Source organism: Mobula birostris, chromosome 1 (genome assembly GCF_030028105.1).
Source record: "Mobula birostris isolate sMobBir1 chromosome 1, sMobBir1.hap1, whole genome shotgun sequence".
Taxonomy (NCBI): domain Eukaryota; kingdom Metazoa; phylum Chordata; class Chondrichthyes; order Myliobatiformes; family Myliobatidae; genus Mobula; species Mobula birostris.
Genome location: NC_092370.1, coordinates 39,758,339 through 39,902,517, shown reverse-complemented (window position 1 = coordinate 39,902,517; position 144,179 = coordinate 39,758,339). Strand labels below are relative to the sequence as shown.

General features: G+C 41.4%; 3 protein-coding genes across 4 annotated transcripts in view; 1 reads left to right on the top strand and 2 right to left on the bottom strand.

Annotated features, from left to right (window-relative positions):
- Positions 1-41,839: 41,839 nt before the first annotated feature.
- Positions 41,840-66,186, bottom strand: armc1 (armadillo repeat containing 1). Its single transcript, XM_072254448.1, has 7 exons — positions 66,002-66,186; positions 62,691-62,885; positions 55,962-56,053; positions 54,706-54,895; positions 50,912-51,028; positions 46,094-46,168; positions 41,840-43,638 (listed from the first exon to the last, which is right to left on the bottom strand). The coding sequence occupies exons 2-7, from the start codon at positions 62,850-62,852 to the stop codon at positions 43,447-43,449; spliced, it is 828 nt and encodes a 275-aa protein (XP_072110549.1). The 5' UTR covers positions 62,853-62,885; positions 66,002-66,186; the 3' UTR covers positions 41,840-43,446.
- Positions 66,187-66,452: 266 nt separating this feature from the next.
- LOC140196552 (mitochondrial fission regulator 1-like) lies at positions 66,453-99,542 on the top strand. The gene is made up of 8 exons (XM_072256001.1): positions 66,453-66,538; positions 73,236-73,372; positions 73,580-73,684; positions 84,070-84,191; positions 88,115-88,296; positions 92,792-93,020; positions 96,136-96,301; positions 96,710-99,542. The coding sequence occupies exons 2-8, from the start codon at positions 73,307-73,309 to the stop codon at positions 96,776-96,778; spliced, it is 939 nt and encodes a 312-aa protein (XP_072112102.1). The 5' UTR covers positions 66,453-66,538; positions 73,236-73,306; the 3' UTR covers positions 96,779-99,542.
- A 15,693-nt stretch (positions 99,543-115,235) lies between these two features.
- pde7a (phosphodiesterase 7A) overlaps positions 115,236-144,179 on the bottom strand; it is a 170,319-nt gene continuing 141,375 nt past the window's right edge. For both annotated transcript variants that reach the window (XM_072254435.1, XM_072254440.1), the window contains 6 exons: positions 141,311-141,442; positions 133,847-133,938; positions 131,668-131,812; positions 126,007-126,103; positions 125,171-125,251; positions 115,236-116,940 (listed from right to left, as the gene is read on the bottom strand). In XM_072254435.1, the coding sequence (XP_072110536.1) occupies positions 116,783-116,940; positions 125,171-125,251; positions 126,007-126,103; positions 131,668-131,812; positions 133,847-133,938; positions 141,311-141,442 (705 nt within the window). In that variant the 3' untranslated portion in view covers positions 115,236-116,782. The remainder of the gene's footprint in view (positions 116,941-125,170; positions 125,252-126,006; positions 126,104-131,667; positions 131,813-133,846; positions 133,939-141,310; positions 141,443-144,179) is intronic.

Genomic DNA, 144,179 nt, shown 5'->3' with positions numbered 1-144,179 from the left:
AAGGAAACTGTTTCTGTTGGTAGTGAAATCAGTATCAGAGGAGATAGGTTTAAGACAATGGGGAGAAGAGCCATACTTACTTTTTTTTTATTAATCTATTCAGTTTCTGTGAGCTGAAACACAGCATCTGAATTGAACAGCCAGTGCACAGGTTTATGTTTGGCTTTGATAGACTGATATAGGGAAGCTGTCGCAATTAGTGAATGATTCAGCAAAAGGGCCACAGGATTAATATTTTGGATAAAAGATATAAAAGAGATGTAAAGGAAAACATCTTTTGTGCAGCAGGTTTCCAGACTTCACAGCATATAGGTGATGGAAACAGAATCATTTTTAGCTTTCAGTAGGGATTTGGATTGCCTCTGAAGGGTAACCTTTGGGGCTGTGAAGAACCTGTCTGAGAGGATTGCTGCACTGGGAGCCGGCATGGGTCTGATGCACTGAACGTCTGCTTTCTGTGCTATAATAATTGCACAACTCTATGATTCAATGGGAACTTTTGAAGGGGAATTTGATAAGAATATCAATTAGTTTAAGATAAGATAAAACTTTACTTATCCCAAAGGAAATTATTGTTGCAAGGTTGTTCAGTCAGAAATATATACGTTAAAATACAAAATGTAAGCATTGAGGTATGAGAAAATACAAAATGTGCATTAAAATGTAATGGTGCAAAATACAGATGTGCAATGAAACCATATACTTCTATGCTTAAGGAGGAGGAGTTGTAGAGTCTTATAACCACAGGGAGAAAGAATCTCCTGTGGAGTTCAGTGGTGCACCTAGATAAAATCAGTCTGTTACTGAAGGTGCTCCTCTGCTTGTCCGGTATGTCATGGAGGGAGTGAGAGAGATTGACCATAACTCTCCGATGCTTCTGCAGCATCCTCCTCTCAGACACAACCACCAGCTCCACCCCCAGAACAGAACCAGCCTTGCTGACAAGCTTATCGATCTTCTTGGCATCAGCTGCTCTCGCCCTGCCGCCCCAGCAGACTGCGCATAGAATAGAATGCTGGCCACCACTGAGTCGTAGAACATCTGCAGCATAGTATTGCAGACGTTGAATGACGGGAGCCTCCTCAGAAAGTACATTCGGCTCTGGCCCTTCTTGGACAGAGCCTCTATTTTCAGTCCTGTCCAGTTTTTAATATCAAGGGTTTTAGGGTGCCTTGCAGATTTATATATCATATACACTCAATGGCCACTTTATTAGATACACCTGTACACCCTCTTATTAATACAAAAATCTAATCAGCCAATCCTGTGGCAGCAACTTAATCCATAAAAGCACACAGACATGTCAACAGGTTCAGTTGTTGTTCAGACCAAATATCAAAATGAGGAACGAATGGGATCCAAGTGACTCTGACAGTGGAATGATAGCTGGTGCCTAACAAAGTGGATTGAATACCTCAAAAATGGCTGATCTCCTGGGATTTCCTTGCACAACAGTCTCTAGAGTTTAGAGAGAATAAACAAAAAACATCCAGTGAGCAGCAGTTCTCTGGATGAAAGGGCATTGTTAATGAGAGGTGTTAGAGGAGAATGGCCAGACTGGTTCAAGCTGACAGGAAAGTGACAGTAACTCAAATAACCTCACATTGCAACAGTGGTGAGTAGAAGCTCATTTCTGAATGTCAAACATTGAAGTGAATTCTTCTGATTCTTGTGTAAACTACATTGCTGCTAAAAGATATTTGTAAACTTAGCAATTTTGATTCTGATCTTGTTAAAATTAATTCTAAAGAATTAAAGAAATTTCAGGCTTATCCTGCCTGTGTCATGAATAATGCCCCCTTTTGGCCTATCCCAACTAACACTGGCTCCCTGCTGTGTTCCACATCCCTTAATACATTTCTCCTTCAAATGTTTATCTAATTCCACTTTAAATGAAGTGATGGGCTCATTTTGCATGACCACTTGTGGCGATGCATAATACATTCAAATAACCATTATACATGATAAAAAATATATTAATTCCTGTTCAAACCAACATTGCGGAAAACACGACTTAAAGCCATTGGAAAAACGTAAAGTCAAACACTTCTACAGAGGCTGGTGTTATTTTAAATTTTTGTTACTTTAAGCAAGTTGATATTAATTGACATTTGTTAAAACATCAAGTTCAAGAGGAAATGCTACCTTAAGTGAGCTACAATTAAGCAAAGAGAGATTGCTTCATGCATTTGTGATTTGCATTAGATTGGCAGTGAAATGATGAAAAACAATTAACTTTATGTACTTTTCTATAATCCTAGTTTAAACCATCTGTGAATACAATTTAAAAAATATATCAATTGAAGATATTGTCATTTTTCATAAGTAAAACAGCAGAGGTGTTTTAAGTTTAAGGGAAACCCTAACAACTCCATTATTGTGCTCCAAACGCAGAACATAAATTGCAGTAAAAAACTTCATGTCATTACATCATCACATCAGACCAGCCTTTGAAAGTAAACCCTAACTCAACGTCAGTGATTATGAATTATGCGAATTCTTCCACCCATTTCATTACCCTACAATATCAACAGATTTATTTAAAACCAAATGGAAATTAATCGGGATCCAATATTAGGCAAGTTACTGGCATGGCAATATCAACAGATTTATTTAAAACCAAATGGAAATTAATCGGGATCCAATATTAGGCAAGTTACTGGCATGGTTAGAGCATTGGCTGATTGCGAGTGGAATAAAAGGATCCTTGTCTGATTGGCTGCCAGTGACTAGTGGTGTTACACAGTGTTGGGACCGCTTCTTTTTATGCTGTATATCAATGATTTAATTAATGGAATAGATGGCTTTGTTGCCAAGTTTGCAGATGATATGAAGATTGGTGGAGGGGCAGGTAGTGCTGAGGAAACAGGTAGGATGCTGAAGGACAAAATAGGAGAATGGGCAAGAAAGTGGCAAATGAAATACAGTGTTGGAAAATGCATGGTCATGCACTTTGGGTTAGAAATAAATGTGCAGACTATTTTCTAAATGGGGAGAAAACCCAAAAATCTGAGATGCAGGCAGAGTCCGTGGTGAGGAAGGCAAATGCACTGTTAGCCTTCATTTCAAGAGGTCCAGTATACCAGAGCGGGGATGTGATGTCAAGGCTTTATAAGGCACTGGTGAGGCCTCACCTTGAGTACTGTGAACAGTTTTGGGCTCCTCAACTAAGAAAAGATGTGCTGGCATTGGAGAGGGTCTAGAGGAGGTTTACAAGGATGATTCCGGAAACGAAAGGGTGATCATACGAGGAACATTTGATAGCTCTGGCAGAGTCTAGGACAAGAGGGCGCAGCTTCAGGATAGAGGGGCATCAATTTAAAACAGAGATGTGGAGAAATTTGTTTAACCAGAGGGTGGTGAATCTGTGGAATTTGTTACCACAGGTAGCTGTGGAGTCCAGGTTGTTGGGAGTATATAAGGCAGAGCTTGATAGGTTCTCAACTGGACACGGTGTCAAAGGTTATGAGGAGAAAACAGAGGAGTGGGGCTGAGGAGAGGGAAAAGGATTAGCTACGATTAGATGGTGGACCAGATTTGATGGGCCAAAGGGCCTAATTCTGCTTCTATGTCTTATGGTCTGAATATTAATTGGATTAAAATTGTTGTATTTGAATTTCCCCTTAATCAATGGAAATTTTCATCTACTCAAAGTCATATGAATGTGGTTTGGTTTGAAATGGTATGTTTTGTTAGCAGAGATGTCTGTTCATTTATTTTCCTTAGGGCAAACTATTGAATGGACTGGAATTGAATGGGTAGTTGAACATATGTCCTTAATAAAATATCCCAGAAGTAAGAGGTCCAGTGGAGCAATAGGTATGAAATCTGTGCATAAAATTGGAGAAATACATAGACATTGGTTCTCAACTTTTAGTTTTCTGAAAGGCCAGTGATGATTAAATCTGTGTTTAAGCGTATGTACAATAAGTACCTGTGAGTCCATTCCATACATTCCTCTTTGATATTATTGCTTTAAATGTGAGTTATTATTTTCAATATATTAAAACTGAGTTATTTTCTCAAGATATTCTAAAGGTCTTTAATCAACTTTTGCTGTTGTCAACAGCACTTTCTAAAACAAGGGTTTTATTTTTGCAAAACATCTAAGGTTATTTTTGTTCTATCTATTTCTATTGTTCTTTTATCTAAATATCTTTTAAGCCCATGCGTACATTTCACTTTGCTTATCAGATAAGATATTCCATTATCCTGTTAACTTCTGGCTGACATAAATTTGCCTCACTTAATTTATAACATGTCTCCTGACATTTGACCCTCACTGTAGTTGATAACTTGCTCAAGCTGATTTTGTCCATTCATTCATAACCCTGAAAACTTCATTAAGATAACCACAATATCTCCTCTTTCAAAACAAAACAAGCCTCCAACTATTTATCTAAAACCTAACTATGAAACTTGATGGTTAGTTTCCAAATGTGTGACTCTGCAAGCTTAGCTTGATGTGACTGTTAGCGTACCAGCATACTTTCGTAAATTCTCACACTCAATAATCTCTTCTACAAATTGGCCTCCATGGCTGCTATACAAAGATGGAAATCAAAAGACAAGATACTCTATATGTTGATTGACTGGCTTTCAACTGTATCTGTTCCCTTTCCTGCACGCCTGCTCTCACCCCTCTCGATACTCAACCAGAAGGAGGGGAGGATTCCCTACATCTTCTCCCTCCACTCCACCAACCAATCATCTGAGCAACTTCGCTCCGTCTGGTGCAGAAGGCAGGATCTCCCAGGGGGGTCGACCACTTCCCATTCCCACACTGACAAGTCTGTCCGTGGCCTCCACTACTGCCCCAATGGGGCTAAGCACAGACTGGAGGAGCAACACTCACATTCCATCTGGGTAGTCTCCGGCCTAATGGCATGAACATTAATTTCTCTAACTTCCAATAACCACATCCTTCCATCCCTTCCCCCTTCCTCTTTCTTTGCTTTCCCCCATTCTGGTTACACTATCACTTTTTCACCTCCCCTGCCTATCACCTCCCTCTGGTTCCCCACCTACTTCACTTTATTCCACTATCCTCTCCTATTAGATTCCTTCTTCTTCTGCTCTTCACCTCTTCTACATATCACCCCCCCGCCAGCTTTTCACAAACTCCCACCTTCCACCTCACCTGGTCAGCCCTTCCCCCACCTCCTTATTCTAGCTTCTGCCTCCTTCCTTTCCTATCCTGATTGAGAGTCTGGACCCGAAACATCAACTGTTTATTTCCGTCACAGATGCTGACTGACTTGCTGAGTTCCTCCAGCATTTTGTGTGCGTGGGTTAGAACACAGAACATAGAAATCTGCAGCACATTACAGGCCCTTCGTCACACAATGTTGTGCTGACCATGTAACCTACTCTAGAAACTGCCTAAAATTACCCTACCACTAAGTCCTCACCTACCACCCCACCAGCCTCCGGGTCCAACATATTATTCTCCGTAACTTCTGCCACCTCCATCGGGATCCCACCACTAAGCACATCTTTCCCTCCCCGCCTCTCTCTGCATTCCGCAGGGATCGCTCCCTACACAACTCCCTTGTCCATTCGTTCCCCCCATCCCTCCCCACTGATCTCCCTCCTGGCACTTATCCGTGTAAGCGGAACAAGTGCTACACATGCCCTTACACTTCCTCCCTTACCACCATTCAGGGCCCCAAACAGTCCTTCCAGGTGAGGCAACACTTCACCTGTGATTCGACTGGGGTGATATACTGCGTCCGGTGCTCCCGATGTGGCCTTTTATATATTGGCGAGACCCGACGCAGACTGGGAGACAGCTTTGCTGAACATCTACGCTCTGTCCACCAGAGAAAGCAGGATCTCCCAGTGGCCACACATTTTAATTCCACATCCCATTCCCATTCTGACATGTCTATCCACGGCCTCCTCTACTGTAAAGATGAAGCCACACTCAGGTTGGAGGAACAACACCTTATATTCCATCTGGGTAGCCTCCAACCTGATGGCATGAACATCGACTTCTCTAACTTCCGCTAAGGCCCCACCTCCCCCTCGTACCCCATCTGTTACTCATTTTTATGCACACATTCTTTCTCTCACTCTCCTTTTTCTCCCTCTGTCCCTCTGAATATGCCTCTTGCCCATCCTCTGGGTCCCCCCCCCATTGTCTTTCTTCCCGGACCTCCTGTCCCGTGATCCTCTCGTATCCCCTTTTGCCAATCACCTGTCCAGCTCTTAGCTCCATCTCTCCCCATCCTGTCTTCTCCTATCATTTTGGATCTCCCCCTCCCCCTCCAACTTTCAAATCCCTTACTCACTCTTCCTTCAGTTAGTCCTGACGAAGGGTCTCGGCCTGAAACGTCGACTGCACCTCTTCCTAGAGATGCTGCCTGGCCTGCTGCGTTCACCAGCAACTTTGATGTGTGTTGCTTGAATTTCCAGCATCTGCAGAATTCCTGTTGTCTACCACTAAGTCCTCTATTTTTCTGAGTTCCATGCAAATCTAAGAGTTCTATTGTAATAGCCTCCACCACCGCCACTGGCACCCACCACTCTGTGTGAAAAATTACCCTTGACATCCCCCCCTGTACCTACTTCCAAGCACCTTAAAACTATGCCCCCTCAGGTTAGCCATTTCAGCCCCGGGAAAAAGCCTCTGACTATCCACACGATTAATGCCTCTCATTATCTTATACACCTCTATCAGGTCACCTCTCATCCTCCATTGTTCCAAGGAGAAAAGGCCAAGTTCACTCAACCTATTCTCATAAGGCATGCTCCCCAATCCAGGCAACATCCTTGTAAATCTCTTCTGCATTCTTCCTATATTGTCCATAATTTCCCCACCTTCAGCATGATACCACTATTGATCACGTCTTCCCTTTCTACCCTCTTTATCATTCAAAAGGGGATGGTTCCTCTGCAACTCCCTGGTTCACTCTTTCACTTGTACCAATGCTACTCTCCTTCTCACATCACCTTCCATGAAATTGATCAAGATGCCCCGTTACCACTTTCCTTCAGAGACCCAACTGCTTCTTGCTGATCAAGCAGCAATTCACTTGTACTTCTACCTTAGTGTATTCTATCATGGTTCTCGATGTAGTCTTTCAATACTGGGGATGAAACAAATGCAGATTTATCCACAAGAGTGAGCCAGAACTTCCAGCCACCTATCATTTCAACTATCCAACCCATCCAAGGCCAACCTCTCTGCTATTTGACCTCTTGCATGTCATCAATTGATAAGGCACGCTACAGGTTTTGGAATATTGAAGGCAACACTATCAAATAATCAGCCTTTCCAGTCTGTACAACAACTGTCCACCTCTAATGAAAAGTCATCAGCTTGTAACAGTAACTCTTTCTAACATCTTCGCAGGTGCTGCCTATTTACAGAGTGTTCCTCAGAGTCTCGGTCCTGAAGAAGGATCTCAGCATGAAACGTCACATTCTGGTGTGTTGCTGAGCATGTCTAACATTCTAATTTTTAACCAGGTTTCCAACATCAGTGTCATTTAGTCTCATCAGTGTCATCTGTGAGACCCAATGTAGATAGGGAGACTGCTTCGCCAAGCACTTATGCTCCATCCACCAGAAAAAGCAGGTTTTCCCGGAGGCCATCCATTTTAATTCTATTTTCCATTCCCATTCTGACATGTCAGTCCATGGCCTCCTCTACTACCACGATGAAGCCACATGCTGGTTGAAGGAGCAATATCTTATATTCTGTCTGGGTAACCTCCAACCTAATAACATGAAGACCAATCTCTCGAACTTCTGGTAACTCCAACACCCACCCCCACCCCTCACCATTCCCCATCCCCCTTTCCGTCTCTCACCTTATCTCCTTACCTGTCCATCACCTCCCTGTGGTGCTCCTCCCCCTTCCCTTTCTTCCATGGCTTTCTGCCCTCTCCTATCAGATTTCCCCTTCTCCAGCCCTTTATTTCCTCACCAATCTACTTCCCAGCTCTTTACTTCACCCCTCCCCTTCTCCCGATTTCACTTATCTCCTACCACCTTGTACTTCTTCCACCCTTCCCCCCACCCTCTTACTCGGACATCCCATCTTTTTTCTCCAGTCCTGATGAAGGGTCTCAGCCCGAAACGTTGACTGTTTCCTCTTTTCCATAGATGCTGCCTGGCCTGCTGATTTCCTCCAGCATTTTGTATGCGTTGTTCATGTAACACGCTGTAAGATTTCCAGCAGCTGCAGATTTTCCCATTTGTCATTCGGTCTTTCTACACTTTATCCCATATTCTGGATTGTTCCCTGCATCCCCTCGACTTGCTGTGCCACTTGAAATATGTTTGCCTTCAAGTGCTTCTGATGAAAAGTCATAGACCCTAGAAGTTAATTCTGTTTCTCTCCCAACAGTTGCTGCCTGGGTATTTCCAACATTTTCCATTTTCGTTCTAATGCAGGTTCTGTCATCAATACAGCCAGATTTAGACTTGTTATTTGCTGCTCTGCTAGAACAACCTTGTGCTTCACTTTTTTCATTAACTGTAGCTAAATACTGTGCTGACTGTTTCATAATTGACCAATTCTGATCTTAAGAACTCTTCTAATTAGTTCCCCGCACCATTACTCCCTGCAGTATGTTTCCTGTTTTGTTCCATCCCTAATGGTTTTGTGTTCAATTGTTTGCAAGAGCCGTGATGATCCATTTAAATGTAATTAAGGTGATCACATGCTGAAGTGTAATGTAGGGAAAAGGACAGCCAGGTTTCGTATTGAAATTTTCTCACAGGATTTGGATATCGGTGGCAAGGCTGAACCCAAGTACCTCCTTAACTGTACGGCTTGCTATCAGACTTGAGTCAACATCATTCTTTGGTGCCACTACAGATCAGCATGGTGAAACATGTAAGTCTCTTATACAAGCTATGTTAAGTATAGCTATATAAGCTACACTTAAATTACTTGAATTTAAAGTTTTGAATTCACATGTGTTAGTCAAGGTCTCTGGAGAATAGCCAGAATAAAAACTGCCATGCTACAATATATACAGAACAAACACAAATAAACAGCAGTAGGATACGCACCGTGTCCATAGGAACGCTGGAGGGAACTCCGAGTGGATTTTCCCCTGCCATTCTACAAAGTAATGCATGCAATCATGGCCACTGACTCCTGAGGAAGGAGGTGGTATCACAGCTCAAATTCACAGTGAAGCTGGCACCTCCAACGGAGAAGTATCCCTTTGGACTACATTGTTACCTCAATCTAGATCGTTTAGCTCAAATCACTGGAATGGACTTTTGAGTGTCAAAGTCATGGAGAACATGAGCTGGATTGTGTTGGACATTGGCTCCCAGTCCATCCAAGGGTCCTTCCAAGGGTTAGCGAATACATGACATACAAAGTAGTGGAAAACAGGCTGAAGGCTGGATGCTGTTACCTCAGATCTCTTGCTCCATCCATGACAGGATTTGTTTCTGAATCAACCTGAGCTGGATATACTTTGGTCACTCTGGTTTGCACTAGTCATGGCTGGCATGTCTGGCATTGCCCCATTCATTTCAATGGATCATTGATCTTCATTATAAAGTTAAGTAAATTGTCCTTCATTGTCACTGGATCAAATCATGGAATTCCCCCCGTGACAGCACTGTGAGTGTAGCACACAACAAGGACTGCAGCAGTTCAATAAGGCAACTCATCACCACCTTCTCAAGGGCAATAAATGCTGGCATAGCTGGCAAGGCCCACATCCTGTAAATGAATACATTTTTAAAAAGTGAAGATGAAATTTTTGCTTCCTTTTCTCTGTTTTACTCTCTTTGCTTTTGATAAATTTGCATTGATTTAATTTAGTTTAACTAAATTGTATTTTATGTTTAATTAATTGCTAAAGAATGTCTAATTTTTTCATTAATTAAATGCACAAGCTGCCAAATCCGTCAGGACAGTATTGGTAGGAATTGGGGAGGGGAGGGGTTAGAGTGTACTGCCCGATACCCAGCGGGTGCTGTGTCCAGACTGCAGTTCCAATCCTCGGGATGGCCACAGTGACGAGGTCTCCAGGATATAGGTGCTGTGAGGCCACAAGATAGAAGTGCAATCAATGTAAGTATGTCAGAGTTTTACCCAATATATTCACAAAATATCACATACCATCACAGGTACAACCTTCCCTGCCATCGAAGAGATCTTTAAGAGGACGTGCATCAAGAAGGCAGCATCTTTGATTAAAGACCCTCATCATCCGGGATATGCCCTCCTCACATTACTACCATCAGAGTGGAAGTACAGCAGCTTGTGGGCGCACACTCAATGTTTTAACAATAGCGTCTTCCCCTCCACTATCAAATTTCTGAATGGCGCATGAACCAATGAACATTAACTCATTATTCGCCATTTGCTCCATTTACTTTGTAACCTTTAGTACATTTTATGTTTTGCACGGTACTACTGCTGCAAAACAACAAATTTGATGGCATATGTCAGTGATAATCAATGTGATTCTGACTCTGTTACACTTTGATTGCTGTCTTACACTCCAGATAACTGTATTCTTTCCTGTGTATTTGTTGAAGCCAATAAATATACTGTACACTCAGTGGCCAATTTATTAGGTACCTCCTGTATGTCATTGGCACATACATATATAGCTAGGGTGCCTAAGACCTGTCCATGGGTGCAAAAACTTTAATGCAAGTGTCAACTTGCCAAAGTCCTCGTATTCATGATCCACGTACAGGCTCCAGGCACACATCGACTATTGATATAAAATAATTTCCCGCACAGAATATCAAATGCAGTTCAATACTGTATATAGCATTCAGGATTCCTGAAGACCGTAAGACATAGGAGAAGAATTAGGCCATTCAGCCCATCAAGTCTGTTATGTTATTCCATCATGAATTATTTATTATTTCTCTCAACCCCATTCTCCTGCCTTCTCGCTGTAACCTTTCACACTCTTACTCATCAAGAACCTATCAACCTCTGCTTTAAATACTGTGTACTCAATGACTTGACCTCCATAGTTGTATGTGGCAAAGAATTTCAGATCCACTGTCCCCTGGATAAAGAAATTTCTCCTCATCTCTGTTCTAAATGGATGTCCCTCTATTCTGAGACTATCCCCTTTGGTCCTGGACTCACTCACATAATGCAAGCAGGCTTTTTCCACTGAGACAAGGGGAGAAAAAAACCAGAGGACATGGGAACATTGGGGGGGGGGCTTCTTCACACAGAGAGTGGTGGGAGTATGGAATGAGCTGCCAGATGAGGTGGTAAATGCGGGTTCTTTATTAACATTTAAGAATAAATTGGACAGATACATGGATGGGAGGTTTATGGAGGGGTATGGTCCGGGTGCAGGTCAGTGGGACTAGGCAGAAAATGGTTCGGCACAGCCAAGAAGGGCCAAAAGGCCTGTTTCTGTGCTGTAGTTTCTATGGTTTCTATGGTTTCTAATAGGAAATATATAGTGTTCCCCCATAACCATTCTAACCAGACCTTTCAATATTTGGTAGGTTTCAATGAAATCCCCCATCATTCTTCTAGACTTCATCAAATGCAGACCAAGAACCATCAAACACTCCCCAAACTTTAACCCTTTCATTCCCACAAACATTGCCCTGAATTTCCTCTGGAACCTCTCCAATTTCAGGACATCTTTTCTTATAAAAGTGGCCCAAAATTGTTCACAATATTTCAAGTTTAGTCTGACTAACGCCTTATAAAACCTCAACATTACATCCTTGTTTTTATATTCCAGTCCTCTCAAACTGAATGCTAACATTGTATTTGTCATCCTTACCACCGACTCAACCTGCAAGTTAACCTTTAGGGAAGCCTGCACAAGGCTCACAAGTCCTTTTGCCCCTATGCACCTCTGATTTTTGAATTTTTTACCCATTTGGAAAATAGCCTACACCTTTATTCCTTCTAGCAGAATGCACGACCATACACTTCCTTACACTATATTCGATCTGCCACTTCTTTGCCAATTCTCCTAACCTGTCTAATCCCTTCTGCAAGACATCATGCTTTCTCAACATAACTTGGCCCTCCACCTACCTTCATATCATCCACAAACTTGGCCACAAAGCAATCAATTCCTTCATCCAAATCATTGAAATATAAAGTAAAAACAAGTGGTCTCAACAATGATGCCTATGCCCACTAGTCATTAACAGCCAAACAGAATGGCCCCTCTTTATTCCCACTCTTTGCCTCCTGCAGTCAGTCAAACTTCCATCCATGCCTATATCTTTCCTGTAATACCATGGACTCTTATCTAGTTAAGAAGACTCATGTGTGTCACTTTGTCAAAGGCATTCTGAAAACCCAAGTAAACAACATTTACTGACACTCCTTTGTCTAACTTGCCTGTTATTTCCTCAAGGAATTCCAACAGATTTGTCAGGCAAGTTTTCCTCTTAAGGAAACCTTGCTGACTTGAGCCTATAGTATTATGTGCCTCCAAGTACCTGGAAACCTCATCCTAATAATAAGACATATGACATAAGAGCAGAATTAGGCCATTTGGCCTATCAAGTCTGCTGCCATTTCATCATGGCCCCAATCTCCTACCTTCTCCCTGTATCCCCTCATGCCCTAGCCATCAAGAATCTATCAAACTCTGCCTTAAATGTACATAAAAACTTGGCCTCCACAGCTGTCTGTGGCAAAGAATTCCACAGATTCACCACTCTCTGGCTAAAAAAATTCTTTCTCATTTCCATTCTAAAAGAACACCCCCCCCTATTCTGTGGGTGTGTCCTCTGGTCTTAGACTCTCCCACCACAGGAAACATTCTCTCCACATCCACTTTATCAAAGTCTTTCACCATTCGATAGTTTCGATTAGAAAACCCTCATTCTTCTAAATTCCAGTGAATACAGGCCCAGAGCCATCAGATGTTCTTCATATAACAAGCCGTTCAAACCTGGAATAATTTTTGTGAACCTCCTTTGAACCCGCTCCATTTTCAGCAAATCCCTTCTAAGATAAGGGGCCCAAGGAGACGCCATCATCTTCCCAACCACTGAGGTCGGGCTAACTGGCCTATAATTTCCTTTCTTCTGAGTCCCTCCCTTCTTGAAGAGTGGAGTGACATTTGCAATTTTCCAGTCTTCCAGTGATTCTTGAAAGATCATTACTAATGCCTCCAAAGCCTCTTCAACTACCTCTTTCAAAACCCTGGGGTGTAGCTCATCTGGTCCAAGTGACTTACCTACCTTCAGAACTTTCAATTTTTCAAGCACCTTCTCCTTAGGAATAGCAGCAATGCTCTCTTCTGCCCCCGACACTCTTGAAGTTCTAGCATATTTCTAGTGTCTTCCATAGTGAAGACTGGAGCAAAATACCTATTAAGTTTGTCTGCTATTTCTTTTCCCCCATTACCATCCCTCCATTGTCATTTTCCAGTGATCTGATATCCACTCTCACCTCTCTTTCACTCTTTATATATTTGAAAAAACTTTTATTATGCTCTTTTATACCATTGGCTACTGGACTCACTGATTCACTTGACAGCAACAGAGAAGGTTCTTAAGGAACACACTATATATACTAATTCATTTCAACTTATTCACTGTCAACTTCAAATCAATGAATGCCAATCGTCAGATAGCATATCAGCTATTAATGAGACTTAGTGTATAGGTACTTTCAGCATTTCCTTTCACACACCAGCATCTATTTCCCTGATATAGTTATTTTAGCACAAGATGATCAAAAAGATCAAATCTATCCCAAAATGTAAACTTTTTCTTATTCCATTAATGTTTAGTTTTTCCTGCCTTTTCTGATTTTATTATTCTCATTCTTGTTTACCTTGCAGGGAGCCTGCTTTTTTTTTTAACTTTGGCAATATGCCAAGCATGCGGAATAAATCTATTAATGTGGCAGCAGATCAAAATGTAAAGCTGGACACACTAGGGTAACGCAATTATGAACTGTTCTTATTCCATAACATGGTGCTAAGCATCAATCAGCAAAGCTCGTGGAATCCAGACAGTCAAAGGCAAATATTTTTTAAAAATCTGATTTATGATGCAGAAAACCATAAAAATTGTATTGTCATAAAATAAGTTCACTGTTAAATGAAAGCATCCTTTCTTTTCCAGTTTGTAAGCATGATCAGATTGATTAACTCAGCTTGAAACTGGTAAATTGGGATTTTGTTCATGTTTTGTGAAATTGCTTTCAGCATGTACGTTGTATTGCCTGAGAGAGATACACCTGGAATATTTGATGATGTTTTCTTTCTTTATTAATCTTTTTATTGATTTAAATGGAACATAGATAAAACAAGAGGAGAATTATCTCAAATATATATATATATATATATATCAATAACAATACAAATAGAGATTGAAATAGACTATCAAAATCATACATAGTCTTAAGCTAGTATACAACATATAATAAAAAAGAAAACAGCAATTTTCCTCTTATCAGTCCATGAAGAGGAAAGAAAAAATGCTTTGATTTTAAATAAAGAAAAAAAAAGACCCCCACTACACTATACAAAAAAAAAGGGGGAAAGAAAAGGGACTGGGCAGTCCATTCTGAGGAAACAACCAAAAAAAAAAAAAAAAGAAAAACTTTCTGATCAAATCTAAAACATCGGGAAGTAATAAATTGGAAGAGTAATAAATCAAATTAAATGAAAATATTGAATAAAAGGTTGCCAGATTTGCTCAAATTTAAAGGATGTATCAAATGTCCGACTTCTTATTTTCCCTAAGCTTAAACAGGACATAATGGAAGAGAGCCAATAAAAGACAGTAGGTGGATTAGAATCCTGCCACTTCAGTAAAATGGCTCTCCTAGCCAATAAAGTTGAAGAGGCTATCCTATGTTGAGCAGAAACAGGAATATTTCCTGGTTTCGATGGGTAATCCCAAATATTGCTGTAAGAAAGTTAGGTTGTAGGTCCATATCCAAGACTTTTGATAACGTTTTAAAAACATCTCTCCAAAAATTGTCTAGCTTTATACAAGACCAAAATATATGAGTTAAAGTGGCCACCTCATTAGTACATCTGTCACAAATAGGATTAATGTTGGAAAAAATACGTGTTAGTTTATCCTTTGACACATGGGCCCAATGCACTACCTTGAACTGTATCAAGAAATGACGGATACAAGTAGATGAGTTATTAACCAAATGAAAAATTTTACTCCATTGATTATCTGAAAATGACTCTTGAATTTCCAGTTCCCAAACATGTTTAATTTTATCATTAGATATCATTCATAAATTCAATATCCGTTTATAAATTATAGCTATCAACCTTTTTTTGAAGTGGTTTAAGCTGAAAAAAAGCATCTGTCATATTAGATGGATAAGCAGAAGGGTAATTTGGCAGCAAACCACGTAAAAAATTCCTAATTTGTAAATATCTAAAGAAATGTACATTAGGTAAACCATGAAGTTTTATTAGATGAAATAATTTTACAGCAAAATGAATTGAAAAAAGTTGTTTATTTTTATGAATCACAAGGACTGATTTTGGACTATTACCATAGGTAACTATTATATCAATCACACATCAGTCTTCCGTGTCTTTTGCATACATCACTAAAATAAGGGCCAGTATGGTAGCATAGTGGTTAGTGCATCACTTTACAGCATCAGTTTTTACTGATCCGGGTTCAATTCCCACTGCTGTCCGTAAGGAGTTTGTATATTCTCCCTGTGACAGCGTGGGTTTCCTCCAGGTGCTTTGCTTTCCTCCCGCATTCCAAAGACATACAATTAGGGTTAGAGAGTTGTGCGTGTGCTATGTTAGCACCAACAGTACCGTGATGACCCTTGTGAGCTGCCCGGCACAATTCTCACCGATTTGATTTGATGCAAATGATACATTTCACTGCATGTTTCAAAAAGTAAAAGCTAAGCTAATAAATATTCCGCTGTTTAATAGGAGAAAAAACAAGCAAATAAAACTTGCTTCACAGCTGGGAAGAACATATTTTGCAATGAGCTGTGCTCAGAGTTGAATGAACTCTTACTTGCATTATTTACCATGTGGAAGAAATTATGCAAATCTGCTATTCATTAAATACATTTCAGTTACAGACAGAAAAAGACCACTCAACCCAACCAGTTCACATAAGTATTTAAGTGCAAGTTAAACTAAAACTGAAAAAACAATGGAAAAAGTCAGCAAGACCCATGACTGTGTGGTTAGGCACAGCTCAAATACCATCTATAAATTTGCTGACAATACAACCACTGTTGGTAGAATCTCAGGTGGTGACGAGAGGGCGTACAGGAGTGAGATATGCCAACTAGTGGAGTGGTGTCACAGCAACAACCTGGCACTCAACATCAGTAAGACGAAATAGCTGACTGTGAACTTCAGGAAGGTTAAGATGAAGGAACACATACCAATCCTCAGAGGGATCAGAAGTGGAGAGAGTGAGCAGCTTCAAGTTCCTGTCTGGTATGGGGGGGGGGGGGGGGGGGGGTTGCTACTGCATAGGACCGAAAGAAGCTGCAGAGGGTTGTAAATTTAGTCGGCTCCATCTTGGGTACTAGCCTACAAAGTACCCAGGACATCAAGGAGCGATGTCTCAGAAAGACAGCGTCCATTATTAAGAACCTCCAGCACCCAGGGCATGTCCTATTCTCACCGTTACCATCAGGTAGGCAGTACAGAAGCCTGGAGGCACACACTCAGTGATTCAGGAACAGCTTCTTCCCCTCCGCCATCCAATTCCTAAATGGACATTGAACCCTTGGATACTACCTCACTTTTTTAATATACATTATTTCTGCTTTTTGCATGGTTTTAATCTATTCAATATACATTTACTGTAATTGATTTTCTTATTTATTTTTTTTTCTTCTATATATCGCATTGAACTGCTGCTGCTAAGTTAACAAATTTCATGTTACATGCCGGTGACAATAAACCTGATTCTGAGGAATCAGTGGAGAGAGAAACAGAGACACAAACATACTGTAGATCCTTAAACCTGGAGCAAAATGCAAAATAGTGGAAGAATTCAGCAGGTCAAGCAGAATCTACGGATGTCACAAGGGGGTGCTGGGAACGGACCCAAATGCAAGACACAGACACTGGAACAGGACTTGACTAGAGTAGGGACGTGACAGGATTCAGGCAAGGAGCAGGGACAAGAACACAGTTGGGCTAGGGAAAGCGGGACCTGGACTAGGAACCATGGACTAGGAGACAAGGCTTCAACTCTGAGCCCGAGACTGGACAAGGACCCAAAACCTGGGTCTTGCCTCGGGCTCGGACCCCAGAACCAGGCAAGGACATGACATGGTTTCAGGACAGGACATGGCTGGGGTCTAGAGGCCTGAGCTTGGAGACAAGACAAGGCTCAGACTCCGAGCCCAAGACTGGACAAGGACCCAGAACCTGGGTCTTGCCTCGGGCTCGGACCCCAGAACAAGACAAGGACATGACATGGCTTGAGGCTGGGGTCTTGAGTCTGGAGATTGGCTTGGGATCCTCGAGGCTTGGGGTCTTGGGTCTTGAGCTTGGCTTGGGATCCTCGAGGCTTGGCTGCAGGCTGAGATCTTAGGTCTTGAGCTTGGCTTGGGATCCTCGAGGCTTGAGGTCTTGGGTCCTGAGCTTGGCTTGGGATCCTCGAGGCTTGGGGTCTTGGATCTTGAGCTTGGCTTGGGATCCTCGAGGCTTGGGGTCTTGGATCTTGAGCTTGGGATCCTCGAGGCTTGGGGTCTTGGATCTTGAGCTTGGGATCCTCGAGGCTTGGGGTCTTGGATCTTGAGCTTGGGATCCTCGAGGCTTGGGGTCTTGGATCTTGAGCTTGGGATCCTCGAGGCTTGGGGTCTTGGATCTTGAGCTTGGCTTGGGATCCTCGAGGCTTGGGTTCTTGGAGATGGGCTTGGGATCCTCGAGGCTTGGGTTCTTGGATCTTGAGCTTGGGATCCTCGAGGCTTGGGGTCTTGGAGCTTGAGCTTGGCTTGGGATCCTCGAGGCTTGGGTTCTTGGAGATGGGCTTGGGATCCTCGAGGCTTGGGTTCTTGGAGATGGGCTTGGGATCCTCGAGGCTTGGGGTCTTCATCTTGAAATGCGGAGGCTGATAACTCGTAGACTAGAGCTGAGACACAGACTAGGAACTGAACATCAACAAAGAGCCAGGACCTATCCTTTGACAAGCCGGGACTCATCTTTAACACAACACAAATATGAGACAGAACAGAACATAAACATAGAGCCAGGTCATATCCTACAACAAGCTGGGACTCAACTTCATTTCCACACCAACATGGGACAGGTGTCTCCATCAGATAACGGCAGAACAGCCGGACTTACCCAACAGAGGCAAGGACAAGACAAGACAGGTCCTCCCGCAGGGAACGGAAAAACAGCCTGGCTTACCCCACAGAGGTGAGGACAAGGCAAGACAGATCCCTCCCACAGGGCAACGGCAAAACGGCCTGGCTTACTCCACGGAGGTGAGGACAAGACAAGACAGATCCCCCTGCAGGGCAACAGCAAAACAGCCTGGCTTACCCCACAGAGGCAAGGACAAGAAGAGACAAACACCAAAGAACGACAGACAGTTCCATCTCTGCTCCGGGGAAGCTCAGAGTCTCAGTTCGGCCACCAACCTCAGCTGGCTACGGAAACAGCCAGATCCCTACCTAGCTTGGAGTGGTCAGCAGCCACTCAGCTGGCCTGGGAAACAGCCAAATCCATACCGCAAAGACCACTCCAACAAGTGGCAACAAGGGTCCATGAAGCAGTGGTCCTCCAACCAGCCCTAGAGATCACAAATGGTTTCACTAGCCTTCCATCAGCAGGTTGCTCCAAGGGGGACTGACAAGACCACATCAGCCCACACTCAATCCCAAGGCTACTTATATTGCAAGCCCATAGATGGGAATCAGGTGCCTATGATTAACTCAAACAAGGGAAAGCTGGAAGACCCGGAGTCCTGAGTCCATGGACTGGACCGTGAACCAGAATGCAGACTTCATGGACCGGACCATGACAATGGAGGCAAAGGGATGGCCAACCGTTCAGGTCATGACGCTGTATCAGGATTGAGAGTGTGGAGGGCAGATGGCCAACATAAAGAGGTGAGAGGGAAGAGTGAGACCAGAGAAGTAGGGAATGGTGGACAGAGAGAGCCAGATGGGAAGGTGGATAGTGGAGGTAGGAGATGAGGGACGAGTGGAAACAAATAAACAACAAAAAAACAATGGTGACATTGAATTGGATAGGGGAGGGATGGTGGGCAGATGGAACTACAAACTGTAGATGGAGGAGGGTAGATTAGTTGTCTAGAAACCCAGGTGGAGAGGTGTGCAAGTAATGGACAGGTAAACACAAGGAGAGAGAACCAGTAGGAATGGGAAGAGAACACAGGAGATATAGGATATCTACGATAAACCAACTGTCTCACACAACTACCTCAGCTACACCCCCATCAACTTTGACTCCTACTCGTTTTTTCTCAGGTTCCACTCCATCTGTTTTCACCATGAGCCTTTCTGTTCCAGGACTCTGAAATGTCCTCCATTTTCAGGAAGCATGGCCAACAGAACCCTCACTTGCAATTCCTCCATTTTCTGGACTTCTGCTCTGAACCCCACCAGCCCCATTTTACCTTTCCCTCTCTTTATACTGCCATCTTCCATCCACACTCTCAGTCCTGATGTAAGGTCATGATTCAAAATGTCGACTTTTGCTTTGCCTCTACAGATTCCACTCAACATAGGATCATAAGACATAGGAGCTGCATTAGGTTATTCAGCCCATCAAATCTATCATGGCTGATTTACAATCTCTCTCAACCTCATTCTCCTTCCTTCTCTTCAAAACCTTTGACGCCCTGACTAATCAAGAACCTATCAACCTCTGCTTTAAATATGCCCTGTGGTCGCGCTGATATGCAACGAGTGAAAGCAACACACTGAGTCGAGCAGGGTCTGGTTGAACTGTTTACTGTTTTAAATCCGCGCGCGCTTAAGTGCCTGCTCCCAGCATCCCCCGTTCTTTGCGGTGCAAAGTGACGTCGGCTTCCGGGCCGAGGTCTGCCCCGCACTCAGAGCCCTCTCGGTTGCTGCTGGCTGCGGACTCGCACGCGACTGCTGGAGCTGGTTCACTTGCCGCGTGGGTGAGCCGCCACATGACCCCCCCCCCCCAAGAACCGGCGATAGGAGGTGCAGAGTCCGCAGCCTGCACACTCTCAGTTCTTTTGGGTGGCCGGCCTCGACGTTGTGGGAATGGCACCGCAACCGGGCGTTCAAGGTCTAGATGCACCAGTTTGAGATGGTCAATGGTAAAAGTCTCTTCATGACCGCCGATGTTGAGAACACAGGTCATCCCATTATGGCGCACCACTTTGTAGGGTCCTTCGTATGGTTGCTGCAGGGGTGGTCTGTGCGCGCCTCAGCGAACGAAAACATACTTGCTCTGTTGTAGGTCCCTGGGCACGAAAGAGGGTGTTGTTCCATGGTGAGACGTCGGGACTGGAGCAAGTGTTCCAAGCTGCTCCCGGAGTTTAGTTAGGACTGCTGTTGGTGTGTCCTGCAGGCCATGGGGTGCCGGCACAAACTCACCGTAAACAAGTTCGGCCGATGATGCGGCCAGGTCCTCCTTGGGTGCCGTGCGGATACCAAGCAGCACCCAGGGGAGTTCGTCAACCCAGTCTGGCCCTCAGAAGTGTGCCATCAGGGCTGATTGTGGAAACGTTCCACCAGGCCGTTCGACTGCGGGTGGTAAGCAGTCATTCGGTGGAGCTGGGTTCTGAGGAGTTGTGCCAGTGCAGACCACAAAGCCGATGTGAACTGCACACTCCTGTCTGAAGTGATGTGGGCTGGGAGTCCGAACCGTGCCGCCCAGATGGTAATCAGGGCTCTGGCGCATGTCTCCGTGGCTGTGTCAGCGAGTGGGATAGCTTCCAGCCACCTCGTGAACCTGTCCACTATGGTGAACAGGTATCACGCTCTTCTCGAAACTAGCAGTGGGCCGATGATGTCCACGTGGACATGTTCGAACCTCCTATGTGTCGGCTGGAAGGGTTGCAGTGGGGCCCTCATGTGCCTCTGGATTTTGGAGGTTTGACAGTGTGTGCATGTCCTGGCCCAGTGCCCGACCTGCTTGCGTAGGCCGTGCCACACAAACCTGTCTGCGATCAGCCGGATGGTCGCCCGGATGGAAGGGTGGGCTAAACCATGCAAGGTGTCGCAAATGGGCCGAGGTTGCCCGGTGGACACATCACAAAGGAGCTCATTACCTTTGGGCCCAATGGGTATGCCTTCCAGGCAAAGTCCTGAGACTGCGGTTCAGTACGCCAGCATCTCGCTGTCCAGTCATTGCGCCTTAGCTAACGCCCCATAATCCACCCCTGGAGACAGAGAGTGCACTGATTGGACGGAGGTGCGTGACCACGTTGTTCTTGATGTGCTTGATCGTGGTGGTAAACTCCGAGATGTACGACAGGGGCGTTGCTGGCAGCCCGACCACGGGTCCGACACTTTGGCAAACGCGAAAGTGAGGGGTTTATGGTCTGTGAAGACCATGAATTCCCTCCCTTCCAGGAAATACCTGAAGTGCCAGATGGCAAGGTACAGGACCAGGAGCTCCCTGTCGAAAGCACTGTACTTAAGTTCCGGGGGTCATAGGTGCCGGCTGAAAAAAGCAAGCGGCTTCCACTGACCTTCGATGAGCTGCTCAAGCACACCGCCAACTGCCGCGTCGGAGGCATCCACAGTGAGGGCAGTGGGGACGTCGACCCAGGGGTGGACCAGGAGCGTGGCGTTTGCTAGTATGTTCTTGGCTTGTTCAAAAGCCACGGTCTACTCCTCTGTCCAGGTGACCTCTTTGACCTTGCCGGACATCAAGCCAAAAAGGGGTCGCATGATCCGGGCCACTGAGGGCAGGAAACGGTGATAAAAGTTAACCATCCCGACAAACTCCTGCAGGCCTTTAACAGTGCTGGGTCTGGCGAATTGGCGGATGGCTTCAACTTTTGCTGGCAGAGGCACAGCTCCATGGCGGTCGATCCGGTGTCTCAAGAAGTCGATGGCGGGTAGGCCGAACTGGCACTTGGCAGGGTTGATAGCCAAGCCGTAGTCACTTAGGCGGCAGCAGAGCGGGCATAAGTATGCTAGATGTTCCTGGCGGAAGCAGCTGGCGATAAGTATGTCATCCAGGTAGATGAACAGAAAGTCCAGACTTCTCCCTACTGCGTCCATCAGGCGCTGGAACGTCTGCGCCGCGTTTTTGAGTCCAAACGGCATTCTGAGGAACTCGAACAGGCCAAAGGGGGTAATGAGGGCCGTCTTGGGTACATCGTCCAGGTGGACTGGGATCTGATGATACCCTTGGACCAGGTCAATCTTCGAAAAGATGCGCAGGTTGGCCATAAAGTCCTGGATGTGTGGTACCGGATAGCAGTCGGACGTGGTGGCGTCATTCAGCCTCCGGTAGTCGCCGCACGGTCTCCACCCTCCTGCGGACTTGGGCACCATATGGAGTGGGGAGGCCCGTGGGCTGTCAGAACGCCGCACAATCCTCATCTCCTCCATCTTCCTGAATTCCTCTTTCGTGAGGCAGAGCTTGTCGGGTGGTAGCCTGCAGGCCCGGGCATGAAGGGGAGGTCCCTGTGTGGGGATGGGGTGCACCACGCCGTGCTTGGGGTCAATTGAGGAAAACTGTGGCGTGATGATAGATGGGAGCTCCAATAACACTCTGACGAACTCGTTGTCGGAATAAGTGATGGAGTCCAGGTGTGGGGCCGGTAACCTGGCCTCACCAACGGAGAAAATCTGGAACGTCTTTGCATCGACCAATCGTCGTCCCTTCAAATCCATGAGCAGGCAATGCGCACGGAGGAAGTCCGCACCCAGCAATGACTGTGACACTGCGGCCAGTGTAAATATCCATGTAAAGCAGCTGGAACCGAACTGCAAGGGGACGGTTCTTGTGCCGTAGGTGCCGTAAGTTCCAGTCCTGTTCTTCTAGTTCGGATATTGTGGCTCGAGTGGGGTAGGACACTGATTTCTGCCCCCGTGTCCACCAGGAATCTACGCCCAGAGTGCTTGTTGCAAACGTAGAGGAGGCTATCACAGTGACCATTTGCCGTAGCCATCAGCGACGGCTGGTCCTGACGTTTCCCTGGAATGAGCATGGCGGTCAGCAGCAGCGGGCCCCGGAACCCCACCTTTGATGATAAAAACACCAAGACTCAGAAGTGGTGCCGTCCCTTGGTGTGGGTGTTACATGCCCCGCTGCTGGGGTGTGGGAGGGCTTGGCTTTCGGCCGTGCCGCAGCACTAATTTCGATGGTGGTTCCGCCATTTTGTTTGGCACACCAAAACACGTCCGCGCAGGCAGCCACCCTGCGCAGGTCCCTGAAGTCTTCATCTGCTAGCAGGAGGCGGATGTCTTCCAGCATTTGCTCCAAGAAGATCTGTTCAAACAGCAGGCAAGGCTTATGGCTAGCACGTCGCTCATCAGAGCTGATGGCGCGCGGTCACCCAAGCCGTCCATATGCAGTAACCACATGGCCCATTCGTGGCGGGAGAGGAGAAATGTGCAGATTAACAGGGCCTTGAGTGCCTCGTACCTGTCTGTTGCCGGGGGCTGATGCAGAAAGTCGATAATGTGGCCCGCTGTCTCCTGGTCGAGGGCACCCACCACGTAGTAATACCTGGTGGCGTCTGAGACAATTTGCCTGATCTGGAACTGGAACCCCGCTTGCTCGAACCAGACCAGGGGTTGAGTGGTCCAGAAGGTTGGCAGCTTAAGGGAAACTGCATTCTGCAGAGCCGAGTTGTTCATGCTGGGTCCAAATGCCATTGGACCATCGGGGTCACCAATGTGGCTGCAGCATGAGTGAAAGTAACACACTGAGTCGAGCAGGGTCTGGTTGAACTGTCGACTGTTTCAATCCACGCGCGACTAAGTGCCCGCTCCCAGCATCTCCCACACTTTGTGGGTCTGAAGTGATGTCGGCTTCCGGGCCAGGGTCTGCCCAACATTCAGAGCCCGCTCGGTTGCTGCTGGCTGCGGATTCGCCTGTGACTGCTGGAGCCGATTTGCTTGCCGCGTGGGCGAGCCGCCACAACCCAATAATTTGTGTACCTCCTGCAGTTTGTTTTTTTGAACGTGAAGAAGAGTTGGTATTTCAGATCAGAGACCCTCCATGAGATGATCAAACTGAAACGTTAGTTCTTTTACCTTCTCTGTAGGTGCTGCCCTATTTGCTGAGTGCTTCCAGAATTTCCATTTTTATTTTTAATCCACTTTACATTGCTGTTAGGAGGCACTTTACAATCAGTAGATAATCAGGTGTTAATTTGCCTACTGGAATGTTCCACAGGCAAAAAGAGACTGCAGATGCTGGAATCCAGAGAACGAACAATCGGTGGGTCACGCGGTATCTGTGTTTAAATATTGGGGAAGGAGTTGCGGGGGAGAAGGATGAAGGAATTATCGACCTTTCAGATTGAAACCCTGCATCAGGATATAAATGACTTATTAATCTTTTTTTGGTGGTCTAATTGAGGGAGGAATATTTGCCAGATCACAGTATTATCTTCTTCATATTATATGTAGCAAGCAGATTGAGCTTTTTAAAAGTTGCAGCTTTGCATTGCAGCACTCCCTCAGCATCAAACTTATCAGTCTAAATTGAGCTCAATTCTAAGCTGAGGCTTCGATCCAGAACCTTCTGATCTCCTACTACAATACATTCAATGTGCCAAGCTGACAATGGAGTTAAAAAAAGTTTTGTTTCCCCCGTTACATCTTTTTTTGGAAGCCAATGAAAAGCATTTAAGTTTATATTTCTCTCGTAACATGCATGCCACAACAATAACAGATAAACCTTCTGTTACAACAAAGACTTGAATCTATTGTTATCCGTACATCTGTTCAGGTGCTGGAAAGCAAATGTCCGCATGTGCTTTGTTTGTACTCAGTGGAATGTACAACAGGGAAACGGGTGACGCTGTTGTACTCTCCAAACTTTCAACATCGTACAGGAGCAGGACTTCGATTACACTTGATTAGTCTTGTCTCTCCAGGTAACTGACTTTAAAGTCAAAATCTTGGACATTGATGCCAGAGAAGTATGAGATGAAGGTGAATCTAGCAGAACCCCCTCTGGATTCATGTCCATCCTTTTCCCATTACTGTACATTTTTCCTCTATTTGGATGAATGCGCGGCAGGGGCAGGGATTCAGATTTCTGAATCATTGGGATCTCTTCTGGGGAAGATACGACCTGTACAAAAGGAGTAGGTTACACGTGAACCCGATGGGGACCAATATCCTTGCAGGCGGGTTTGCTAGACCTCTTGGGCTGGGTTTAAACTAATTTGGCAGGGGGACGGAAAACTGAGTGATAGGGCTGAGGATAGGGTAGTTGGTATACAAGAGTGTAGTGAGACTGTCAGGAAGGACAGGCAGATGATAGGGCAAAGTTGCAGTCAGTGGCTGATTTGCAGTGTAACAGGACAAAACTGAAAAGGGTGATGAATATAGGACTGAAAGTGATATATTTGAATGCATGCAGCATACAGAATTAGGTAGATGATCTTGTAGCACATTTCGAGATTGGCAGGTATGAGGTTGTGGGCATCACTGAAAGAAGATTATAATTGGGAGCTTAACATCCAAGGAACACCTTGTATTGAAAGGACAGGCAGGTAGGCAGAAGGGGTAGAGTGGCTTTGTTGGTAAAAAGTGAAATCGAATCCTTAGAAAGGAGTGGCATAGGATCAGAAGATGTAGAATCCTTGTGGTTATAGTTAGGAAATTGCAGGGGTGAAAAGACCCTGATGGAACTTACATACAGGCCTCCAAACAGTAGCCAGGAAGTGGGCTACACATTACAATGGGAGATAGAAAATGTACATCAAAAGAGCAATGTTATGATAGTCATCGGGGATTTCAATATGCTGGTAGATTTGGAAACTCAGGTTGGTGCTGATTCTGAATCCCAATAGAGAGAATTTTTAGAATGCCTATGAGACGGCTTTTTAGAGCAGTGTTACGTACCCCGTAACTGGGTTGCCAAACCAGCAGAAATGGACCACTAGTTGGAGTCTGGATTACTAGAAACTAATAAAGTTTTATTAAAGAAATAAGTAACACAGTACTCTAATCTTAAGGATATAAATGCAACAGGTTAGCAATGATAAAACACACATGTACATAGTACTAGGGTAATAGGAATCAACCAAGCTCTATCGCAGTCTAGGGATAAAATGATCAGTCTTAAGCAACGCAGAGTTCAGTTCAACTCAGTACAGTTCGCAGTAATCGCTGTTGTGCCGTTGGAGAGAGAGAGAGATACAAATTTGATTCAGGCAGACCTTTTGATGTTCACAGGTGGTTTCGGGCAGACTGTGGTCACCGACTGTGACCCCTCCGTTCCGGATACGACCGTTCTTCTGCGGTGAACCCGGCACCCAGGCAAGGGCGGACACACACACCAGGTTCCCACCGATCGTACCTTTACACCCTGTGAGCCTATGGTCGGTCCCCGTGAACCGGACCTCCAAACTCTCACCACTTGCGGGGGCACACCGCTCTTTCCAGGGGTCTCGTTATCTCGTGATCTCGTGGTGTCTGATGCCTTAGCGAACCTGTTCTTTTTATCCCCCTGCTGGGGTATCACTTGTCCATCAAACTTCAAACAGTTCAGGTTCAAAGCAACTGGTCTGTCAATATTCTGAATTGTGTTTCTTTTCCGTTATCTCTTTCTCCTCTCTCATTAACATTTTGAACGTTTCTCCATTGTCTCCCTTATCCCTCTGTTATTAGCATCAATCTTCTGATAACTTGGTTTGTCGTCACAGCAGTTTGTGGTTGAGCCTGCTGAGGGATTAGCTATTCTAGATTGGGTGTCAGCAATGATCCGGAATTGATTGGAGAAGTTAAGGTAAAGGAACCATTTGCAGACAATGATCATAATATGATAGAATTCACCCTGCAATTTGAGAGGAAGAAATTAAAGTCAGATGTATCAGCATTCCAGTGGAGCAAAGGGAATTACAGAGGCATGAGAGAGGAGCTGATCAAAGTTGATTGGGAGGGGATACTGGCAGGGATAATGGCAGAGCAGCAATGGCTGCAGTTTCTGGGAGTAAAGCGGGATAGGTACATTCCAAAGGGGAAGCAGTATTCTAAAGGCAGGATGACACAATTGTAGCTGACAAGGGAAGCCAAAGCCACATTAAAGGAAAAGAGAGAGCATGTAATAAAGCAAAAGTTAGTGGGAAGTTAGAGGATTGAGAAGCTTTTAAAAACCAACAGAAGGCAACTAAAACACTCATAAGGAGGGAAAATATCCCTTTTCCAGCCCCTTATCACTTTCACCAATCGACTTCCCAGCTCTTTACTTCATCCCCTTCCCCTCTCCCGGTTTCACCTATCACCTGCCACCTTGTACTTCTTCCTCTCCTCCCCTGCCCCCACCCATCTTCTTACGCTGACTTCTCATCTCTTTTTTACAGTCCTGACGAAGGGTCTCGGCCTGAAATGTCAACTGTTTACTCTTTTCCATAGATGTTGCCTGGTCTGCGGAGTTCCTCCAGCATTTTGTATGTAGTATTTTGATTTCCAGCATCTACAGGTTTTCTCCCCTTTGTCACTCCTTCTTAATGCTCATTTTGAAGATCCCAGGATTTATTGTCCTTTCCTAATTGCTCTTGTATGCTCTCCCCGTAAATGCACCGATTTCCTCCGGGTCCTCTGATTTCCTCCCCCCACCTAAACTCACAGGGTTAGGGTTAGTGAGATGTGGCCACACTGTGTTGGCGTTGGAAGTTTGCCGACATGTCTGGGGTTCTCATCGCCACCCTCGCTGACATGATGCAAACAACACACTTGACTGTTTCGACTGACGTGACAAATAAAGCTCATCTTTACCTTTATAAAAACAAGACTGTAATCCCATTGTTATTTGTTGTTTCATTTGATTTCAGACTTGCTCCTTCACAGTTTTTACAGCTGACTGGGTGCCGAACATAATCATAGCTGGCTCTCCAGATCTGTTTTTTTAACAGAACATGCTACTTTGAAAATAAGGTGAGCAAAGATTTGCTGTTGTTGCCAGTAACATAGGTGTCTGTTATTTGCAAGTCTCACTATGCTGCCATTGACTCCTCCACCTGCTCTGTGCTCAGGCCTTGTGATAACTATAGTCAGCTTCTATTCTTAGCTGTAACAAGGGGGCCGTGAAAGACTGCTTGTTACTTGAAATAATTAGTCACAGTTTAAGGGCAGTGTAAGTGCTGGTATGGGGGGTGGAGTTTGTTGTTGAGGGAGTCATCAAATACACACAGATAATTGCTCAGTGACTTGGAACAGAAGGAAGTGGCTGCAGTAGTAGGAACAAGCTGCTCATGTGCTAACTTTGCACCTGTCATGGACCTTAAAGGAAATGTTTCTGAGCAAAAAGATACTGTTCAAACTCAGTGATCACTTGGGTCAGATTGGACCACTTGTAAGAAATGGTTTTAATGGACGTTCGGAATGGAGATTGAGGCTTGGAGATCCTACGTACAAATGGAGAACTGAATGTCCGTTTCAGTAAAGGTGGCCCCTGTGCAGAATCATTTGACAGTAACCTCATGGTCATAACAAGATCCATGAAGCGGTTGTCACAATATGATTCCTAGATCGCCCATTTCACACTAAAAGAAATGACTGAAAGTTTGAAGAAAGAGGGCAGCTTCTGAAAATTTATTCAGCTCCTGACTCAACACGAATTCATTTTCCAGCAGGTGCAATTAATACGCATCAGCCGGTTGCTTCACTTCCTCCTTCCATTGCAAAAGTACCTCTAGGGAACACTGTGCTAGATTCTGTCATTATTCAGACTGGGCGGGTAAATTGGCCACATTTGTTTTCACTTTAATAGGGCTTTATTCAAAAATATTGATGACCCAGAAAAAGCAGATGAACTGATGGCTAACAACGTTAGTGGATTAGTACGTGGTGAATACTGGCGATCTCTTTGGAAACTCACCCGGCAGAAGGCAATGGCAAACCACTGCTGTAACTTGCCTCGTACACGGTTCCCCACTACGTCAGAGAGGCGTGGAGGGAAATCGTCCGCTAACCGGAGAAACTCCGGATGTGACATACCTTTCCTTTTCCTCCTGGAATATTCCTCTGGAGCAGGTCAAGCTTTGGTATGCCTGGTTACTCTAAGAAGAATGGCCACATGCCTTCTCCACACCACCCCACCGACATTCAACTTCAGTGCCTGCGCTCTGCAATGCAGAAGTCAGAGACACACTGAACGTCAGCTGTCATCCTTCCTGACCACATGGTGTTCCACCTTAACCATCACCAACTGCTGTACCGGATCTTTCTGAGCTGAGGGGCCAAACGCACATTGCCCATTCTCCTCATGATTAAGTCTATCCTACAATGTGAAGGTACCTTCACCACCACCTTCTCAAGAGCAACCATGGATGGCCTGGTCCTAATAACTGAATCAATGAAAATAATCCCTCTCGTTTCTATCCTTGCAAAGTATTTTCCTTAGTGTAAATCTGTCTTCCTCAAGTAACCAAGGGCCATGGGATAAAGAGATCATAGCAGCTGCTTGAGTCACAGGCATAATCTTACATATGGTAACCTGACAACACAGAAATAGTGTGATGTTCTTACACTGGAGCATAAATGCCATGAATTCTTTTGAATTTGGGGAACATCGGGATATGGAGTTGTAAAATTTTCCACTTAATCTATTTTTAATTTTCCATGAGGACAGTAAAGAAGATATTTGTCCTACTGAATAAAACTGAAATATGAAGCACGTCTTTCTTGAAGTTAAACACAAATATTAATAGATTGAATTTTTATGGTGGTATAGCTTCTACTGATATTTAAATTGAGCATGTCACATAAAACCTATGAAACAACATCCCCTAGTGGACATATTTAAGATAGGAAATATCTTTTCAACTTACAGTACTTCCTGTTTTTAAATACAACCATAAAAGTTGTATTAAATAGTACCCAAATTTATGCAACAATCAGCTTAACCCAGTAAATTATTCCAATAAATATTTTCCAGTTTTGCACTGGTTGTAATTACCCTGGTGCCTGTTCTGCAGTGTTCTTGTTCCAAAGGGTTAATTCTGCTTCCTCTGGTATCTCGATATCTGCTCCTACTGAGCAAATCTCTTCAGTAACCTTCCTGGAATGGCAGCTGTTCCTCAAAGTTGGAATACCCTCCTATTATCTTCTTTGATCTATGGTGTGGTGTGTGTTAAGTTCCTACTGCTTTCTACTACATTCTGAGAGGGGATTTGTCCTCACAGTGCCTTCAACTCCTAACAGTGGCAGATCTATGGGCCTCTATTGTACCACTGTAGTGGCATGCCTGTCTTCTTTGGTAACATCCAGATGTTTTTCCTATTGTTAGGAATATGAATTTGTCAACGTCAATGGATCTGGGGTTGAGAGGGTAAACAGCTTTAAGTATCTCGGCATCCACATCACCAAGGACCTCACATGGTCTGTACACATCAGCTATATGGTGAAAAAGGCACGACAGGGCCTCTTTCACCTCAGTTGGTTGAGGAGGTTTGGTATGGGCTCCCAAATCCTAAGGACTTTCTACAGGGGCACTACTGAGAGCATCCTGACTGGCTGCATCACTGCCTGGTATGGGACCTGTACCTCCCTTAATCGCAGGACCCTGCAGAGAGTAGTGTAGACAGCCCAGCACATCTGTAGTTGTGAACTTCCCATGATTCAGGACATTTACAAGGACAGTTGTGTAAAAAGGGCCCAAAGGATCACTGGGGACCCGAGTCACCCCAACCACAATCTATTCCAGTCTGTTACTATCCGGGAAACAGTACCACAGCATAAAAACCAGGACCAAAAGGCTCCGGGACAGCTTCTTCTGCCAGGCCATCAGACTGATTAACTCATGCTGATTTGAGTGTATTTCTATGTTACATTGACCGTTCTATTTTTTATAAATTATTATAAATTACTATGATTGCACATTGCACATTTAGACGAAAACGTAACGTAAAGATTTTTACTCCTCATGTACGTGAAGGATGTAAGAAATAAAGTCAATTCAATTCAATTCCATCACCTATTGGGTCAGGGTATTGTGGAAGATAGGATCTAACTGTGATGAGTTATCCTACTTCAGTTTCTTGGTTATGTGTACAGAATTCTCTTCCTTTCTTTTACTCTGTAAAAAGTAAGAAGATTTTTTTTCTGGTGATCAGTATGCCAGTAAGCAAGTTGTCTGCTGTGAACTGTGACCTATCAATGATCAGCACCTCAGGGATGCCACTTCTGGCTGTTTCTTGATCTTCCTAATGCCTATGTCTCCAAAACTTTTTAAAAACAATCAACTATCACCAGGTTATTTTTTCTCTCAAGGTGAAACAAGACAAACTTCCTTTCCACCTGGACAGAATTTTCAACTTTCAACTTTGACCCTGTGTCTGCCTGGGACTTGATAAAATTATAGAACACTACAGCACAGAAACAGGCCATTCAGTCCATCTAGTACATGCCAAACTATTAATCTGTCTAGTCCCATCAACCTGCACCCAGACCACAGGCCTCCATACTTCTCCCACCCATGTACCTATCCAAATTTCACTTAAATGTTGAAATTAACCCTACATCCACTGTTTGTGCTGGCCGCTCATTTCACACTGTCACCACCCTCTAAGTGAAGAAGTTCCACTTAAACATTTCACCTTTGACTCTTACCCATGACCTCTAGTTCTACTCTCAGCCAATTGCAGTGGAAAATGTCTGCTTGCATTTATCTCAAGCATTATAATTTTAATTTACCCTTATAATTTTATATACCTCTATCAAATCTCCCCTCAATGTTCTAGGGAATAAAGTTTTAACCTATTCAACCTTTCCCTATAACTCAGGCCCTCAAGTCACAGCAACATCCTTATAAATTTTCTCTGCAGTCTCTGAATCTTATTTATATCTTTCCAGTAGGTAGGTAACCAAAACTACACTCAGTCCTCCAAATTAGGCCTCACCAATTTCTTATACAATTTAAACATAACATCCCCTCTCCTGTACCCAATACTTTGATTTATGATGCCAAAGTACCAAAAACTTTCTTTACAACCCTTTCTACCTGTGGTACCACTTTCAAGAAATTATTGATCTGTATTCCCAGATCCCTCTGTTCGACCTCAGTGCCATACTGCTCACCTACCCTACTTGGTCCTTCCAAAGTGCAATATCTCATACTTTTCTGCATTAAGCCATTTTTCAGCCCATTTTTCCAGCTGGTCTAGATCCCACTGCAAACTTTGATAGTTTTCCTCGCTGTCCACTATATCCCCAATCTTGGTGTCAGCCACAAATTTACTGAGCCAGTTTACCACATTATCATCAAGATCATTGTTATAGATTGCAAACAACAAAAGACCAGCACCATTCCCTGGGGCACACAATTTGTCATAGGCCTCCATTCAGAGAGGCAACCATTTACAATCATTCTCTGCTTTCTTCTGCAAAGTCACTATCTAAACTAATTTACTACCTCATCTTGAATGCTAAACGATTGACCTTCTTGACGAACCTCCCATGCAGCACCTTGTCAGAGGCCTTGCTAAAGTCTACGTAGACAACATCCACTGCCTTGCCTTCATCATTTTTCTGGTAACTTCCTTGAAAAACTATAAGATTGGTTAGACATGATTTACTACATACAAAGCCATGTTGATTATCCCTGTCTTTCTGAATACTTATGTCTCCTGTCCCTCAGAATACCTTCCAATAACTGTCTCACTACTGACGTCACACTCACTGGCCTATAACTTCCTGGCTTATTCTTAGAGTCTTTCTTTAACAACAGAACAACATTAGATACCTCCAATCCTCCAGCACATCACCTGTGGCTAAGGATGTTTTTAATATTTCTACTAGGGCTCCTGCAATTTCTGCACTAGCCTCCCACAGGGTCCAAGGGAACACCTTGTCAGACCTTGTCAGACTGTTTTATCCACTGTAATTGTCTCTCAAGACAGCAAATACCTCCTTCTCTATACTCTGCTGCTGCATTTCCTCTCATCTATAGACAGAGTCTGTCTCTTGAGCAAATACAGATGTAAAAAATTAACTTAAGACCTCACTCATCTCTTTCAGCTCCACACATAGATTCAGAGGACCAAATTTGTCCCTTGCTTAATATATCTGTAGAAACCCTTTGGATTCCTATTGATCTGTTCTGTTAGGTCATGTCTTCATGTCCTCTTTTAGCCCTTCTGATTTCCTCCTTTAATGTTCTCTTGCATTTCTTATACTCCTTAAGTAACTCATTTGGTTCCGCCTGCCTCTACTTGCTATGTACCTCCATTCGTTTTCCTTAACCAGCACCTCAATATCTCTCAAAAACTAAGGTTCCTTAAGTCCATTATTTTTGCCTTTTAGTCAGATAGGAACAACTCTGTACTCTCAAATTTTCAGTTTTGAAGGCCTCCCTCTTACCAAGAACACCTTTTCCAAAAAACAACCTGTCCTAATCCATACTTGCCAGATCCTTTCTAATACCATCAAAATTGGCCTTTTTTCCAATTTAGAATCTCAACCCGACGACCAGACCTACCAGATCTATCCCGCCCTATCACATTCCCTAATAGCAGATCAAGTATCGCACACTCTCTCATTGGGACTGTTAGGTTGTGTATACTATAATCCCATTAACATGGTCATATCTTTCTTATTCCTCAGTTTTACCCTTAAATCCTCAATGGACAAGCTCGCCAGCCTGTGCTGACTGAGCACTGCCATAGTATTTTCTTTGACTAGAAATACTACCCCTCCCCCTTTAATTCCCCTTGCTCTACCACATTTAAAACAGAACCCCAGACCAAGGAGTTTCGAGTCCTGGCCATCCCGCGACCAAGTCTCACTAATAGCTACAATGTCATAATTTCACATGCTGATTTATGCCCCAAGCTCATCTAGCTTTCCTACAATACTCCCTGCATTGAAATATATGCAGCTCAGAGTATTAGTCCCACCATGCTCAACCTTTCGATTCCTGACTTTGTGTGTAGGCTTAATAAGATCTTTCTCCACAACCAATCCACCATCTGTTGTGACGCTCTGGTTCCCATCTGCCTGTAACTTTAGTTTAAACATCCCCGCCCACCCCAGTGCAGCACCAGTAAACCTTCCCACTAAATTTGCTGAGAATGAAGTGTTTCCTTTGGTTTCTTTCTGGAGACATGTAGGTCCCATATCTCTGTGTATGGTCCCTGGTCTACTCATTTATCCCTGCTTGATGGATGCCTTCTTTCATCCTACAGAGGCAACCTTTCTCCCAGCTGAGAGCAATGAACACATTTGATAATGATGTTCCTTCATGGCTTGGGAACAATTACTCATTTGCCTCTGAAAAACTAAGCCATTGTGAATTCCCTGTTCATCTCTCACCTGGAACTGATTCAACAGCATCCAGTCAGAATCATTCACAACAGGTGCTGCATTGTAGCATTTTGTCTGGGTGCCACTTCAATGTCCCACATAAGTGGCTGTGAAATTGGAATAAGTCTCACCATGGTGATTGTCTCTGGCTAGTATCCTCAGTATAACTGCCTGCCAGAGAAAGGCTCCACTAAATGTGTTGGCTACATACAAATCTTTAGTTGGACAACAATGAGGTTCACTGTACTTTTGGGAACCTGCATATTTACAAACTTTCAGCAACTCTTTGGACTCTGTGGAGAGGCTAAAGGCTGTAATCTGAAGTGGCTCGTGAGCGCTGGGAACTTGTAAAGTGCTCCTATATGTTTGTTGGTGAAACTTCTCCAGCACAAATATTACAGCAAGTAACTCCTCAGTTCGTAGATAGAGGTGTCCTCATTGGCAGGAATCAGCTTATGAAAGCTCTTAGCAGACATTTCCATGACGACATTGCTCCAAACCCTTTTTTGCTGTAGCACCAGTCCTTCTTATAATCAAAGTATCACACCCCAGGCTCCACTGTGACCTTTCCCATGATCCTTTTGACTGTGTACTCAGGAGCAGGAATTTATTCAAATTGTTGATAGACCCCAGAAAGTGTTTTACTCATGCAGCATCCAGACTTGGTATTACTTTGATCTTACCTGTGAAACCCCCTTTTACTGGGCATCTCTAGAGATGTGGCTCATTAGCTCCTCACTAATAGCTACTGGATTCAGCAGTGAGAAAACCACCTTTCTCAAACTTCATACATCTAGGGTTGGTATGACTTGTGTCCCACCAAAACCGGGAAGCTGGGATGTCTCGACCACCTAAATTCCGATCTGTGCGAATACTGGGTAAACACTGTCCCCATACAATTAGCTGTCGGCAAGAAATAACAGATCGCATACTGCATACAATAATAAAGAAAGTATACTTACAAATTTCAGCTTTATCAAACAGTAGGAAAAAGAAAAGAAGAAAAAAAAAGGGCTCATTACAGTTAACCCAGTCCAATTGTAAATATATGTTGGATCTCATCTTGAAGTTGTCTTTAAATCATTCACTGGACCTACGGTCTGTATGAAAGCACACACCACCTTCCAAATGTCACTTGAAATTCATCTCAAACAAATGAACTCCTCCATGGGTGTGCTGGCCCTTGCTCCTTGAAGTCATTCATCTGCACAAAGCACCTTGTGCAACAGGGATGGCATCCTCAGCCACCTTCCCTCCTGTCTTCTCCCAGCTCCTGCCAAAAAAGACCTCGACCCACACCAGTGTCCGTCACAAAAACCTCCTTATCCAGCGTTCTCTAGAACCTTCTTCCAATTCCACCATCCTGACTGGCTGACACAACATTCCTAAATTGAACAACATAACCCCTTCTCCTTAGCTCAAACCCAAACATGCTAAAATCAGAACAGAATGCTCTTACTTATTTAATTTTTGCTAAAATTAAATACCTACAGCATGGCAGTTAAAATCTTAACTAGGGTATTGCAGCTGGTTCTGCAGAATTCCTCCATACAAAGATTTTCACTCCTGCTTGTCATTGTACCAGCCGCCTCTAAAGGCCATTCCTCCAGGAATGCTGTATTTATTTCCTACACCAGGACGTTCTCAATGGGTGTAGGGAATTGTGTGCTGGTTTCTAGCTATCAATGAGGAGCTGCCTAGACACTAATGCTCAGTAGAGTGGGTCCCAGCAAAAACTCTGCAGATCCTGCCATAGTACACTCTTATGGATTTAAATCACCTTCACGTGGTTTTAGTCATAGAGAAAAGTACAGTTCAGAAACACCCTTCAGCCCATCTAATCCATGTCAAACTAATTAAACTGCCTATTCCCATCAACTTGCATAGGGACCTTCGCCCTCCATTTATACAGCTCACATGCATTACCTGCACTGGCAGCTCATTCCATCCTATCCCAACCCTCTGAGTGAATAAGTTTCACCTCATGTTCCCATTAAACTTTTCACTCTTAACCCATGAATTTTAGTTGTAGTCCCACTCAATCTCAGGGTAAATGCAAGCAGACGTTTTCCACTATCTGTACGCTCATAATTTTGTATACCTCTATCAAATCTCCCCTTAATCTTCTATGTTCCAGGGAATAAAGTTCTAACCTATTCAATCTTTTCTTATAACTCATATCCTCCAGTCCCAACATCCTTGTAAATTTTCTCTGTGTTTCAAGACTTTTTTTATGACCCTATCTACCTATTAATCTTCATCTAATTTCACTTTTTTTTAAAATTTCAGTGGGGGTCCCACTTTGTTGCTAGTGTGAAACACCACTCTTATATAAATGTTAAATCCCATTTCTGTTCTACTGTGTTCAAATGATGGAGGTTGGGTGTAAAATCTGCCAGCATTGTGCCTTTGATTTACCCACATTTGCTCATACAGGTCCAACCTCATCATGAAATTTGTGCTATTTTCAAAATTATTTTACTTTCTACGATCTGTCAGCTACCCATTAACCATACTACAGGACTAGTACCCACACAAGTTAGCCGAACCTGCTTGAAGATTGTTCAAGGGCAACAGGCAGTGGGAATCATTCGAGATATCACTGCAGCTTGCTCCAATGGCAGACATGAATTTGCAGTGTGAAAAAGACTGCTCAGCTTTTTATTGACATGATAAGGAGAGAAGGTTGTCTTCTGCTTACTTCTAGCCCAGTTTAAAGTGCCTGATGAGTCCTTTGTGGGAGTTGCAGACCTTGCCACAGGTAGGATAGGTTTTTTTGGGGGGGGGGGGTGGAGCAGGTGAACAGGCTAATGCATAGTCCTGCTGCAGCCTGCCCTTGGCCTTCAGACCATTCTACCTGAGAAAGATAATGTGCTGAAAACCTTCCTGGAGTCTTCTTGGGTATATGTATCCCATGGGCAAGTCCAGCTACAATATTCCACAAGTTCTGCTTAGCAGATCAGGGGGACAAAAAAAAGCTTTATTTATAAAGGGAAAAAAAAACAGGATCTCTTTTTTTCTCTCCATTTTAATTTTCTTCTCCATCCAATTGGACAAATTTATCTCCTGCACATGTAAATCCCTCATTCTGTTTGAGATACACATTTACTCACAATATTTACTTAAGTCAAATGTTTTCTTTACTGTAAAATCAGTTCTCACTTTTAGTAACTTGCTGGAGAAGGGAGGGAGGAAACCAACATCAACTCAGACCTTGAGAGGCCTGTGTGGGGCATTTTCATGCCTTACAAGGCGCAGATTGTTAGTCTGTGTGGGGCGCCACTCCTCACACAGACACTAGAGCAATTTGTGGTTAAGTGCCTTGCTCAAGGACACAAACATGCTGCCACAGCTGAGGCTCGAACGAGCGACCTTGAGATCATTAGAGGAACGCCTTAACCACTTGGCCATGTGCTAGAGAAAATAAGCCCCAAAATATGCCTAATCTACCATGGATGTTGCTGAAGCATTGCTACAGCAAATTACAGCTTTAAATTGGGAGAAATAATGGGGTGGACAAGTATTATAACAAGGTTTCTGTACTGGCAGATCACTTTGTTTTTCTAGTTCCACACTGAGGTAAAACCACTGCATGGGTTCATACACAAAACCATAAACATAATTCCAACTGCGGTCTTTGATCGTGATGATGTTAGCCAGTTCCTTACTTCATTTGCTAAAACTCTTGCAAGCATTGCCTCATACCCATTTTGCATTTCTTCAACAAGATGACAACCAATATTTACTCTAGCTGGAAATGAGCTCTCACTTGCTTGTCATTCTACCTTCACTCCAATTGAATAGTATTCAGTTATACTTCCGTAGCTAGATTCACTGAAATATTCAAAAGCCAGAAGGAGAAGAACAGTTAAGGAATTTCTTAGCAAGTCCATCTCATCTGGTCATGTCATAATCAGGAAAGAAATCTCCAGCGCCAGAAAACAATTAAGTAAGCTACTGGAAACCATATCTGCTCACGTTACTTAACTTCGTCAATTCATGGACTCTTTGAATGCAAGAAAAATTTTCAATGCACTTTGATGTCTTGTCATATTGGTAAATGAAGTTCCCTTTTGATTATATTTTGTTCAGAATTTGATGAAGTTATCATTATCACTGCTGTAAGGAAATAGATCATCAAGGTGGTAGTTCTATTTAACCCTTGCATAGACTTTTAGTAAGGAAAATTCTCAGTGATAAATGGAATTTTACCAAATCCTGGCTCATTTATCATCTTTAAGTGAAAATTTCAAGTCCTCAAGGACAACCCCAGAAATAGCTGTTAAGAGGTAAATCAGTGATAGAATTTGATCCATTCAATTATATGTTGTACATGCAGTTCAATCTTAAAAATACTTTGACATTATTTCATTGTTTAGAAAATACACAATTTCAGCATCTTAATCAAGTTTGGTTTAATTCAAATCTCTGTTGAACTTTTAGCAGTAGTTCCTCATCTTTTTTCATAAAACAGAAAAGTGCACTAAGTAGAGCAAACTGTAATAAAATATTTAATATAACTTGCTTATTTTCAATTCTTTGTCCAGAAGTGAGCCCTAATGCCAAGCCTGCATTTTTAAAAGCATGACCCAATAACCAGCTGTATTACTTTTAGTAGTTTGCTTACGAGTTCTTACAGCTGCCATTGTCAATCTACCTTTATTACAGGCTGTGATAGGTTGCCTTCCTTAAGATCCCCAATAAGATATGACACACCACACTTGTATATTGAAATTTGCAATCAAATATCAATTCTGAAAGCTTCTGAATCTTACTGGTTTTTACCTGTACTCCAAGTTGCTATCACCTGCAAATTGTGGATTTGTACAATATTCCCAGTACTCCTTGAAAAAAGCCACAAAACATTTTGTGTTCTTTACTAAATAGAATAGCAATAATATACAGTATCAATGCACTTCCATTTAGAAGTTGCTTCCTCCCACACAGAATAGAACTGACACAATGTTATATGGAAAGCAGACATGAAGTATTGTAATTTAGAGAGCATGCATATGGAGCAGATATTCAATATTCCTATACACAACAACCCATGTCCTCAATTTTTATTTCCTTCTTTGAACCAGAGAGAAGACAAATACTCCAGGTCTGCTCTGTGTTCTATCAAAATATGTTGCATAGATAACTGTGTGCATAGAACATAGAACAGTACAGCACAGTATAGGCCCTTCGGCCCACAATGTTGTGCCGACCCTTAAACCCTACCTCCCATATAACCCCTCACCTTAAATTCCTCCAGTGTAACTGAATATTGGAATTATTCAGTTTAGAAGTCACACTTGAAAACAAAGTAAATTATGCTTGTAAGTGTCATTTTTTCAAGAATGAAGTGCACTTGAGATCACAACGTAGCTGTAAAATATGTTTCAATGTGAAAGATATATTTTGTTTGAATCTTGTCTAGTTAATTTAATGCATGTTTAAATTGGTTCAGTCTAATTTCCTAAAAGCCACTAAAAAGGGGACTAGTATTTGTCAGTGAACAATTCACTTTCATTTTTACTGTCTACACAAGGGAAGACAGTCATTGCAGATTTGTAATTATGATTTTTAATCTGGCATCAATGGAATTCAGTCATACATTCCATAACCAGTCCACCATGCCCACGCTGACCATCTAGTACCCATCAATAATAACATCAATTTACTAGCATGAGAGCTGCAGCCTCCTCTGCCTTGGCAAATAAATGCTCGTCTTGTTACTTTATAAATAATGTCACAAAGTACCCATTTTTCATAACCTTCTCAGGCATTGGGTATCAGACTACAAATATCCCCTGGATGAAAAAAATACTCAGAGCCCCTATAAACACCCCCCCCCATCTTAAATCTACACCAGCAGTCCCCAACCACCAGACCACCAGGCTGTGGACCGGTGCCGGGCCGCAAAGCACGCGCTGCCGGGCTGCAAGGAAACGATACGATTTGGCGATCGGAGTCAGCTGCACCTTTCCTCATTCCGTCGCACCCACTGTTGAGCCATTACGCATGCAAGGTCATTACCCGCGCGTCATCCATGTCAGCGCGGGAAGATCAACTCCTCCAGTTTGCAAATGACGGCGGGCTGAAAAGTATGTTTGACATAACATCTCTGCTGGCATTCTGGATCAAAGTCAAGACTAAATATCCTGAGATAGCCACGAAAGCACTGAAAACGTTGCTTCCATTTCCAACATATCTCTGCAATGAATGCAACGAAAACTAAATTGCGGAATAGACTGGACATAAGGAACCCCCTTCGAGTATCGCTGTCTCCCATCACCCCTTGATAGGACCGTCTTGTTGCAGGGAAACAAGCCCAGGGCTCCCACTGATTCAGCAATATTGGTGTGTTGCAATGATTTTATATGTTCATACAGGGAAAATATGTGCTGTGTGTTTAATATCCAAATGTTTCTTAAAATACTATGATGTTATTGACTTACTTATATAACCATATAACAATTACAGCACGGAAACCAGCCATCTCTGCCCTTCTAGTCCGTGCCCAACGCTACTCTCACCTAGTCCCACCGACCTGCACTCAGCCCATAACCCTCCATTCCTTTCCTGTTCATATACCTATCCAATTTTTCTTTAAAAGATAATATCAAACCTGCCTCTACCACTTCTACTGGAAGTTCGTTCAACACTTACTTCAAGCTCCCCTGATAATTGACTTATTGCTATATTCATGCGAGGAAAATATGCGCTGTGTGTTTAATATTAAATTTGTTAGATAAACCCTTTTAGAAACGAAATTGAGTGTACTAGCCACTTATCACCTATATTCCGGTCCTGATTAACACCCTCCTCCCCCAAACAGAATCGCCAAAATCGATTTGTAGAAAAAATCAGCACACACACTCATGTGCACTGGTGCCCGCGCAAGGCTTCATGGTCATTGTAGTCTCTCGGGGTAACGTATTTGACTGCTACTCTTGTCCGTTGGCAACCCTACCCCCCACCCCCACCCCCACCCCTGGGTCGGCCGGTCCACAAGAATATTGTCAATATGAAACCAGTCCGCAGTGCAGAAAAGGTTGGGGACCCTTGATCTACACCATCTGGTTTTGTATGTCTCTCTTTTGGGGATAAAGTTCCTCACTGTCCATCATACTAAGCCTCTCAGAATGCTGCAACTTCCCACCAAGTTCTCTCAGTCTCCAACGGAAATGAAACCTAGCCTATCCAATCCCTGGGTATTAATCCAGAAAAGAAATTTAAAATACTGACAACACTTCTGGCCCCAATTGTCCTATGACTTCCTATGACTCAAGTAAACTAGGAAAATATTAACTCACAACTAGCCTATCTTTAAGATATGCGAGGAGACCAGAGCATCTGGGGGGGGGCTGCACAGGGAGAACATGTGAACTCCAGAAAGACAACTTACCATGCCACTAACCTCTCTCTAATCATTGGAAAATGGACTTTATTTCAAACCATGCTAAACAAATGGTTTACATAGACCTCAAAAAGATTGACCAATTTAAAATATTTTTTATAAATGCAGCCATAACAGTAAAACTGGATTTATTTTCTTTGCTGCAACAATACAAATACAATATTTCAAAATTGTGATTTAGTGTATGATTCCCTTTCATAATAGATCATTTTGATACCTACTGTGCCCAACCAAGTGATTCACTTCAAAATGCTAGTTTAAAGAAATAAAGACTTGCATTTCACAGCCTAGGTTTGGTTTTAAAACCAAGAAAGTACTTCTGAAACAAAGTCATTGTTACAGGAAACACAGCTGTACTTTATTCCCAGAAAACTCCCAAAAAAGCAGAGTAATAATGATTTTAAGTGATAGCAGGGTTATCTGTTGTGCAGGGCATCAGGGGTAACTCCACTGCTCTCCTTCAAAACAGTGTAGTATGACCTTGCACATTTACCTGAAGGGAACAAATGTGCCCTCAGTTGATGCTCATCTGAAAAAAATCAGCATCTTTTGCAGTACAGGTCTCCCTAGTACTGCATAAAGCACCAAGCAGAAGCGTAACTTTCTCCACCCAAGATTCTGAAGTGAGATTTAATCACAACCTTCTGGCTTTTTAAGCATGATAACAATGCACTAACAGCATCTTCAATATCTTTAAGAATTCAAGATTAATAGCATATACTAAAATCCATTAAAGTGCAAATCTGGCATTTTATAAAGAAAATATTTAAAAATTTAGTAACTGTATTCTGATGTTTAATGGAAATTATTAAATTGATATCCATTTATGGGATAAGATTCTACCAAACTAAATGTTAATTACATGAATAAAGTTGTAACAGACTTCAACACTATACAAACCTTTCACTTCAAAACGTTCAAATATCAAATTATAGCTTTTTTTATATATCTGGCAAAGTAAAATTGAATACATTTTCATCTTACAATGCAACAAAGTGCAGTTAACGAGCTTTAACGTATTACTTTGGGTTGAAAAACTGTATTAAAAGGCAAGAAGTCAGTTACATCGAGCAGTGTGCTACTTTACACGGAAATGGTTGAAAATTAATAAGTTACAAGGACAAAATGCACCAATGAACATGCTGTATTTAGTTATTCAAGTAGAAAAGGCCTACATTATGAAGGCTTTCAAAACTGAACCAAAAGTAAGGCATATGTAATGTTTTAGATCTTGAACGAACTGTAAATATTTATAAATGCCAGTGAAATGTGTAACATTCAAAAGAAATCCATGCACGGCACATTAACATAAAGAGGTCTTCTGTACAGTATTCAAAAATTAAGAATTGAATATGAGACCCAACGTAGGACTCTGCAGAAGAAACTGTCCAAATTCTGGGCACTCAAGCTTCAGTTTTGATGTTATTTGGTACAGATGTGCCCCAGTAAAAAAAAAAATACAAACATGATTGTGAGGCAATTCACTGATAAAGGCAGACGGGATCTCCTCTACTGCTGATAATGTAATTTCTTGTTTAAATGAAGATGAAATATACATAAAGCCTCTATAAACTGCAGTGTCTGCATTAGTATAAATTGCACTTGGCAATTCATCACAACAATGGGAAACTGTTTCCACAATCCTACAAGTACCTAACTCTGATGCAGATCCCACCTGTCACCAGTAAAATGAACGCGATAAAAAGTTTGCTGCTGTACTGAACCAACCACCACCAACTTCTTGTTTACTCCCCACACGGGAAACAGCATTATCACTATCCTTTGCTGGACTCTCATCCTCAGGTAAGTAGTCAGGTAAATCTGTGTTTTCCTCCACTTCAACAGGGGTACCATGGAATGGAACCAGCATCTATAAAATAATGATCAAAAATGTCAAAACCACTGGCAAACAGCATATTTATATGATAATGCAAATAGATTTCAGAGCAAACTTGGCATTGACTAATAAACAAGCTCAATATGGTGCCACTAATGCTGTAATAAGACAAAACATTGATTTCAGTTTTTTCCCCCTATTCAAATTAAATTAGTACAAGGTTTGTTAAATATGAACAACAGGAATTCTGCAGATGCTGGAAATTCAAGCAACACACATCAAAGTCGCTTGTGAACGCAGCAGGCCAGGCAGCATCTCTAGGAAGAGGTGCAGTCGACGTTTCAGGCTGAGACCCTTCGTCAGGACTAACTGAAGGAAGAGTGAGTAAGGGATTTGAAAGTTGGAGGGGGAGGGGGAGGGGGAGGGGGAGATCCAAAATGATAGGAGAAGACAGGAGGGGGAGGGATGGAGCCAAGAGCTGGACAGGTGATTGGCAAAAGGGGATACGAGAGGATCATGGGACAGGAGGTCCGGGAAGAAAGACGGGGGGGGGGGGGGGGGGGGACCCAGAGGATGGGCAAGAGGTATATTCAGAGGGACAGAGGGAGAAAAAGGAGAGTGAATGAATGTGTGCATAAAAACAAGTAACAGATGGGGTACGAGGGGGAGGTGGGGCCTAGCGGAAGTTAGAGAAGTCGATGTTCCTAGCGGAACTTCCGTGTAAGCGGAACAAGTGCTACACATGCCCTTACACTTCCTCCCTTACCACCATTCAGGGCCCCAAACAGTCCTTCCAGGTGAGGCAACACTTCACCTGTGAGTCAACACTTCACCTGTGAGTCGACTGGGGTGATATACTGCGTCCGGTGCTCCCGATGTGGCCTTTTATATATTGGTGAGACCCGACGCAGACTGGGAGACAGCTTTGCTGAACATCTACGCTCTGTCTGCCAGAGAAAGCAGGATCTCCCAGTGGCCACACATTTTAATTCCACATCCCATTCCCATTCTGACATGTCTATCCACGGCCTCCTCTGCTGTAAAGATGAAGCCACACTCAGGTTGGAGGAACAACACCTTATATTCCATCTGGGTAGCCTCCAACCTGATGGCATGAACATCGACTTCTCTAACTTCCGCTAGGCCCCACCTCCCCCTCGTACCCCATCTGTTACTTATTTTTACGCACACATTCTTTCTCTCACTCTCCTTTTTCTCCCTCTGTCCCTCTGAATATACCTCTTGCCCATCCTCTGGGTTCCCCCCCCCATCTTTCTTCCCGGACCTCCTGTCCCATGATCCTCTCGTATCCCCTTTTGCCAATCACCTGTCCAGCTCTTGGCTCCATCCCTCCCCCTCCTGTCTTCTCCTATCATTTTGGATCTCCCCCTCCCCCTCCAACTTTCAAATCCCTTACTCACTCTTCCTTCAGTTAGTCCTGACGAAGGGTCTCGGCCTGAAACGTCGACTGCACCTCTTCCTACAGATGCTGCCTGGCCTGCTGCGTTCACCAGCAACTTTGATGTGTGTTGTTAAATATGACATTGTTTTGATGAAAAACAAACTAGCAAAGTGCAGAGCGTAACTGTTTCTCACCCCCTTCCTGCCAACAAAGTGGTATCACAGAACTGGATGATCCAATCTGAAGATGGCTACAACCACTTCAGTCTTGTCTCCTGCCAACACTTCATTTTGTGGCCACTTTATTTCACAGGACCTCATATGGGAAAACAATATCTCCTTCATTACCAAAAACGCTCGGCAGAGGATGGACTTTTTACAGCAGTTGGTAAAATTCCACCTGCCCCAGAGCAAACTGGTACAATTCTACACTGTCATCATAGAGCACAACCTCAAATCAGCCATTACTGTCTGGTTTGGTGCAGCATCTTTTCACAATACATGTAAACCAACAGAAAAGGATTGGCTGTAGTCTATCATCACTGCACTAGGCAATCCGTTTTAATAGGTAAGTATATGGATAGGCAAGGTATAGAGAGATACTGGCCAAATGAGACTAGCTCAGGTGGGCACCTTGATCAGCGTGGACAATTCGGACGATCTAGATCTTGTACCAAACCAAACTGAATTTTAGACAAAACAAAATGTTTTGGATAAAAATCAGAGATGATTAAGTGAATGTATTCAGGCAAGTTTCACATTTATTGAAAAATTAGTAGTTAGGTTCAGAGATATTATTGTACAGTACTGCAAAATATAGGTAATGCCTGAACTATGTTTAACATCAATTATAGAAAGCTGCTGGGTTGGTAGGAGGGGGTGGGAAAGATGGGCAAAGAAAAAAGACCAGATATTATGCAGGAGGTACATGACTCCCAGAAACTGATTTCATCTCCTGGATTAGGTAATCTTTCAGAAGTGAGATGGGATGTTTACCTGTCACAGTACATAGAACCTTGAAACTAGATGACAGATCTGAAAGCACTATAAACAGTTTCAAGTCTCAAATTGCAGACTTTTATCTTACCTCCTCTCCACTCTCATTTTTGATCACTTGTTGTGCTTTCAAAATTTTGGTTGCTGCAATAGCAGATGCCAATGCCTACAACAAAAGATAAACACTGGTTGATCCAACAATATTACTTGCAAATGGGCGCTTCCATTAAAAGGACAAAATATTCTTCAACTTACCAGATAACATTGCCATATTTGACATTTTAATCTGGTTTCTAGAATAAACTTACATACTCAAACTTATACAAAAGAAGCATCTCATATTACATACTTCAGCAATTTCTAGCCCTCTTAATTACAATGTCATACTAGGTACATCGAGTAGTATATGTTATTAAACTAACTTACATCATTTTTAAAAATCAACTAATCTCTGAAGTCATCCATCCCATTTAACAATCTCTAAAGTCCAAGACTTGTAGAACTTTCCTTATTATAACTTAAATGACAGAAACTTCAAAAGTTCTGTTAAGATCTCCAAGCCAAAACGAATTATAAAAATGCTAACTAGAAATGCAGATGGAATAAATAATACCACGTGCATCCTTTGTTTCTAACTTAGGTACAAATAGGGCATGCTAAATTTGCAAGAAAATATTGAATATGGCATCCTTTCCTAACTGACACGCACCCTCAGCCCTGCCAGGTAATGGCGTCTGAAAAGACTGAACATTTCATTATTCACAACAAAATCTTCATTAGATTCACTATGAGAAAAAAAGATAAGGAGCAAACTCATTATGCCTGTTCTGCCATTTGAAAAGATCAAGATAGGATCAACCTTAAGTTACTGACACACATTCCTGCTGATCACTATTCCTTGCCTTTGAGTCCAAAGATCATTCCATCTCAGGCCTTGAATATATTTAAAATAGCCTCCGTAACTTGTACAAAGAAACCCTCCTTGCCCCCATTTTAAATAAGCGTCTCTTCATTGGGTAATTATGCTCCCTTGGTGCATTCTCTCAACATCTATTTTATTAAATACCCTCAGATGCCATGCTTTGTTAATTTGTTATATTTTAAACTCCTGTCAACATAGGCCCAAGCTGCTTAATCAATCCTTCTAAGACAATCGCTTCATTCAAGCAAGTAACCAGTAGAACCGTTATTAAGATACCTTCAGTGTGACTACACCATCTTAGGCTACGTCCACACTACGCCGGATAGTTTTGAAAATACCGGTTTCGAGTAAAAACTACAGGCGTACACACTAAGCGTTTTTCAAAATATCTCTGTCCACACTAACACGGATATTTGGGCGAATCTCCTCTACTGGGCGCGCGCAGGACACACGGAAAACAAGCGAAGAGGAAACGGTATACTTAGTGCGCATTTGTCCCGTTACAGAGTAGAAAAACTTAAAAGGAATTGCTCTTAGCTCTCGGGCAGGAGGACTTAAAACTAAAAAAAAACAAATACTGGAGCGTATGGAGGCAACCGACAGGGAGTTCATGGACAGTATGACCCGGTTGACGACGAACATTGAAAAACTGACTAACTCTACTGCATTAATAAAGTACCTTGTTAAATGTATAAAACCTGTCTGCATCAGTGTTATCTTGTATTTCCATACAATGTTACATTAGGCTGTTACACATCTATTGTCAGAGAAGTACTTGCATAAATAGGTAAACCACCTTCATACAAGCAAGGACAGAAAACAGGGCAAAGTGAGTATACTTATTCATTCAGTAAGCTATGGGTCAACGTATTTGGTGAGTACATTTCTAACTCTTCTGGCTTCAGTCTCGCCGTCTGTTCTGAAATTGTTAGGTTCTGCGAAGCGCAGAATCAAATATCGCTGTGATGATTGTACGCTCTAGTATCAATTGTTTGGCGACAATAAAGTAGTAATAATAATAAGAAGAAAACAATGAAATGCCACGCTGCTGCCATCTGTTCCAGTACGTCATGGCAGTGCTTTTAAAAAGCTCTGGTTACCCCGTACACACCGCAATGGATTTTAGGCGTTTTCAGATTTATTCACTCTGGAGACCGTTTCTGAAAAAAATCCATTTTCGGGGGATGAAAACGCCGTTTTAGTGTGGACAGTGTCAAAACGAAGAGAAAAAGCTTTGTTTTCAAAATTATCTGGCGTAGTGTGGACGTAGCCTCAAAGCCATGAACAGTTGCAGCCATTCCCCCATGCAATAAAGACATTCGTACTTAAGCCCAATACCTTCTGAATTATCTGTATTCTAACTTTGTATTTCATGTATGCAAACACCCAGATCTCTCTGGAGTAGCATTCATATTTTAGTACAACATAAGATGTGGCCATTTGGTCAGTCAGTCAGGTGGATGTTGACTTTCAGCAAACCCTTTCCATACAACTTATTTTCTCTTGCTTCACCAGATTCTTCTACAACTGGGGCAATCTAGCAGCCTACAAGAATTTAGGATGTGGAGGAACTATGCGTATGGTTGCTGTGGGGTGAAGGATCTACACCGTCACAGAGGGAAAACAGCACCGTAAATCAAAACTGAACTCAGTTTGCTGGAGCTACCTGCTGAGCCATTGGGTGAAACTCCCCTCTACTTAATCAACGCCTACTGTTTCATTCTTCTATTTGTGAAGAACGTCAGATACCCCATTTAATATCAATTGTGAAATTTTTGCACCCAACGTGTAAGCATTCATCCAACTGCTTTTTTTGTCAGCACATCCTCAAGTCATACTAGTGTTTGCTCCCTTCTCCGAACTCTGATCTGATGTAGTAATTATTTATACAGGACCCAACAAATGTTTTGCATTCAAAATTCAGATGTATTCCATTTGCGTCAAACACCATTTCCATGACAACTCTGCTTTACAAATCCTTGATTTTCTCAACACAGTGGATTCAAAGCAGCCATTTATTTGGCAGAACTCTTAAAGAACAAAAACTATATTGAGAAAATAGCCAGGATTCCCTCCATTTATTTGGGACACTATGCTGCTTAATTGGTGCAGGACACTGCTGCCAAATAGTTTCTAACTAGCATCAGTCGCATGTACTTGCGTGGATGTTAGACACTACATCATGCTTAGAGCTACCAGTTTTTAAAAGAGCGTCAGTTGTGTGCCTTTGTTCAAAAAGTGATTTTTGTCACTGATAGTCTTTTTAACTATTTCCAGCTTCAGGTAATTGGGGAGGCTGCGTAATTGGGCCAAAACATACAGATCCCAATGAACCAGAATCCACTGTACTCTAATATTATTTCCTTAGTGATAGATCCCAGCACAGTTCTACCAACAAATGTCAGGCTAATTGCACTGCTGTTTCCTGTTCATCTCCTGTTCTGAATTGGAGCACCTTATTATAGTTTGTGCACATTTATTGAACACAAGCGCAATTATCTACAATTACATCCCATTTTTGTATACAGGTGGCCCCCGTTTTCCGAACGTTCGCTTTACGACACCTCGCTGTTACGAAAAATGGCAGCGTGCGCCCCAACAGACAAGCTCCTCCCATGGAACTGCATTCTAGCCACCACTGCTTAAACATGTGCTTTATCTAGATTTATTCTGTGCATCCATTAGCAAGATGAGTTCCAAGGTAGCGGAAAAGCCTAAAAGAGCTCGTAAGGGTGTTACACTTAGCGTAAAACTAGACATAATTAAGCGTTTCGATCATGGTGAACGAAGTCAGGACATTGTCCACGTGTTGAACTTGCCTGCATCCACCATTCACACTATTTTCACGCAGAGAGAAAGAACTTTGAAAGCTGCCGATGTTACTGTTGGTTCTGCTCGTAGCAAAGTGGTCTCTCTTAGTCGGCATCCAATAATGGATAAGGTGGAAAGTCTATTGCTTGAGTGGATTAATGGGTGTACAAAGCCTGGTGTTCCATTAATTTTTCTTATTCTTATACTTAAGGAGAAATCAGTCAGTCTTGTTAATAAGCTGAAACAGAAAACACTGGACGATGGTGATGAAAGTGTTGCGAAAGTGGAATTTAAAGGTAGTCATGGGTGGTTTCATCGGTTTCTGAGGCGAGGGCAGCTTCATAGTTTAACGTTTACCGAAGAGAGTGCTTCGGCTGATACTGAAGCTGCCAAAAAGTTCCCAGCAGAACTGAAGAAAATAATTACAGAAGGTGGTTATTCATATAAGTAGTTAACTGTGATGAAACTGCAATTTATTGGCGTCTTCCCGATTCCAGTAAGTGAAACTACACTGTACATAACATTATTTCTATTTCATAAAGGCCATGTATTTTTATGTGTTATTTGGTATAATTCGGCAGCTTCATAGTTTAAAGGTTACTGGAGAGAGTGTTTCTGTCGAGAGCGCTTGCGCCGTGTTTCTGGCGAGAGTGCTGCCATGAGACTTCCGCTGCGCTAGACAGTGCTGCAGAAAAGTATTTCCACTTTATATAAGCTGTGTATTTATATCATTCCTGCTTTTACTATATGTCACTGTTATTTTAGGTTTTATGTGTTATTTGGCATGACTTTGTAGGTTATTTTGTGGGTCTGGGAACACTCAAAACTTTTTCCCATATTAATAAATGGTAATTGCTTATTCACTTTACGACACTCCGGCTTACGAACCGTTTCATAGGAACGCTCTACCTTCGGATAGCGGGGGAAACCTGTATTAGTTACAGCTTAGAGATGTGTCTTCAATGCATATGCAACTACACGAGCATATTTGACATGGTCATGATCATAATTAATTGAAGATTATGCATTAAGCTAGTAGCCAAGGAAGAATTCTGTCTCAAATCACCAGATGTGCAAAAGAAACACAGGGTACAATTCCCTTAAAGGCTGAACCACCAAATTTAATTGGGAAGTCAATTCTCAACCCAATACCAATTCTTTTCAAAATAGACCTACCTCTGCTTTCAGGTCAGATCGGATCCGTACAATACATCTTTTCACAGTCATCTGGAAAGTGAAACTAATAACACCTTTGATTTTCAACAATGCTTCTTCACAGATGTTTCTTCTTGACTAAAACAAAACATAATTCAATAACAGAAACTTGTTACTGTAAAATTATGAAGCAATTAAAGTGAAACTAATTCTAAGCATCAGTACAAGTCCACTGTTTTACTAACAGCTGATAAAACAGAACTAAGTTAACCTAATCAATTGCTTTAATAGGTCAATGTAATCATTTAAGTGATAAAGTAATAAGTTAATTAAGGAACTACTTATGAAGCAGAGAAAAGCACCTGTATGTCACCATATACTACCTAGATTCATTTTCTTGCTGTCACAGTAAATACATAGAATCAATGAAAAAACAGCAAAGACAGACAAACACCAAAGTGCAAAAGACAACAAACAGAGGAAATAAAAGAAAAAGTATAATAATAAGTAATAAATATTGAGAACATGAGCCCTTGAAAATGAGTCCATAGGTTGTGGAATCAGTTCAGTGTTGAGGTGAGTGAAGTTATCCACGCTGGTTCAGGAACCTGATGGCTGAGAATTTATAACTGTTCCTGAACCTGATGGTGTGGGATGAAAGGCTCCTGTACCTCATTCCTGATGGCAGCAGCAAGAAGACAGCATGACTTGGGTGGTGGGGGTCCTTGATGATGGATGCTGCTTTCCTGCAACAACTCTCCTTGTAGATTTGCTCAATGGTGGAGACCTTTTCAGCTATGTATCCACTTCTAATAGTTATTACAGAATTATTCTACCAGTTTACTCACATGCTAACCAATTTTCTTTTTTAAAAAAAAAGCACTTCCTTCAACTAACAGTACTACATTCAAATCATCAGGTTAATTTCCACTGCTTAAAAGTCTGTTATGCCTCAGTTTTGATCACCCCTAGCAAATCTAATAAATTACTTGGCTATTTTCATTTAATTTTACAAAAATAAACTGAAACAAAAGGATGAATTCTCAGATGTTTTCCTTTTTCCCGAAACATAGCTACCACAATTAACAGTGTAGCAGAGTACTACTTCTCACTTTCCCTCTCCTCCTGGGGCGCAGGGGGGAGGGGAATATACTCATGGTCTTCATCTTCAACCCCACTAGTTTCAACATTCAAAAGATCACTCTTCACAATTTCTGCCAACCTCAATGAGATTCCACAACAGCTCACCACCTCTCACCCACTTCAGCATTTTGAAGTCTTTTCCAACACACTGGTCCCATCTTCACCAACTAATTCTCTTTTTACAGCATTTTCTCATACAACTGCAGGAGATGCAACATTTATCAATGCACCTCTTTTCTCCCCCCATCATATAAGGACTTGAATAATCTTTCAGGTGAGGCACCGAATTTGGTGTTTCTAATGTGATCTTTTATACTGGAGAAACAAATAAATTGGGCAACTGTTTTGTGAAGGGCCTGTATTCAGTTTGTAGACAAGATCCTGAGTTTCCCGTTGGCTGTCACCTGAATTCTCCATCCCACCCAGACTACACCTTCTTGTGCCTTTTGCACTTTTACAAGGCCCAACTTAAGTTTGAGAACAATGAACTTATCTTCCAACTGGGCAACCTGCAGACCTCCAGATTCAGTAACAAATTCTACAATTGCTGACAGCTCCTGGCCAAGATCCTTTTTTGACATCTGCCAAAAAGTAGTTTTAACAAAAACATAATTAAAATTTTAAGATTGAGAATAATTTTTTATTCAAATATCTATCTGGGAAAAACTAGGTCCTGGTACAGGGTGTTGACTTGAAATATCAACAATTCATTAACACAAGAGATCCTGCAGATGCTGGAAATTCAAAATACTGCACACAAAATGCTGGAGGAACTCAGGCCAGGTGGCCCAAAATGTTGTCTGTTTATTCCTTTTCATAGATGCTGCATGACCCACTGAGTTCCTCCAGTATTTTGTATGTTACTGAACAATTAATTTACTCCCACTGATTCTGCTCTACGCGTTGAATTCCCCCAGCAAACCTTTTCCATGCTTGTCAAGGAAGCAAATATAAAACACAACAGAGTCCTCTGTTCTAGAGCTACTCTTGGACTCAGTGGCGACTCCAGAGAAATAAGAATGAAGCAACAATGAATTTAGCATCAAAAAGGGTAATCACAATTAGGCTTCTACCTTTAGCCCGGACATCTCTCCTCCAGAGTCATGCTTTACTTTTATATTATCATGTAGAGCCAAGGATTACCCTTTAGAAAACTGCAGCTACCAAGTTTACTGGGAATGTGAGAGGTTGGGACAGGGGACAGCCAGTTGAAACACAAAATCTGACATCACTGATTAATTGGATTTCAGTAATTTTGTTTTACATGAACAAGAATACCAAACTCCTCACTATCATGTTTTTGAGGCTTACACATTTTCCTGTTCAAATCAATCACATTGAAATCAATGAATTAGTTATAACAAATCTATGACCTAATCCTTGATCAGGATAAACTATGAAAGCAAACAATGGTTTCAAGTACATCTTAGGGAAACAGTGAATGAAGAGAATATGCACTTGCCAATGGAGCTGTTATAAAACCAGCTTAAGTTTGTTCTCCTTGGAACAAAACCTGCAAGGCCACATCAGAAAATTGTGCTTCAAGGTCATGTTTGGGGGCAATGTCACACTATATACAAATCTTCAACACAGACTAACAGACTGATGCAATTATTCCCTGGAGAAATGCTCCCAGTTCCACATAGAAATGGTATTTATGTAGAAACTGGCCTTCTCAAGGAAGTTGCACATGTCATATTGAAGTCAAGAGGGGCTGGCCCATTATTAACCAACCAGCTATTGACAAAGACAAATACCTCATTGCTTATGTAAGCCAAGAAGACTTATGAAATTCGGCTGTAAAGAATGACATTTGATTGCTTCTTAACCCAGCCACAGAGCCCTGATGATCCAAGAAAGTGAAAATAGAAATCATGGTACTGCTGAGGCATAATAAACATACAATTATATTTATGTGATCTAAGATTCATCCTAATCAAAAAGCATTGATAAATTTAATGCCTACCTCAAATGGTTAGGACTATATGTAAGCAAATCAACTACAGAAAGTATTTTTTTAAATTCTCAGTAGACATCAAGTAGAATAAAGGAAAGTGAGTGAGCTCTTGTAATGTGAAATCACCATACTCCAAACTAAAAAAAGGTCTAAATCCAGTGGGACAAATGTAATGGAATTCTTAAATACACCTCAAAGGTAGTGAGAATAGCAAGGATAAAACAACTGTAACACATACCAACCTGTCAGTGAGATTTTCCTTCAGGACTCAAAAAAGTCAAGAACGGGCAAGAAAACTAAAACATGCAAATATTTCTATCATCCATTTAAAAGGGCAAAATAATAAACATTCTGAATACAACTCATATGGAAAAGCAAAGTAAAACTTGAACAAGGCATATTTTAAAAGTTGCATATGCTACCGTAATGACTTTGACACAAATTGATACAGATGGCTCAGATAACCTTAAAATCTTTGGTAGTCATAATCCAATCTTTATAAAGCTACTACTATGGAAAAAAAAGCACAAGTTTTAGCCAAAAGATTACTGTTCCATTCCAGGAAAATATACATGCCATATGCACCATTTAGTCAAGGAAATACTACATTTAAATGACAAACTAGTTAAGAGCACTCGTTTGAAATTCATGACCAGTTTAAAAGATGCATTTCCAAGGTGAACTAATAACTTGTGCTAATTAACACTGATCTTACCGAATCATCCAAGCCATCTATTTGTAAGGTTACTGTTTTTGCACGTTTGTTTGTACTTCCCAGAAAAAACTGAGGCTTGCGCCTGTGAGAATTATAATCATTTGTGTAATCAGATTCTTCATAGCTTGAAGACTGCAATATTTCATAGACTTCATTTGCTAAATTCTTAGTTTCACCAGGCGTTGTCGTCCTACAAAAAAAATTAAGGATTAGCTTAAAAAAGGCAGAACATTGAAAACAATGAAAATCTATTACATCTCTGAGGGAGAAAATCCACTTTAAATAAGTGTCTATGCTCAATTGCAAAAGCTATTAAACCTTCAAGGAAAGCATTTTCTCTGCAACATAGTGGTTAGGATCTTGTTGCCAAACCCTAACAACCACCAACCTTAACTAAAATCAAGCACATGATAGCAAGTAGGAAATTGTTATAAAATGCTAAACAGCTCCACTGGGTTCAGCATATTTTTCTGCACAAGCTCAACTTCTGGGAAACTTATGCAAGTAAGGAAAATTGCAAGCTTATTCACCATTCTTCAGGATCACCCATGCATGGAATACTGAGTTCAGTATGGAGTGTGAATGTACAGAGATTCATCAGCAGTTAAGCCAGGGAATTTGCCTCAGATCTTGAGTAAAATTAGCAATTCTTCTCTACTGGAATGGGCTGGGTGAACTAAGTTTTATGCCGTTCACATATTTGGAATTAATTGAATTTACTTTAAAAGATGTCAAAAAATTCTGACATTAATACTGTTGTTTAACTTATATATTCTAATTATTTTTTAATAGTTTGAGAGTGCTCTTAAATATTATTCAGCTCTCAAACGTTATTTTAGTTATTTCATAAGCAACCCTCCCACCCCCAATTTTACAGCATTAAATCACACAAAGCCATGTGGAGATAAGACGCGAGTTAATACTTGACAGCAAGCCAACAAATGGTATGTGGGCACTTGCCATATAGTTCAGCACTGAGAACAGATAACTCAACTCTACCAACAAATTGATGCAATATTGGTAATATTTTAATTGTAGAAAATTTATTTTAGTACATAAAATATTGCAGATATTACCTCCTTTGAGAAAAACTATCACTATTAAACAAAATAAATTTTTATGCTTCATAAGAATTTAAAAATCAGGAGCATTCATACAGAAATCTTTTAAGAGAAAAACACTGAAAATACAGTGAGAGTAAACTAAGGCATACCTCATCTCTCAGCTATAAAAACAATTCAAAACCATAAACTTACTTTTGGATCACATTTTGTAAACTCAACATCATGCCTAATTCGCTTCTCATTTTCTCTCTGTTGGATCGACATTCAGCCAGGTAACGAAGAGCCTACAGTACAGAGGAAAACACATCAATAATTATAAACATTTGCATATGAAGCATGCCCCCGTTTATACCCCTAGGCTGGTAAAACCATCACATTTTCCTATTTCCAAGTGCATCAAGAAGCAGAGATATGCTTCAAGGGACTTATATCTTCAGTTCACAGCATTAAAAATTCTGGAAAACCGTAGTAAGGTAACAGCACACAAGGACATACTTTGCTCTTTGTTAGTGGCTCCCAAAGTGGGTGATATCCCCCTCCCCACAAAGCGAAGGGAGTTTCTATGGGGGTAGTGGTCATTCGGTACCAAGGGAGGCACCTGAGAAATTACAGGGTTAATTTAAGAAATAAATTACATATTACAAGAATTTGATCCCTTATAATTGATTACAATGATCACATAATCACCTCATCTCTTGATAAACCCACTGTTCTCTTAAGACTTTGCTCGAAGCGCACTATAGTTGTTGAAAAGCAACGTCATGCCTCTGTATTTGGCATCTTTGGAATGTGGTAAGATGGTGGTGCACTAAATCGCAGCGGCTTCTACAGGGTCAACCAAACCTATTATTGTTCTTTTTAAATATACTTTTTACGATCGCAAGAGCTTAAGGACATAAAGAACTTAAAAGTATCGCAGGTCTACCCTACAGCGAGTTGCTCATTGGTGGAGAAACTGAAACTGGTGTGGATTGTGCTGCTGCCTGAACAGAGAGGAATCGGAGGAGTCAGTGTGTGAAGGTGGTGTGCAGTCTAACAGCAACTGATTATTTTAGTCACTTATCCCGTGATTGCAGTTCCCTGTTGTACGTTATCAATGTGCAAGTCCAATTCATGAATTTATTAGTGGACTGCAGGGCCTGATGGCAGGGTAGCTGCGTGGCCTCCGTCGTAGCGAAGACTAGGTCTCAAGCCACAGTGTTGCCTGTTTACAGCCGAGGCATAGCCGGTGCGCTCCACTAGAAGTGGTGTGGCACGGTGTCCAAGCTGGAGTCAGTGCTGCCCCCCCCCCCCAGTGTTTTCTCGCAGCTGTATTTTGAGTCACTTCATAAAAACACTTCCAAACACGTTTGCTAGAACTTCACAACAAAATAGTGATAGTTTGCAACCTTCATACAACATTTCTTTGCTCATTTCTAAATCAGAAAAGCCCCATAAAATTGGAGAACTGATTCTGAAAGCAGTGAGGGAGCTTCCAAGTGCTGTTTTGCACAAGTCATCAGACCAAATAATTAAAACAATTCCGCTTAGTGACATCTCCGTTCAAAGACGAAATGTCTGAGAATGTGAAAGAGACATTTTACAACATACTTGGGACAGAAGAACTTGCTCTGAAGTTGAATGAATCAACTCTGCTAGGCCACAAATCCTTGCTTTTTAATTATGTTTGTTTCATAAAAGATGAAATCATGGTTCAAAAGTATGGGGGGGTGCGGGATCCAATATTTTGGGTTTCTTCCCGCAAGTAAAATAGCAGCACTTAATATATTAGGATGCCAAGTGGATTGACTAAACAATGAAAATAGAGTTGGGATGCACAAATCTTGTTCAGATTGACAAACTAACTGGCAAGTTATCAGGATTACTGAAGGGCTGCACTATTTACAATCTACATTACATTCAGTCTTTCAGTGAGTTTTGCAGCCAAATTTTCTCAATACTAGTGAACCCCTCCGCACCACCAAGGGGTGGAGGGAGGTGGACATTTGTATTCCTAGTAAACTGTCTATATTACAATTTTCAGAGCAGAAGAGACATCCTATGTGTGTATGCCAAAAAAAATGAGTGGAAAATTTTTTTAAATGACAATTTCTACCAGACCAAATTTGTAATTCTGTATCTTATTTTTAAGTAATGATTTGTCAGGTCCATAAGGGTGAATATCCTTAACCCAAATGACTGCATCATTTTAAATTCTGAGACTACAGAAAACTGCAGCACAGAGCAATTCAGGTGTCTTTGAATCAGAGGCAAATTCACCATGCAGCAGAAAGTCAAATAGAGCAATGGCAAAGTGGATGGGTTATAAAAGTAGAGAGCTTGCTACAGCTGTACAGGATATTGATGAGACCATACCTTAAGTACTGAATAGATTTTTTTTGTGCCCTTATTTTTGGAACCATTTCTGAGAAGGCTTATCAGGCTGATTTTCAGGACAAAGGGTGTGTTGTATGAGGAAAGCTCGTACATCTTGTGCCTATGCACATTGGATTGTGCACGTTTTTTAAAATACAAGCTTTCAAGAGTTGACAAGCTGTTAAAAATGTTTCACTTTGTGTGAAACATCTAAGACATAAATGAGAATGAATTTTCTTCGCAGGCCCTTTGACCCACTGGGTGTGAACAACCAAAAAGATGGCAAATCTTTGGAATTATATATTCTGGTGAGACAGAGACTGAATCATTGCACACACTTACAGTAATTTTATGTCTTTGTGCTGTCCTGCTGCTGCAAAACAATAATTAACCAGATTATAAACCTGATTCAGACATTCAAGACAGAAAGAGACTTCTGACCTCTAAGCAAAAAATCTATGTGACCATAGCTCTACTTTCCTACTAAAGGTGTAATGAACTACAATTCTATCAAACTTTATTTAGACAAAGACTAAGTTTTATATAGGAAATGTAACCAAGAGCCAAAGACTTGTGTTTATTTTATATTAGGAACTATTTACTTTTCATATAAATGGTAAGTGCTACAAGTGCTCAGTGTAGCAGGCAGCAAAAAACAAAATTAAGTTGGCATTTCAAGTCACGGACTCAAAAATTCATTGGCACTTCTCTATAAAAATGTGCATCTTAAAAGAATTTTCACTCCTCCCTCCCCAATGGGACTTTTGCCATTCACCTCTCCTCCCTCCCCAGGCAATTCAAAGCATTTGTCTCCATCATTAATGCACCATTGCTGCAGTTCGCATGAACTAAAAAAAATACACTGTAGTTACTTATCCTGTCATCTAACAGCACTATAACATCACCAGGAAGCACTGAGTTCTAGCCCTTAGTACACATGGGAACATTTGTAGGTTTCTTTTCAAGCTACACACTATCTGATTTCGAAGTATGAGAAAAATTAACAGAAACTATGGATACAGGAAGGATGTAAATAAGGTTGAAAGAGTGCAGAGAAGGTTTACAAGGATGTTGCCAGGACTTGGGAAACTCAGTTACAGAGGAAGGTTGAATAGGTTAGGACTTTATTCCCTGGAGCGTAGAAGAATGAGGGGAGATTTGATAGAGGTATATAAAATTATGATGGGTATAGATAGAGTGAATGCAAGCAGGCTTTTTCCACTGAGGCAAGGGGAGAAAAAAAACCAGAGGACATGGGTTAAGGGTGAGGGGGAAAAAGTTTAAAGGGAACAGTGGGGGGGGGCTTCTTCACACAGAGAGTGGTGGGAGTATGGAATGAGCTGCCAGACGAGGTGGTAAATGCGGGTTCTTTTTTAACATTTAAGAATAAATTGGACAGATACATGGATGGGAAGTGTATGGAGGGATATGGTCTGTGTGCAGGTCAGTGGGACTAGGCAGAAAATGGTTTGGCACAGCCAAGAAGGGCCAAAAGGCCTGTTTCTGTGCTGTAGTTTTTCTATGGTTTCTATCTATACTGGAAATCTAAAACAAGAACAGAATATGCTGAAAATATTCAGCTGTTCAGGTTGCGGAAAGAAAAACGCTTCAGATCAGAAGCCTTTATTAAAACTGAAAAGGAGACAGAAAAAACTTGTAAAGTTACAGGAGTAAGGGGGAGCGGTCGAGGGGATGTCTCAAAGGGTAAAAGTGTGGAAATGTTGTTTACAGCTTAAGGCTGATTTATACTTGTGCATCAAGTCTACGCCGTAACCTACGCAAGTGGCCTACACGCGTTGTGAGCATTTATACTTGTGCGTTGGTGTCTCTGCGTTGCTCTGCAATTCGCGTACGTCACACATGCGCACACACCTGCCTGTGTAAGGCTTCATGGTCATGGTGGTCTTTCTCCGCATAAACAAGTTTAATGCAAGCATCTTTTTTCGTAAAAACGAAATGTGCCCTCCATAATTTCGGAGATCTGTAAAGCTTTATGGAAAGCATTGCAGCCAGAGTTCCTTCCCTGCCCTTCAGTCGCCCAATGGGAAGCTATTGCAGCGTAGGAGGAAATGTGATGCTACCAAGCAGACAGCTGTTGCGGTCTGCATTGCTGCGACGTGTAGTTACATTTTGGGAGAGGTACGCGTCAGGCTACGACGTAGGCACTGCGTAGGGTTCGCAGCGACGCTGTACCTACGGCGTTGATTTGACGCAGAAGTATAAATCAGCCTTTAGTCTGGTGAATCAATGAATGGGACCAGTTAGAAGGTGCGAACATAATTAAAAAAAGTGTGGGAATTGTAGAATTCAGAGTAGGTGGACAAGCTCCATGACTGGGCATATCCTCCACTCCCAGAGACAAAAAATCCAAACAAGTAAGCTAATATTACAGATGGATGATGGATACAGACCACACAACAAAAAGCAAATTACTTTACATTACAGAATTTAACATCAAGTCCAGAAGGTTACAATGTGACTGGCCAAAAAATAAAGCCTGCATGGGGCCTCAATGAGATGGTACAAGAGGCTGCACACCAATAGATCACAGTGGGAGCAAGATGGTTCAGAACATCCAATGTATTATAACCCCTATCAGCAATCTTACAATGTGCTTATGGATTTGGAGTTGTATCTATCGCCAAAAAAAATCATTTAAAATATTTTTGCTTGTTGATTTATATTCTAGAACTTGCTATATTTTATTCAATTGAATATTGTTATTTAAAACTTTTTCACATCTTCAGTGACTGGGATTTTTCATGACCCCATTTATCACAACTCCGATTTTTTTTAAAACCTTGCAATACTCCTCTTATATCCCTGGCCAACTGAATGCTGCAGTAATTTGACATGCAGGTGACAAATGAAGTGAAGATGAATTAAGTGACACCCATTCTTGAATCCTTCCAAAGTTAAACATTTTGCAGTTTATTAAACTGAGAAAAAAAGTAAGACAAGCATAAAATACTCTGCAGAACTAGGGAACTGATTTTTTTTTTACAGTACATTGGTAAAAGTATTCATAGATAAGTCTCCCACTGCTTCAGTGATAATTTCAAGTTACATATAATGCTCATTTAAGTGAGCACAGAAGTTACGAGATGGCATCAGGATCAGTTCTCACAGGCAATCACCTTTTTACTCTGGTTAAGAGGACATTTCCCTCCTAACCCTTTATTATTAACGTGTGCAAGTAGAAAGCATACAAGTAACCATAATAATGACACTCACCAATATTTCCACCATATTATGTGAATTTCAATTATTTTGCAATGAATTTAAATTTGTGTAGAATAACCCCAAAACTATTTTAAAGCTCTACAATATCAAGAGATTTTCAATGGGATCTATTCAATTAGAACTGTAAATATTGTGTCAACAGCTGAAGTTATAGGCCTAAAGCTTCCTGGTAAAATGATAAAAGCCTGAATGAAAGGCAAATGCGAGATATTCCATAATCATTAAATGCAGGGAAACTTAACTGGTTTTTGTTACGCCTGATAATCAGACTGTAAACGCACTGAATGCTTGAAATTACTAAAGACTGAGTTTAATCTTTCAATTCTCCTTGTATGAATCACTTGATAAAAAGAATTAAGAAAACATTGAAACCTACCGAACGTTGAAATGTTGAATTAAAAAACCTACCGTACGTCGAAAGGACTAGATAGGGTGGATGTGGAAAGGATGTTTCCTACAGTGGGGGTATCCAGAACTAGAGGGCACAGCCTCAAAATTGAGGGGACTACCCTTTAGAATAGAGGTAAGGAGGAATTTTTTTAGCCAAGGAGTAGTAAATCTGTGGAATGCTCTGCCACAGACTGCGGCGCAGGGGACAAGTCCAAGTGTACATTTAGGGTGGAATTTGATAGTTTCCTGATCACTCAGGGCATCAAAGGATATGGCGAGAAGGCAGGTGGGTGGGGATGAATGGGATCCAGGATCAGCCATGATGGAATGGCAGAGCAGACTCGACGGGCTGAATGGCCTAATTCTCCTCCTGTGTGTTAATCTTATGGTAAAAAGACAGACATCTTTTATTTTTAAAGTACTAGAGTATTAACTGACCAAGAAAATGCTGTGTAGTAAACAAAAGAAACAGGCCAATCATCGGTAGTGGGGAAGGTGATGTCATGATTAGGACAAAATATATTATCACTTAAAGAATAGTTGACTTGTTCAAATTAAGTAGTATACATTTTTCCTCAATTGAACAAAACCATTTTGAGTTGTTGACATTTTGCATATGGGCTTTCAGAAGATACTTGATAAGTGTCAGCAAAATTGCAGTCTACACGCCTACTGATACCTAGGTCATAATTTATATAAGGTGTCCTTGCTTTTGTGTTGTTTGCTTAATTAAAAACTCAACTATCCCAGTCCTATTTTTAAACCTTGCACCTTCAATGATTTATGAACTCTCCAAGATTACTGTTAAAAAAAATGTTGTGAATAAGTCATCAAGCAACTGCAAAAGGAGATGAAGGAGATGAGTTTAAGGTAGATAGATTTGCCGGTGAATATTTTTGAACATGAACATTAATGAGATGGATTGGTACTTACCAATAGTGCAGAATAAACAACTTGTGGATTTGAGTGATCCAAGAATAGGATCAACCCAGGCAGACATCCTTGATCCTGCACAATCGCTCGCCTGTTCAACGGGTCAGATGCTAAATCTTGCAGCTGGTTTACAACTGATAGCGCATCAGGCTCCCCACTCATTATGCCACCATCCACTATGCCATACGTACTGTACTGTAAAATGCATAGTAAAATTAAATATCCTTCAAGACTATGGATTCAATGAGACAGTATTTAAATAATTTATTTAAACCCTTCCAAGACTAAATGCGCATAAGCCTTAATATAGGAAATATTGACTGCACATGATGCAGAAGTTTGCGTACATTTTAGATAATGCAATATTGGATGTAATGAAAACTAGTATTTTAACCAAATGTAGACACAATTATACACAACACAAAGGAACAAGATCACTACTGCTGGAAAACACCAATGTTGAAAACAAGCCATCGATTGTAGTACTAAGAAATCCCAAGTGACAGTATGGTTTGAAAAAAAAAGCTCAAGCACCATAGGTCATAATTGAAATAAAACACAATTAATCAGAGGCAAATCTCATCCTTGTGCAGCAGAATTCATTCTCACTTTCATATCCTTCCTTTGCATAACTTTACTCCATTTCTAACTTCTTCCTACTCCAAAGGCATGTTATCAACTCTACCCTCTTGTAGAGACAAAATAATTCCACAGTGTTACTTCTTGCATCCTAGGTCCTAAGCTCTCCAACTACTTCTCAAGACCTCACCAGCTCTCCTCACACAACTTAAAACCTTGTTTTTAATCAAGCTCTTGCCTATTTCTTCTTGGAGCACCTTTGAATGAATCACTGTCTGTCTGTCTGTCTGTATCTTGTTTTACGGCGGTTGGCATCCAGCTTAATGGTGCATTACCGCCACCCTCTGCTCCAGAATGTGCACTAGACATACATTCTAAATCCCCTCACCCAATCGTACACACGTGCACGCATGCATATATACAAACCTACACTTCACCCTCCCATCTTTGACCACCCTAGTATCCTATTCCTGTTTATTCGTCATATTCTATATAAAAAAAAACCCTGTACCCCTTAAAAACGCTAAAAATACCCGGACTTGTGCTCTCTCACCCATGCCCAGCAACCCTTTTAATGTGAATTCCTGCATCCCCAACTCCCTTAATTTATTTCTCATCATCTCTCTCTGTATCCCATACTTCCTGCAACTCAGAACTACATGCTCTACTGACTCCTCTTCCTGACATTCCTCACACAATCCTGTCTGGTGTTTCCCTATCATTTTCAATGTTTTGTTTAATGCACAATGCCCCAGCCTTAACCTAGTCCACACAATTTCCTCTCTTCTGTTTCCATTACCTACACTAGTAACTGCAACACTCTTTTGTATTTGATATAAATGCCTCCCTTTCCCCTCCCTGTCCCATCTTTCTTGCCACATTCGGTTGACTTTTTCCCAGATTACACAATTAACCTCTGCTTTACTGATACTAATGTGCATTTCCACATTTTCTTTCTTTAACGCCCTCTTTGCCAACTCATCCACCCTCTCATTCCCCTTCACCCCTACATGTGCTGGAACCCATAGAAATTTTACCTGACCTCCCTGATTTGCAATTCTTGTAACTAACTGAAGGACTTCATAAAGTACATCTTGTCGACTGTTTGTGTGAAAAGACCTTAAACTTGCTAGAACTGAGGATGAATCTGAACATATCAATGCTTTGGCTTGTCTGGCTTTCTGCACCCATTGCAACGCAACCAACACTGCCAGCATCTCCACTGTAAACACCCCTAACTCATTAGATGTTCTTCTGCTGATTCCAATTTCTTTTGCTGGTATTACCACCCCAAACCCTGTCACTCCTGTTTCAGGTTCCTTCGCACCATCCATATAAATGTGAGTATAATCACTATACTTTTCCATCACATGACAGTTAAATGCATCTACCAAATCTGTTTTATATCTTTCTTTCCTTTTTACCTCTAACAAATGCCAGTCTATGTCAGGCCATACAAGCTTCCATGGAGCTACAACCGGATAAACTACTGAAGGACTTATCCTCAGATCAAACACTCCACATTCTTTCGCGATATCATTCCCTACCCGACTAAAGGTATCCCTCTGAAACCTCCCATTTTCCCAGCATTCTTGCAACACTCCTTTAGTAGGGTGAGAATCATTGTGCCCCTGCAAGTTAGCTCAGTAGTTTGCCATCAGTTGCATCCTTCTTAGTTCCAAAGGCATTATTCCCATTTCTACCTGTAGTGCTGACACTGGTGACGTTTTAAAAGCCCCACTGCACACTCTCAAGGCCTGAGCCTGAATCACATCCAGTTTCCTTATAAGAGACTTAGCTGCTGATCCATATACTATATTTCCATAATCCAATACAGATCTTACTAAAGCCACATACATTCTCTTCAAAGCTGAACAACTTGCTCCCTATTCCCTACCAGTCAAACATCTCATCACATTTATTACTTTTTTACATTTCTCCTCAACTTTCCTGATATGGTCTGCCCAGGTTAATCGTGAATCAAATATAACTCCCAGAAATTTAAATGATGCAACCCTTTCTAATTCAACCCCATACATCCTTAACTTCTCCCCTACCTCAACCCTTTTCCTGGTAAAAAATACAGATTAAGTTTTATCTACTGAAAATCTACATCCCCAATCATAACCCCACTCCACCACTTCATCAATTGCTTCTTGTAGTGAATGAATCACTGCTTATTGTAGCTCATTTTAAAGACCATCGACATGCAATCCATGTGAACTGTCAATTACAAACTAAAAATCGCCTAAGATAGTTTCATTTACTAATTTATTTGTTACGCACATCTTCAGTGGGATTCTCCAGGAAAAAAAAATGGGTTTTGCGATGGGGGGGGGGGGGGTCATGCCTGTCACGTGATATTGCAGGAAATAGTTTATTCAGGAGATACTCAAAAGGTGATTCTTTCCAGAGATTTCTTGCCCATTTTATAATCATGTCATGTTACAAACGATCCAGATAACAAAAGCATGATTTTTTTTTTAAACACATCACAGGTCAGAGTGTATACGGACTACGAAAATATGTCTTAAATCTGTAACAATTATAGTACTAACTTCCAGAATAAATTGAATACCAGTTAACCCATTCCTTTAACTAAATTAGAACTTAAAGCCTTAATTCAGAGTGAGGAAGGCGCGAACTCATCCCAAACATCTTATGTTCAGCCCGAAGCCCTCGGCCACAACTGAGTCCCTGTTTAACCTCTAGCAACCATGGCCTCCACGTACCTTTAAAACTAAATACTTAAGTCTTCGATTACGTTAAGACGTGTGGTAATTGTTGATCGATTCGGCAGTGATCGACAAAGTACAAGCACCCTAATCGACAGTGACTGGATGAATGATATGAATTTAATAACAGCTCCAATCCCTTCCAACGAACAACCACCGGCTCCGCCGCCCTGCCCAGCACCCTCCACACAACCCATTACAGGCGCCTCATTGGTTTATTTTCCCCCGAATAGTCACGAAAAGGAGCCAATTACGTATCACATTACTGCCGTAGGCTAGTCCGTTCTGTAAAATTAAACTTCTGTGTTTTTTTAAATTATAAGGATTATAGTTATTTAAGTAACTGATTTTAAAACATGGATTTTGAAAAAGGTATTGAATATATTTTGGCCGTAAGAAACGCTGAAGCTGGTGGGTTCGCTGCGCATGCGCTGATGTTGCTGGTTTGCGCGGCATTGAGAGTGGCGGCATGTTTGGATGTTTTAGCCGGTTATCCGCGAAAGACAGTCGAGTTATTCATTCCTCTCTTCCAAAGTGAGTCCTATTACAACACGACAGAATGCTTGCTAATGTTATAAACAAATTGGTGGAGAGTCTCAGCGGGTCAGGCAATATCTGCGGAGAGAAGTGGATAGTCCACGTTTCGGGTCCAGATCCTTCTCCTGGGGTTGGATGCTATCTGGTGCCTAGCTCAGTACCCATTTCGGGACCCCTATTCCTCGACCCTAGGGTCCGGGCCCTCTTGAGGGTTTGCAAGAGGCCCAGATCTTCCTTAATTGGCTATCAAGTAGCTTTAGTTCGGTACATTATCTCTAAGCAGGCAGTCCAGAGAATCGACTGGATGATTCATTCATTGTAGTTAATTTTACACATTTTGTTCCTCAAGGATTAGAAACAAAAACAGAGACCCAGTTTTGGCTGAATGTATTATATGGTATAGCTCGACGTACGGCGAGATTAAATTGATAAAATGGGTGATCTAAATATTTAGTGGCTCAGGAGTTCGTCAGTCTTTAGTAAAATTACTGGAGTTTACTGTAAGGTTTCGAAAGGCTTGTGCATTTTCAGGTGGCTTATCTAATGTTGAAATTTGAATCCCAGACGATTTCAGTAAGTATTACTGTGCACTGTTAATGACAACACACTCACTTCTGAATCCTAATGAAGGGTCTCGGCTGGAAACGTCGACTATTCAGTTAGGCTTCTTAATCATTGACTTATGTCGTGAAATTTGCTGTTTTTAGGCAGTACAGTGCAATACATTAACTATGCTGTATGTGGCATATGTTTAAAAATGTGTAGAAATGAAGATAGTGAAGTAAAGTTCATGGATTCATTGTTCAGAAATCTGATGGTGGAAGGAGAAAAGCTGTTCTTAAAATGTGGAACGTGTGGCTCTGTACCTCCTATCTGATGGTGATAATGAGAAAAGGGTATTTCTGGGGTGATGGGGGTCCTCAATGATGGATGCCACCTTTTTGTGGTATAGCTTTATAAGATGTCCTTGATGGTGAGGAGGCTTGTGTTCATAATAGAGCTGACTGAGTTTCCAACCTCTGCCCCTTTTTTTTTGATTCTGTGCAGTGGCCCCTCCATACCAGATGGTGGTGCAGTTAGAAAGTTACCTTTGTAGCAATTTGGCTTTAGTGACATACCAAATCTCCTCAAACTCTTAATCGTGGAGATGTTTGCAAAGCTTCCAAATCTTTTTATAGAAGTGTGTTAATTAACTGTAAGATTAAAGTCAGTGATTTTATTTTACTCTGATTATTTTGTAATTAATAAGTATATTTTATTAAGGCTCAAATGTGCAACATACTCTTCTGAATTGATAATGTCCAGAGAACTCAAGTGCCAAGTGATAGTTCAAACAAGTGTTTATAATATACACTTGTGGAAAGTGGCCAGTGAGTGAGTGGGCCAGTGAAGGAGTGGAGCTTTGAGGCTTTGACTCTAGAGATTCTGGCAGTTTTGGCAATTGGACTGCAATCAAGATTTGAATAGCTCAGACTCAGCAGAAAGCAGCTGATTGGGCAATCGAGGTCAGGTGACCAGGCAGTTTGAAAAGCTCAAACAAATAAATAGAGGGGAAGCTCAAGCGGAGCGGCTTGTGAGAGAGTGGGCCAGTGAAGGAGTGGAGCTTTGAAGCTTTGACTCGAGAGGCTTCGATGAGAAGAGGCAGAGGACGAGCTTGTTCCCAGTTTTTACAATGCTTCCTGAGACGGTGATGTGCCTCTCATGTGAGATGTGGCAGTCGTGGGGGAACTCCCCTCTCCCGCAGAGTCACATCTGCCAGAAGTGCATACGGCTGGGCGATCTGGAAGACCATATTAGGAATCTGGAGCAGCAGCTAGATGACCTTCGACTTGTAAGGGAGAATGAGGCAGTCATAGATGAGAGCTACATGGAGGTGGTCACACCTAGGCTGCCAGAAGCGGATCATTGGGTGACAGTCAGAGGGGGGGGAAGCAAAGGTGAGTAGACAGGTAGTGCAGAGCACCCCTGTAGCCATTCCCCTGAATAATAAGTTTACCGTCCTGGATACTGTTGGCGGGGACGACCGGCCAGGTGTGAGCCATGGTGGCAGGGCCTCTGGCACTGAGTCTGACTGTTGTCATTGGAGACTCTATAGTCAGGGGAGCAGACAGGAGATTTTGTGGACGTGATGATAACACCCGCATGGTTTGTTGCCTCCCAGGTGCCAGGGTCCGGGATGTCTCTGACCGGGTGCACGACATCCTGGTACAAGAGGGGAAACAACCAGAAGTCATGATACATGTTGGTACCAACAACATAGGCGGGAAGAGGGATGAGGTCCTGAAGTGTGAGTTTCGGGAACTAGGCAGAAGGCTGAAGAACAGGACCTCAAGGGTGGCGTTCTCAGGGTTGCTGCCAGTGTTACGTGACAGTGATTGTAAGATTTGGAGGAGATGACAGTAGAATGCGTGGCTGAGGAGTTGGTGCAGGGAGCAGGGTTTTAGATTTCTGGATCATTGGGATCTCTTCTGGGGAAGGTGGGACCTGTACAGATTGGATGGGTTGCACCTGAACTCGAGGGGGAGCAATATCCTTGCAGGTAGGTTTGTGAGCATGGTTCGGGAGGGTTTAAACTAATTTGCAAGGGGGATGGGACCTAGAGCGATAGAGCAGTGAAAGAAGTGCATGGAGTAAAGCCAGATCTAACATACAGAGAGGCTTTGAGGAAAGAGAAGCAGAATAAAGGGTGTAAAGGCAGGAAGGCAGAAGGGCTGAAGTGTGTGTACTTCAATGCAAGAAGCATCAGGAACAAAGGTGATGAACTGAGAGCTTGGATACATACATAGAATTATGATGTAGTGGCCATTACAGAGACTTGGCTGGCACCAGGGCAGGAATGGATTCTCAATATTCCTGGATTTCAGTGCTTTAAAAGGGATGGGGGGGGGGGGGCGGGGGGAAGTGGGGGAGGGGTGGCATTACTGGTCAGGGATACCATTACAGCTACAGAAAGGGTGAGTAATGTAGCAGGATCATCTTTTGAGTCAGTATGGGTGGAGTCAGGAACAGGAAGGGAGCAGTTACTCTATTGGGGGTATTCTATAGGCCCCCTGGTAGCAGCAGAGATACCGAGGAGCAGATTGGGAGGCAGATTTTGGAAAGGTGCAAAAATAACAGGGTGATTTTCATGGGTGACTTTAACTTACCTAATATTGATTGGCACCTGATTAGTTCCAAGGGTTTAGATGGGGCAGAGTTTGTTAGTGTGTCCAGGATGGACTCCTGTTACTGTATGTTGACAGGCCGACTAGGGGGAATACCATACTAGATCTAGTATTGGATAACGAACCAGGTCAGGTCACAGATCTCTCAGTGGGTGAGCATCTGGGGGAAGTGACCACCGCTCCCTGGCCTTCAGCATTATCATGGAAAAGGATAGAATCAGAGAGGACAGGAAAATTTTTAATTGGGGAAGGGCAAATTATGAGGCTATAAGGCTAGAACTTGCGGTTGTGAATTGGGATGATATTTTTGCAGGGAAATGTACTATGGACATGTGGTCGATGTTTAGAGATCTCTTGCAGGATGTTAGGGATAAATTTGTCCCGGTAAGGAAGATAAAGAATGGTAGGGTGAAGGAACCCTGGGTGACGAGGTGGAAAATCTAGTCAGGTGGAAGAAGGCAGCATACATGAAGTTTAGGAAGCAAGGATCAGATGGGTCTATTGAGGAATATAGGGAAGCATAAAAGGAGCTTAAGATGGGGTTGAGAGAACCAAGAAGGGGGCATGAGAAGGCCTTGGCGAGTAGGGTAAGGGAAAACCCCAAGTCATTCTTAAATTATGTGAAGAACAAAAGGCTGACAGGAGTGAAGGTAGGACCGATCAGAGATAAAGGTTGGAAGATGTGCCTGGAGGCTGTGGAAGTGAACGAGATCCTCAGTGAATACTTCTCTTCTGTATTCACCAATGAGAGGGAACTTGATGACGGTGAGGACAATATGAGTGAGGTTGATGTTCTGGAGCATGTTGGTATTAAGGGAGAGGCAATGTTGGAGTTGTTAAAATACATTAGGGTGGATAAGTCCCCAGGGCCTGACGGAATATTCCTCAGGCTGCTCCATGAGTTGAGGGAAGAGATTGCTGAGCTTCTGGCTAGGATCTTTATGTCCTCATTGTCCACGGGAATGGTACCGGAGGATTGGAGGGAGGCGAATGTTGTCCCTTTGTTCAAAAAAGGTAGTAGGGATGGTCCGGGTAATTATAGACCAGTGAGCCTTACGTCTGTGGTGGGAAAGCTGTTGGAAAAGATTCTTAGAGATAGGATCTATGGGCATTTAGAGAATCATGGTCTGATCAGGGTCAGCATGGCTTTGTGAAGGGCAGATCATATCTAACAAGCCTGATAGAGTTCTTTGAGGAGGTGACCAGGCATGTAGATGAGGGTAGTGCAGTGGATGTGATCTATATGGATTTTAGTAAGGCATTTGACAAGGTTCCACACGGTAGGCTTATTCAGAAAGTCAGAAGGCATGGTATCCAGGGAAGTTTGGCCAGGTGTATTCCGAATTGGCTTGCCTGCAGAAGGCAGAGGGTTGTGGTGGAGGGAATACATTCGGAATGGAGGGTTGTGACTAGTGGTGTCCCATAAGGATTGGTTCTGGGACCTCTACTTTTCATGATTTTTATTAACAACCTGGATGTGGGGGTAAAAGGGTGGGTTGGCAAGTTTGCAGACGTCACAAAGGTTGGTGGTGTTGTAGATAGTGTAGAGGATTGTCGATGATTGCAGAGAGACATTGATAGGTTGCAGAAGTGGATTGGAAAGTGGCAGATGGAGTTCAACCTGGAGAAATGTGAGGTGGTACACTTTGGAAGGACAAACTCCAAGGCAGAGTACAAAGTAAATGGCAGGATACTTGGTAGTGTGGAGGAGCAGAGGGATCTGGGGGTACATGTCCACAGATCCCTGAAAGTTGCATCACAAGTAGACAGGGTAGTTAAGAAAGCTTATGGGGTGTTAGCTTTCATAAGTCGAGGGATAGAGTTTAAGAGTCGCGAGGTAATGATGCAGCTCTATAAAACTCTGGTTAAGCCACACTTGGAGTACTGTGTCCAGTTCTGGTCGCCCCACTATAGGAAGGATGTGGAAGCATTGGAAAGGGTACAGAGGAGATTTACCAGAATGCTGCCTGGTTTAGAGAGTATGCATTGTGATCAGAGATTAAGGGAGCTAGGGCTTTACTCTTTGGAGAGAAGGAGGATGAGAGGAGACATGATAGAGGTGTACAAGATAATAAGAGGAATAGATAGAGTGGATAGCCAATGCCTCTTCCCTAGGGCACCACTGCTCAATACAAGAGGACATGGCTTTAAGGTAAGGGGTGGGAAGTTCAAGGGGGATATTAGAGGAAGGTTTTTTACTCAGAGAGTGGTTGGTGCATGGAATGCACTGCCTGAGTCAGTGGTGAAGGCAGATACACTAGTGAAGTTTAAGAGACTACTAGACAGGTATATGGAGGAATTTAAGGTGGGGGGTTATATGGGAGGCAGGGGTTGAGGGTCAACACAACAATGTGGGCCGAAGGGCCTGTACTGTGCTGTAGTATTCTATACTCTATATACTTTTTGTTTATATCACACACTTAAAGGTATGTGCCGTTGTCTGATCGGACTTTCAATAGTTTTTAGTCGATCTGCACTTGTGCTGTTACTGTTTTTACACACATCCATAAGTAAACCAGAACAGGGATAATTATGACTACTGCAGAATTTTAACAGGTACAAATGCATGAAGGTGAACTTGGTATTGGGAAATTATGAAATAATTATGTGAAGTAACTAACACTAAAGTTGTCCACCTGTGCAGATTGAGCTTGGGTAGACTTTTATGGTGCAGAATTTGAGAATGTTGTTTCTGTATGCTGCTTTTGTACTGAGCCGCACGTTGCATTTAATTTGAATGGTCAGAGTGTAATACTAATTCTAAATGTAATAAAGTACTTTTTAAAGTAGAGTATCAAATCATAAACACAAGAAACTCTACAAATGCTGGAAATCCAAAGCAACATAGACAAAATGTTAGAGGAACTCAGCAGTTTATTGATCAGAGTTTATTGAATTATTTTCATCTTGTATTTTGCACTTGCAACGGAGTGACATAAGTACAGCACTTCTATTCCTTTTATAGTCACAGTCATACTTCATTGATCCCGGGGGAAATTGGTTTTAGTTACAGTTGCACTATAAATAATTAAATAGTAATAAAACCATAAATAATTAAATAGTAATATGTAAATTACGCCAGGAAATAAGTCCAGGACCAGCCTATTGGCTCAGGGTGTCTGACCCTCCAAGGGAGGAGTTGTAAAGTTTGATGGCAGGAATGACTTTCTATGATGCTCTGTGTTGCATCTCGGTGGAATGAGTCTCTGGCTGAATGTACTTCTGTGCCCAACCAGTATATTATGTAGTGGATTGAAGACATTGTCCAAGATGGCATGCAACTTCGACAGCATCCTCTTTTCAGACACCACCGTCAGTGAGTCTAGTTCCATCCCCACAACATCACTGGCCTGTCATTCAAAATTACACTGATTAGGAACAGGAAGGCTGCTATATGTAGCGTTTAATGTGTTGTTAATTAACTTTTCATATTGAACCATTTATTTGGTTGAAAATAGTGGTGAAGAATACAATGTTAGCAAATATATCATTGCCTATGAACGTTTGCCTGATTATATTCTTTCTTTCAGTTGAAATATGGGCTGCCTAAACTTTCCAGATTCCTACATAATGTGGATTGCAAACTTGTGATGTAGCCCTGATGTTTTTATTCCTGTTTGAAGTGATTAAGATGTTCTTGGAATATGCTGGAGTGGACATGAATTCAGTAAGTTGATATATTCTTTTTATTTTGTAAGTGTTTCAAGCCAACATTGTATTACCTGATATATTGCTACATGTAGTCTCCAATGGATTTATGGTTCTTACATTTCTTGGTAACTTTGTGGTCTTAAAGCAAGCTGCATGAAGATTTTCTGTATAATTTATCAGTAGTGTATTTTATTGAAATTGAAAATATTATTTATACTTCCAGTTGCAGCTGTTCTGGACAAACAGACGGTATGGTTCATCTCGTAGTATTATTCGGAGAATAGGCACCAACCTACCTCTTAAACCATGTCCTAGAGTTCACTTTCAGGTAAGGCATACAAGCAATGCTCTTATTATAAGTCATCTCAATGATGTACAGTGCCCCCCCCCCCAGAAAATTTTCATGTTTTATTGTTATACATCATTGAATCACAGCAGATTTAATTTGGCTTTTTTGACACCGATCAAAGAAAAAGAGACTTTTGAGTCAAAGTGAAAACAGATCTCTACAAAGTGGTGTAAATTAATTACAAATGTAAAACACAATAATTGATTGCATAAGTATTCACTCCCTTTAATACGACACATCAAATCATCACTGGCGCAGCCAATTGGTTTTAGAAGTCACATTAGTAGTTAAACGAAGATCACCTGTGTTTCAATTGATTATAATAAATATATACCTGTACCTGGATCGTCAGAAGCAACGTTGGCATTTATTTAAAGGGGAATAGAATATAAAAGTGAGGAGATAATGCCCTTTATAAGACACTAGTCAGGCTGCACAGAGAGTTGTCAACAGTTTTGGGCCCATATCTCAGAAAGGGTGTGTTGTCATTGCAGAGAGTCCAGAGGAGGTTGATGAGGATGATTCAGAAATGAAGGGGTTAACATATGAGGAGTGTTTGGCGGCTTTGGGCCTGTACTCACTGGAGTTTAGAAGAATGCAGGGTGATCTCAATGAAGCCTACCGAACGTTGAAAGGACTAGATAGGGTGGATGTGGAGAGGGTGTTTCCTGTGGTGGGGTTATCCAAAACTAGAGGGCAAAGCAAAATTGAGCGGCAACATTTTAGAACAGAAGTAAGGAATTTTTTTAGCGAAGGAGTGGTGAATCTGTAGAATGCTCTTCCACCGACTATGGTGGAGTCATAATCTGTGGGCATATTTAAGGTGGAAGTTATCAATGGATATGGCAAGAAGATAGGTGTGTGGAGTTGAGTGGGATCTGGGATCAGCCATGATGGAATGGCAGAGCAGCTGAATGGATTGAATTCAGCTGCTGGTGAGGCAGTATCCTGGCAAAACTACACCATGAAGATAAAAGGACATTCCGTGAAAAGGTTATTGAAAAGCACAAGCCAGGAGATGGATATAAGAAAATTTCCAAGTCACTGACTATCCCTTGGAGTATAGTTAAGTCAGTCATCGAGAGATGGAAAGAATATGGCACAGCTGTAAATCTGCCTAGAGTAGGCCATCCTCAAAACTGAGTGTGCAAGAAGGGGTCTAGTGAGGGAGGCCACCAAGAAACCTATGACAACTCTGGGGAGTTACAGGCTTCAGTAGCTGGGCTGGGAGAGAGTGTATACAACAAAGTTTCACTGGCTGAGGTGGGAGAGGGTGCATACAACAAAGCTTCAGTGGCTGACATGGGAGAGATGGTGCGTACAACAAAGTTTCAGTGGCTGAGGTGAGAGAGACGGTGCGTACAACAGAGCTTCAGTGGCTGACGTGGGAGAGACGTGCGTACAACAACTGTTGCTCGGCTGCTTTACCAGTCGTGGCTTTATGGATGAGTGGCAAAGAAAAAACCGTTGGGGGAAAAAAACTCGTGAAATCTCAACTGTAGTTTGCCAGAAGGCATGCGGGAGATTCTGAAGTCAGCTGGAAGAATGTTCTATGGTCTAATGAAACCAAAATTGAGCTTTTAGGCCATCAACCTAAACACTATGTTTGACATAAGCCAAAATCCGCACATCATCAAAAGCACACCTTCTACCATGAAGCATGGTGGTGGCTGCCACATGCTATGGGGATACTTCACTGCTGCAGGCCCTGGAAAGCTTGAGAAGGTAGAGGGTAAAATGAATGCAGCAAAATACAGGGAAATCCTGGAGGAAAACCTGATGCAGTCTGCAAGAGACTTGTAACATGGGAGAAGATTTGTTTTCCAGCAAGATGATGACCCCAAGCATAAAGCCAGAGCTATGCAGGAATGGCTTAAAAACAACAAAGTGAGGTCCTGGACTGGCCAAGTCAGAGTCCAGACCTCAATCCAATTGTGAATTTGTGGCTGGACTTGAAAAGGGCTGTTCACTCACGATCCTCGTGCAATCTGACAGAGCTCGAGCAGTTTTCTAAAGAAGAATGAGGGAAAATGGTAGAGGGCAGGTGTGCAAAGCTGATCGGGATCTATCCACACAGACTCACAGCTGTAATTGCTGACAAAGTTGCATCTACTAAATACTGACTTGAAGGGGGTGAGTAATTATGCAATCAATTGTTTTGTGTTTAATAAATTTTTACCAATTTGTAGAAATTTGTTTTCACTTTGACACAAAAGATTATTTTCTGTTGATTAGTGCCAAAAAAAACAAATTAAATCCACTGAGATTCAATGCTGTAAAAACAATAAAACATGAAAACTTCCAAGGGAGTGAATACCTTTAATGGGCAATGTAAATATGTCATCATGACATTTGTCATTTCACTCAGTCACGTATTGGATTTCTGTACTTGTACCCAAAAAAATACTTTTTTTTGAAAAAGTTCATTTGTTCAAGATTTATAGCTTTTAAGTTCAAGTTTAATGTCATCTAACTGCACGTATATACAACCTAACAGAAAGTTCCTCCAGACCATGGTTCACCCATACAACATGTATTACACACAGCATATAAATCAAAATATTATTTTATAAACAAGTTGATAAAATATAATTTAAAATGCATAAAGTAAACAAGTAAATAGTACAATAAATAGCTGGCTGTCCTGGGGTCGAGACCTATTTAGAATAAGCTGCCTCGAATGGTTTCAGGAATTGAAAGGATGGTTTTAGGTTTTGATCACTTGTAGTTTTTGATCTGTTATTTCATTAATTTAACTTTTCCATCTAAATAGCTTGCATAATGGAAACCATATTATAAAAACATAAAATCCTTTTAAACTATTACTAATAATCAGTTACACTTTCCACTATTTATGCTACATACATTTTCTTGAAAGTTTGAGAAATTATATTTTGTTATGGTTAATGATGACCGGACATCTTCAGAAGTCTCCTAAATATTCTCCAACGATATTTTGCTCTTGCTGCTTTTCGATCTGAGCCTCTTTCCTTATTCTCTTTCTGATAGCTCTGCTCATGCTCTGACTGACACATACCTGCTGCAGGTCAGTGACCCCTCTAAGAAGCTAATTGCTTACAATTTGCTGTATTATTTTTGTATTGCAAGGATGAATTGCTTACTGTGTTATTATCATGAAGCAATGCAAGGATGTGCTTTTAACTTTTTCTCACCATTAGTGCAGATTGAAGGAACAAATGATTCAGGTCAATGATTTTGAGAATACTTGTATTTAATAATCACTCCTAGTTGCCCTTGATGTTGTCGGAAAGAATAATTATTTTTGAGTCGAGTTTGTGACACTACAAGTTGTGTTGAAATGTGATCTGAAGGTGTTGATTCTGATCTTGTACAAGGAAGTTTTTTTCTGAACAAATTGGAGATACTGAGTCAGAAACTTTGCTCTGAAAGTTGCACAGGACAAAGCCCCAGGAGATGGTAAAAGTTAGCTAAGAAAAGTGTGTGAATGCATCCAGCTGCAGCTTCTTGAAGACAGCGTTAGGGATCTGGAGCAGCAGCTGGATGATCTGTAACTTATATGGGAGAGTGAGGAGATAATAATCAGACGTGAACAGGACACCTGACTGTTATGTTGCCTCCCAGGTGCCAGGGTCAGGGACATCTCGGATCGTGTCCACAGCATTTTAGAGAGGGAGGGAGAGCAGCCAGATGTCTTGGTACATATTGGTACCAATGGCATAGGAAGGAAAAGCAATGAGATCCTGAAGAGAGAGCTCAGAGAGCTGAGAAGCAGGACTTCCAGGATAGTAATTTCTGTATTGCTACCTGTGCCACGTGCTAATAAGGGTAGAAGCAGGATAATTTGGCAGATAAATGCATGGCTGAAAAGCTGGTTCAGGGGATAGGGCTTTAGTTTCATGGATCATTGAGATCCCTTCTTGGGGAGGTTTGACCTATACAAAAGGGACGGGTTGTATCTGAACCAGAGGGGGACCAATATTCTTGCGGGCAGGTTTGTTAGAGCTGTTGGGGAGGGTTTAAACTAATTTGGCAGGGGGTGGGACCTGGAATGAAGGGACTCAAGATAGGACGTATGGTTAAAAAAGCAGAAATAGCATGCAGTCAGACTGTCAGAAAGAGCAGGCAGATGATAAGACAAAATTGCGGCCAACAGGATGAGTATCAGTGCATTAGGGATGCAAAATCAAAAAGGATAGCAAATACAGCACTCAATGTTAAATCTCAATGGAAGGAGTATAAGAAATAAGGTGGATGATCTTGTTGCACTGTTACAGATTGTCAGATATGGTGTTGTGACCATCACTGAATCATGGCTGAAGGATGATTGTAGTTGGGAGCTGAATATCCAAGGTACACATTGTATCGGAGGGATAGAAAGCTAGGCAGAGGAGGTGGCAAGGCTCTGTTGGTAAAGAATGGTATCAAATCAGTAGAAAGATGTGACATAGGACCAGAAGACGTTGAATCCTTGTGGAATGAGTTAAGAAACCGCAAAGATAAAAGGACACTTGGCAGTTATATACAGGCCTCTCAACAGTAGCTGGCATGTGGACTGCAGATTACAACAGGGCATGTCAAAAGGGCCACGTTATGATAGTCATTGTATATTTTAACATGCAAAAATTAGGTCGGTAATGGATCTCAAGAGAGTGAGTTTGTTGAATGACTACAAGATAGCTTTTTAGGGCAATTTGTCGTTGACCCTACTAGGAGATCAACTATACTGGATTGGGTGTTATGTAATGAACCAGAGGAGATTAGGGAGCTTAAGGTAAAAGAACCCTTAGGACCTGTGATCACAATATGATTGAGTTCAGTTTGAAATTGATAGGGAGAAATTAAAGTCCAACGTAACAATCTTTCAGTGGAGTAAAGGAAATTACAGTGGTCTGAGAGAGGAGCTGGCCAAAGTAAATTGGAAGGAGATGCTGGCAGGGATGACAGCAGAGCAGCAATTGAGTGAGTTTCTTGGAAAAATGAGGAAGGTGCTAGACAGATGTATTCCAAAAATGAAGAAATACTCAAATGGCAAAATAGTACAACTGTGGCTGACAAGGGAAGTCAAAGCTAATGTAAAAACAAGAGAGGGCATACAACAAAGCAAAATTTAGCAGGAAGATAAAGGATTGGGAAGCTTTTAAAACCCTACACAGAGCAACTGAGAGAATCATTAGGATGGAAAAGACAAAATATGAAAGCAAGCTAGAAAACAATATCAAAGCGGATAGGATAGTAAAAGCTTTTTCAAGTATGTAAAAAAAAAGAGAGATGAGAGTGGAAATAGGACAACTAGAAAATGAGGCCGGAGAAATAATAATGGGAGACAAGGAGATGGCTGATGAGCTTAATGAGTATTTTGCATCAGTCTTCACTGTGGAAGACACTAGCAGTGTGCCTGATGTTACAGTTTGTGAAGGAAGACAAGTGAATGCAATTACTCTTACAAGGGAGAAGGTGCTCAAAAAGCTGAAAGACCTGATATAGGTCATCCGGACCAGATGAACTGCACCCTATGGTTCTGAAAGAGTTAACAGTAGAGCTTGTGGAGGCGTTAGCAATGATCTTTCAAAAATCATTGGACTCTGGCATGGTGCCAGAGGACTGGAAAATTGCAAATGTCACTCCACTCTAAGAAAGGTGAAAGGCAGCAGAAAGGAAATTATAGACCAGTTAGTGTGACCTCAGTGGTTGGGAAGATGTTGGAGTCAATTGTTAAGGATGAGGTTATAAAGTACTTGGTGACACAGGACAAGGTAGGACAAAGGTAGCATGGTTTCCTTAAGGGAAAATCTTCCCTGATGAACCTGTTGGAATTCTTTGAGAAGATTATAAGTTGGATAGATAAAAGGGATACAGTGGATGTTGTATATTTGGACTTTCAGAAGGCCTTTGACAAGGTGCCACACATGAGGCTGCTTACCAAGTTAAGAGCCCAAGGTATTACAGGAAAGTTACTAACCTGGTTAGAACATTGGCTGATTGGTAGGCAGTGAGTGGGAATAAAAGAATCTTTTTCTGGTTGGCTGCCAGTGACTAGTGGTGTTCTGCAGCGGCTGGTGTTGGGACCACATTTTTTATGCTGTATATCCATGATTTAGATGATGGAATAGATGGTTTTGTTGCCAAGTTTGCAGATGATACAAAGATTGGTGGGGGCAGGTAGTGCTGAGGAAACAGACACACTGCAGAAGGATTTAGACACAATGGGCAAAAAGTGGCAGATGAAATACAATGTTGGAAAATGCTTGGTCATGCACTTTGATGGTAATGAATATGCAGACTATTTTCTAAACGGGGAGAAAATCCAAAAATCTGAGATGCAATGTGTCTTGGGAGTCCTTGTGCAGAACACCCTGAAGGTTAACTTGCAGGTAGAGTCGGTGGTGAGGAAGGCAAATGCCATGTTACCCTTCATTTGAAGAGGTCTAGAATACAAGAGCAGGGATGTGATGCTGAGGCTTTATAAGGTACTGGTGAGTCCTCACCTTGAGTATTGTGAGCAATTTTGGGCTGCTCATCTAGGAAAAGATGTGCTGGCATTGGAGAGGGTCCAGAGGTGGATCACAAAGATGATTCCGGGAATGAAAGGGTTATCAAATGAAGAACATCTGATGGCTCTTGTTCTGTACTCGCTGAAATTTAGAAGGGTGGGGGGGAATCTCATTGAAACCTTTAGAGTTTTGAAAGGCCTAGACAATGTGGAAAGCATGTTTCCCTTGGTGGGGGTGTCTAGGACAAGAGGGGAGAAGGCCGGGTAGTTGGGGTTGACGAGGGGGTAAAAAGATCAGCTATGGTTGAATGGCGGAGCAGACTCGATGGGCTAAATGGCCTAATTCTGCTCCAATGTCTTACAATCTTAGGATCTCTAAAACTAATTGGATTTATTATCACCGGCATATGACATGAAATTTATTAACTTAGCAGCAGCAGTTCAATGCAATACATAATCTAGCAGAGGGAAAAATAATAATAAATAAAATAAATAAACAAGTAAATCAATTACATATATTGAATAGATTTTTTTTAATGCAAAAACAGAAATACTGTATATTTTTTTTTTAAAAAGTGAGGTAGTGTTCAAAGGTTCAATGTCCATCTGGGAATCGGATGGCAGTGGGGAAGAAGCTGTTCCTGAATCGCTGAGTGTGTGCCTTCAGTCTTCTGTACCTCCTACCTGATGGTAACAGTGAGAAAAGGGCATGCCCTGGGTGCTGGAGGTCCTTAATAATGGATGCTGCCTTTCTGTGACACTGCTCCCTAAAGATGTCCTGGGTACTTTGTAGGCTAGTACCCAAGTTGGAGCTGACTAGATTTACAACCTCCCGCAGCTTCATTTGGTCCTGTGCAGTAGCCCCTCCATACCAGACAGTGATGCAGCCTGTCAGAATGTTCTCCACGGTACAACTATAGGAGTTTTTGAGTGTATTTGTTGACATGCCAAATTTCTTCAAACTCCTAATAAAGTGTAGCCACTGCCTTACCTTCTTTATAACTACATCGATATGTTGGGACCAGGTTAGATCCCCAGAGATCTTCACACCCAGGAACCTGAAGCTGCTCACTTTCTCCACTTCTGATCCCTCTATGAGGGATTAGTATGTGTTCTTTTGTCTTATTGACGTTGAGTGCCAGGTTGTTGCTGCGGCACCACTCCAATAGTTGGCATATCTCACGCCTGTACACCCTCCCGTCGCCACCTGAGATTCTACCAACAATGGTTGTATCCTCAGCAAATTTATTGATGGTATTTGAGCTATGCCTAGCCACACAGTCATGTGTATATAGAGAGTAGAGCAGTGGGCTAAGCACACACCCCTAAGGTGCGCCAGTGTTGATCATCAGCGAGGAGGATATGTTATCACCAATCCGCACAGATTGTGGTCTTTCGGTTAAGAAGTCGAGGATCCAATTACAGAGAGAAGTACAGAGACCCAGGTTCTGCAACTTCTCAATCAGGATTGTGGGAATGATGGTATTAAATGCTGAGCTATAGTTGATGAACAGCATCCTGGTGTAGGTGTTTGTGTTGTCCAGGTGGTTAAAACCATGTGGAGAACTGTTAAGATTTAGTCTGCCGTTGACCTATTGTGGCAATAGGCAAATTGCAGTGGGTCCAGGTCCTTGCTGAAGCAGGAGTTCAGTCTAGTCATGACCAGCCTCTCGAGGCATTTCATCACTGTTGATGTGAGTGCTACCGGGCAATAGTCATTATTTTTCTTAGGTACTGGTATAATTGTTGCCTTTTTGAAGCAAGTGGGAACTTCTGCCCGTAGCAATGAGAGGTTGAAAATATCCTTGAATACTCCCACTAGTTGGTTGGCACAGGTTTTCAGAGCCTTACCAGGTACTCCATTGGGACCTTCTTTATTTTGATTGTAAACCGTTGAATGTTAAAATTTGCCCAATTTTTACATAAAGGCGTTCCATTTGCACAAAAGCTAGTTAAGTTCTTAAAAAGTAGTTGTACTTGTCAAAAAGTCCAAGCAAAAGAGCACAGATTCTAGGGGCAAGAAAAGTGCAGGAAATGTTTATCTGGTCAGTCATATGGGGTCTGAGCTCACTTGTCATGACTATAAAGCTTTAAAGGGGAAAAAAGAGACCTATTGTAATAAAATATACTGATATTAGGCAGTGTCTATGGATTTAGAAACAAAATTAACACTTTAAATTGAAGATTTTGTGTTAGAATCTATTGCTCAAGATTCCTTCTCCACATATGCTGTCTTTCCTAAGTATTTTCAGCAGCTTTTTTTTTCACTCCAGGTATCTTTTCTGATGTTGGATGTGATTTGCCAGTATTTATTTGGTTAAACCTAACTCATTGTTTTTCTGTTGCTTAACACCCTATTGCCATTTTCACATACGTACCTAAAGAACCACTCTTCTAAACAGCTGTAGAATTTTGTGCCTTTTTAACCCCATCTAATTGTACAGTGAGATAAATTTCCCTTGAGAAATTGGTCACCATTTGTTTCTTGTTACAATATTGAAAAGTGGACCTGAGCATGCAGTCCTAGTAGCGGCCTCAAAAAATCACTGCAGGGGCATTGATATTGGTGCCTTAATTGGAGTATTAGAGGTTTCTTACTGAAAGGGCAATAATTGCCTAGCCCCACTGGTGATGGAATTGGTTAAGTTTTGACCAATTGTGAGCCCACCTTTTTTTAATATATCAGGTAATGGCTCTAATGGTATTTATATCTGACAGGTTGCAACATTTGATCCTTCATTGTCTAAAGTGCATAAACTCTTCAGGTAACATGCATTTTGAAGACCCTTTGAAACAAATGTGATGCAAGTAACATTTTTAAGACTTCTTACTCGGACTTTTGAGCATTTCAGATTTGAGCCAGTTATGCATAATTTGCAGATTTTACCACTTCATCTTAAAATTGAATGGAGAAACTTGATTGAAAGACTGCTAGTACTCACCATTTTGCTGCCAAATACTATGGCTTATTATATGCCTCGTGAAAAACTATGGCATGCTGTTCAAATTCTGAACTAAGTTTGTTTTTGTAATAGACACAGCAAAATTGAAGAAACTACTTGTAGTTTAAGTGTAATTTGAGTATTTCTGACATAACAGGTGTGGTTTTCCTTACTGGTGATAGTGGCAGTGCAAAATTAACTCAATAAGACTTTTAATGGCTAACACATGAACTGTAGAAACATGATTGATTTAATTTATTAGAAATAATTTGCAGATTCCCTTTCATTTTGTGTTAAGCTGGATAATGAGAGAATAGATGCAAAAGAGATTCAATTACCGATTATAATAAATATGCATCTCTACAGTTGTAAGACTTGATCCTTTAGAGGCAAGGTATGAGGACTGGTTGAAATATAATTCACTTAAAATCATTGGTGATTGGGAATTAATATCAGGTGCTTTTGACATAAACTGACAGTGGAAGAGTGCAAAAGTCCCAGGAGACTTAAGTGTAGGATAACAAATAGCACAAATCACCTGTGTCCTTATTTTCTCTACTTCTGCACTAATGAATCGTGTACGTTAGAATCTCTAGGTTTTAGGATAAGATGTGCCTAATGCTTTTAAGTGCTGAGGGGTCAGGAGAAATTTTATTAATAGATTAATTGATTGTCAGGTTTCTTGTACTGGAAGTAAAAAAAATTTCTGCCCAGTGAATGATATTATCCATGAAAAAGAAGCTTCACATTACTATCCATAGGGACATTATTTTTAAGAACCTTGTTACATAATAATTAAGGAATCATCAGCTATTCTATAGCTAAGCTCCAAAATAATATGCTCAGCATTTTAAGCACTCTATCATTCAATATGTACTGATTTTGAGTAGGGTGTTTTTTTAAAATTTATTATGATAACTGAATAATTCGTCTTAAAACATCTTTGACAGATTCTTCATAGCCCTAGAGAAGTTGCTCAGAATTCATCCGAAGCACAGAATGGTGAAGTTGCTTCCCTGGCTGATGTGGGTTGGATTGCTGGTGAACAAGTTGATTCATTTGCAAAACTGAGGTATATTTTCTCATCCTCCTTTGGGTTTAAAGCCTTCTATATACACTGGATGCTGGTTAATTGGGACACATGGGGACCAGTACATTTTGGCCCAGTTAAGAGGCTGCCCCATTATCCAAATTTTCCTGGAAATAGAATGCATAACAAAGACAAATGACCCTTTAACTGAGTAACAAATTATGCATTTAAATGAAATGCAAAACAATTTTGAACACTACCAATACTACTACAGTATTATAAAACTATATTAATTTCTAATGATTACTGACGGAAAATTCATCGCTGCCATGTTCTGTTGATTGACTGTAAATGAACGAAATCAGCACAGATACCTAGTGCAGATAATGGACTATTTTTATTGCCTTCGTGCATAAAGTCAAAACAAAAATCAAAAGTATCAAAAATCAATGCATCCTTCAGCCCAAACGCATAACATAATACAAGCATACGCAACTGATGCTATTTTTAAAACTGTTCGCTCTGTAATGGTTATTTCTGACATCTCCAGGCCTGAATGCTTGAAACCACAGTGAGCAAAATGGTTCTGAATTGTTGCTTATCTCTCGCTAACTATCAGTGATAAAAATTACTACTTTTTGAACACAAACACATGCATGTGAAACTATTTTTTTAAAAAACTGTTTGCCCCAAGCACGGTGTAGAGTCTAACTACCAGGCAAATGCATACAACTGACGCTGATTAGAAACTGTTTGGCAAATCAAAGAAAATCATGGCTATTTTCTTAATTAGTTTTTGTTCTTTAAGTGTTGTCCCAATTCGATTAACTGGAATCTACTGTAGTATATAGTTTTTTTTTTCAGTATTGACCATTACAGTTCCTAAACTGGGCAGGAACTCAGCAATCCTTCAGGTATGTCTTTCACAGTGAGTTTATGGCACTGAAATATAGCAACTGGATTTTTGAATATGCCTTCTTTTTGCATCTTTCACTATCTTACAATCCTTTACAAAATTTTGCAATTATTTTATATTTCAAGAGTTGGTGTAACAACAGAATCTATAAATACATTAAATAGGTGTTTAACATTTTAGAAAATCTGTGCACCTTACTCAAAATTAATGTGCACAGTTTGTTGAAAGTCTAGTTGAAGTTAGGATAATCCACAGCATTTCTTACTATATTTTGTTAGGACACTAATATACCAAAAATTTTAGTTGAACCTGCAAATGAAATTTGTTGTGTACAAAATTAAGTCAGTTTGTTTTATATGAGAAATGACCATTGACCAGCAATTGTCCCCTTCTCTCTCCTTCCAATCTACAAAGTCCTCCAACATACATCCAGACCCCATCACCCGGTTTCTTTCACCTTCCTCACCAATGCAATTGGCCCATCACCCACATTGTCCTCTTATTGGTCCCTTTCCTTTCACTGTTCTGATCTGCTCACCCCAACTGCTTAATTTAGCTCCATACTCCATCCTTTCATATCAGATTCCATATTTGCAGCCCTTTGTTGTCTTCATCTATCTCCTCCCAGCCTCTACTGCTTCCTTTTCCCACTTGACTCCATCTGTCAATTACCTCTATTCACCTGGATCCACCTACTTTTTGCTTGCCCTTTCCCCTTCACGTCTTTATACTCTTCCATTCCACATGAAAGGTCTCAACCTGGGAGTCAGCCACCCTTGTCCCTCTACATATGCTGCCGGGTTCATTTTGATTTGTTTTTGCAAATCCCAGTCTCTTTACACTGGTTATTTACTATCATACCGTTTGTTTTGAAACTATTGCAATAAAGCCTGTGTATACCCAGCTAAATTGCACTTTTAAGCAAAATGCCAGTAGAAAATATGATTTCCTGAGATTTGGTTATGTTCTATCAAATTAGTTGATGCATTCCTGTAATCTTTATGCACATACACTTTAATGTAAACACAAAGAAATCTGCAGATGCTGGAAATTCAAGCAACACACATAAACAATGCTGGTAAACGCAGCAGGCCAGGCAGCATCTATAGAAAGAGGTCCAGTCGACATTTCGGGCCAGGACACTTCGTCAGGACTAACTGAAAGAAGAGATAGAAAGAGATTTGAAAGTGGGAGGGGGTGATCCGAAATGATAGGAGAAGACAAGAGGGGGAGGGATGGAGCTAAGAGCTGGAAAGTTGATTGGCAAAAGGGATACGAGACTGGAGAGAGAAAAAATCTTACCCCGACCCTTATTTATTTATTCTCTCTTTTTCTCCCTCTGTCCCTCTCACTATAACTCCTTGCCCATGTTCTGGGCTCCACTCCCCTTTCTTTCTCTCTAGGCCTCCCATCCCATGATCCTCTCCCTTCTCCAGCCTCGTATCCCTTTTGCCAATCAACTTTCCAGCTCTTAGCTCCATCCATCCCCCTCCTGTCTTCTCCTATCATTTTGGATCCCCCCCTCCCACTTTCAAATCTCTTTCTATCTCTTCTTTCAGTTAGTCCTGACGAAGGGTCCTGGCCCGAAACGTCGACTGTACCTCTTTCTATAGATGCTGCCTGGCCTGCTGCGTTCACCTGCATTTTTTATGTGTGTTGCTACACTTTAGATTTTCATTTCTATTTTTGATAAAGCAAAACAGTTCGACATCTAGCCAAAATAATAATAAAACCACAAGACATAGAAGCAGAATTAGGCCATTTGGCCCATTGAGTCTGCTCCACCATTCAATCAGGATCTTTTATTCCCCCTCCTCAACCCCGTTCCCCGGCCTTCTCCCCGTAACCTTTGATGCCATGTCCAATCAAGAACCTATCGATGTCCAATCAAGAACCTATCGATCTCTCCCTTAAATAGACCCAACGACCAGGCCTCTACAGCCACCTGTGGTAACAAATTCCACAAATTCATCAGCCTCTGGCTGAAGAAGTTTCTCTGCATCTTTGTTTTAAATGGAAACCCCTCTATCCTGAAGCTTTACATTTTGCCCTAGACTTCCCCCACCATGGGAAACATCCTTTCTACATCTACTCTATCTAAGCCTTTAAACATTCAAAAGGCTTCAGTGAGGTCCCCCCTCATTCTTCTAAATTTCAGCGAGTACAGACCCAGAGCCATCAAATGTTTCTCGTATGATAGCCTTTTTTATTCCTGGAATCATCCTTGTGAACCTCTTCTGGACCCTCTCCAATGCCAGCACATCTTTTCTTAGATGAGGGGCCCAAAACTGTTCACAATACTCAAAGTGAGGCCTCACCAGTGCCTTATAAAGCCTCATCATCACATCCTTGTTGTTGTATTCAAAGACCTCTTGAAATGAATGCTAACATTGTATTTGTCTTCCTCACCGCTGACTCTACCTGCCTTTAGGGTGTTCTGTACAAGGACTCCCAGGTCCGTTTACATCTCAGATTCTTGGATTTTCTACCTGTTTAGAGAAAAGTCCGCACATTTATTTCTTTTACCAAAGCCCGAGACTGCATTTTCCAATGCTGTACTTCATTTGCCACTTTCTTGCCCATTCTCCTAATCTAAGTCTTTCTGCAGCCTTCTGTTTCCTCAACACTACCTACCCCCCCACCAATCTTCATGTCATCTGCAAACCTGGCAACAAATGCCATCTATTTCATCATCTAAGTCATTGATATACAGCATATAAAGAAGCGGTCCCAACACTGACCCCTCGGAACACCATTAGTCACTAGCAACTAACTAGAAAAAGATCCTTTTATTACTACTCGCTGCCTTCTACCAATCAGCCAATGCTCTGATCGTGCAACTTCTTAATAAAGTAGCTTTTCTCATGTGTTTAATGCATTTTCTAAGAATGGACTTTAGAAAGCATTGCATCTTTGTCAGCAAACAAGTATATGAGAATTTGTTCCCTTTGGGAATTTCAATTAAGTTGTTTACTTATTGTTGTGTTAATACTTGCGTGTACGGCTCTCATGCTAACATTGTTGAACATCAGACCTTTTGTTTTCCAAGACCTATCCACAGGCAAGCTTCCCTGCCAAATATGAAGGACTTTAAAGCAGAACCTGGGACATCCACAGTTGCCAGTGATGCAGCACTGGAAAAAATTAACGTACTGGAGAATGAACTTGCTAAGCTAAGGGAGCAGATTGCCATGATTGTGATGGTACAAGAACAAAGCAGTCTCTCAGCAGGTATATCCAATCATTTATGTTCCTCTTGGCTAAATTTTCAAACATTTTCTGATTGACCCATAGCTGTTGGTGAGTCTTGTCTCTTCGAGTGACAAAAAACAGTCCAGATAAAGGGTCTTGGCTGTTTTCCATAGATGCTGCCTGGCCTGCTGAGTTCCTCTGACATTTTGTGTGTGTTGCTTGGATTTCCAGCATCTACAGATTTTCTCTTGTTTGTGAAATAACTTCATTTGCTTGTACTTAACTCATGCCATGAAGTAGGGTTAGCCCTGATATAGGTCATAAATTGATCATAAATGTGTATCACCCTGCCAGAACAGTCTTTCAGAGTAATTTGCTGTAATGTGAACAACTGAGTTGTTAGTTATATAATACAAAGATACATTTGCACCCACGTATTCTGTTATGTGATCTAAAAGTTGCAGTACATTCATACAAATGAATTATATTATTTCTTAGCAAAACTCATTAAGCACAAATGCTAACAGGTGATAACTGTTAAGTGATATCATTCTGAATCTGCTCTTAGAACAACGAATATAGGCTAGAACAAATGAAATTGAGTTTGTCAGCTTCATTTCATTCTTTCAGGCTCCATGCTGTGCTGCTGCTATCTTTATAATTGTGGAAATTCTTTTCTTTTTGTCCCACTATGCAGTGGTGTGCTGGTGCAATGGGATCAATACGGGTGATGCCAACAGGCTCAGTAAACTGATTAGAAAGGCTGGCTCTGTTATAGGAGTCAAACTAGATACACTGGAGGCTGTGGAAGCACAAAGACCCTATGGAAAATCCTGGACAATGTTCCTCACCCTCTGCATGCCGCCTTGGCTGAACAGAGGAGCACTTTTAGTAATAGACTAAGACAACTGTGCTGCTCCAAAGAGTGCTATATGAGGTGATTCTTACCCTTGTCCATTAGAATCAGAATCAGGTTTATTATCACCGTTATGTGACGTGAAATTTATTAACTTAGCAGCAACACTTCAATGCAATACAGGTGTGCGCTGCTTAACGTCCGATCGCATATATGTCCGTAGTCCCGATCGGAGAACGTGACGTAGTGGACGTAACCAATCTCATTTATTGGGGCGTCTCGAGTGGAGTAGGGTTAACGTTCTGCTTAATATTCTTTTGAAAGTATTACCGTGAAGTGCATCATGGCTTCCAAATGCAACAAAACCACACCTAGTGATAGCAGCAGCAAGAGGCAAAGGAAAAGTATTGATCTGGAAGTGAAACAAAAGGTTATTAAACAATATGAAGGTGAAAAACCAGTGAATGCTATTGCTCAGGATTTAGGCATGTCGCACTCGACAATCACAATGATCCTGAAAAACAAGAAAAAATTCTCGAAGCTGTTAAAGGATTGGCTTCACTGAAAATTAGGTTGGTGGCGTAGTGGCATAAATGCTGGACTTTGGGACTCCAGCCGGCTCCCCGGCACGGCACGCTGGGTTATGAGCTGGTGATCTCTTTGGAAATTCACCCGGCAGAAGGAAATGGCAAACCACTGCTGTTACTCCTACGCAGTTCCCCACTACGTCAGAGAGGCATGGAGGGAAATCGTCCGCTAATCAGGGAAACTCCGGATGCAATGTCCTTTTCCTTTCCTTTCCTTTCACTGAAAACTGCAAGGCTCACGACCTAGATCGGATATAGAGAAATTGCTAACGACATGGATTTAGTCAATACAGGTACACTACAGTACTCCATATAGGTTTGCTAAGTATATAATATGGTGTTCGCGTCCAAATCACATAACATCCGATTTCACAGAACGGATCATGGATCACGGATGTTAAGCGACGCATACCTAGCATAATACCTACACAATCAGAGACAAAAATATAATAATAAATAAAATTTTTTAAAATCAATTATGTATAAATAATAAAAAAGTAAATCAATTGAACAGATTTTAAAAAACATGCAAAAACAGAAATACTGTATACTAAAATAAAAGTGAGGTAATGTCCGAAGAGTCAATGTCCATTTAGGAATCGGAGGGGAAGAAACTTTCCTGAATCGCTGTGTGCCTTCATGCTTCTGTATCTCCTACCTGATGGTAACAGTGAGAGAAGGGCATGCCCTGGGTGCTGGAGGTCCTTAGTAATGGACGCTGTCTGAGACACCGCTCCCTAAAGATATCCTGGGTGCTTTGTAGGCTAGTGCCCCAAGATGGAACTGACTAGATTTACAACCTTCTGCAGCTTCATTTGGTCCTGTGCAGTAGCCCCTCCATATCAGACAGTGATGCAGCCTGTCAGAATGCTCTCCACGGTACAACCACAGAAGTTTTTGAATGTATTTGTTGACATGCCAAATCTCTTCAGACTCCCAATAGAGTATAGCCACTGTCTTGCCTTGCATTGATATGTTGGGGCCAGGTTAGATCCTCAGAGATCTTGACATCCAGGAACTTGAAACTGCTCACTCTCTCCACTTCTGATCCGTCTATTAGGATTAGTATGTGTTCCTTCGTCTTACATTTCCTGAAGTCCGCAATTAGCTCTATCATCTTACTGAAGTTGAGTGCCAGGTTGTTGCTGCGGCACCACTCCACTAGTTGGCATATCTCACTGCTGTACGCCCTCTCGCTCTATAATGATTCAGCCTATAGCCGGGGAAGTGATGAACCCCCCGCCCCCACTAGACTGTTTGAGGTTACTTATTTTTTTTATTGTTTCTTACCACTTTTGTAATATCTGATATCTGTGCACTTGAGATGCTACTGTGACATTGTAATTTCCTTTGGCATCAATAAAGTATATCTATCTCTAATGTATTTGCTAGCTGTCTAAATAGAAACAATTTTCTTTACAATTGCTGTTGTGTAAAAAAAAAATGCATTCTAGTGGTTATTGATAGAAGAAGGGTTTGGGAGTTGTGAAAATGTCATAGCACGGAACTAGTCTTTGGAAAGAACATTCAGTATATGGAGAGTGGAGCTGGGAAATGAGTAATGTGTTCTGTACGGATAGCTTTAAAATTCAGCTTTAAGTTGAAAGTGGGGGATGGTGGGAAGTACAACTACTTGGACCAGGTGATCTGAACAACATTAGAGGAGATGGAGGACAATTTAGGAAAGGGTAATGTGCTGATGCCATGCACTTAATAGCATTAGGTTTATCAGATGATAAACCTTGTTTTTTTTTTAACCTCTGATCTACAATGCACATTTGTGCCTTCTCTCCTTTTCCTTCAGTGCTATTCATTTCACCAATAATAACCTGATTAAGGAAACGTAAGTATCATTCAACCATCCAGCATCCATTGGGAATAGAACATCCAGTTGTATGGATATGCTGGCTGCATACGAATTATATTTTTAAAAATACTATAAATTGCACATTGATTCTCTATGCATAGATCTTTAAATTTACTGAATGATATGTCATCTCCTTAATTTTAAATAATACAGTACAACTCTGTTTTAAAGTATGCATGTAAAATTGAGCAAAAGAAAATAACATGAAGTTTCAGAGGAAGTTGTTTTTAATCAACCTATAGCTATCACGCCTTTATGTATAAACTTAAATGAATTAAAAATATCTGTTTTACAAAAGTGCAGTGCACTTGAAGGCTGTGGTGACTAAAGGCTGATTTATACTTTTGCGTCAAATCAACACCATAGGTATGGCGTAGCCGCGAACCCTATGCAGTGCCTACACGGATCCCTACGCCATAGCCTGACGTGCACCTCTCCCAAAATGTAACTACGCATTGCGGCAACGCGAACCGCAACAACTGTGATTGGTCTGCTTGGTAGCATCGCATTTCCTCCTACACTGCAATAGCTTCCCATTGGGCAACTGAAGGGCAGGGAAGGAACTCTGGCTGCAATGCTTTACAGACCTCTGAAATTATGGACACATTTCGCTTTTACGAAAAAAGACGCTTGCTTTAAACTTGTTTACCCTGAGAAAGACTACCATGACCATGAAGCCCTGCACGGGCAGGTGTGTGCGCTTGCGTGACATGCGCGAATTGCAGAGCGACGCAGACACACTAATGCACAAGTATAAATGCTCACAATCGAGTTGCCCACTTGCGTAGGCTACGGCGCAAGCTTGACGCACAAGTATAAATAAGCCTGTTAGCCTTCTTGAATGGAACCTTTTATGTCTGCTTGCTTGCCTTCTCTCATGCCAGAAGTATGAATGAAAAAAGGTGAGACTGCAGTATAGTTTCAGCAGAAAAGCAATTTTGTTGCTCAGCAAGTTTCAAAACATTTTCAAATCCTTTGGCAGCAATTTTCCAATATCTTTTTTTTTCTCTGTTGGGTCTTCATTTCTTGGGTTTGTTCCAATTCACATGTTCTATAATTTACTCAGTATTTATTGTTAATATGACAGAAATTTCTTGTCAATTTGCAGCCACTTATTTAGTTCATCTCTCGAAAGTTTTATTCCTCTGGATTTTCAACATAAGAAATGAGCAAATTTAATACTTGATCTTTACATTATTTTCAATTTGATTTTCTCCGTTATAGTGATGCCGGATGCTGTTCCTCACTGTGTTCCGCCATTACCACCACCTCCCCCACCTCTACCTCCCCCACCTCCTTTCCAACGGAGTATGTCTGCAATTGACCTCATCAAAGAACGAAGGGGGAAGAAAGCTGACAATGAACAGAAAATACTTAATCCTAAACATCAAATGCCAAACATGTTGGAAGTTCTTAAAGACATCAACAAGGTGAAACTCCGATCAGTGAAGAGGTATGTAAGTTTTATATACTCAGCTAGTTTTGTGGCTAGTACTTGTGCAGTAGAGTTGGCCAACAATACCAATGCAGCCACAGATGCTGATTAATTGCATTTCCCTTTCTTGAGTTTGGAAGGTGGTAAATGTTAATGAAAGGAGAATGTTCAAACTATCTTCATAAATTTAAAAACATATTTTTCTCTCTAAATGAATATTCTTAGTGAATGGAAAACAGCATTTGCATCCAAAGGGGCGATGGTCTTACCAAAGACCAACAAAATTTGGAGAAGGAGCAACAAGCAAAATGTTGTTGAAGAATTTGAATCAGAATTAAGTAATATGTCCTTAAAATCATAGTTTAAAAAAATGATGCAGTAAGAGGGTGGCTTGGCATGGAGTGGATAAGCTCAATTGGGTGGTTCAGTAAAGAATTCTCATCATAAATTAGCATTCACCTAGATACTGCTGGTAATTTAAGTACAGGTCCACAGTCCCTTATCTGAAATCCTTGGGGCCAGCCAGTTACATTTTGGAATTCAGAATTTTTCGGATTTCAGACCCCCCCCCCCATACCAAAAAAACACGTATGCTCAAGTCCCTTATTTAACCTGTCTCAGTGCGGTGGACTTTAGGGCCCAACGGCACACCAAACCTACGCACATCCTCCCGTATACTTTAAGTCATCTCTAGATTACTTATAATACCTAATACGATGTAAATGCTATGTAAATAATTGTTATGCTGTATTGTTTAGGGAATAATGACAAGATTTTACTTCCAACAAAAGCATTCAATTAAACAAAAAATATACAACTTCAGACGAACCAAATCAAACACGTGGTAAATGACTTATTGGAATAAATGTAGAACGTCACTGTCACTATAAAACTTCAGTAACCTGTCTTTGTTTATTTAAATCATATACATTGGTAGTTCTGACACTATTTTCTTCAGTAAGATGCAGCACAGACACGCCACGATCAAGCTTCTGCAATAACTCCACTTTCTGCGTTTTTGATGAGAAGATTCCTTCTCTTTTTCTCATTGTTACCCATAGGGGTATCTACAGCTTTTTTGACATTTTCACAGTGAAATTAAGCACAAAGTCAACAGTGAACACAAATTATCAGCGAACAGCAAATGCACGTGTAACCAGTATGAGCACTGAGCAAGAACTGATGTCTGGTGGCCTCTGCTAGTGCTGTCACGTCACACCTGAGTGACGTCAGCTGTTGGCGAAAAAAAACTTCGATTTTTGGAGCTTTTTGGATTTGAGAATTTCGGATAAAGGAATGTGCACCTGTCCCAGCGTAGTTTTAAATTCACTTTTATCATGGTAACATTAGTCTGTAAATTATAATAAAATGTTACAAGCATATGGGTCTTTTTGCTAATTAATTCAGCAATAGATCAACTACGATCCTTCAGCTTGTTCAAGAATCACTCCCCATGGTTCACTTGCAGCTAGTTTGGGCTATGAATTTGCATGCTCTGATCTCCATTTTGTTTGTGTCAGATATGTTAGTTTGTAGTAGTAAGACTTGGCATTAGATAATTCAAATTTTACATCCAAAGTTCTAGCCAAATGATTTCCTCAGAGCATGCTGCCTTCACAGCTCCAGTGACTTGGGGTCAGTCCTGATCTCCGCTGCAGTTTGCACTCTGACTAGCTGAGTTTTTTTCTGTGTACTCTGGTTTCCTTTCACATCCCAAATACGTAGGCTATTGAATTGTGTCAATGTGGTAAAACCTGAGGAGAATTAATGTGGAGTTGGGGAGAAGCAAAGGGAGGATCAGTGTAAATGGGCTATTAATGGTTGTCCTGAGCTCATTGGATAATTTCAGTATAGAAAGATTTCAACACTGGATTGTCTTCAGTTTGACGTAAAAAGCTTTGTGGTTGAGTTCTACTGCATCTACAGCATTGCTGTCATAAGCTTCATTACAGGAGTTAACTGGCTGAGCCAGTTTCACATTGAATTTAAACAATAAAGAATTTTGCGGCAAGGAGTTCTTAAAGCCTATAAAACAAACACCAGTTACACTGGACAAGTTTAATGTCAAAATGTCAGTAATAGTTATGTATGGCATAATTATAAATGTATCTATAAAATTGGGGTGCTCCTGCCATACAATATGAGGTAGGGCTTGCAATTTAATTTGGCAGGCTGGTGTAATGAAACAATGGGCTGTATCATACTGGTGTTGAGCTAGCTGTTTTATATGAAGATATGAGTATACCTAACATTTCAGTCCACTCTGGACTCACCACAGAGTTCAGGATACTTCTGATTAAACTGAGTGGCTGTACCTTACACCTGACCCCTCAGATTTATTCCAGTCATTGAAAGAGGGCCACTGAGTTTCATTAAAAAGGCAAGAGCAACTAAGACGTTTGTTTCTCTAAAACATTTATAGTAATTTGCATGTTATGTGTTGTTAAATCTTAATTTTAAAATTGTGTAACCTTTTTAATGAGCTTCAACTGGTTCTAAATGCCTGAGCATCAGTTACATTTGAGGGGTGGTGGTGAAGTGCCATCGTGCTGGTGGGTGTGGGGCCACCGGTTCCACTGCTTGAATTTTAGTTGCTGCTTTTGGGCCTTTGCTTCATGTGTGGTTGGTATTAGGGGTGGGAGTAGAGTGGCATTCGAAGAACTGGCCACCTCGAGTTTGATTCATAACCAATGAAGTAGTTGCTTCTGCTTCTCATCATAGAAGTGTAAGAATGATACTGGAAATAACCTGTTCATGTGTAGCGATTATTGAATTCACAATACTTACCTGAAACTTAAGTATTTGTCCTCCTGATGAAATTTGGAATTCTAGTTGATCCACAAGAACATTATGAGCGAGATGCAAATAACACACCTCCCCACTCAGTTATTTGACAATCCATAAAGTATTAAATATCCCACAAGCTGCCTGGATTTGTGCCTCTGCTTGCTTGTCATGCTACTTAACATCTTGAAAATTCAGGGCTTAAATCTCATCTGGTTTTGCAAACGCTGCCTACAAAAGAATGTCCTGAAATCATTAGGGAATAAAGGATATTCACTATTTTCATGGTTCATTGTTCTTTCCGAACTGTAGCTTCCACAAAGTTAAGAATTTACTAATTTCATTGCAGACCTGTTGATGACTTGAAGCCCAAACCAGACCAATGTGCAGAAAATCCAGCGGCTTTAATAGCAGCAGCTTTGAAAAGAAAATTTGCATATCGCTACAATTGTGACAGTTCTGATGAAAATTTTTCTTCAAATTCTGACTTCAAGGCAAGCACAGAACCGCCAAAGGTAAGTGGAAAAGTTAAAGCAATTATTCATCATTCAATGCATTCAACTTAAGATTTAAATAATAGAATTGTTTGTATTTAGGGATATCTTTTATCGTTTTGCCCTTTGTACATTTCCAGAAAGAATTAGTCTTACTCTCACCCATTCAGTAATTCTCACCTTCATTCTTTTCTTCACCATTTGAAAACCTCAGAATATAAGTTTTTGACTAACATTCATTTTATTACTTTTCTGTTGATGCTGAATAAATGCAAATGATTGCAGCCATATTGTTTATTGCATAAATATTTCTTACAAAGAAGTTCTTCATCAAATGTTCAGCTCACTCCTTGTGTTTGGTGAAACTCAGTGAGATAAAGTGGAGTACAAGAGCTTGGTATGTTATGTACATTCTTTTTCTTTTAATAGTTTGGGCAACATTTACTGAAGCCAACAGGAAAGAAGAAATCGTCATTGGAAATCACATCTTGCTCTTGATCAAAAGCTTGGACAAAAAAAAAAAAAGGCTTGTACCTTTCCTCCAAGAGGGGTTTGGTTCTAGCTATGAAGCAGTGCTACCATCTGTCTTCAGTTTTGGATATGTAATACTAGTGACAGCACAGTTTAACATTTGGTTCATAGACTTCTTTTAAATTTAACTGTTGCTCCTTCATGCGCTCATGTTGAGAAGACATTTCTGTAACCAAACTTTAAATCTTTCATGTTAGTGTGCTAGTGTTTCTGTGTATATCCTAAGTTCACTTTAAAAAAAAAATGGGCAGCTGTTTTAATTGTGCTTAACTATGGGAGTGGAGTAGTACTGAAGTCTATCGACTTTTTTTGCTTTGATCGCCACTAAAACTGGAGATCATGCTTTAATGCAACTTTAAAGCCCCATATAAAATGGTTGCAAAGTTTGTGTCCTTATTCGTCTTTATTTTAAATTGCCAGTATCGATGCTCATCATATCACCATAGTCATAGCTGTAGAAGGCCTGATCTGACATGGTTTTGCTAACATTACTAGCGTTAACATTCTTCATCAACCCTACTTTTAAACCAGCCCTTACTGACAAGTTTTTTAAAAAGCGATTAAAATTTACTTCTTTTATTTCTATGTTGTAAAGCATCTTGGAAGTCTAACTCTTTAATGCAAATTTGATTGCTTATGCATAACAACTATCATATTAGTAATTTTGCAACGTGCACAGCTTTGGATTGATGTTTTATATGGAAATGCACTAAAACAAACTCCTTTAAATGGGAAACATTGCAGCACTGCTTCATTTCAAACCAAAGTGATCATAAACAATGATGGGTAGATTTACATTAAAGTGACACTACAATTTCTGGAATTGCCCAGATCCTAATTTAGAAAACTACAGCTGGATATAGTCTCAGAAAATCTCCATGCGTGGTATTTTCTAAATTGCCATCTATTTTATTTAAAGATAGTAAATTTGCAGCTTTATTATATGATGTAAACATGTATACAATTTCTTGTTCAATTACTGTATCATGTGTTTTATATGTAGTGGATGTGTGGAATGGGGAAGATTGCAAGGTGCAATAAAGTTTCACTTGTAACATTGCAATCTCTCCTGTTTTATTTGAGAGGACTGCAGTGAGACAAATATAAGTCAATGTCATGAAGGTTAATGTACAAAAAGAAATGCTGCTTTGGGTTATTAAAGATAATGAAAAAGTACCTTTTCCTACACTGGGCCATTTTTTCATGACTGCCAGTGTCAATTTTCACCAACTTTTAGATAAACAATTCGGAGGAAATTTTTCTTCTCTCCTTTTATCCCCATATCCTACTTCCATGGGGGATTTGAGAAATAAAATGAGATTTTATATTGCCCATTTGTTTCCTGACAATGTTTTACTTTATAAAAGTGTTTTAAATTTGTAGCCAAGACTGACAATTTCTGACAACCCTTGATTTTTGCCTGAAATTTTAGAAATTATTAAAAATATTGTTGGCTTGTTTGGCAGTGAAATTTAAATTTCAAGCATTTTTGGCAATGCAAGATATGTGAATGCAGTTGTTTATAATAACCTCAGAAGTAGCTGGTTGTATTCATAATGTACTCTGTTTACATCATAAAATATATTTGAGGAACTTGATTGTAATGCCTGTATTAATGTTACATATTCTGGTGTTATTGCTTTCAGAGTACTGGACAACTTTATAATGGTTTGTTAATACAAATACAGCACAAATCTATTTTAGTTTTTTTTTTAAACTTTTGTTCTCTTAAGAACGATGTGTCTGTATATAAATTGTGTCCCTGTTGCTTGTTTGACATTCATGGACTATACTGGTTTGATGTGTCATTTTGGGGAAGCTAGTCATTTACAGTAGTTGTGAATGAGGACATATAAAAACATTATTGCTGCTAGCTTTTGCAGTGGTGAACATCAAATAAACTAAAATTTGTATTAATTATGTTTCAGATGGTTTAAAAATAAAAGAATATCTGACCATTCTACCATTTTTGTATCAGTAATTGGAGCATTATACCCACTTTCAGTACATATTCTTGGTCCAGAAGAACATACAGAGCATTTGGAGCATCAAAGAAAAACAAATCTAATACTTCAACTGTTGAGCTGGTAATTTAAAAAATAAGGCCAATCCAATAAATTTGTGAACTAAGTAGTTGCCTTTTTAAATGACTAACTTGTACAGTATTCTTGAGCTGTATAGCATTGAATAGCCATTATTAACTATTGGTCCTGTCATCTAAGTACAGACTTTGTCCACTGCAATATTCTAGAGATGCAGGAAATCTGAAATTTTAAAAAGCCAAGAAAAGAAATTTCAGAGAATCATTAATATTCTTTGAGTGGATGCTGCAATGATCTCATTTTTAGCATTTTTGGTTTTGATGTGCAGTAATGTTTCTGTACCTTTCCTGTGCACTGTCTGTACATAGTGGCTAACAGTCAGAAGTGGCTAACATTTGCAGCTGTTTAATACATTTCAGTCTTTTGTTTGGCTCCAGGTTTCTTTGAAATAGTAAATATTGCCGTAATGGTGTAGGTGAGTTGAATATGTCCGCAAATAAACTATTAACACAACATAAATTTATTTATACATTGAATATCCAAGATTAATGACTAAGCTCTTAAGGCAAATCAAACTATAACTTCTTGTTCCTGAAATAAGTTCAGTGCCTATTCCATATATTTTGTAAAGCTATCTAATTATAGAGCAACCTGTGCTTTGGGTGTTCAACTGATGAAGCCAAAAATTATTGATCAAATTCACTTAAAAATCAATTGGCATCACTATTTTATCACCTGACCAACACTGAATATAATTTTTAATAAACTATTATTGGTTAACAGTAGCCTGGTGCCCTTTAGTTCATATAGCTGAATTATATTACTGCGTCGTTCAAGTCAAGTTTACAGTATTGTCATTTACCGATATACATGTACACCATCAAATGAGATGTTACTCTGGACCAGGGTGTAAAGCACAGTAGTACACAACACACGTATAAACAAACAGTAACTTAATGAAAGTAAGAATTAAACCTACAAATGAATTATGTATAGATAAAGTGCATAAATAAATATTGTAGGGTACAGTACAAATTATCTGGTGAGCCTACGAATGCGATGCAGCGGGGAGCTCAGAACCTAATGACCTGAGAGAAGCTGCTGTTTCCTACCCTGACTGTTCTTGTCTTTCTGCCGTTGGGCAGGAGAGTCCAGTGCATGAAGTCAGAGAGAATGCTGGATGGATGTCAAATGCTAAGTATTGCAAGAAATCTAAATTTTCTCATTGTTAGCTAGCAGTTATCATTAGTTTCTAGAGACATAATACTTTGCCACAGCAGGCGATTTTAATTATCAAATGAATGTTTACCTTTTATAAAATTAGATATAACTTGCTGTTGGTTATTTACATCCTTTTTAGCTGGGAATGTAACAACCATTTTAAGTTAATTGATAACAGATTTCTTGTGTATTGATCATTATTAGACTAATCATCCTATCTTCATGTCCTATTATGGACATCTGAAAAATTTCTCATATAGGAATAGGCCATTCGGCCCTTCGAGCCAGCACCGCTATTCACTGTGATCATGGCTGATCATCCACAATCAGTACCCTGTTCCTGCCTTCCCATATCCCTTGACTCCTCTATCATTGAGAGCTCTACCTAAGGAAGGAGCAGGAAGACTATCCCTGAAGCAAATGCTTTCTATAAGTACCTGAATAGTTCATCGGTGCCCTCCAGTGAAGTAATTGTGTATCTGGCTGGATGATCTGTAGTTAACTCTTTAATTACTATAGCAGTCTCAGTTTTTCCTGAAAAGCTGATAATGCAAAAAATTACTAACATTGCTCATGAGCACTCCCTCTCTACTTTCTGAGAATAAACTAATCTCTTGACAGAGTTGAGATTTGATTATCTCTACCAGTTTCACTAGGGTTTTTTTTGTATTAAAACTAAAAAGATTGTCCTAATTGGCAGTGATCATTTATTTGGTAGGAAATTGGGCTTGGTACATACTGAACAACTGGTAAAATAATCGAGTATTTTATTTTAATTGAACTTATTGATTTGGTTATTTAAAACTCCTTTGCAGTATAGGTAAATGTTATTTTTTTTTAGTTAAGTATCAGTTGGAGGATTTCAGAAAAAAGTGAAGATGGACTTGGATGAAGTTTCCATATTTTTCTTGCTATAAACAATTTTTCTTTTTTAAAAAGTCAGATGAAACAAATGAACAGCCGATCAGGTCAGGTGTGAAATGGAATTACAATTGTATTGCTGCATACACTCTGTGGAATGGCACTGTGCCCTGGATGCAAAAAAATATATATATGACCATTGAGGGGTCAGTGGTGGAAAAGGTGATCAGCTTTGAATTTCAGAGCATCCTCTTGTGAGAATCTATCCTGGGCCTAACAGATTGATGCAGTCACAAAGAAGTCAAACCAGTGGCTATACTTCATTTGGAATTTGATGAGATTTGGTATGCCCACCAAAGAATAGTAACTTTCTACAGATGTGGAGAGAATTCTGACTTTACGTCACTGCCTGCTGTGGAGGCTCCAAAAACGGAGGAGTGTAAGAGGCAACTGAAGGTTCCAGGTTCAGCCAGCCTCCCCACCATCGAGGACACCTTCAAAAGGCAGTTCCTCAAGGAGACATTCATCATGAAGGACCCTCACTGTCTGGGACATACCCTCATTACTGCCATTGGAGAGCAGGTACAGGAGTCTAAAGACCCACACTCAACATTTCAGGGATAGCTTCTTCCATCCATCATCAGATTTCCGAAAGGTCCATGAACACTACCTCCTTGGCACTATTTATTTTGTGTAACTTATAATTTTGTGCATTGCCTCAAAGCATCAGATTTCATGACAAGGATGTCAGTGATAATAAATCTGAATCATGGAGGAGTTAATTTAATCCCACTGTCCTTCACTCTCTTCATGCAAAGTTTGACACCAGCTAGTGCTAAACTGTACCATAATCCAGATCAATACCAGTCTTTCTCGGATTCCTTAAAGTCAATCAAACGTGGCTCTTATGTCAGAGAGCTATTCTCATGTTTGTGTTTGTGCCTGCACTGCCTGTAATGTGACCTTTAGTTTTAATGTACACAGACTTTTCAGTTATTTTATCTTCTCCTGATATGCTATACTCAACATGGAGGCTGGGTTTATCACCTGACAAAGGACGACTCCAGCTTGAGCTATAAGCAACACAAACAAAATGCTGAAGGAACTCAGCAGGCCAGGCAGCGTCTATGGAAAAAAACTACAGTCGATGTTTCGAGCCGAGAGCCTTCAGCCTGCTGGATTCCTCCAGCATTTTGTGTGTGTTGCTTAGATTTCCAGCAGCTGCAGATTTTCTCTTGTTTGTGAGCTTGAGCTATAAGCCCAGTCTACTTGCTGTTTGCCTAAATAAACAGATAAGCATTCAAATTTATTTCAACATGTTTTTAGATGGTTTAATAACATGCCGTATGTAGCCTGCCTTGCTTCACTTTTAGTTACAGAGAAAGGGGTTTGGTTTGTTGATGAAAAGTGCTCTTTTTCAAAATGTATTCCTGGACACATGAGTGATTCACTGTTCTTCCAGCCTTCTTTGTAATCCTATAAATACTTCCTCCTCAGTATTGGCAAAGCATTCAGTGGTGCATGCCAGAAGATGGAAGTGAGTCAATAGCTCATGCTTGGGCTGTATTCAGTCCTACAAGTCATATCACAACCATGACAGCTCACAGCAGCCATGCCAGACAAGCTGCCCAACATCCACAAGCCCTGGATGTGCAGAATACTTCATATTAAATGGGAAGATAAGAATCCAGACTTATCAGAGCTGGTGGGCTGGTCACCTCAGAATTCCTGATGATAAAATGCCAAAGCAGCAAACAATAATATATTGGACAGAGAGGGATTCATAGACTCTTGGGACATTTCTAAAGAGTTTCAATATCAATGCATGCCATTGGGAGCAAGAATTAGATCATCCCATTCGATGTACCTGTATAAATAGCAGTGCTTGCGTATTTGAGGGAGCTCGAACAGAGGAGGCAAAGGGTAAAAGAGAATCTCAAAACCAGTCTGGCTGATGCTGCTGTATCCTTATACCTCGGTCAAATATTTGAAAGGAACTCTTGAGCCCAGGTTGATCAAATCTGTAACTGAGAAGATCTGCGGATTCTGGAAATCCAAGCAACACACACAAAATACTGGAGGAACTCAGCAGGGCAGGCAGCATCTATGGAAAAATCCTCCTACTGTGTTGTGTGTGTTGCTTGGTCAAATCTGCCATATCTATACACGTCATAACACTATATAACATGGTTTGTTGAGTGCAAGTGATGAATAACAATCACAGCCATATTTAAAATAACCCTGGCATTAATTTCTTGTGATACAGAACTAAAATAAAACCCTAGCCAGAATGTATTTATGATCAATGTATAATAAGGACCTCAAGTAAATGTAGAAATGTACAAAAGTGAGTGAGTGGGCCAGTGAAGGAGAGGAGTTTTGAGGCTTTGACTCAAGAGATTCTGTCAGTTTTGGCAGTTGGCCTGTGCAATCAAGTCGATCAAGATTTGGATAGATCAGCAGAAAGCCGTTGATTAGACAATCAAGATTTGAATAGCTCAGACACAGCAGAAAGCAGCTGACTGGGCAATCAAGGTCAGGTGACCAAGCATTTTGAAAAGCTCAAACAGCTAAATAGAGGGATAGCTCAAGCGGAGAGGCCTGTGAGTGAGTGGGCCAGTGAGAGAGTGGAGCTTTGACTCAAGAGGCTTCGACGAGAACAGGCGGAGGACAAGCTTGCTTGCAGTTAGTCTTTACAATGCCTCCTGAGATGGTGATGTGCCACTCATGTGAGATGTGGCAATCTTGGGGGAACGCCCCTCTCCCGCAGAGTCACATCTGCCAGAAGTGCAGGGCGACCTGGAAGACCATGTAGGAATCTGGAGCAGCAGCTGGATGACCTTCGACTCATAAGGGAGAATGAGGCAGTCATAGATGAGAGCTACAGGGAAGTGGTCACACCTAGGCCGTCAGAAGCAGGTCATTGGGTGACAGTCAGAGGGGGGAAAGCGAAGGTGAGTAGACAGGTAGTGCAGAGCACCCCTGTAGCCGTTCCCCTGAATAATAAGTTTACCGTCCTGGATACTGTTGGCGGGGACGACCAACCAGGCGTGAGCCACGGTGGCAAGGCCTCCGGCACTGAGTCTGACCCTGTGGTGCAGAAAGGTGGGACGGAGAAGAGGATAGCTGTCGTCATTGGAGACTCTATAGTCAGGGGAGCAGACAGGAGATTTTGTGGACGTGAGAAGGACACCCGCATGGTTTGTTGCCTCCCGGGTGTCAGGGTCTGGGATGTCTCTGACCGGGTGCACGACCTTCATGATACATATTGGTACCAATGACATAGGCAGGAAGAGGGATGAGGTCCTGAAGCGTGAGTTTCGGGAACTGGGCAGAAGGCTGAAGAACAGGGCCTCAAGGGTGGCGTTCTCAGGATTGCTGCCAGTGCGACGTGACAGTGATGGTAAGAATTGGAGGAGATGGCAGTTGAATGCGTGGCTGAAGAGTTGGTGCAGGGAGCAGGGTTTTAGATTTTTGGATCTTTGGGATCTCTTCTGGGGAAGGTGGGACCTGTACAGATTGGATGGGTTGCACCTGAACTCGAGGGGGAGCAATATCCTTGCAGGTAGGTTTGCTAGCATGGTTTGGGAGGGTTTAAACTAACTTGCAAGGGGGATGGGACCCAGAGCGATAGAGCAGTGAAATAAGTGCATGGAGTAAAGCCAGATCTAACATATAGAGAGGCTTTGAGAAAGGAGAATCAGAATAAACGGTGTAAAGACAATAAGGTAGAAGGGCTGAAATGTGTGTACCTCAATGCAAGAAGCATCAGAAACAAAGGTGATGAACTGAGAGCTTGGATACATACATGGAATTACGATGTAGTGGCCATTACAGAGACTTGGCTGGCACCAGGGCAGGAATGGATTCTCAATATTCCTGAATTTCAGTGCTTTAAAAGGGAGGGGGGAAAAGGGGAGGAGGGGTGGCATTACTGGTCAGGGATACTATTACAGCTACAGAAAGGGTGGGTAATGTAGCAGTCCTCTTTTGAGTCAGTATGGCTGGAAGTCAGAAACAGGAAGGGAGGAGTTACTCTAATGGTGTTCTATAGGCCCCCTGGTAGCAGCAGAGATACAGAGGAGCAGATTGGGAGGCAGATTTTGGAAAGGTGCAAAAATAACAGGGTTGTTATCATGGGTGACTTTAACTTCCCTAATATTGATTGGCACCTGATTAATTCCAAGGGTTTAGATGGAGCAGAGTTTGTTAAGTGTGCTCCAGATGGATTCCTGTCACAGTATGTTGACAGGCCGACTAGGGGGAATGCCATACTAGATCTAGTACTAGGTAATGAACCGGGTCAGGTTACAGATCTCTCAGTGGGTGAGCATCTGGGGGACAGTAACCACTGCTCCCTGGCCTTTAGCATTATCATGGAAAAGGACAGAAACAGAGAGGACAGGAAAATTTTTAATTGGGGAAGGGCAAATTATAAGGCTATAAGGCTAGAGCCTGCGGGTGTGAATTGGGATAATGTTTTTGCAGGGAAATGTACTACGGACCTGTATTCGATGTTTAGAGATCTCTTGCAGGATGTTAGGGATAAATTTGTCCCAGTGAGGAAGATAAAGAATGGTAGGGTGAAGGAACCATGGGTGACAAGTGAGGTGGAAAATCTAGTCAGGTGGAAGAAGGCAGCATACATGAGGTTTAGGAAGCAAGGATCAGATGAATCTATTGAGGAATATAGGGAAGCAAGAAAGGAGCTTAAGAAGGGGCTGAGAAGAGCAAGAAGGGAGCATGAGAAGGCCTTGGCAAGTAGGGTAAAGGAAAACCCCAAGGCATTCTTCAATTATGTGAAGAACAAAAGCATGACAGGAGTGAGAGATAAAGGTTGGAAGATGTGCCTGGAGGCTGTGGAGGTGAGCGAGGTCCTCAATGAATACTTCTCTTCGGTATTCACCAATAACAGGGAACTTCATGATGGTGAGGTTGATGTTCTGGAGCATGTTGATATTAGGGGAGAGGAGGTGTTGGAGTTGTTAAAATACATTAGGACGGATAAGTCCCCGGGGCCTGACGGAATATTCCCCAGGCTGCTCCATGAGGTGAGGGAAGAGATTGCTGAGCCTCTGGCTAGGATCTTTATGTCCTCGTTGTCCATGGGAATGGTACCAGAGGATTGGAGAGAGGCGAATGTTGTCCCGTTGTTCAAAAAAGGTAGTAGGGATAGTCCGGGTAATTATAGACCAGTGAGCCTTACGTCTGTGTTGGGAAAGCTGTTGGGAAAGATTCTTAGAGGTAGGATCTATGGGCATTTAGAGAATCATGGTCTGATCAGGGACAGTCAGCATGGCTTTGTGAAGGGCAGATCGTATCTACCAGACTTGTTAGAGTTTTTTGAGGAGGTGACCGGGCATATAGATGAGGGTAGTGCAGTAGATGTGATCTATATGGATTTTAGTAAGGCATTTGACAAGGTACCACATGGTAGGCTTATTCAGAAAGTCAGAAAGCATGGGATCCAGGGAAGTTTGGCCAGGTGGATTCAGAATTAGTAAGTATTTAAATTGACCCATTCAGGCCTAAAGATAGAAGTGCTGTTGAGGCTTTTCTTTCTCTTGCGGGATGACATCTTTCCTGACAAGGGGTTTCACTCTGGTTGGCAGGTGAGACTTGTGTTCTGGATCCTCCTCCATGGTGGTTGTAAGAGTTGATTCTATGACTGCAGGAAGGGGTTCTGACAGCTCTGGCCACCTGTCTTCTCCAACAATTGACTCTGCTCTCCTCAACTGATTAATGAGTCATTTCCAGATGACATCAAACACAGTCTCCACTGTGTAGGAGAGTGGTCTAGTTCTGTCTTTAATTTTTCCAGGTACCCACTTTTAATCACTTCTGTAGTCCCTCACAAGGACTGCTTGTCCATGAGTGAAACATTGAAACTCCTTGTTTAAGAAGCTTTCAATTTGTCTCAACTGTTTGTCCTGCACACTCCTCCTGACTTGGATTTCAGGAGATCCAAACCTGAGCACAAGGGACGATATGCAAGGAGGAAATTGGCAAGCTTCTGGTTTAGTGTTAGTGTAGTGGGTATTTGCTGACATTGTTCACAGTGTGTCCTTTAGACTCGGGACAAAGCTTTCCACGAAGCCATTCGTAGCTGGGTGGCATGATGCAGATTTAATATAGAAACATACATAGAAAATAGGTGCAGGAGTAGGCCATTCGGCCCTTCGAGCCTGCACCGCCATTTATTATGATCATGGCTGATCATCCAACTCAGAACCCCGCCCCAGCCTTCCCTCCATACCCCCTGACCCCCGTAGCCACAAGGGCCATATCTAACTCCCTCTTAAATATAGCCAATGAACTGTCCTCAACTGTTTCCTGTGGCAGAGAATTCCACAGATTCACCACTCTCTGTGTGAAGAAGTTTTTCCTAATCTCGGTCCTAAAAGGCTTCCCCTCTATCCTCAAACTGTGGCCCCTCGTTCTGGACTTCCCCAACATCGGGAACAATCTTCCTGCATCTAGCCTGTCCAATCCCTTTAGGATCTTATACGTTTCAATCAGATCCCCCCTCAATCTTCTAAATTCCAACGAGTACAAACCCAGTTCATCCAGTCTTTCTTCATATGAAAGTCCTGCCATCCCAGGAATCAATCTGGTGAACCTTCTTTGTACTCCCTCTATGGCAAGGATGTCTCTCCTCAGATTAGGGGACCAAAACTGCACACAATACTCCAGGTGTAGTCTCACCAAGGCCTTGTACAACTGCAGTAGTACCTCCCTGCTCCTGTACTCGAATCCTCTCGCTATAAATGCCAGCATACCATTCGCCTTTTTCACCGCCTGCTGTACCTGCATGCCCACTTTCAATGACTGGTGTATAATGACACCCAGGTCTCGTTGCACCTCCCCTTTTCCTAATCGGCCACCATTCAGATAATAATCTGTTTTCCTATTTTTGCCACCAAAGTGGATAACTTCACATTTATCCACATTAAATTGCATCTGCCATGAATTTGCCCACTCACCCAACCTATCCAAGTCACCCTGCATCCTCTTAGCATCCTCCTCACAGCTAACACTGCCACCCAGCTTCGTGTCATCCGCAAACTTGGAGATGCTGCATTTAATTCCCTCATCCAAGTCATTAATATATATTGTAAACAACTGGGGTCCCAGCACTGAACCTTGCGGTACCCCACTAGTCACTGCCTGCCATTCTGAAAAGGTCCCATTTATTCCCACTCTTTGCTTCCTGTCTGCTAACCAACTCTCCACCCACACCAATACCTTACCCCCAATACCGTGTGCTTTAAGTTTGCACACTAATCTCCTGTGTGGGACCTTGTCAAAAGCCTTCTGAAAATCCAAATATACCACATCCACTGGTTCTCCCCTATCCACTCTACTAGTTACATCCTCAAAAAATTCTATGAGATTCGTCAGACATGATTTTCCTTTCACAAATCCATGCTGACTTTGTCCGATCATTTCACCGCTTTCCAAATGTGCTGTTATCACATCCTTGATAACTGACTCCAGCAGTTTCCCCACCACCAACGTTAGGCTAACCGGTCTATAATTCCCCGGTTTCTCTCTCCCTCCTTTTTTAAAAAGTGGAGTTACATTAGCCACCCTCCAATCCTCAGGAACTAGTCCAGAATCTAACGAGTTTTGAAAAATTATCACTAATGCATCCACTATTTCTTGGGCTACTTCCTCAAGCACCCTGGGATGCAGACCATCTGGCCCTGGGGATTTATCTGCCTTCAATCCCTTCAATTTACCTAACACCACTTCCCTACTAACATGTATTTCGCTCAGTTCCTCCATCTCACTGGACCCTCTGTCCCCTACTATTTCTGGAAGATTATTTATGTCCTCCTTAGTGAAGACAGAACCAAAGTAATTATTCAATTGATCTGCCATGTCCTTGCTCCCCATAATCAATTCACCTGTTTCTGTCTGCAGGGGACCTACATCTGTCTTTACCAGTCTTTTCCTTTTCACATATCTATAAAAGCTTTTACAGTCCGTTTTTATGTTTCCTGCCAGTTTTCTCTCATAATCTTTTTTCCCCTTCCTAATTAAGCCCTTTGTCCTCCTCTGCTGAACTCTGAATTTCTCCCAGTCCTCAGGTGAGCCACTTTCTCTGGCTAATTTGTATGCTTCTTCTTTGGAATTGATACTATCCCTAATTTCTCTTGTCAGCCACGGGTGCACTACCTTCCTTGATTTATTCTTTTGCCAAACTGGGATGAACAATTGTTGTAGTTCATCCATGCAACCTTTAAATGCTTGCCATTGCATATCCACCGTCAGTCCTTTAAGTGTCATTTGCCAGTCTATCTTAGATAATTCACGTCTCATACCTTCAAAGTTATCCCTCTTTAAGTTCAGAACCTTTGTTTCTGAATTAACTATGTCACTCTCCATCTTAATGAAGAATTCCACCATATTATGGTCACTCTTACCCAAGGGGCCTCTCACGACAAGATCGCTAATTAACCCTTCCTCATTGCTCAAAACCCAGTCCAGAATAGCCTGCTCTCTAGTTGGTTCCTCGACATGTTGGTTCAAAAAACCATCCCGCATACATTCCAAGAAATCCTCTTCCTCAGCATCTTTACCAATTTGGTTCACCCAATCTACATGTAGATTGAAGTCACCCATTATAACTGCTGTTCCTTTATTGCACACATTTCTAATTTCCGGTTTAATACCATCTCCGACCTCACTACTACTGCTAGGTGGCCTGTACACAACTCCCACCAGCGTCTTCTGCCCCTTAGTGTTACGCAGCTCTACCCATATCGATTCCACATCTTCCCGGCTTATGTCCTTCCTTTCTATTGCGTTAATCTCTTCTTTAACCAGCAACGCAACCCCACCTCCCCTTCCTTCATATCTATCCCTCCTGAATATTGAATATCCCTGAACGTTGAGCTCCCATCCCTGGTCACCTTGGAGCCATGTCTCTGTGATCCCAACTATATCATAATCATTAATAACAATCTGCGCTTTCAATTCATCCACCTTATTACGAATGCTCCTTGCATTGACACACAAAGCCTTCAGGCGCTCTTTTACAACTCTCTTAGTCCTTTTACAATTATGCTGAAAAGTGGCCCTCCTTAATGCTTGCCCTGGATTTGTCGGCCTGCCACTTTTACTTTTCTCCATAGTACTTTTTGTTTCTACCCTCACTTTACACCCCTCTGTCTCTCTGCACTGGTTCCCATCCCCCTGTAGTGAACTAACCTCCTCACGCCTAGCCTCTTTAATTTGATTCCCACCCCCCAACCATTCTAGTTTAAAGTCACCTTACTCCATTCACTTTCAGGAACAACTGAAACAGTTCTGCCACATACTGTGGTCCATTGTTACTGTTCTGTCCTTGCAGTGAGGCTTCTCAACACACCAACAGTGCGAGAGGCTGTATTAGGAACACTTCTAATTTGGCAGGAGCACAGGAACCGGAGTGATAGTGCTGGTAGTTGTTTACAAACAGAGATAACGTGTAGTGAGACTCCCAGCAAAGACAGGGTTATGATAGGGCAAAATTGTAGTCAACCGGATGAGTTGCAGCATAAAAGGAGGACAAAATCGAAAAGGGTGAATACAGGTAGAAGCTACGAGTGCCTCAGGACTCGCACCACCAGGTTCAAGAACAGTTACTACCTCTCAACCATCAGACTCTTGAGCAAAAGAGGATAACTACACTCATTCTATTAATGGTGTTCCCACCACCAATGGTCTCACTTGAAGGACTCTTTATCTTGTTATTTCATGCTCGTTATTTATTGCTATATATTTATATATGCATTTGCAGCTTGTTGTTCATTGGTCCTGTCTACAGTTACCATTCTATACATTTGCTACATATTCCTGCAGAAAAAGCTCAGGGTTGTATGTGGTGACATAATAAATTTTACTTTAAACTTTTGAATTGAGCCAAATCCATTACCTTATGTAGCATTTTCCACTCAAAGTCATTGTTTTTCCCATACCAGGTCATAATGCAGCCAGTCAGCACACTTTCCACCACACATCTGTAGAAGTTTTCCAAGGTCTTTGATGACATACTGAATCTCTGCAGACTCCTGAGGAAGTAGAGGTGCTGTCGTATTTTCTTCGCAATTATATTTATATGATCGGTCCAGGACAGGTCCCCTATCAGTCCTTCCAGGTGAGGCAACACTTCACCTGTGAGTCGGCTAGGGTGATATACTGCGTCCGGTGCTCCCGATGCAGCTTCCTATATATTGATGAGACCCAACACAGGCTGGGAGACCATTTCGCTGAACACCTACGCTCTGTCCTCCAGAGAAAGCAGGATCTCCCAGTGGCCACACATTTTAATTCCACAAAAAACTGTGGGTCAATTGTTAAAGAAAAATAACCAGATGGCTTGAATCGCAAAAATAAATTCAGGTACTTTTATTTACCTCAAAACAAGACAAAAACTGGGAAAAAAACAATATATAGACACACACGAGATGATAGAGATAGAGATAGAGATAGAGATAGAGATAGAGATAGAGATAGAGATAGAGATAGAGATAGAGATAGAGATAGAGATAGAGATAGAGATAGAGATAGAGATAGAGATAGAGATAGAGATAGAGATAGAGATAGAGATAGAGATAGAGATAGAGATAGAGATAGAGATAGAGATAGAGATAGAGATAGAGATAGAGATAGAGATAGAGATAGAGATAGAGATAGAGATAGAGATAGAGATAGAGATAGAGATAGAGATAGAGATAGAGATAGAGATAGAGATAGAGATAGAGATAGAGATAGAGATAGAGATAGAGATAGAGATAGAGATAGAGATAGAGATAGAGATAGAGATAGAGATAGAGATAGAGATAGAGATAGAGATAGAGATAGAGATAGAGATAGAGATAGAGATAGAGATAGAGATAGAGATAGAGATAGAGATAGAGATAGAGATAGAGATAGAGATAGAGATAGAGATAGAGATAGAGATAGAGATAGAGATAGAGATAGAGATAGAGATAGAGATAGAGATAGAGATAGAGATACTGTCAGACTAAACACCAAAGAAAACTAACCCCAAAGCCTTGGTAACCTGAGACTTATAACTGCTAAGCCCCTCCCCCAAACCAACCAAAAGCTAATTAACTCAGTTATCCAATTAAAGATGGTATCCTCCACCATCAGCACACCTGTGCAGGTTGCTGCTGCCTCTATATGAGACAACTCTATACAGCAGCTCTGTTTCAGACCCAATGACTATTACTGCTGGGGACGAGTGTTTTACCGAGTGCGCCATGTGCTATCCCTAGTTAGTGATGGGCCTTCATCACACACGTCCCATTCCCATTCTGATATGTCTATCCATGGCCTCCTCTACTGTCAAGATGAAGCCACACTCAGGTTGAAGGAACAACACCTTATATTCCGTCTGGGTAGCCTCCATCCTGATGGCATGAACATTGACTTCTCTAACTTCCGCTAATGCCCCACCTCCCCTTCGTACCCTGTTATTTATTTATGTATATATTATTATTATTATTTTTTTTTTCTCTCTCTCGTTTCTCTCCCTCTGTCCCTCTCACTATAACTCCTTGACCATCTTCTGGGCTTCCCCCCTCCCCCTTTCTTTCTCGCTATGCCTCCCGACCCATGATCCTCTCCCTTCTCCAGCCTCACATCCCTTTTGCCAATCAACTTTCCAGCTCTTAGCTCCATCCCTCCCCCTCCTGTCTTCTCCTATCATTTCGGATCTCCCCCTTCCCCCTCCCACTTTCAAATCTTTTACTATTTCTTTTTTCAGTTAGTCCTGACGAAGGGTCTCGGCCTGAAACATCGACTGTACCTCTTCCTATAGATGCTGCCTGGCCTGCTGCGTTCCACCAGCATTTTTTATGTGTGTTGCTTGATATCAATGAGATTACATGGTAGATGCTGAGCTTGAATAAGAAGTCATGTCTGGTTATTGAACTTGATGGAGTAGAAAATATTGAGCTCTACTGACTATTGCATTTGCTCCTAGGACTTGTGTATTCAAGTAAAAATCCTTTCTTCTTACCAGTGGAGCTTGGGCACTTTTAAGAGCATGGGAAATACTTTAAATCAAAATGCAGCAGATATTGACTATTTAGGCAACATTTGTGAGAGTACAAATTAATATGCAAGATCAATGAAGGAAAATATATCAAAATTCTACAAATTACTACCCGGCTGGAAGCACAAGAAGAATTTATTTGTCATCTATGCCAGGAAAGTACTATATCCTTTTCTACTACCATGTTGGCTGGAATGCATCTTAATGAAGATCTTGACACCCTTGGCAAGAAGGAAAATAGCACCAGAGGTGTAGTGAGTAGAGCACTGTGTCCTCACAGTTATTTTTTTTAAATAAGCTGAAAATTTTTCATCTGGTTGTACATGACTTGCAAGTAGCCTTCTGAAATTTTGAAAACATCTTCTAAAATCTTATCTTATAAAAGGCTGCTACATTGCTTAAGCTTTCTGTCCCAACTTCCAATCCACTGTGCAGAGATTGTATTGGCATTTCACAAGGTTTCACACTGTAGGCTTATTCAGAAAGTCAGAAGGCAGAGGGTCATAGTGGAGGGAGTACATTCGGAATGGAGGGTTGTGACTAGTGGTGTCCCACAAGGATCTGTTCTGGGACCTCTACTTTTCGTGATTGTTATCAATGACCTGGATGTGGGGGTAGAAAGGTGGGTTGGCAAGTTTGCAGATGACACAAAGGTTGGTGGTGTTGTAGATAGTGTAAAGGATTGTCAAAGATTGCAGAGAGACATTGATAGGATGCAGAAGTGGGCTGAGAAGTGGCAGATAGAGTTCAACCCGGAGAAGTGTGAGGTGGTACACTTTGGAAGGACAAACTCCAAGGCAGAGTACAAAGTAAATGGCAGGATACTTGGTAGCGTGGAGGAGCAGAGGGATCTGGGGGTACATGTCCACAAATCCCTGAAAGTTGCCTCACAGGTAGATAGGGTAGTTAAGAAAGCTTATGGGGTGTTAGCTTTCATAAGTCGAGGGATAGAGTTTAAGAGTCACGATGTAATGATGCAGCTCTATAAAACTCTGGTTAGGCCACACTTGGAGTACTGTGTCCAGTTCTGGTTGCCTCACTATAGGAAGGATGTGGAAGCATTGGAAAGGGTACAGAGGAGATTTACCAGAATGCTGCCTGGTTTAGAGAGTATGGATTATGATCAGAGATTAAGGGAGTTAGGGCTTTACTCTTTGGAGAGAAGGAGGATGAGAGGAGACATGATAGAGGTGTACAAGATATTAAAAGGAATAGATGGAGTGGACAGCCAGCACCTCTTCCCCAGGGCACCACTGCTCAATACAAGAGGACATGGCTTTCAGATAAGGGGTGGGAAGTTCAAGGGGGATATTAGAGGAAGGTTTTTTACTCAGAGAGTGGTTGGTGCGTGGAATGCACTGCCTGAGTCAGTGGTGGAGGCAGATACACTAGTGAAATTTAAGAGACTACTAGACAGGTATATGGAGGAATTTAAGATGGGGGGTTATATGGGAGGCAGGGTTTGAGGGTTGGTACAACATTGTAGGCTGAAGGGCCTGTACTGTGCTGTACTATTCTATGTTCTAAAATATCATTGAACTGAGATTTGTTTTTCAATGACAGGTTACGTAATTTGCATCTCTAATATACAGCAACTTTGACTAAATCTTATAAAAGGCTGTTGCACCCTGCTACATTGTTTAAGCTTTCTGTCCCAACTTCCAATCCACTGTGCAGAGATTGTATTGGCATTGTCTCAGTTACTACACTTTAATGTGGCTGGATACTTGTTTTGCCAACAGCAATTATCTGAAGACCTTTGTTCAGTGATTTATAATAGAGGCAGGAGACTGCAGATACTGGAGTCTAGAGCATTAAACAATCTGCTGAAGGAATTCAGTACCTCTATAGAGTGGATGAAACAGCTAACATTTCAGGTCAAAACCCTGCATCAGTCTATTTTTCAATTCCTTCCACTCCCACAAATTCTGCTTGACCTGCTGAGTTCCTCCAGCAAACTGCAGATTTACCACAAATCTGCCTGGCTTAGAGAGCATATTTTATAGGGATATGTTGCAGCATAGAAGGATGAGAGATGATTTGATAGAGGTGTATTATCTTGGTCTTGGAGAAGCTTAAAAGGTCAGCATAACAACATGGGCCAAAGGACCTGTACTGTGTTCAATCAAATCGTTTTATAAAGTGAAAGTTTGACAATTCTATGTCAAGCAATTTTGCATCAATGCAGGTGATGAATTTCCAAGAATTAAAACTTTAAATTAAACAGGCAAATAGTTGAAAAGGTATGTCAACTTTTTTATTCAAAATTTTAAACAGCAACAGGCATATCAAAATATGAATATGGCAACTCTGCCAACAACCTGGTAATGTTCCTAAGCTTAACATTGAAGCCTTCATCTCTAATGATGGCTGTTGCAACAAATTATAAACAGAATTTTTTTTTTAAAAAAAACAGTCCTAGAATACAAATTAACTAAAAAGAGAAAAGCACCAATTTGTTTCACTGAAAAATGCAAACTTAAGATATAGTTGTGCTTACTGTACATAATCAACTATTTAAAACATTGTAAAATACAAAATGGAATGTTTGAAATTTAAAAGAACATTTGTATTCTTATCCTACAAAGGGTTCAATTTTTCCACATCAGACGAGGCCTATAGGGGAGTAACAATTCACTCGCAAAAGGTCGAGGAACAATGCACTTTAAAAAAAACAGATTTGGTCACTTAGCTTTGTGCATAGTTTTAAGGCATTTTAGCAATATTTCTTCAATCTGGCTGTTTAATTCATGCATATTTTCACATTATGAAGAAACCAGAGTGGTGAATGTAGCAGTATGTTCTGCTATACAGATTCCAAATGCTTCAGACAGACAAATATCCTGATCCGATCTTTACAACAAACTATCACTAAGTGCAGTTCATACGTTGATTTCACCCACTAATCTGTTTTTATGTTGTTTCTTCGACACTCCCCTAAGAAGGTAAAGGCCAGCAGCACTTTGTTGCTATACACGCTGAAGCTTAGCTGTGATCAGAGATGAAGGCTGGATTCACAGTGCACTAAAGGAACACCATGGCAGTAGAGGTTTCCATGGAAACTTAAATGGCATCACAAAAGATTAAAAACAAACTGCAGCATATTTTGTTCTATATTCTTACCAACTAACATTTCCCAAATTAGTGGTTCCTTTTTCACTATGCTTCAAGGCAAGAACCAGAACCAAAGTATCAAAAATACAGCATTGTAAACAAATCTCTGAGGCAGAAAAAGGACTGGCTTCATTGCATGCATTCAGTCACTCCAAAATGGTGAGAAGAGTACAAAAGCTCTTCTTGTACCAACATAAGAATATTTAAGTTCATATTTCAGCCTTAAAAAAACCACAGAAAACCCCGAGTGCAGAAATTGCAAGTATCAATCTGTATAACAGTATTCAAACTAACCATTAATAAATGGCACTTCCTGGGACACTGCCACCCTCTTTTCCCATTCTCTTCAGTGTGGCCACCATTGCAGTTTATGTGCTCAATGTCTCACAAAAGCCAACTGAGGTATTTGTGTATTGCTTTATATTCAGGCTTTGCAAGGAGCAAAGAAGCAATATGATGCTTTGAAGAAAGCATTGAATTACGTTTATGTTGACATGGCTACACATACAACCGTGGCAATGAAAGCCTACAAATATATTTCAATTCCTCACCTAAAAGCATCATCTCATTTGCCTTCAGCCTAATAGGCTGATAATTCATTGTCCAGCACCCACCGAATGAGTGGAGTGAGAGAAATAGAAGAATTCTCGGCTTTCCTGAGGTATGTCAGTTCATTTCCTCTCAAATAGAATCCTCTCTACTCTGGGTCTGTTCCTGTAATAATCTTTTCCAGCTAGCATTATTCAAACTAAGATGTCCAAGCATGGTCTGTGACAGTGTGCTGTTGATGAATCGAGACCACTCCACAAAAAGAGGCTTCACAACGTAAGTTATAAAACCTGGTGTGCAAAACAAAATGTTTGTTAAGTTTAATCTATACTCAATTACATTTGTTATCAATATTAATTATGAAAGCTTAAGTAAATGAGTATATTCATTTTAGTTGAAACACTGCTCGAAGGAACAAGGAAGTTTAATTTTTTTCGTTGGTCACAGGCAAGTGTGCACAGGTAAGTGTGTCAATTCAAGTAGATTAAAAACAAACCAATCACTGCTTTTTTTTAAAGATATATACCTATGTAATAGCTCTTTGACATAAAAATCAAACAATTTCTTAAAAATGAATTTTACTTTGAGACTATACACATGAAACTAACTATAATATGCTCTGTTACACACTAATTGATTCTCAGAATAATTGGTCACTTCCATCCTGTGAATTAACAAGAACTGTGATAAACCAGTCATCACAATATTCAATTGTCTTGAAATATGGTAGAAGAGAAAGACAAAGCTGCCCCACCTCCCCCTCGTATTCCATCCGTTATTGCCCATCCTCTGGGTACCCCCCCCTTTCTTTCTCCCTAGGCCTCCTGTCCCATGATCCTCTCACATCCCTTTTGCCAATCACCTGTCCAGCTCTTGGCTCCATCCCTCCCCCTCCTGTCTTCTCCTATCATTTCAGATCTCCCCCTCCCCCTTTCAAATCTCTTACTAGCTCTTCTTTCAGTTAGTTCTGATGAAGGGTCTCGGCCCGAAACGTCGACTGTACCTCTTCCTATAGATGCTGCCTGGTCTGCTGCGTTCCACCAGCAACTTTTGTGTGTGTTGCTTGAAATTCCAGCATCTGCAGATTCCCTCGTGTTTGCGAACTGACTTATTTTATTTGAATTTCAAACTTCCTGCTTTTTACATGTATTTCTTCAAAATATAAATGACTGATATTTTTCCCTCTCATTCGTCATTTTGCTAGTTGAATTCTTTCACACCTATACAATCAGCGATTAGAAGCGTGAGAAGATGTAGCTCACTCAGGTTCGCCGATTGGGTATATAAGGCATTGATTCACGGCAGTTTGGATTGATTGGCAAGAACAAATTAAAATATGGCAGGGGCAAACAGAGTGGCCATTAGAGTGGACAGTGGTTATTTGAGGCTTCAGCTCTGAAGTTTCAGCAAGGGGAGGTTTGAATGAAAGAAAGCAAAAAAGCTGTAGAAAGATCTTCCTCCCCCCCCCACCAGTTTATTTATTGTTTTCCTTCTTTACATTTGCAAGTTATATCAGTGGGGATACCAATAACATAGTGATGAGGTTCTGCAAAGTGAGTTCAGGGACTTGGGTGCTATGTTATAGAACAGAAATTCCAGGGTTCTGATCTCAGGATTGCTACCCGTGCCACGTGCTAGCGAGGCCAGAAGTAGGAAGATCATACAGTATATGTGGCTGAGGGGTTGGTGTAGGAGGGAGGGCATCAGGTTTTTGGATCATTGCGCTCTCTTCCAGGGAATGTGGGACCTGTACAGAAGAGATGGTTTGCACCTAAAATGGTGTGGAACTAATATCCTAAAAGGAAGATTTGCTAATGCTGCATGGTGGGGTTTAAACTAGAGTTGTAGGGGAGTGGGAACCAGAGTGTCAGAATAGATAGTAAAGAAGATGTGGAGACAGATGTTGTTAAAACCTCAGATGAATTCAAGAATCAAAGGTTGAGCATGGTGAAAATGTCACAGCAGTGCTCAGTCAGGACAGACTGGACAACTCGTCTAGTGAGGCTTTATGGGTGGAACTGAGGAATAAGAGAGGTATGACCACGTTAATGAGGTTTTATTATAGACCACCCAACATTCTGTGTGATTTAGAGGAAGAAATTTGTAGAGAGGTTACAGACTGTTGCAAGAAACATAAGGTTATTATACAAGAGGGGAGAAGATGAAATGAGGGCAGACTAGCCAATAATATAAAGCAGGATACCAAAAGCTTTTTCAGTTATATAGAGAGTAAAAGGGAGACAAGAGTTGATATTGGACCACCGGAAAATGATGCTGGTGAGGTAGTAATAGGGGATGAAGAAATGGCAGATGAATTTAATGGGTACTTGCATCCGTCTTCACTGTGGAAGACACTAGCAGTGTGCCAGAGGTCAGTGAGTGTCAGCGAGCAGGAGTAAGAACCATTGCTATTACAAAGGAAAAAAGTGCTGGGCAAACTCAAAGGTATTAATGTGGATAAGTCACCTGGGCCAAATGGACAACATCCCAGAGTCCTGAGAGAGGTTGTTGAAGAGATAACGGGTGCACTGGTCATTATCTTTCAAGAATCACTTGATTCTGGCATGGTCCCGGAGGACTGGAAGATTGCAAATATCATTCCACTCTTTAAGAAGGGAGGAAGGCAAAAGAAAAGAAATTATAGGCCAGTTAGCCTAACCTCAGTAGTTGGGAAAGTGTTAGAATCTATTATAAAGGATGAGGTTTCGAGGTACTTGGGGACTAATGATAAAATAAGTCAAAGTCAGCATGGTTTCTCTGAAGGGAAATCTTGCCCAACAATTCCATTAGAGTTCTTTGAGGAAGTAACAAGCACGGTGGACAAAGAAGAGACAGTGGATGTAGTTACTTGGATTTTCAGAAGGCATTTGATAAGGTACCACACACGAGGCTGCTTAACAAGATAAAATCCTGTGGTGTTATAGGAAATATATTGGCATGGATAGAGGAATGACTGACAGGCAGGAAGCAGTGCAAGAACTTTTGCTACTTAGGAAGCTGGATGACATCAGATGGCAGGTGCGACTTGGACATCAAAAGAAGAATAGGGATGGCAAAAGACACCTTTACGAGAATGAAAAGTATACTGACAATACTAAACTAGGCATGGCAATCCACCTCAGAGTACTGAAATGTTATGTTTATCCAGTTATATTATATGGCTCAGAATGTTGGACAATATCTAGTAACATGAGGAAACAAATTGTAGCAGCAGAGATGTGGTTTCTGAGGAGCATGCAAAAAATATCATGGACGAAACGAATATCTAACGAGGATGTCATGAACAGAGCAAACACAAAAAGAGAAATAATATACGAGATCATGAAAAGGCAACGTAACTTCATTGGACATGTGATTAGGAAAGAGGAGTTAGAATGCATGGTAATTATGGGAAAGATTGAAGGGAAGAAAGCAAGAGGAAGACAAAGACAAATGATGATGGAGACAGCAGCCAGAGAATGGAAATGAATACCAATGAATTGATCCATTTGACCCAAAACAGTGTGTGGGCCATGGCAGTCAAAACTCAAACTGGGCATGGCACCTGATGATGATGATGATGATGATGATGATGATAATGAGTGCATAAGAGGCCTTTTCTGGTTGGCTGCCAGTGACTAGTGGTGTTCCTCAAGGGTCAGTATTGGGACTGTTGCTTTTCACATTGTTTGTCAATGATTGGATTAGATTAGATTACATTCAACTTTATTGTAATTGTGCCAAGTACAGATACAAAGCCAATGAAATGCAGTTAGCACCCTAACCAGAAATGCAAAGAATAGTGTTATTTACAAAATAACCGCGAATAAAAAGTAAGTGCTACAGCACACAAATATAAAAGTACTGAGACAGTACAATATGGGTGCAATACTGCTTAGCACTGTGATGTGAGGTTCAGCAGTGTCACAGCCTCAGGGTCACATCCTTATTCAATGATTTGGATAATGGAATTGATGGCATTATGGCAAAGTTTTCTGATGATACAAAGAAAGGTGGAGGGGTAGGCAGTGCTGAGGAAGCAATGTGATTGCAGCAGGACTTAAACAAATTGGAAGAATGGGCAATAAAGTGCCATATGGAAGATAGTGTTGGGAAATGTATCAAACATCAGAGGTGCAGAGGGACCTCCTCGTGCAAGACTCCCAGAAGATTAATTTACAGGTTGAGTCTGTGGTAAGAAGACAAAGCAATGTTGGCATTTATTTCAAGGGGAATAGAATACAAAAGCAAGGAGATAATGCTGAGCCTTTACAAGACACTAGTCAAGCAGCATCTAGAGCATTGTCAACAGTTTTAGGCCGCATATCTCAGAAAGGATATGTTGTCATTGGAGGGAGTCCAGAGGAGGTTCACAAGGGTGAATCTGGGAATGAAGGGGTGAACATACAAGGAGAGTTTGGCAGCTTTGGGCTGTACTCACTGGAATTTAGAAGAATGTAGAGGGATCTTATTGAAACCTACTGAATGTTGAAAGGACTAGATAAGGTGGATGTTTCCTAGGGTGGATGTTTCCTATTGTAGGAGTATCCAGAACTAAAGGACAGCCTCAAAATTAAGGGGTGACCCTTAAGAACAGAGGTAAGGAGGAATTTCTTTTAGCCAGGGAGTAGTAAATCTGTGGAATGCTCTGCCACAGACTGCAGAGGAAGCCAAGACCGTGCGTATATTTAACGCGGAAGCTAATAGTCTCCTGATCTGTTAGGGCATCAAAGGATATGGCAAGAAGGCAGGTGTATGGGGTTGAATGGGATCCGGGGTCAGCCATGATGGAATGGCAGAGCAGATTCAATGGGCTGAATGGCTAATTCTGCTCCTATATCTTATGGTCTAAGGCAATTTTAACTTTCCACATTCACCGGGACTCTCATACTGTAAAAGGACTAGATCAGATAGAGTTTGTCAAATGTGTTCAGGAAAGATTCCTTAATCGGTACATAGAAGTGCCAATGAGAGAGTGTGCAATACTTGATCTGCTATTAGGGAATGTGACAAGGCGGATGACAGAAGTTCGTGTACAGGAACACTGCATCAAGTGATCAAAATGCCATTAGTTCCAACATAAATATGGAAAGATAGGTCTGGTCCGCGGGTTTAGATTGTTAATTGGAGAAAGGACAACTCTGTTGGTATCGGAAAGGATCTGGCAAGTGTGGATTGGGACAGATTGTTTTCCTGCAAAAAGTATACTTGGCAAGTGGCAGTCCTTCTAAAGTGAAATTTTGAGAGTACAAAGCTTGTATATGTCTGTGAGAATAAAACACAAAAGGTGACAGGTCTAGGGAACCTTGGTTTCAAGAGTTATTGAGGACCTGGTTTAAGAAAAAAAAAGAGGTGCATAGCAGATATAGGCAGGTAGGAACAAATTAGGTACTTACGGAGTACGAGAAAGAAATCAAGACGGCTAAAAGGCATGAGGTTACCCGAGCAGACAAGGTGAAAACGAATCCCAAGGGATTCTACAGATCTGTTAAGAGCAAAAGGATTGCAAGAGACAAAATTGATCCCCTAGAAGATCAGAATCGTAATCCATGTGTGGAGCCAAAAGATATGGCAGGTGGGGAGATCTTAAATAGATTTCTGCATCTGTATTTACTCAGGAGGTGGACACAGAGTCGATAGAAGTGAGGCAAAGCATCAGCGAGGTCAAGGACCCTTACAGAGGAGGAGATGTTCCTTCAGACCTTATGGGAGGTATGTACAGAAATTGCAGGGGCCATAGCTGCGATATTTAAATCATCCTTAACACCAGGTGAGGTACCGAAGGATTGGAGGATAGCTAATGTTCCGCTGTTTAAGAAAGGTTCTAAAAATAAACCAAGAAATTATAGTCTGGTGAGCCTGACATCAGTAGTGAGAAAGTTACTGAAAGGTAATCTAAGGGACCAGATATACAAATATTTGGATAGACATGGACTCATTAGGGATAGTTAACATGGCTTTGTGTGTGTAGGTCATGTATAACCAATCTTATAGCTTTTTGAGGAAGTTACCAGGAAAGTTGATGAAGGCAAGGCAATGGATGTTGTGTTCATGGACTACAGCAAAGTACTTGACAAGGTCCCACATGAGGTTGGTCAAGAAAATTTAGTTGGTCGGCATTCAAGATGCATTAGTAAATTGGATTAGACATTGGCTTTGTGGCAGAAGCCAGAGTGTGGTTGTAGATGGCTGCCTCTCTGACTGGAGGCCTTTGACTAGTGGAGTGCTGCAGGGATTGGTATTGGGTCTGTTGTTTTTTTGTAATCTATATCAATGATCTGGATGATAATGTGGTTACCTGGATCAGCAAATTTGCGGGTAGCACTAAGACTGGGCTGGAGTGGACAGTGAGGAAGACTATCAGAGCTTGCAGTGGAATCTGAACCAGCTGGAAAATTGGGCTAAAAACTGTCAGATGGAATTTAATGCAGACATGTGTGTGGTATTGCACTTAGGTAGGACCAACCAGGGTAGGTCTTACACAGTAAAAGGCAGGGCACTTGGGAGTGTGGCGGAACAAAGGGATCTGGAAAAACAGCTCTATAATTCATTGAAAGTGGCAGCACAAGCAGATAGGGTTGTAAAGAAAGCTTTTGTCACATTGGCCTTCGTAAATCAAAGTATTGAGTATAGGAGATGGGATATTATGTTGAAGTTGTACAAGACGCTGGTGAGGCCTAATTTGGAGTATTATGTGCAGTTTCGGTCACCTAACTACAGGAAAAATGTAAATAAGGTTGAAAGAGCACAGAGAAAATTTACGAGGATGTTGCTTTAACAGACATCCCACCCTGCAAAAACTCATTTCAGGGAGGTAGCACCATCAATTTGCGGGAGACTTCCGAGAGAGGTGGGATGTCTGCAATAGAGTAGCTCCTTAGCAGCTAGCCAGCTAGTTTAAATAACGTTAGCTATGCTGATGAACGAATGACACCTGTTAAACTCATCTCAACATGTCTTTTACATTTTAACCCACCATGGGCAATAGAAAAGTCACTGTTGCAAACAGTGCAGCGAGCAACACCGTCATTATTTTGACCCCTATTAGACAGGGGTACACTTTAGTGTAGTCTGAGGTGACGTACGTTTTATATTTTTTTTGGAACACTCTGCCATGGCGCGCGCTCTCTCGTGGTTGCTCACGCGCTGTCAAGCTCTCTCGCTCGCTTTCTCTCTCGCTCGCTCTCACTTTCGCTCTCGCTCGCTTTCTCTCTTGCTCACTTTTGCTCTCGCTCATTCTCTCTCGTTCGCTTTCTCTCTCGCTCGCTTTTGCACTCGCTCACTCTCTCTCGCTCGCTTTTGCTCTCGCTCACTCTCTCTCGCTTGCTTTCTCTCGCTCTCGGGGTCACTCTTGCACTCTCTCTTGCTTTCTCTCGCTCGCTCTCAAAAAAATTGATTTCCGTGATATTGTATACAATTTGCGGGCATCAGGGAGCCACTATTAATGTGTGGGAGACTCCCGGAACTTCCGGGAGAGGTGGGATGTCTGCTTTAATTATAAGGGAAGACTAAATAGGTTAGAATTTTATTTTTTGGAAAATAGAAGATTGAGGGGAGATTTGCTTGGGATATACAAAATTATGAGGGGTATAGGCAGAGTAAATGCAAGCAGGTTTTTCCCACTGAAGTTGGGTGGCACTACAACTATAGGTTATAGGTTAAGGGTGAAAGGTGTAAAGTTTAAGGGGAACGAGGTGAAGTTTCACTCAGAAGGTCGTGAGAGTGTGGAACGAACTGCCAGTGCAAGTCTGCATGCAAGCTCGATTTCAACATTTAAGAGAAGTTTGGATAGGTACAGGGATGGTAGGGGTATGGAGGGCTATGGTCTGGGTGCAGGTTGATGGGAATAGGCACTTTAAATGGTTCAGCACAGACTGGATGGGCCGAGGGTCCTGTTTGTGTGCTGTACTTTTCTGTGACTCTATGATTGTACCTGCATAATGGCAGTAAATAGAACATAGAACAGTACAGCACAGGAACAGGCTCTTTGGCCTACAACGTTGTGCCAGAAGAATTATATTAGTAATCAAATGGCCAACTGAAGTAATCTCTTCTGCCTCCACAATGTCTATATCCTTCCATTTTTCTCATATTCATGTGCTTATTTAAATGTTTCTTCAAAGCCCCTGTTATTTCTCACCTCAGCAATGTAATCCAGGCACCTCTGTAAAATACTTGCTCTCACATCTCCTTTAATTTACCCCTCTCACCTTAAACACATGCCCTCTGCATTATAAAATTGAACCCTAGGAAAAAGATACTGTCTGTTTACTCTGTCTATGCCTCTCAATCTTATAAACCTCGATCAGGTCTCCCCTCAGTCTCTGCCGTTCCAGAGTAAGCAACCCGGGTTTGTCCAACCTCTCATTATAGCACATGCCCACTGATCTATATAGTATCCTGGTAAACCCCTTCTGCACCCTCTCCAAAGCCTGAACATCCTTACTATAATGGAGCAAGCAGAACTGTACGCAATACTCCAGTAGGTACATATAACAGAAGACAATTGTTTTGTATTTTATTGAAACTTATATCACTCACCTATTTGAATATTGGCTACAGTTTCTGTGCGGCGATCACATAGCTGACTTATATCTAGCTTATTCCTCCTTTCGATGTCCCCTATGTAAGGAAAAATGACCAATAAATCAACAAATTATTTCAATTGTTTCTGTAGTACAGAATTGCATAAGTTACCTCCTTTTCACTGCAATATTTTGCTATTTTCATTATATACAAACTTCCCCTACAATATACAGAAGTATTAAGTTGCTTCATCTTTTCTTAGTCATGAAAAAATAAAATACATTAAATTATAACTTCTGAGCAAAGAAGGAACAGGAAATGAAGGTATGGTTTGTTGGTATTGAAAGTTATTTGCATATCTAAAATGACATAACTACAGAACACCTAATTCTTCAAGGCAATATCCAGATTAATTTTTGCCAGGATCATCCAAAAAGCCAAATTTTGTTTTAAAAAACAGCTGCATTTTTTCTACTGTCTGGGTTTCAAATTAACATAACTTACAATGAAGCTCTGATCTATTTTTCATTATGAACAAAACAGTGCATTAACTTTACTGGTTACTGCCCAACTTAATTTGAATTTTGAGTGGTATAGCTGTTAGCCAAACTCCTTTTCCTTATTGTTTTCAGTTAAGCATAAATTTTAAATCACCAATTATATGATTTTAACTTATTCACTACATCTCATAACACTCAATTTGCCAAAAAGCTAAGATACCCCTATAGCCTTTCCTTGCTCTGTATTAATTAAATGGAACTTGTCTTTATGTTTCAAAAACCTATATTCTTGAGTGGGGGTAAAGAGTTTAGTTAATATTGCTGCAAATTGAGCCAATGCACTCAATATACCTTGATGGAAGAATTCTTGGGATACTTTTTCACTCCACTGCTTACTCAGTTCCCAAGGCCGGCATGGGTTACTGATATCTGCACACTTCAGAGCTATCTGTAAAAAGAACACAGTTTACTTACTTAAGCAGTCGAGTTTGTTTTTAAATCTTTGTTGCGTCCATTAGCTTACTGCTATCACGACTTGTTTTTTTACAATTCCTATTAATTCAGTTAACTACAATGGTACAGAAGCTTAGGGAGTTAATCAGTGCAACCTTTTCCAAAGGCATTAACAATGGGCCTGATGAAGATCTCAGTGGAAAACTTCACAAAGAGATTTGCAGAGTGGATTTCATCTAGGTGCTTAAATTTCCTCCACATCCAAAAGATACATTGGTATGTTAATTGGCTATGGAAAATGATCTATAGTGCAAGTTAACAATGAAAAGAATTGGGCTGGGGAAATTGTTGAAGAGCATATGTTACACAGATTAGTTTGAAGAGGTCTTCAGAAATGAAGAATAAAATGAATGGTCTTGATGGGCAAAAATGGCCTCCTGTATCCTTGCAAATGTCACTAATAAATGAAGCCCAACTTCACAACTTAATAGTATCCATCTTGATAGTACAGGCCTACTTGACCTCAATATAGGAGCTAGTGATATGTTTGATCATTCCTGTCCATACTGATCCCCTAAACCAGCTGTCCCTTCATACTCTGTGAATGCCAAATGTGTCAGCAAATACTGGCAACTGGATTGAGGACCTAGTATCAGAAGGAATGAGGAATTTCTGTGATCTCTGTTTCATGGACTCATGGCTTACTCCAAACATGCCAGATAGGTCAGTAAAACCTGAAGGCTTCTCAATACACAGGATGGACCAAACTGCTGATGCAGAGAAGGCAAAAGGTGGAGGTGTGTTTCATGTTGAACTCTTTGTGGTACTCTGACATGGTGGTTATATCATACTCTTGTTCCCCCGACCTGGAACATCTAATGATTAAGTGCCAACCGTTCTACTTGCATAGAGAATTCTCCTCAGTGATCCTGACGGCAGTTTACATACTGCCAAAAGCCGATTGTTAATCAGGCATTTAAGATATTGAATGCTGTCAATCACCAAACAGCCCAGCTGATGCATTTCAAATCATATTCAGGGACTTCAATCAGACTTGTTTGAAGAAATCTGCCCCCAATCATCAGTATATGACCTGCAGCACCAGAAGTCACAACACACTTGACCATTGCTATACTATGATAAGGAATAGCTACTGTTCCATGCCCAATTGCAGTTCAGGAAATCTGATCACTTGGCTGTCCTCTTCCTACCTGCTAACAGGCAGTGGCTAGAGAGCAGGTCTCCAGAGGTAAGGACAACAAAAAGGTGGTTGCAGAAGTGGCTACAGGATTGCTTCAAATCAGTGGATTGGGCCATCTTCAAGGACCCAAAGGATCTGAATGAATACACCACAGTTGTCACAGACTTTATAAAAACAGTTGTAGATGAGCGTGTCCCCACAATATCATTCAGAATCTTCCCCAACCAGAAGCCCTAAATGAACCATGAGATGTGCAATAGGTCGAGGGCCCATATCAGTGGCATGCAGTTCTGGCGACCAAGTAAGATACAAGTCTAAGGGTGCAAATTTCGGAAAGCCATCTCGTATGTGAAGTGGCAGTTCCAGACCACATTTTATTACTGAAAGATGCTTAACAGCTGCAGAAAGATTTGAATGTTATTAACTCTTAAAGTGAAACTAAAGATAGGTAAACAAAAAGATTGTGATCCCAGGTGAGCTCAATGCCCTCTATGCTCACCTTGACCATCAAAACGTGGAGGAACCTTGACAAACTCCCATAGCTCCGATGACCCTGTGAGTTCAGTCTGTGAAGTGCTATGAAAGGTTGGTGATGGAACACATCAACTCCTGCTTGAGAAGTGACTTGGATCCACTTCAATTTGCCTACCAGCACAATAGGTCTACAGCAGATGCCATTTCATTGGCTCTTCACTCAACCCAGGAACCTTACCCCATCCTTGAGCAATTGGATCCTCTATTTCCTCACTTGCAGACCCAGTGAGTTCTGATCGGAAGCATTCCTCCACAATCTCCATCAGCATAGGTGCACCACAAGGCTGTGTGCTTAGCCCCCTACTCTACTCGCTTTACACTTATGACTGTGAAGCTACGCACAGTTCCAGTGCCATATTTTAATTTGTTGACAACAGCCCTGTTGTTGGCTGAATCAAAAGAGGTGACAGATCAGTATTTAGGAGGAAGATCAAGTACCTAGCTGAGTGGTACACAGCAAACTCTTACTCACTGTCACCAATACCAAGGAGCTGCTTATTGACTTCAGGAAGAAACTGGAGGTCCATGAGCCAGTCCTCAGTGGGGGAAATCAGAAGTGGAGGGGGTAAGCAACTTTAAATACCTCATTTTAGAGGATCTATTCTGGGTCCAGCACCCAGGTGCAATTACGAAGAGAGCACAACAACGTCTCTACTGCCTTAGGAGTTTGCAAAGGTTCGGTATGACATGTAAAGCTTCTACAGACTTCTATTGACTTCTATTGATGAGTGATAGAGTATACTGACCAGCTGCATCATGGCCTGGTATGGAAATATCAATGTCCATAAATGGAAAATCGTACAAAATGTAGTGCATACAGCCAAGTCCATCATATTTACTACGAAGCACAGTCACAACATCCATCAAGGGCCCCCACCATCCAAGCCATGCTCTTCTCTTACCACTGCCAGCAGGAAGGTAGTAAAGGAGCCTCAGGACCTCCACCACTGGATTCAGAAACAGTTATTATCCCTCAACTATCAGGCTCTTGAACCATTGAGGATAATTTCACTCGCCCCATCACTGAACTGTTCCCACAAACTATGGACTCACTTTCACGGATTCCATCTTATGTTCTATATCTATTGCATTTTTTTGTATTTGCACAGTTTGTCGTCTTTTGCACATTGGTCATTTGTCCATCCTGTTGGATGCAGTCTTTCATTGATTAATTTATGTTTCTTGGATATACTGTGCATGCCCGCAAGAAAATGAATCTCAAGGTTGTACATGTTGACATATGTACCTAAATAATAAATCTTACTTTGAACTATCCTAGACCCTCCAGTATTTTTAGAAATAAAATAATACAACAAAGGGACCGTTAGCATTTAAGATATAGATAAATATCTCACATTAACAGAAGAAAACCAAATGAGATATGGTAGGCATCCACGATACAGGAGAATTGACACACACAGAAGTGAAAGGCAAGTAAAATAATGGAACAGTTAACATGGTTGACTTAATTAAAACAGACACTGAGAAGTCTTCAAAGAATAAATGTGGATTCACTTGTGGGAGAACCTAAAACTAGGGGTCACTTTAAAAATAAAGGTTTGCCCATTTAAGAGGCAAAATTTACTCTGTCGGTATTATTGTGGATCTTTGAGACTTCAAAAGGCAGTGGAAGTAAGAGTCTTCACCTTTTTTTATTGGCAGAGGTTGAAAAATATTTATAAGCAAAGAGAGTAAAAGAATATCGTGGTTAATAGGGAATGCAGAGGGGCGGCTACAGTTGCATCAGCCATCACTTCGACGGCCGTGTACCCTCTGACTGCTGGCTGTCCATTGAATCCAACAATGCAGGAGAGTTTTTAAACATGGAAAAGCCATTGCAGTAGGGCAGTTCCACTCTCTCAAGCTTGGAAGTCTAGGTGCAGTGGTATGAAGTAGTCATCAGAACTGGGGACTTCCTTAGTTGCAGTAGACGACCATGACTTCTTCTGTGACTTGTAATGCCCTTTCCTCTCCATGAAGTGTTGCAGAACCGCGTCCCTGATCATTAAAACTCACTGTTGATCTCATCTATCCAGTCCACCAGAGCTGATTCCACGTGCTAGGACAGGCAAGTTCCCATCTCACCAGGGTATAAGGCCCACCAGCTACCCTCACCTGGTTTAGTCCGCCTGTTGAAGTGGTGCACTGGGGTGCGGCTGCTGCAAACAGCTACTTGGAGCCACAGCTGTGATCTGAGTGTCTGATGGGGACCAAAAGGTGAGTGAGCTGCCCCAGAATGGACACAAGTCCCTTCACTAGAGGCGTTACCCCTCACCGTGACACCTCATACACCCCCACCTATAGCCTCCTAATCTATATAGTCATAAAATTTCTCACATTTCCGACACTACAGAAGGAAGCCTATCGTCCATGCCCACTTTCAGACCAATCCTATCAGACATATTCTCCCACCTGCTTCCCTGTAACATATTCTCTTACACATACGCATTCATACAAACCTAAATTGCCTACTAGATATAGTTTATCAAATGTACATCAAAACATGCAGTGAAATATGTCTTATGCGTTAACAACCAGCACAACCCAAGGATGTCCTTAGGGCAGCTACACATTTCACTTACATTGGGGGGGGAGGGGGGGAGGGAATTTACAATAGCCAATAAAACTACCAACTAATGTCATTGGCAAGGAACTACAACACCTGGGGAAACCAAAACTATCACAAGGAGAACATGCAAACTCCACAAACGCAGTACCAGAGGTCACTGGAGCCAAGATAACTTCAATACCTGCAGCAAAACTGTGCCTCCACAGCAGCCAAATATTCCTATGGCAGAGCACATAACCAAATAGCACAGAAGACAGAGACACACAATTAGAAAAGAGAAAAACAAAAGGAAAGGGTGTCATGTACACAAAGGGAGTGGAATAAAATAAAAATGAGTAAAAGAGAATGAATGATAGCAGTGTGAACAGTTTGAATACTGATTCACTAATATTGAAAATTCCCAAGATGTTAATTTAAACTATTTGAGAAACCTCTTGAACTACAACCAGAGGCATGGAAAGGAATTTTGCTTGAGTAAAGTAGAGAAGTTACCAAGTTAAAAAGCTGAGGATCTGCACAATTTCAGAACGAGACATTTAGAACAGGACTGAGAAAAGATTGCTAAATACTGAATATACCATTTACAGAATTTAGAAGGATTTGATAGATTTAATGGTTAGTTGGATTCAGCAGCTTTAATTAGAAGAACAAAAAGAATTAATTTCCAAAACACTAGCCAATATGCGTTTTTGATCAAAGTAAACTAGTAAAAGTTACTGAGTCTTTATCACATTGTTATTTTTGAATGAAGTACATCATTTGATGTTAATATTCTGAGGTTCTAAAAGACACCATATAAATAGGAATCCAAAGTTTTAATTCACAAAAGCAATACAGAAACTTCACACCTTGCATCAAGTTAGTAGCAATTGAAAAATAATGACGTGCAAAATTAATGTAGCTATATTTGTAGAGATACAAATACATCTTTCTCGGATTTTTTGTGCATGGGGTGGGGGGATTTGAGGGTCGATATGCCTATTCTGTTTTTGTTTGTGCAGGGAGGAAGGATTTAGGGGTTGATGATCGTGCTGCTCATCTTTTCTTTCTTGATTTCACAGCTATCTGCAGAAGAACTTCAGAGTTGAATACTTTTATCATAGGTGAACTTCTGAACCTTTGATAAAAATCATGATGCAATGTGGACAATATTATTTCTGTAAAATATTAAAATAATTCTGGATTATGCCTGTAATAGATAACACAACCACACAATAATTTAATTCTGGGAAAAATTCTGAAAACCAAAGCTCACCTGCAGCATGAAATGTCGATGGCTGTCATCATCTAAGCACAAGTCACTCATGTCTAAATGAGTTCTCAGTTGTGATAGAAACTCATTCTGGCGGCTTATGTCTGTAGCTAGAATTAGGGAACCCAGCTGGCTTTCCAGTTGATAACTAAATATAAGTATATAGATATCAATTATGTGTAGATGAGTAATCATTTTATGCAAGCTTTAAAACTAAAATTTACACTTAATAATGAAATAGCATTCCTCGTGCACCTTTTACTACAGAGCTGAGATATAATGCTTCAACTTTATCCACTTAAAACAAATTCTTGTATCTATTACAATATACTCCTCACAATAAAGGCCATAGTTCTCAAAAAAAGCCAGAAATAAGGTGGCAAAAGTTTTCATTTCTGCTTGTAAAGCCCATGTAGTCAACATCCTCAGATCTACCTTCATCATCAGCTTCGTCACCTGTTCAAAAATCTCAATTAAGTCACAACTTGGCCTGCATAAAGCCAAGGTGACTGTTCCTAATTAGGCCACAGTTTTCCAAATGCTTACAGTCAGAGTAAATTTATTATCAAAGTACATACATATTACCATATACTACCTCATGTTTCATTTTCTTGCATGCTAACCCTAATAATTCGTGTTAGACTCACCAATCTAGTTTCTGGAACTGCACCATTTCCCTTCTTAAATATCAAACAATATTAGCTACTCACCGATCCTCCGACACTTCTCCTATCACTAGAGGGGATTGGTCAAGGCTCCAACGATCTCATCTGTTGCCTCTCAGTAACCTACGGTATATCCTATCAAGCACTGGAAACTAATGCAACTTAAATGTTCTTTAAGAAACCCAACTCCACCTCCTTTATCTCAAATGCCATAGGAAGTCAGCACACTCCACACTGATCTCCTTATCATCCGCATCCATCTTCTTGGTAAAATCTCATGCAAAGTGCTCATTTAGGACATCACCCACATCCTGCACCTCCAAGCACATTCCATCCTTTATCTTGAGTGTCTCTACCTGTTCACCAACTATCCCCTTGTTCTGGTTGTATGTACAGATGATGATGAGATTCTCTTTAATCCTACTTTCCAAGGACATTTCATTCCCCCTCCTGGCTTTTCCAATTCCTCTCTGGAGTCCTTTTCTGGCTTCTTTATAATCCGGAAGGGCTCAGTTCCATCTTAGTTTCCTATACTTTAAATGCATTTCCTTTCTCTTATTCAGTAAATTCACCACTTCTCTCAACATCGAAGGTTCCCTTACCTTGCCATCTATCTTCTTACTTAAACATATTGGCTTTGTATTCTGTGCTTTGGTCTTTAAATTCCTGCCATATGTCAAAATAGGATTTTGCCTAAAATCAGTTGTTTCCAATTAACTCTCCCTAGTTGCTGCCTAACACTCTCATAATATAGCCTTCTCTATTTCAATACTCTCCCACAAGGTTCATGCTTATCCTTTATCAATAGCGATCTTAAAACTTGAGCTGTGATCACTATTCCCTAACTGTCTGCCACTGAAAGGTCAGTAACTTGGTCTGGCTCATTACCTAACAATGGACCTTTCCCTTGTTGGACTATCAATATATTGATTTAAGCAACCCTCCTGGATGCATCTAACAAATTCTGCCCCACCTAAACCTCCTACACAAAGATAATCTCAGTCTGTTAGGTAGGTTGAAATCACCCAATACAACCCTGTTGTTCTTATACCTTTCCCTAATCTACCTGCATATCTGTTCCTTGATGTCCCAAAGGCTACTGGGGGGTTTCTACAGTATCATCACAGATACTATAGAACTTTTCCTATTCTTGAGACCTCTCCATATAATCTTTATTATGCCCCCTTTGAGTGCAGCAGTGATATTGTCCCTGATTAGTAATGGACTCCCAACACCCTCTCCCCTTTCTAACTTCTCTATCTTTTGAAAAATACTGAAATCTTGGAAAATTAAGTACCTATTCCTGTCTCTCTCTTGACCATGTATTGTGGCCACAACAGCAATATTCAATGTATAAACACAAAGGAAGTTGCAAAACTGACAAAATGTTTATGATCAAGACATAACTGAAATGTTTATTAAATAGAATTCACTTAGAAATATGAAATTTTTTCTAAATTTCAGCCATGTAATGCATGCACTAATTAAAAATTATGAAATGTAATCCAGATACACACCTTTCCTCAATTGAAAAATGTGAAAATAATTTAGATTCATGAAGCACACACACTGCTGACCTCCAGTGATGGTTTTCTAACACCGAGGTATTCTGAGAGTAAAGGAGAAAGAATTAGTGGCAAAAAAAAAATTTCCATTTTGTGTTACCTAACACCAAATCACACAAGAAACATTATAATAGGTGACCAGAGGTTTAGGTAAAGGGGCAGATTTTAAAGCGGGTTTGAAAGTAAAAGAAAGAAGAGGGGAGGATCATTTTAAGGAGAGAACTGCAGAGTTTAGGATGATGACACCTGAAAGCAAAGGCAAGTAGTCAAGTAATCTGTTGCAAGGATAAGAAGGAGGGCATGGGTATATCAAAGGATTATAGGACCTTGTCGAAATGGCACGGCTGGATAATACAAAGTTGAGAGTTTGCAAATAATTGTTTAACCAGGAGCCAAAGTAGATCGCTAAATCTCTTCTGAGGAACTTCATGGAAGTCTAAATTTTTCTTTCACGGGGGAACTATCATATCTTGGGAATTTAACACTCCTTTGTGCCATTATATTCTATGTTAATGTTACTGTTACTTTGCTTGCATGAATTGGAGACTCTCTATCTGTCATATGACCATATTGTTCTCTTCCTCAATTGTAAACATTGATATAATTAAGCTGCTTATCTTCTACAACATTGCTTTCTGTGCTCCCCAAATACCCAGTTTTCCCTATTCGTGCTTCTTTATTATAAGACCACAAGACACAGGAGCAGAATTAGGTCACCTAACCTATTGAGTATGCTCCACCATTCAATCATGGCTGATTCTTTCTTTTCTCCTCCTCAACCTCAGTTCTCAGCCTTCTTCACATAACCTTTGATGCCATGTCCAATCAAGAACCTACCAATCTCTGCCTTAAATACAGACAACGACCTGGCCTCCACAGCTGCATGTGGCAACAAATTCCACAAACTCACCATCCTTTGGCTAAAGAAATTTCTCTGCATCTCTGTTTTGAAAGGGCGCCCCTCTATCCTGAGGCTGTGCCCTCTTGTCCTAGACTCTCCCACCATTTGAAACATTCCTTCCACATCTACTCTGTCCAGGCCTTTCAACATTCGAAAGGTTTCAATGAGATCCCCTTCATCCTTCCAAATTCCAGTGAGTACAGATGCAGAGCCAACAAACATTCCTTGTATGATAACCCTTTCATTCCCGGAATCATCCCTGTGAACCTCCTCTTGACCCTCTCCTAGCCAGCACATCTTTTCTAAGAGGAGGGGCCCAAAACTGTTCACAGTACTCAAAGTGAGGCCTCACCAGTGCCTTATAAAGCCTTAACATCACATCCTTGCTCTTGTATTCTAGACCTCTTGAAATGAATGCATATGCCTTCCTCACCACCAACTCAACCTGCAAGTTAACCTTTAGGGTGTTCTGCACAAGGACTCCAAAGCCCCTTTGCAACTCAGATTTTTGGATTTTCTCCCCGTTTAGAAATAGTCCACACATTTATTTCTACTACCAAAGTGCATGACCACGTATTTTCCAATATTGTATTTCATTTGCCACTTTCTTGCCCATTCTCCTAATCTAAGTCCTTTTGCATCTTGCCCGTTTCCTCAACACTACTCGCCCCTCCACCAATCTTCGTATCATCTGCAAACTTGGCAACAAAACCATCTATTCCATCATCTAAATCATGGATATACAGCATAAAAAGAGTGGTCCCAACACCGACCCCCATAGAACACCACTAGTCACTAGCAGCCAACCAGAAAAGGATCCTTTTATTCCTGCTCACTGCCTCCTACCAATCAGCCAATGCTCTAACCATTACTAACTTTCCTGTAATACCATTGGCTCTTAACTTGGTAAGCAGTCTCATGTGTGGCACCTTGTCAAACGCCTTCTGAAAGTCCAAATATCCACTGCACTGCCTTTATCTATCCTACTTGTAATATCCTCAAAGAATTCCAACAGTTTTATCAAGCAGGATTTTCCCTGAAGGAAACCATGCTGACTTTGTACTATCTTGTCCTGTGTCACCAAGTGCTCCATCACCTCATCCTTAACAACTAGCTCTGACATCTTCTCAACCACTGAGGTCAGGCGAACTGGTCGAATTTCCTTTCTGCTGCCTTCCTCCTTTCTTAAAGAGTAGCTAATTATTGCTTCATCATATTAGCTACTTTTTCAATAGATCATTATGACCTGATGTAATTATTGTATGTCTTGTTTTTGTTTTATGTTGTGCCCCAGTTTTAATATTTAGTCATCTGCAGGTTTTTTCTTTAAAGTGGTGCTCTTTTCTGAGCACAAACAGGCTCTGCAGAACATTAAATTGATTTTTGAACACCACTCATTTGCTGTCATTCAGAAATATGTCTAATTTATCCAGTCTGCTTCATTGAATGGGAATCTGATATACCCAAGTATAACTTTAATAGCTGCTTTATGATTTTCTTAACAGACCAAACACAAATAAAATCATTGTCAGATAAATGCTCACATTGCAAGCTAAATCCAGCCTATTATTAAATCAATTAGATTGTAGGTTTCATGGTCAGCAAAACATTGTAGGCCGAAGGGCCTGTAATGTGCTGTAGATTTCTATGGTCTATTAAGACTATTTCCAAGTCATATTGTTGCACAAAATTTTATTGAAATATTCAATAAATTCACCATATTACTAATTTGAACGTCAGCTTATCTCAATCTATGCAAAAATTAAAATGTTTCATTAATATTATGTCTTTGCATATGGTTATCCAACTTATTTGATTATATTTTGTCATCCTCTTATTTACATAATAATTACATATAATGCCCTGGTTCATATTTCTTTCCCGTTATGCTGTATGTATTTCATTTTGCGCTGTTCTGTGCGAGCTGCTTGTTTTCAGCTTACGTTTGGGTTATTGTTGAAGACACGAGATGAGGAGAAATGTGTGCCATCCAATTAGGATGGTCGAATTGAAGGGGAAGTTTCTCTGGTGAGAGACACTAAGGTTGGATTGGGGTTTTTTTTGGTTCGAGGGATGAAGAGAGAAGATACCAGAGATTGTAGGATTGAACCCAGAGCGGGACAGTGATTCAACGAAGCCTGTGGTGAGATCGATTGAGAATCAGTGACTTGGGGAAACTGTGAGCTCCAACTTGTTTGACTGTTTCACTAAAATGGGCCCTTTTTTTTGTTTTTTCTTTACTAACCCTTTAGTCAAATTAAGAATTATAAAGATAAATCTTTTAATTGTATGCAATGTATTCTGTTATTTCTTGGCATTCACTTGTAGCAGGGTAGCAAATTACACAATATCCACACAAACAGAGGGTTTGGGGTGGGCTCGCACCTCAATCTCGCAAGTTTGGTGGGCCGGAGATTGTCCTCCCTAGACCTACACAGCCAAGGAAACCAAGGTGTTTCATACATATAAGAGGATGCTTTGTAATAAAACACAAGGTTCCATAAACTTGAAGAATACTACTCCAAAAACAAAATACCTGATCTACATATATGATAGGTATACTTCTAGATGCGTTCAGGAAGTCAATCAAAAACAGAGGTAATCACATGTGAGGCTCACATCATTGACATTCACTGTTTTACACAAGTACCTATTTTCCAACTGATTCAGTACTTAGCTCTTACACCAGAGGGAGCTATATGCATATGATCTTCACAGTTACTATTGATGTTGATATACAGTATATGGATTAGTTGTAGCGAATAATATGCAGAAGTTACACCAATGTCTCATTTACAACATACAAACTGTATTCGCATACCATGCTCTACAAGTGCATAGTTCAATTAATGATACCGTGATTAGTGATACCTTGAATTCAAAGAAGGAAGTCTGAGAATCTGAGTGGGAGTGCGGAGGAAGCCTTTTTTTTGAATTTTTCATTTTTTTTCCATCGGCGTTCAAAGAGGCGGGACTGCGCAGGCGTGTGACGTCGGGCAGTGAAGCACGGAAGATTTAAAAGGACAGAAATCCTGCTTTGGGTTTAATTCGAAGAAGGAAGTCTGAGAATCGGAGCGGGAGTGCGGAGGAAGCCTTTTTTTTTGAATTTTTTGGTTTTTTTTCCATCGGCGTTCAGAGAGGTGGGACTGCGCAGGCGTGTGACGTCGGGCAGTGAAGCGCGGAAGATTTAAAAGGAACAGAGCCTCATACAGCGTGCAGCGTAGCTTGCGGGCTGCGGAGTGAGCCAGGAGCAGAGTGAAGGCTTAAGGGCTTCGGCTCAACGGGCTTAGGCGGAAACGGGCGGGGTGAGGAAGGTTTGGTATTCATTTTTTGTTGTTATTTGAGGAGAGGGGCAGTATCAGTGTGAGGGCAGTTTGCTGTTCTCGGTGCCGGATGTGGGAGGCCCTGGAGTCTCCAAGCCTCCCGGACGTCCACATCTGCGCCAGGTGCGCCGAGATGCAGCTCCTAAGGGACCACGTTAGGGAACTGGAGCTGCAGCTCAATGACCTTCGTCTGGTCAGGGAGAGTGAGGAGTTGATAGAGAGGAGTTACAGGCAGGTGGTCGCACCGGGGCCAGGGGTGGCAGACAAGTGGGTCACGGTTAGGGGGGGGAAGGGGAAGAGTCAGGTAATAGAGAGTACCCCGGTGGCTGTGCCCCTTAACAATAGGTATTCCTGTTTGAGTACTGTTGGTGGGGACAGCTTACCTGGGGGAAGCGACAGTGGCCGTGCCTCCGGCGCAGAGTCTGGCCCTGTAGCTCAGAAGGGTAGGGAAAGGAAGAGGAGGGCAGTTGTAATAGGGGACTCGATAGTAAGGGGGTCAGGTAGGCAATTCTGTGGACGCAGTCCAGAGACCCGGATGGTAGTTTGCCTCCCTGGTGCCAGGGTCCGGGATATTTCTGATCGCGTCCAAGATATCCTGAAGTGGGAGGGTGAGGAGCCAGAGGTCGTGGTACGTATAGGTACCAATGACATAGGTAGGAAAAGGGAAGAGGTCCTGAAAGGAGAATATAGGGAGTTAGGAAGGGAGTTGAGAAAAAGGGCCGCAAAGGAAGTAATCTCGGGATAACTGCCTGTGCCACAGGACACAGAGTAGGAATGCAATGAGGTGGAGGATAAATACGTGGCTGAGGGATTGGAGCAGGGGGCAGGGATTCAAGTTTTTGGATCATTGGGACCTCTTTTGGCGCAGGTATGACCTGTACAAAAAGGACAGGTTACACTTGAATCCTAGGGGGACCAATATCCTGGCGGGGAGATTTGCAAGGGCTACTGAGGTGACTTTAAACTAGAATGGTTGGGGGGTGGGAATTAAATTAAAGAGACTAGGAGAGAGGAGGTTAGTTCACAACAGGGGGATGGGAACAAGTGCAGAGAGACAGAGGGGTGTAAAATGAGGGTAGAAACAAAAAGCAGTAAGGTGATAAGTAAAAGTGGCAGGCCAGCAAATCCAGAGCAAAAATCAAAAAGGGCCACTTTTCAACATAAGGGCTAAGAGAGTTGTAAAAGCGCGCCTGAAGGCTTTGTGTGTCAATGCAAGGAGCATTCGTAACAAGGTGGATGAATTAAAAGTGCAGATTGTTATTAATGAATATGATATAGTTGGGATCACAGAGACATGGCTCCAGGGTGACCAGGGATGGGAGCTCAACATTCAGGGATATTCAATATTCAGGAGGGATAGACATGAAAGAAAACAAGGTGGGGTAGCACTGCTGGTTAGAGAGGAGATTAACGCAATAGAAAGGAAGGACATTAGCCGGGAGGATGAGGAATCAATTAGAAATGTGTGCAATAAAGGAACAGCAGTTATAATGGGTGACTTCAATCTACATATAGATTGGGCGAACCAAATTGGTAAGGGTAAGAGGATTTCTTGGAATGAATGCGGGATGGTTTTTTGAACCAACATGTCGAGGAACCAACTAGAGAGCAGGCTATTCTAGATTGGGTATTGAGCAATGAGGAAGGGTTAATTAGCAATCTTGTCATGAGAGGCCCCTTGGGTAAGAGTGACCATAATATGGTGGAATTCTTTATCAAGATGGAGAGTGACATAGTTAATTCAGAAACAAAGGTCCTGAACTTAAAGAAGGGTAACTTTGAAGGTATGAAACGTGAACTAGCTAAGATAGACTGGCAAATGACACTTAAAGGGTTGACGGTGGATATACAATGGCAAGCATTTAAAGATCACATGGATGAACTACAACAATTGTTCATCCCAGTTTGGCAAAAGAATAAATCAAGGAAGGTAGTGCACCCGTGGCTGACAAGGGAAATTAGGGATAGTATCAATTCCAAAGAAGAAGCATATAAATTAGCCAGAAAAAGTGGCTCACCTGAGGACTGGGAGAAATTCAGAGTCCAGCAGAGGAGGACAAAGGGCTTAATTAGGAAGGGGAAAAAAGATTATGAGAGAAAACTGGCAGGGAACATAAAAACTGATTGTAAAAGCTTTTATAGGTACGTGAAAAGAAAAAATTTGGTTAAGACAAATGCAGGTCCCCTACAGACAGAAACAGGTGAATTGATTATGGGGAGCAAGGACATGGCAGACCAACTGAATAATTACTTTGGTTCTGTCTTCACTAAGGAGGACATAAAATATCTTCCAGAAATAGTAGGGGACAGAGGGTCCAGTGAGATGGAGGAACTGAGGGAAATACATGTTAGTAGGTGGTGTTAGGTAAATTGAAGGGATTAAAGGCAGATAAATCCGCAGGACCAGATGGTCTGCATCCCAGAGTGCTTAAGGAAGTAGCCCAAGAAATAGTGGATGCATCAGTGATAATTTTTCAAAACTCTTTAGATTCTGGACTAGTTCCTGAGGATTGGAGGGTGGCTAATGTAACCCCGCTTTTTAAAAAAGGAGGGAGAGAGAAACCGGGGAATTATAGACCGGTTAGCCTGACATCAGTGGTGGGGAAAATGCTAGAGTCAGTTATCAAAGATGTGATAACAGCACATTTGGAAAGCGGTGAAATCATCGGACAAAGTCAGCATGGATTTGTGAAAGGAAAATCATGTCTGACGAATCTCATAGAATTTTTTGAGGATGTAACTAGGTGCATTGACACACTGTGCTCTTCCCGGTTGTCATCATTCCTCTCCTCCTGCCCCTACTGTAACTACGTCCTGTCAAGTCCTTCTAATGATGTCCTCTGATCCACCCATCCCCCACACATCTTCCATCTCCTGCACCATGGCTTCCATGTTCCTTTGCAAGGTTTAGTTTCTCCACCTCTACTGTAGCCACTCTCTACCATGGAAGCCATGATTGTTAGGTTTTGACACTTTCTGACATTGGTGGTGAGTAAAGTTTCCCAGCTGCACTACATTGAGCTGGATCCTGTTTTGGCTCACGACTCCATAAGTAAAGGATTGGGTTTTAGTGCACGGTGGAACACCAAGGATAAAATCCAGTTTCTTGGTAATTAATTCTTCACTTACATAGTTTTTTTTTAAAACAAGACAATGAATTTTGGCTCTTAAGCAAATTCAATCAATACTTACCTTGTATAAACTTGCTAGGTAGTGACTGGTTTTGATTAGGAAAGGCTGGTTAACACCAGGATGATCCATGTCATGTGTGGCAGCTCCTAGCAAACCCACCAGAATATCCCATGGAGAAAAAGACTTCGCAAACTTTAAAGGAAAAGACAGTCATGCATTTAAGCAAGAATAACTAAAATAGAAATGCTAAATTGTGATATTTTACAAATCAGCATAAACAACCAGCATAAACATGACAGAATCTGTAGATGTTGGAAATCCAAGCAATACACAAAACGTTGGGGGAACTCAGCAGACTAGGCAGCATCTTTGGAAAACAGCAAACAGCTAATGTTTTGGACCAAGACCCTTCATCATAGGGTTGGGGGAACAAAAAAATGAGAAGTCAGGGTCACTTACTCTGACTTCTCATTTTTTCCCTCCAGTCCAGGTGAAGGGTCTTGGCTTGAAATGTTGACTGTTTGCTCTTTTCCATTGATGTTGCCTGACCTGGCAAGTTCCTCCAGCATTGTGTGTGTTGCATAAACACACTGGCCTGGATCTTATGAAGGATTATCAGCACTATAATTCATTTACTTATGAAGCAAATTGATTAGCAAACTGCACTATACACAAATCTGTGTATAGATGTCATTTCACGAGTTTGACTCGTGCTCCTCTGCAAACCTCACTCTATGGGTGCCTTGCAGAGAGATTAAAGACATTGAAAAGTGAAAATGCAGTACTTGCCCACTACACGTGGTCTAAAAAGTTGGTGCAGCCCTTTTGCTTGCCCGAGCTCATTCTTTCCCCTTATCCTTTCTAACTCACCACATCACTCTTATGCAGTTTTTCATTTAATTAAATATTCTCATTTATAATTATTAGTTTAGATTCTGCTTCATGAGGGTTGTTACAAGCTGCTTAAGAACATACATCATTGCTTTCTTTACTGTACTATAAACATATTTCCCCACAGTCCCTAGTTATTGTCATCAGTCAAACATCCACAGGTTACCTGTGAGTAGCTGTAGCTGATTGAATGATAGGCATCAGTCCGGCATGGCTGAAGCTCATTAATTACATCTAACCTTTTCATAACCAGTGTACTGTTTACATTTATTTTAAGTGTTGGTAAATTGCATTATTTTTTAAATTGCTGTAAGGCCAATAAGTTTCTAATTTTATTTAATTCATTGAAAGAAATATACAGTATGTCACAATAACTAAATGACTAGGTTTAATTGCAAGGAGAAACTAAATGTTACATTTTCACAATTACACATATACTTTACAAATCTACATCATTCTTCTCACTCCAAAAGCACGAGGGTCGTACTTGTCCTCAAAACAGTGCAGGAATACTAGTGTCTGTAATTTTGAGGTACAAAAGGCATTTCTAACAGTGTGCTAAATCACTGAAAAAGTACCAGGATTTTCATCTTGTATGTGCAGTCCAATTCCTTTAAAGTGTTACACAAATGAACTACATACGGTAGGTCTAAACCATCAGCAGCAACTTTAAGATATGTATTCTGCAACCAATTCTGAACCCACCTGGACAAACTTCCCTGGATCCCATGCCTTCGAACTTTCTGAATAAGCCTACCGTGTGGAACGTTGTCAAATGCCTTACTAAAATCCATATAGATCACATCCACTGCACTACCCTCATCTATATGCCTGGTCACCTCCTCAAAGAACTCTATCAGGCTTGTTAGACACGATCTGCCCTTCATAAATCATGGTGACTATCCCTGATCAGACCATGATTCTCTAAATGCCCATACATCCTATCTCTAAGAATCTTTTCCAACAGCTTTCCCACCACAGACGCAAGGCTCACTGGTCTATAATTACCCGGACTATCCCTACTACCTTTTTTGAACAAAGGGACAACATTCGCCTCCCTCCAATCCTCCGGTACCATTCCCGTGGACAACGAGGACATAAAGATCCTAGCCAGAGGCTCAGCAATCTCTTCCCTCGCATTGTGGAGCAGCCTGGGGAATATTCCATCAGGCCCCGGGGACTTATCCGTCCTAATGTATTTTAACAACTCCAACACCTTCTCTCCCTTAATATCAACATGCTCCAGAACATCAACCTCACTCATATTGTCCTCACCATCATCAAGTTCCCTCTCATTGGTGAATACCGAAGAGAAGTATTCATTGAGGACCTCGCTCACTTCCACAGCCTCCAGGCACATCTTCCCACCTTTATCTGAAGGTCCTACCTTCACTCCTGTCATCCTTTTCTTCTTCACATAATTGAAGAATGCCTTGGGGTTTTCCTTTACCCTACTCGCCAAGGCCTTCTCATGCCCCCTTCTTGCTCTTCTCAGCCCCTTCTTAAGCTCCTTTCTTGCTACCCTATATTCCTCAATAGACTCCTCTGATCCTTGCTTCCTAAACCTCATGTATGCTGCCTTCTTCCACCTGACTAGATTTTCCACCTCACTTGTCACCCATGGTTCCTTCACCCTACCATTCTTTATCTTCCTCACCGGGACAAATTTATCCCTGACATCCTGCCAGAGATCTCTAAACATCGATCACATGTCCATAGTACACTTCCCTGCAAAAACATCATCCCAATTCACACCCGCAAGTTCTAGCCTTATAGCCTCATAACCTCATAATTTGCCCTTCCCCAATTAAAAGATTTCCTGTCCTCTCTGTTTCTATCCTTTTCCATGATAATGCTGAAGGCCAGGGAGTGGTGGTCACTGTCCCCCAGATGCTCACCCACTGAGAGATCTGTGACCTGACCCCATTCATTACCTAGTACTAGATCTAGTATGGCATTCCCCCTGGTCGGCCTGTCCACATACTATGACAGGAATCCGTCCTGGACACACTTAACAAACTCTGCCCCATCTAAAGCC

Excerpts from the sequence above, each read along its gene's own strand:
- LOC140196552 (XM_072256001.1), top strand. The coding sequence starts at position 73,307 with ATGTTTTTATTCCTGTTTGAAGTGATTAAGATGTTCTTGGAATATGCT. Across the intron at positions 73,685-84,069 it reads GTCCTAGAGTTCACTTTCAG|ATTCTTCATAGCCCTAGAGA; the intron begins GTAAGGCATACA and ends CATCTTTGACAG. Across the intron at positions 96,302-96,709 it reads CAAGCACAGAACCGCCAAAG|TTTGGGCAACATTTACTGAA; the intron begins GTAAGTGGAAAA and ends TTCTTTTAATAG.
- armc1 (XM_072254448.1), bottom strand. The coding sequence starts at position 62,852 with ATGAGTGGGGAGCCTGATGCGCTATCAGTTGTAAACCAGCTGCAAGAT. Across the intron at positions 46,169-50,911 it reads GATCTGACCTGAAAGCAGAG|GCATTGGCATCTGCTATTGC; the intron begins GTAGGTCTATTT and ends CTTTTGTTGTAG. Across the intron at positions 43,639-46,093 it reads AAAATGAGAGTGGAGAGGAG|ATGCTGGTTCCATTCCATGG; the intron begins GTAAGATAAAAG and ends ATTATTTTATAG.